Source organism: Diadema setosum, chromosome 12 (assembly GCF_964275005.1).
Source record: "Diadema setosum chromosome 12, eeDiaSeto1, whole genome shotgun sequence".
Lineage (NCBI taxonomy): Eukaryota > Metazoa > Echinodermata > Echinoidea > Diadematoida > Diadematidae > Diadema > Diadema setosum.
In genome coordinates, this window is record NC_092696.1 from 22,021,274 (window position 1) to 22,157,971 (window position 136,698).

The window sequence follows — 136,698 nt, forward strand, 5'->3', positions numbered from 1 at the left end:
AAGCAGTGTATTGGATATTACGAGGTACATGTTACGTTGATTGGCGTTAAAGTGGGGCACCACAAAAAATGTTGATGACGAGAGTAATATCTAGCCCCAACGAGGGCGATATTTTCAAGTATCCATTCCATACAAAGCCAATGATTACTTGCTGGCCAAATAATATGTAGATTTACTCCCTTGTCTTGAATTTTACCAGGTATCCAATTTGTCATGGCATATTCAACATGCTCAGTTAGGGGACATGGGCAAGGCGAGGGTGCAAAACAAACACCTGCCTGGCAAAGCCCTGCCCCCCCCCCCCCACTTTAAAAAAAAACGAAAACAAAAAAAACAACAACAAACGATTGCATTATAAAAATATATCATTAATTTCTATCACACAGCAGGTAGCACATTGCTTTGTATGCAACATGCTTGGTTACAGGTCCATATTTACTCTTATTTACAGAATGTTGGACTTGTGACTTTCTTTCAGATAGATTATAATACTGACAAAGGCTAATTGCATGCAGATCGAAGACTTTAATTAATGAGCACACTGGTTTTTTTTTTTAGGTTTTTTGACATTTCACAAGGGATGATCGGTATATATATTCCCTCGAAAAGGTTTGAAATGCTACCGAGGGAGGCTCAATGTTCTGAGGACAAGTCAAGAGGACCATACAACATGGAGCCTTCCTAACGCAACATTTCAAATCCTCCGGTTTGGAAAATTCTCTGCAGTCTTGGCAACATACATAAAGGTCATCATTTCATGTGTCATTTGGACAGGTCAGTGCACTTTGGAGTATGCGCACCTTTGACTCCAATTCTTGTGGTAACCATTTTTCGAAGCACCAGCACCAAGACCACCTCATGGGCAGCTGAGCTGCCAGTGCATACCAAAGCTTGCAATTTGTTGTATCCCTCTAAAATACTGTAAAAGTGGATATTTTCGCGCGACTAATTTTTCGCGCTAGGCCGGGTCAGAAGAGTTTCGCGTGTTTTTAATTCCGCGGAATCAAGACATCACGCACAGGAACGTATGGTAAGCAAAAATATTCGCGTGTTTTTATTTTCACGCTAGTTTCTGGTTGCGCGAAATGCGCGAAAATTTCAACACCGCGAAAATTTCCACTTTTACAGTAGTCACATTTCTGTATCCAGCAGAAGTTAGTGGTCACACCAGTTTTTCATCACTGCTCATAAAATTTTAAAATTCATGTGATCAAATGCACAAAACCATCAACGTTTGGTTCCACTTGAACAAGAAACCTTTGTTGAAACAGCATTAAAAGTCCTCTGGTTGGAACATTTGGTCGCACTTGTACCAATTTGAATGAGGAGAAATAGTAACATCCTCTCTCTATGGAGGGATATCTTTTGGTAGATATCTCACCATCTGAACTTGATATTAATATTTGATATGCAAAAAATGACATAATAACAGATCTTGGCCGTAACATCCGTGTTTAAATCCTGGATTCAAGCCTCACATCTTGCCCATATGAGTGAATGGGTCTAGTGTATGCTACTACCTAGAATGACTGACTTCTGTCCAGAGTAATACTGGCCTTGAAGTGTGCTCATTACCATCCTAGATGTACTTCTTTATCTTACTCCTTCCCCTTTCACACCGCTGGCAGTATAAAACACCTCCATAAAGAAAAAAAAGAATGTCCTTCACGTACATACTCCTTGTCTTTTGATTATTCCCACAATGATGAGGTAGTATATTAACTCTCTTTTTTACTAGATCTATTTCCATCACTTGGTGCTCAAAATGTGATGCAAAAAAAGAAAAAAAAAAAGCGTGATACCGTAGGCAATCTTGACTGCACTTGTTGGCTATTTGCATGACAAAAATGGTTTCAGACCTTAAATTGTTAACCTTAATTGAATTGAATTCAATTAATTGTGACCTTACTGCGTGACCTTTGTAAGAATACTCCCCTCTCCCATACCCTAATCATTTACTCAGTTTGTATGACCACATGCATATGCGGTGCTTAGCCACAGCATACGCGATGCCTAGCCACAGCATACATGTAAATTCTACATCAACGGTGCATTAGGCTATCATGGTAACGTTCATTAAAGAGACATACAAACTGACAAACAACGCACACACATAACAGGTGTATTAAAGATGGACACACAGAGGGGGACCTAAAAACAAATTTAATTAAAGACACTTTCTCTCCGAAATCATCCTAGGTGCTAAATGAGTTTTACCATTCATTTCACATATCAGAGCAAAATGTGAATTATAGAAGTATCTATGCAGCATTCTACACAGTGCTTGTCCAACATACGGAAGGAGGATAAAAAATAGTCATAAAATGGATACAGAATATGAGACATACAGCTCATACAAAATAGCACATACATAAATTAATACTATACAAAACATAATGTACAAATACGGATTGGAGTTGTTGTTGTCACCAGCCACTGGGGGGCGCCTTCTATTTGATTCTGAGAATGAGAAAAGCGCTCGCCAGGCTGCTGACAAAGGCGCAGGCAATGTACGCCCCCGTCGATTTGGTCAGCTCGACGACCACGCCGAAGGCAAAAGAGGAAATGACCTCCGAGAGGATGTAGGCACTGTCCAGGAGAGCCAGGTCAGCCCCCTTCCCGTGGAGGTCAGCGCTGGACGAAGCTGCATCCTGAAGGTAAACCTGAGGGGCAAAGGTGAGTGCAAAGATGGAGGGGGAATAACAATCAACTTGATGCTGTAAATGGTGACACTGCTGTTGTTGTTTTTTTCTTACCAGAATTCTTGTTAACTTTCTGCTCTTTCATCATGTTGTAATGTGATATTGTCTTGGTATACAATGTAATTTTAGGACTTACTGTACGAGCTGAAATTTTCGCGTACAGATATTTTCGCGAATTGCTACTTGGAGGACATTTGCGCGTGTTGTTAATTTCGCAGTTGCGACGGTCTAACTGCACGTAACTATTTGCGCGTTGTTATTTTCGCGTGTTGTTATTTTCGCGATTCAAAGGCGATTCGCGAAATTCGCGAAAATAAAACCACCGCGAAAATTTCAGCTCGTACAGTAAATACATTTACTGCCCAAAGTACTGATATGTGACTACAATTCACTAAAACTGTGTGTACAGTAAGGGTACCGGTTTTCGACACTTCAGCACATTTCCTTGTTTACCATCAATACTGCACCGTTTTACCTCGGAATTTCGATATGAAGTTGAGCTACAAAGGCCATTAATAATATGCCTTAAACGAATTCCCATTTGAATGCACTCGCGTTCAATTTTTAAGCGATTTCTGTCACACCGTCGCTGGCATAAGATTTCAACACCCAGCATCATTTTTCGACACAATCACAGCGCGCATCACACAGAAATCACATGGCGCGTACAGCACGCGTACACTGCATTGTGGACGCAAACTAGCAATCATACCGGCGCAAGAACTTGTTGTTTCCTCTATAACGTGTCTTAATATGGGAATGTCGAAATTTGGTGCCACATTCTCAAAGCCAACTCTTTCTACAAGTTTGCTCATTTATCACGAATTCAGCCATGAAATTACTAAAGATGATTATGAAATCAAACATCAAGATTTGGCAAACAAACTGATACTAAAGCAAGATAACTGGCACGGGTGAATTTAATTTTACGGCGATGTATACAAAATGCGTCATATTGTTTTGAACCCCTAAAAATGGCTGACATTAACATTTCTGCTGACACTGTGTTGCTTTTCTCCTAAATATTCTACCGTCGGATTATGATGACAAGTGACAAACGGTGTTTATATAAGACTAGAAATGTGATTGATAACTTGGTTGATTGCTGAAGTCAGACGTTTGTATTGAGTATAAAATTTTATAAGAATTATCTGCTGGGTGTCGAAATCTGGGTCCTGTTGAAAACTGGTGCACTAACGGTACCTGTGTGTCTTGGTATTTGCATTTCAGCATGGATAAACTGCGCTCAGATACACTTACCGGTAAGTATTAAAATGTATCTGGAAGGCATTACATGCAGTCCACACGATGTACAACCAGTATCAAATTAATACACCTATTGTTTCCCCCCCCCCCCCCACCCTACCATGCCCACTTACATGTAACAGTTTCTGAGGTACCAGTACGGTACCAAAGGTACCATTACATTGTACATGTTTGTACATTGTGATCCTTTAGTTGGTGAATATAATACCAAAATCAGACTGAACAATAAAGTACCATATTTCATATTGATAGGTGAAAGAGAAGATTACATATTTTTGTGCCAGGGCACAGTGGGGGAACAGTGTATTATGGGTGTAGACACATACAAGTTCATAGTCCCACATGAGATTTTTAGTGTTTGTTTTCAGTTAGAAACCAACAACAATACCAATACACTGTCACATACAGCGTATTGTACATCAGTAATATTTAGAATGTCAAGAAGGGCATAATGTACCGGTATAATGTTTTCAACATTTCTAAGATCTGGATCCAAAATAACGTAGCCTACAATCTTGCATTACCATGTAGAAATGCAAATGTTGCTTAGCATTTTTTGCAGATCATGTTTTTGCCTTTTCAAGCAGTCATATCCTGCCCATGTATGGTCCTTTGTAATTTTTACATCAAATCTGAGCAGCACACCTGGACCAAAGTATGAAAAAAAAACCTACCAGGCAAATAGACAACCAGAAAATACAATGGCTGTGGCACCCCTATGGGCGGAGGTATCACAAAGTACGGTATGCAAAGTCTACTGATAAGGTTACGCCTGATAAACTCTGCTTTGACTTGTGAAGACAAAATGATTGATGTACTGTATAATAGCTCAAACACAATGGAGAAAGCCCCGTATATAATTTGTTTTGTAGTGATGGAAATTTACATTGTCACGGATCAAGTCAACGGTTCAAAATTCATGGAGAGATTGATGGCAAACTAAATAATGACTGGTGATAGGTGGATAACAATACACACAATCGCATCTAGTTCACACAAGATCAACCACGTACACTCGTACAACAGACTCCTACCATTGGCTGGCAGAAACCACAATTACCTTGACATTGAATGCAAATAATACAGCCTGCAATTGCCTTCTTCTTAACCTAGATTATCAAGATTTTCTAATTGCACTTTAAAATAAGCTTGCAAATATGGATACCTGATACACACACACACACACACACACACACACACACACACACAATGGCTGATATAAAATTAGCACCTCGCCCTTTAGAAGGACAACTGTAGACGCTCTAATTAGCAATTTCATGATTGACTAGAATACTTATGCGTAGTCATATCACATGGAGACATTCTTATTTTTTTGTTCAGATACTTACAAGTAAAACGTTCTGTGAAATCAGTAGTACGTAATGCAATTTTATTAATCTCATGTCTTGCTTACGCACTGTTTAAAACACGTTACCAGTAACAACGTGTACTTGCATTCTTGCAGCATTTAGTGTGAATTTTGCATCACTAGCAAAGAATATTGTATAAACTGTGAAATCAATGAGTTCACTATACCAGTACTTAAGTACATAGGATTGTGACTGAAATCTAGATTGAACTGTTGAAGTCTCCTGCATCATGTATAGGCCTACACATTACATACATATATCTATATAGAGAAACAGATAATTCAGGGATGCCAGTTAGAATGAAAGCGAGGACCAGAGAATCATCTACATGTACGAGACACCAGTTTGTACTTGAAAGGGCCAGAAATTTGATTCTACCGGGGTCTGGACTCAAGGCATTTGCCTAAAAACTGGTATCCCTAAGATACAGAAACTCTTTATTAATCTTTCTTTGAACAAAATAGATGCAGTAACTGCCATCAAGTTGAAAATATGTAAATGTTTGAATACCTCTTTTTTCTGGTGATAGCTTGTCAGTAGCGTGTACGGCACGGTGGTAATTGTGGCATTGGCGAAGCCTGTGAAGGCAGCCAGGAGCAGTGTGAACGCGATACTGTCGATGAACAGCATGAAGAAAGTGGCGGCCGTGAAGACGACAATGCCGAAAAGGTACGTCTGAACGGAGCCCCAGCTGCTGATGAGCGGTCCAATGACAACAGCAAAGAAGGCAGAGAGCACACTGTGGAGCAGCAGCCCAAAGCTGCCCATGCGAATACCTTGAGAACGGAATAGAAAGGGGGGCGTTCATCACACAGGTTTATAGTCAAGGCGCTAATTCCTGTAAGAGGCTTAATTAAGGAGTTCGTTCAACCCACCCCGCAGAAAAGGTTTGACCAGACAAGGTGGTAGATGGGACCTCTATGAACATCCCCAGGTAGTATGTGGTTCCAAATTGTGGTGTCAGTAGAATTTTACCGGCCACTTTTCATCATGATTTGTTGGAACAAACGTAAAAGAGTCTGCGCACGCCAAGACTATTACACGCACCATTAGCACTGCTACAGGCGCCAGTGCCAGTGCTGCGTGTAGTAGTCTTAGCGCGCATACTAACTAACTAACTAACAGCAAACTAACTTTTCACGCCAAGCTGGGTTCGGTGTAGTGTAGTTTCTAGCCGTTTTTATTTCAAGAGTTCAAGCAAGCCGAATGAGAGCGCATACCCGGTGATTGTGACGACCGAATCGCAATCACTGGGTGTGTGCTCTCACTCCACTTAGCGCAATATATACAGCGGGCTTCTGCATAATACACAAACCGCAACTCAGAGAAATAAAGACGAAAAAAAGACTAGAAATTAAGACTAGGGTCGGTAAACGCTTGTCGCTATTTTGGGCACTGAAAACGACAAACTCACACAGTTTTTGCATTTATTTCATGAAGAATTCATCAAAACTGCATAAAACCGTTGCTAGAGATGTCATCCATACAGTGGGATTCATTGTAAGTTATAATATTGTGCATGGTTACCATGGTAACCGGATGCCTAAAGGTGACTGGTAACCCCCAAAATGCCTCCTGCTGCTGCAAACATTGTTGGTTTTTTTAAAATCTTATAGATGCAATAAAAAAAACACAATTTTTTATTGATTTTCGTTAAAAAGGTTTTCCCTGTTGCCATGGCAACCAGTATTATCCAATCAGAATTTAGTTGTCAATAACTCGAAAACTAAACCCATAATTTCAAAAAGCTCAATAAGCATGTCCTTCCTTCTGCATAAAGTGTACGACATCAGGTATATGTGAAGAATATTTTGAAGCATTCTCAAGTTACAGCAAAATTTGCAAGCAAAGGCATAATAAACGGCCATTGAAAGAAAGATATCATTTTCAAATAGTAAAATACATGAAAAAGTTGCATCCGTCGTACTTTCAACACAAATTTGACTTCAAAGCATAGGCAAATGTATATAGTTTTTAATAATGTATGGACACAAATTTCCCTTAAAAATGAGATGAATACAGAAAGCAAAGCCAATATTCTATAGTAGCTCTTTCGAGTATTTACAGAGCGATGGTTATTCAAAACAATCCTGGAAAAGAGCAGAGGAAAGCAATTGATTGTTTATGTTCTTAAAGGAAGTTTATTCAAGAATACCGATAAATTCCTTTCTAAAGAAGGAATATACTCGTTCGCTGGATTATCCATCAAAGAATTAAGTGTACTTTTGTGTTCGTTAACTATTGTAATATATATATATATATATATATATATAGAGAGAGAGAGAGAGAGAGAGAGAGAGAGAGAATAAAATGAAATATCATGATATGTAAATTTTATTCAAAACGTGCAGTAATGAATTAATGCTGAGGAGAGAATGAGGGAAAAATCTTGGGCGTCTTTTCCCTTTTTATCCAGACTAATTTTACAGTGTAGAACTCATCTACAATGAGTGATGTGCACGAAAGGCAAAAGAAACAAACCTGTCTAAATTCCAGATATTTTTGGGAGTTACCAATCACCTGTAGGTATCCGGTTACCATGGTAACCATGCACAATATTATACCTTACAATGTATCCCATTGTATTGCTGACATCTCTAGCAACATGCACATAATTGGATTATATAGTTTTAAGGCGCTTCGATGAATCCTTCTTGAAATAAATGCAAAAACTGTGATAATTTTGTCATTTTCAGTGCCCCAGTAGCGACAAGCGTTACCGACCCTAGTCTTAACTTCTAGCTGTTTTTATTTCGCCTTTATTTCTCTGAGTTACAGCTTGTGTATTGTGCAGAAGCCCGCTATATTGCGCTAAGCCGAGTGAGGGTGCATGCTCAATGATTGCCACAAAAAAACGGTCCGGGCGTCACAATCGCTGGGTATGCACTCTTACATGGATAAAGACGAAATAAAAACGTCTGGAAACTACACTACATCGACTCCAGCTCAGCGTGAAAAGTTAGTTTGCAGGCAAAAACCGATGTTTGTCGCGGAAAAAGTCTTTGTAGGCTAAGACTATAACACGCACCACTGGCATTAGTGCCTGAAGCAGTGCTAGTGGTACGTGTAGTAGTCTTAGTGTGCGCAGACGCTTCCTCGAAGAATATGGTCATGTCGCAACTAAAATGGCCTGTAAAATTTCATTGATACCACAATTTGATATCACATACTACCTAGGGGTGTTCCAGAGGGTCCAACCGACCACCCCATGCAGTCAAACCTTTTCTGCGCGGTGGGTTGAACGAAGTCATTTTTTCTGGGTCGCTGCGCCTGGACTATTAGTGTGTCACAACCTTGTTGGACCGTACAAATCACAGAACAGTGTTACGTTCACTCAGTAGTCTGTCAATTACAAAATATTTTTAAAGGACAAGTTCACCTTCATCAACATAAGGATTGAGAGAATGTAGCAATATTAGTAGAATACATCATTGAAAGTTTGAGGAAAATCGGACAATCCGTTCAAAAGTTATGAATTTTTGAAGTTTTTGTGCAGTCACTGCTGGATGAGAAGACTGCTGCAGTGTATGATGTCACATGCGTACAACAATATAGGAAAATATAAAGAGAATTTCACAAAATTTCATCTTTTGAAAATATTACACATTCCCATGACTCGTTACTGACATATGTTATGGGTAATATTATTCCCATTGCCTTTAGAAAGAGGCAAGTCAAGTGCTCTTTTATTATGCGAAAAAAGAGAAAATATGTTGAATTTTCTTTACATTTTCTTTATACTGTTGTACTCATATGACATCACGAGCCTTAGTAGTCTCCTCATCCAGCGGTTCCAACACAAAAGTTTAAAAATTCATAACTTTTGCATCGATTGTCCAATTTTCCTCAAACTTTCAGTGATGTGTTCTACTAATATTGCTGCATTCTCTTAATCCTTGTGTTAATGAAGGTGAACTTGTCCTTTAAGCTTGTGAGCTTTATTTCTGCATTTCATTACATAGTTTTGCATAGAAGGGAAAGAGAGGGAAGAGGGTGTATAAAAATGGGCTGTTGTGTGTAAACTACGAGATCATTGCACTGTATTTTGGAAATTCCCACTAGTTACATGTACAATGTATATGCCATACATACATATATGGCACTGGGAACAGAGTACTCTATACGCCATATGATATTTCGCGAGTCTAAATTTACACAAATCGGGAATTCCCAACGATTTCGCGAGTGGTTAAATTCATGATCGTGGAGTCTTATACTGAACGGAGAAATATTAACGCGTACGTCACATCCACATCAGGGATCAGAGTCAATATTTTCGTGTGTCTTTAATTTTGCGAATAGCATCTGAAGAAAATAAAATAAAATAATAAAAACCTTGCGAAATATTCAACATATTTGCAGTATACAGTGCAAGAGGATCAAAATCCATAGCACAAGTTAGAGTCCTGCCGCCACCATTTGAAATGCACATCTCTTTATAGTAAAAGAAAGCAGGCAGAAGTACATGTACAAGCATACAAAAACAAAAACAATGCAGACAAAATCCGTCACTTCGGTGGATGTTATGACCACTAATTTAGTTCAAAGGCATCTTGTATAAACATTTCTAATTCCTGTAGGATGGATAGATTTACATTACCTCAGTACCCTACACGAATTGTACATGTATGTGAAGACAATGAAATGACAGTCCAGCAGATTAATGCGATAGACTAGAGACCAATTTGATTAGGGAGAAAACATAATACTAGAAGTTTGAGAATTTGAATAAAAAAATACACATGAACATTGTTCATAGCGAGCTTTAGATCTGTGACGCAAGTTACATTGTACGTTTAAAAGACAACGCACAACACAGCCTCTTGGGTAGGACAATGGAAACAGTTGTCTTGCACATGTGCAAAACACCATTTTTGGCCTACAGTTGTACTTAGCAAACGTTTTAGCATTCGCGTCACAAATCTAAAGCTTGCTAATATAGCCTTGAGCACAATTTTAAGCGTCTTTTTGGGTTTTTTTAAAGGCACATTGTCCCAGTGGTTTAGTCAAATGCGTACGCCGGCACATTTGCACAAGTTTTCTATAGAGACTTACGCTATCGACTCCTCTTTAGCGCTTACGCTGTGACCCATTTCCCCCGAGTCCAAAGAAGTCTGATCCACAGTTTGTCTCATGATTCAACTGAGGGGGATGACAGCTTTAGCAAACTTTTATTGTGATGTCATAATAAGAAGCACATGTAATGCACGCACCCTGGCATTACTACAGACTGCGTGATGCGCAGAGAAGACAACGAAGGCACCGTTACTTAGCAACAACTACGCCCTTTACTCTTGATGACAGCTCAACTTCGGCAATCTTCGTATCAATGCTAACGGTGATCGGCAATATCATCAACAGCGCCCTCTACACTACTGGGACTATGCGCCTTTAAGCATGCCTTGCTTTCCAGATTGTCATATAGAGTGTAAATTTAGGTAGCATTTTCCTGTCTACACTACTACAGTAGTAAAATCTAAGTACAACAAATCTGGAATACTTCAAAAACACATCTTTATCCAGTGTTTGAGTGACATTTAATAATAAAAAGAGCTCAGAGGTAGAAATAAAGTTTCACTAATATTGAATAATTTGTGGTGATCTCTTTTATATTATTCATAATATTCAAGGTAATGATTATATATTGTGTGTAATTATACTTTCTATGATCATTTTCTTCCATCAACATGAGATCTTTTTAGCAATGACAACATTCAGTGACAGATACACTGAACCTCCTGTGTTTTAAATTTCAATATCTGGGTCAAGGGGGGGGGGAACTTGGGGGTTTTCCCCACATTCTAGACTATTGTGAGAATCTGCTAAAACTACATTCATCACCAAACTGACTTTGAAAAACCCTCAAATGTACATATGGTGCTAAAACTCTATTTTAGTTCCACCAGTCCTTTGTCTGATTGTCTTTAAAGTAAATTACAACATCTGGGGGCATTTCAAGAAGGAACTTGTCGGATAAAATGTCCGACAAGACAATTATATCCTACAAGTTCAGAGAAATCAGCCAATTAGACTAAAGAATTTCTCAAAACTTGTCAGATATAATTGACTTGTCAGATATTTTTATGCGACAAGTTCCTTCATGAAATGCCACATCTGGTAAAATTTCCAGTTTTGGTTTCATGACCCACCCTAACCTGAGGCAAACTTGTTGAATAGCATGGGAGCTGTGGGGGATCTGGACCGTCACCCTTGGGCTGCCAAGTGACAATGTGATGTGCATTTATAGAAAAAAAGCATTTGTCCAATAGAATTGGCAGCAAAAAACATGAAGACCTTTTTTCTTTCTTTCTTTTTTGCTTGTCAGCCGATTTGACGAGAGAATTGTCAATGTCATAGGGTCAACTCCCCCCCCCCCCTCAAAAAAAAAAAAAGCCCCCAAAAAGATGGATATCAGCTCCTAGGGAGAATGACACATTCTGCCTCAATCTGAATAGAATGCAATATATGTTTTATATTTTAAAGATAATAAAAAGTTTTGGTACCTAAAAAGTGTCCTTGAATTTCCTTGTCTTAGTTTGTGTTTCAGGTTAAAGTACCTTTCATATAACTAACACTGTGAGACTTACTCACCCCAAAGTGCTCTCATGTCTTAGTAATCATGCAATTAACTGCGACCAGCAGCCCCATACGCATAGCGACCAGTAGTCCCATACGCATAGCGTAATCGGGCTTCGCAATGTAGCATTCAGGATCATGACAGATTTAGTATCGCAGGGTAAATGTCAACTTAAAATCCCATAAATTCTTCAATTTGAAGACTTACCAATTAAGTTGAAGTATTGAAAACAGGCTTCGGGCAACGTTTGGTTCTGCCTATAGCAGGGATGCCAAGTTCAAGAAATTTTTATGAGTGAGATTTTCATGACTCGGCATCGCTCGGCATCTCGGCGCGCGAATGTGCCAGCGAGCGAGGGTGTGGGAGGGGTTTCTCCCCCGGTGGCCTCCCACGGTAGGAAGCTTTTTCCATTTTTAGCTCTTAATGGTGCGATCAGGTGCATACTTAAGTGACTATTTTTTTTTTACTTATTTTGAGAGACAAAAGGGAAATATACCTTCAATTGCAACTATCACTTTAATCTTTTGAGCTATGCTCCTTATTATAGGCCCAAGTTGCAGACTTTGCCCGATGCGTGAGAAAAATGGGTGCCATGCGTGAGATCGTGAGACGGCCCCTAAATGCTTGAGTCTCACGCAGAATGCGTGAGACTTGGTAGCTCTGCTATAGTTCCTTTCTGTTCGAATTGATGACTGAATGTGACTCGGTCGACAGGACCTCAGGAGAGCTACATACAGTACACTGAATACTACAGCCAGTGCATGCGAACACATCGCATGCACACAAATTTCAAATCCATGAACGGATAAGATGTTTGTGTGCGCATGCGCTGGCCATGGTATCCAGTGTATGTAGCTCTCCCAAGGTCCTCTCGACCGAGTCACATTCAGTCATCAATTCGAACAGAAAGGGACTATTGGCAGAACCAAACGTTGTTCGAAGCCTGTTTTCAATACTTCAACTTAATTGGTAAGTCTTCAAATCGAAGAAATTTTTGGATTTTAAGTTGACATTTACCCGCGATACTAATTCTGTCACGATCCTGAATGCTACAATGCGAAGCCCCATTACGCTATGCGTATGGGGCTGCTGGTCGCAGTTAGCTATGCGTACAATGGGCTGCACGCTGCTGGTTGCAGTCAGTGGTTTCGTACAATATTTATCGACGCTGTACAGCGTCGGCTCTGGTACGAAACCATTATTGCATGATTACTAAGACATGAGAGCACTTTGGGGCGAGTAATTCTCACAGACAACGTACTTTAACCTGAAACACAAACCAAGACAAGGAAATTCAGGGAAGCTTTTGAGGTACCAAAACTTTTTATTATCTTTAAGCAATTATTGATGCTATACAACACAGTATTTATACAAGCAAACAACCAAGGGACCAACAACTAAAGGGATGATAAAGTTTTGGTTGAGATGGGGCTTCAGGTTTCAAACTGTTTTTGTGAGATGCAGAGAAACTTTTTATGAAATATAAAAGAGCATACAATTGTAAGAGGTATCAGTTACAAAGTTTATTTGATGAAAATTGGTTTTGAAATGGCTGAGATATACAGATCAAACAAAGAGGTCCTAATAAAAGGTGGGACGAACCTTTTATTCAGACCACTCTGTTTTACTTTGTTTTTCTGGATATCTCAGCCATTTCAAAACCGATTTTCATCAAACAAACTTTGAATACCTCTTGGAATTGAATGCTCTTTAACATTTCAAAAGTGGTTTCTAATTATCTCGTAAAATGTTAAAATCCTAATCTCTGTCTCAACAAAACCAAACCATCCTTTTAAAGTCACCTTCTAGGGACTACTAGTAGGCAGTGAGGATGAAGTACCTTTGTACAGTCTTGCCAAATATGGAAGCAGGAGCCCGTCAAAAACACGGATATACGTCGCGTAGTAATTTAAATTGCTACGCGACGTAAATAATTACGTCGTGTCGTTATTCGAATTGCTACGCGACGTAATTCCGAATTACTGCTCAACGACTTAACGTCACGACATTAAATGAATTAGTGTCGTGTTGTAATTCCTAATGCTACGCAACGCAAATAATTACGTTGTGTTGTAAATGATTACAACGCGACGTAATTCCGAATTACTGCTCAACGACTAACGCAGCAAATTAACATAGCGACGTTAAATCAACCAATGAAATCATTCGTTATTTGCTCAGTGATGCATCACGGTGCACGTGCCAAAGGGCTAGACACTCATTTCCTACAGCATGTTTGTCAGTACAGAGCACTTGGTTAGCTGGTATACCTTGAATACATACATATTTCTGATACAATGTAGGCCCAATAATTTAGGTTATAAACATTTCATAGGATTGTACTGTCAACGAAATGGCATATGGCTCGCTGTATAGCAGGGAGGTGGAAAGGAACTTCTACCTCCCTGCTGTATAGTCAGCTCCGGTTTTCACCAGCACGCAGTGAGCAGATTGCATGCGCTTCACTACCTGGTTTTTTCACACGCTATTACGAACGATCCCATTGGTTGATTTCACGTCGCTACGTTAATTCGCTGCGTTAGTCGTTGAGCAGTAATTCGGAATTACGTCGTGTTGTAATTATTTACAACACAGCGTAATTATTTGCGTCGCGTCGTAATTGGAATTACTATGCGACATAATTATTTACGTTGTGTAGCACTGGGAATTACAACACGACACTAATTCATTTTATGTCGTGACGTTAAGTCGTTGAGCAGTAATTCGGAATTACATGTACGTTGCGCAGCAATTCGAATTACTACGCGACGTAAATAATTACGTCGCGTAGTAATTCGAATTACGACGCGACGTAATTATCTACGTCGCGTAGTAATTCGAATTGCTACGCGACGTATATCCATGTTTTTGACGGGCTCCTGCTTCCATAGCCAAAAGGATACAACCACTGACTGCTGCCAGAGAGGTATTGGAAAGCAGGTGCCACAAGAATAAGAGACCCTTATCCACTTTACAGTGCACTCCCATTATAACAAACATGGTTATAACGAAAATTCCAGTCACAACGAAATAAAAATCTGAGCCGCAACATTATTGGCTCTTGTATTTTCATTGCTTATTTGTTCAGCTACAGATAACAAATTCAATATAACGAAAGAAAACTGTCGGTCCCGAGGACTTCGTTGTAATGACTGGAAAAGGAGACTACTAGAGTTCATGTGTGGACAACAATATTTTACAAAATATAAAGAGAATTCCGCAAAAAATTTCTTTTTCACGAAAATTACACATTCCATCAACTTGATACTAACATACATTGTATGTTAAGGGTAGTAATTATTCCTCCTGCTCTCTAAAAGTGGTTAGTCAAGTGCTCTTTCATTATGCTGGAAAAGTGTAAGCATGTTGGATTTTCTTTATATCTCTTCAATGTCTACACCAGATGTCACAAACTCAAGTACATGTAGTCTCCTTATTCAGTGGTTCCAATACCAAAATTGTTAAAATTCATAACTTTTGCATCGATTGTCTGATTTTTCTCAAACTTTCACTGATACATGTGCTTTTCTAATGTTGCTGCTTTCACTCAATCCACATTGCTCTTTGGGTTTTGGTTTCCTTTACCATAAAAGGATAGAATCTGGAAAGGGAGAAAAAGTTTGAGCACCCAACTGGGCAGGGCACTGGAGAGAGAATTCAACCCCTCTATCTAAAGTGATTTAAAAAATGTTGATACATTGTACTCTCATGGCTGTGAGGAGAAAAAAAGTCCATCACCATTACTCAAACCCACCCCCTCCCCACAACCCACGCAAGAAAATGAAAAAAACAAACAAATTTATCTTTTGAAGCACACATTACTAAGTATTGCAAGCAAACAACATTTTGTAAAAAAAAAAAAAAAAAAAAAAAAAAAAAAAAAAAAAAAAAAAAATCCAGCATCGTGTGCATCAAAGCAGTTATGTGACAGATCACAAATATTGTTGCTGACATTAAGGCAAAAAAGTTGATGGGGCATTACAAAGTTTATCAAAAATTTGATGAACACAATTTCTTCAAAGTCAATCACTTTCCTACAGTGTAGGATACTTTAGTGACTATCCTCTGTCTAAATGCCAAAGTCCCAAATGCTCTGAAATGCAATATTTTTCATATTCCATGAGGCAGGTGAATACTGTGTTTTGTTGTTGTGTCTTCTCCATGCTTCTCTACACAAAATTAAATACTACAGCCATTTTTTTTTTTTATTTCATAGGAATTGTGCTAATCCGGTTGCTAGCTTTCTTTTCTGTGTCATTAGAAGTTTTTTTTTTTTTTTTTTTTTTTTTGGGGGGGGGGGGGTTCACAGCTTTTTCTCCTTTATTTACTAAACATGTAAGTAGGAAGTATTCTATCATTTGAATGCTTGTATTTCCTGCTGAATGGTAAAGAAAGAAAGAAACAAACAAAACTAGGTACCTAAAATATGAAATCAATGCATGGCCTTCCAACTTTTTATAAGTTGTTGTTTTGGGGGGATTTACAAGAATACAGTTCATAATGCAAAATTCATCATCATAGTGATCTAGGTAATAACTCTTGATTTTGAATTTGATAATCCATTTGATGAAACATCTGATAACAAACATGCGGGCCATTTCATGTACAATTTTTGTACATTATTACTTCGCAATATCAATCACTCTGCCATTAACAGTCAGTACCTCACAAGATTTACTTTCAGCTATGCACTGTTTTCCAATTACATTTTGGTGCTTGCCATGATATGCTTTTTTTTTTAGGGGGGTGCTTTTGCACAAAATTAAAATGTGCATAAACAATGATACCATCAAAACAATGGAGGAATGAAAAACAAACAAACAAAAAAAATCTTGATTTTGTCCTGATTTACCTGTAGGCCTAGTTATTATCACTAAATCATTTTTTTTTTCTCAAATTTGCTACACTGAAATCTATGCTTGCTCCCACTACACCCATATTCCATATATCTACTGCAGATTTTTACCTCAGCAGCATGACACGTTTACTCTGCTTATAAAAATACAGTCTTTGCTTCAATGCAGCACTTACAGCAGAAATCCAACCATAAAATAAATCAACTTCAAAATAAAGAGAGAAATATTCCCTATGGAATGATACAAAAATGACAAAAATTGGAGAAGAAATATGGAAGATATGACATTTTGAAATTTTACACTTTTTCAGACAACATTTCTTGACAAGTCCTTATGAATATTCAAATGAGCGAGTTGTTGAGCTGTTGAAATGAGCTGTTATAAATACCCTCACAACTTTTCAACATGTAAGTTACATTTTAAACTGAAATTTGGAAAAATTGTTATTCTTAGTTAATACAAGTAAAAGTATGTTGCCATACTACATGTAGTACCAAAATATATCAGAGTTAACATAATTTGCTCTTTTTTTTATTAAGGGTGATGTTAAGGCAAGTTTTATATTCATACAGCTGAAATATGTGATTTTTGTCATTTCTGTATATGAAATGAATAAGAAACTGTGAGAGCATGACATCATCAACATGCTGATATTGTGTATGAACATTCAGGACTGGTCAAGAAACATTTTACACAAAAAAAAATTGTGAAATTTAATAATGTGAATATCTTCCTCATTTCTTCCATCCGATTTCTGCCATTTTTGTATTGTTCTGTAGGGAACATTTTTCTCTTTCTTTTTATTTTTATTTATCTTAGGGGTGGATTTCCTCTTTAAGTCTGAAAGCTAGTGGCTTTTTGTTATGCACTGCAATAATCTGGAAATACAGACCCTTTCTCAAAGCATCTAAAGGGGAATTCTATCCTGACATTATGTTGCTTTGTATGAAAACAAAAAAGTAGATCAATGAAAATTTGAGGAAAAAACAGACACACACATAAGTTATGAACTGATTGTTTACAGAGCATACAAATTGGTCTCTGTAAGACACATGTTTGTTGAGCAGCTCTTTATTTCATTTGTAAACAAAAAGTCACAAATCTTAATTGATCTCAAGAGATCTGTTCTTGGCACACGATAAGAGAATGTCAAAGTATTTAGGTAAAATGAAAATTAGTGAAATTTTGTGTACAAAACAAATACAGAGCTAGTGTACTCAACACCTACGTGTACATCACAGACTTTTAAATTTGTAATACATGTACTCTCTAAACCTAGTTCATAACTTTGTGTGAGTGTCTAATTCTTTCCCCAAATTTTCACTGATCTACAAATGTACTTCTATGAATTTTCTGTTTTCATACAAAGCAACACGTATACATTATACTGTAGTATTAGGATGGACTTTCCCTTTAATCAGCAATTGTGCACCTTTCATTACCTTCTGCTGCTAATGCGTGCTCAAACAACAGCTGAGATGAAACCGTGTGAACAAAAATTGAGGAATACATGGGTTTAGATAAAATTCAAGACCACAAAGTTGTGTAGCCATTAGTGATATTGCGGTGTTAACAATATGGCAGATTTGATTTCAAAAGAGCATCCCAGGAAAGAAAGAAATACAGTATTTAAAAGGAGACTTCATTGTGTACATGCCAAAAAAAGCAAGATATTCAACAGAAAAATTGAATTTCTCTGGCTGGCATCAAAATAATGCCATCAAAGAAACAAATTATGAGAGCATTTCAGCTCCAAATATGATGTACAATGTATATTTATTTTCTATTTGCTATTTCGATAGACAGCACAGCCTGTTTTAAAAAAAACATGAAGTTAATGTCTTTTACAGCACTTCAAATATAAGTTATAGAAAGTCTTTAAACACAATAAGCAGGGATTAAAAGTGGCTGGTATCTTGGTGGCTCTCCAATCTTTAGAGCATTTAATGTGCTTCTATAGTGGCCACAGAAAATGAAACGCAAACATGCTAATCACTTTTGAGCCTTTGTAAGAGTAATATGTCAAATCACAATTTAGTTTTTCTTTAGTTCGGCTAACCAGCACATCTGAACTTTGTAAAAGAATGGCATACTGCAATACATCATGGGGGAAAAAAGACATGAAAGTGCCAGGAGGTTCAAACTCACCATTTTCGTAGGCTAGCCTGCTCAGGGAACCAGCCGGTGAGTCGGGGTTGCCATGGTAAATGGACTCGCCCACGTAGTCCGTGAAGTAGAGGCGGAAGCCCATCACCGCCATGGAGGTCATGAGGTGAGCCCACCAGAGCCTCTGGAGAGCTACGGGCATTGTCCTCATACCCCTGATGGTGTCCCATATGGGGTCAAGACTGACCGTCGGCAAACAGGAGGAACACAACTGGCAGCAGGACTTCCACACAAGGGAGCAACGTGTGTGCATGGACAGAGCTGCAGAGATACGGTTTAGTTGTTTCCGTGGCGATGGCTGCGGGTCTACGAGGGTGATGCCATTCAGCTGTACTGGTACTGGCATGGATTTGCCGTCCAGGATGAGCGGCTGAGGTGTGCTCCCGTTCAGTTTATGCACCTGGGGATTGTGGCACATGGGCAGGGACTGTCCTTCAGCATCAAGGGGTGGGTTGATCGGGGGGTCGTGGGCGACGTGGAATGAGATGACTAATGTCAACGAAAAGAGGATCAGGAGAATCATGAAGAGCGTTCTCTCCTGGCCACCAAAGTACCTACCGACCTGTGTCTCTTCCCAGTTGACCGACACCACCCAGTAGCCCAGGCACGCTCCGAGGGACATCATGAGCGAGAAGACGGCAAAGCTGCGGTTGCGCTGCACCTCTGTCTGGCACGAATCAGAGAGTAGCGACTCGATGGGCGTGTAGCAAATCTGCGAGCAGAAATCGAGCAGCACGACTGCAAATGCGATGAGAATCAGGCTGAAGGGCTTCACAGGGATGTAGTCTTGGAAGCGGGTGGCGACGGCCACGCTGTTCGGGAGCAGCATCAAGGCGGCGATGATGCCCACGGAGAGAAAAAATATGAAGGGGCGGCGCCGGCCGTACCGGCTGGTGCACTGGTCACTGGCGGTGCCCATCACCGGCAGGAGGAAGAGTGCCAAGAAGGGGCCGAGCGCCATGACGGTGCTCATCCCACTTTCGGAGTATCCGGCCTCCAGGAGGAGCGGCGGCAGGTAGCTGAATGCAGCAGACGAGCAGAGTTCGGTACCGCATGTGATGAGGTTCACGCACGTCAGGTACCGATAACTGAAGAGATAACTCTCCCTCGATGATGGTACTGGTATGGAACTCATTTTCACACATTCCTCTCCAAATTAATCAAACTGAGAAAAAAAAATAATTCTATAGCAATGGTACACACTGTACATACAATGTATATGTCCATAAAGCAACATTCTATAAATCAAGATTTTTTCCAAGCATGATCAGTGCTTAAATGCAATTTCACAATGTTGTAATTTCACTATGCCAGGAAGATCCATTTTGATGAATTATAATATTGTTCTGTTTACCAGTTTGTTGTTCTTAGACTTCCTAGACCAGTTCTTAGACCAGTCCTCTCTAAAGCATCTTTAAATGCCATTTTCCTAAAACCACTGACTACCAAAACTGCAAAAACAAAACTGATTTCAGTGTGTACCTGTCATATCAAACACCATTCACAAAAGAAGAGTTCTTGTATGGCAATTTGATTGCATTGGTCACACATTTCATCGTTGCTTCAACATCAACAGTATCATCCATATTCGCTGTGAGAGGTGGAGTTACATGTACCCTGCTCAACGAGACTGACAAATCACTTTGCTCTCTACCACCCGTGATGTGTCAGTGGTTCGAACCATTTTCGCTCCAATCCAAGACAAAAACATTCACATGCATCAGCTGCTGCCGCGCTCTTTCCACTCCCTCGTCTCTAAAGGTATCTGTACAGTATCATCAGTACGCTCCGAGCTGGTGCTTGGTGGATCCTGGAGATTCAATTCACCTACAGTAGAGACTGGTGTCCTGTAGTAAACAAGATTTTTATATAAACAGATGAATACTCTTCATATGGTCAGCTGTCCAAAGGAAGAATTATTATACAAAGATATTACAATTCCACCACCGTACGTGTACATGTACGATCATTAACAAGAATCACGATTAAGCGTTCTCATATTGTATTTGTATTTTGAGGGGGGGGGGTAATGTTTGGAACTGAATCCCTGGCCTGAAACTGACCCTTTTTATTTACTGGAAAAAAGTCTAGATCTAGATCTAGAAACCATTCTAGATCTAGTTGTCAGTTTACCCCACTAAAAATGGTCTTGACTCCAGTAGTAGTTTCAGTAAACTTAGTTACAGTTTACTGGACTACTAGACCATTAGACAACTAACGGTTAGTCTAAAATTTATTTCTATTTAAGTTTCCCGAGAGCACTAGGCCGCGGTACCTACCTGCCTGCAAATCAAATTAAATCAGCTGACCGTCTACGGTACATCATTCATATCAGCGAACTAAACGATGCTAACTTGGTTGACAACTGATGACGAGGAAAAATCGGCAAAATCGTCTGTGTTAACAAAATAAAGTGTATTTCGAACAACGGCCAGGCCAGTCGAAGATCACGACGCGACACATGCATGGGATGCCAGGCCACGACCGTCACCGACGCCGATGCTGCCCGGCTACGTTGAGGGCAGGTGCCCGTACAGTTCGCTGCTAGTTCCTGACTTGCCGCATCCAAATTCTAGTACACAAGTACTGCGCAGTAAATCGGGTGTATGTACCCATCATGCATGACACGCGCTTTTCACCCTTTTGCCAGTGACACATATACCGGTACATGTACTTGGTAAATCTTGCACGACGTGCGTCCGGTAGGTGCGTACACATATTTTTTGTGTACGTGGAGCTCTCTGGATCTGTTGTTCCTGGCATTGTCTTGTGTACATTATGTATGTTGACATACGGACAACGCTCACCACACAACGCTCACACAGGGAAGGAATAGCCTCCTATCAAGGCGTGTAAGATTGTAAGTACAGTATTCATCGCATAATCGGGACAGGTTGGGAGTAGCAAACATGGCCCCTTTAAGCGGGGTGCCCGATTTCGCGATGAGCACTCACTATACACTAACGGCATATGACATGTACATGTAGTGCACACATACACACACACACACACACACACACACACACACATGCATAGTGAAGTACATGTACTGTACATGTACATGAATACACAGCCGCGCTACCCCTCGGCGCGACCCTCTAGCTCTCCTCCCTGCATTCTCGCAATGATGTAGAGTAATCGCAACCGGGTTCTTCTTCTGTCACCTCTCTTCGAACACAAAATATGTAGATTAAAAGCTAGCACTTTCTTAAACATTCGTAGAATTCTTGGACACGTAGGGCGTTCCGTATAAATACATATCCACAACCATGGGAAATGATTGCCCAGAACTGATGTGGGAACGTCAATGAAAAGTCCATCAATCATTCAGTCATCACGGCTTGATTGTTTACTTGCCGCGATCACTGCACTGTACATGTGTTGTCAATATGTAGCGATCTAGCTCGCCATATATACACATGTACAGAAAAGCGAAGGCGGGCAGCGAGCTGAAATGTACATGTACTGGATGGACGGAGGTCAAAACACACCAGTCCGAAGCTTGCTTTGTAAGTTCGATGTAAACGACAACTGTTAGGGAATCTTTGAAATATTGTTGTGGCATTTTGATAGATTTTTTTGTGTAAAATGTCAACAAAATCAAAGATCGCTTGAAGAAAAATTGTCCCGTTTATCAGAGGTCCCCGCCCGATTATCCAGTGAAAATAACGTGCATTGGAAATGTTTCTGGGAAGCGTATGTCATTTAAGCGAGGTTCCCGATTATCAGATGCCCGATTATGCGATGAATACTGTACCTTCTTTTGCACTGTTGCACTATGTGGCCACCAAAGAGGGAGAAGCTACGCTGCGATAGTCCTTTCAGGAGCCTCTCATAAATAACAATATAACGTATAAAGAAATTACATCATTTCGCTAATGGGATCTTTACTGCCGTGATAAGTATACAATACGCATTTTCCACTTTGTTTAGATCATTTATTTTAAATAAACGTATCAGAAATATCCACGCATCAAGTCTTATTATTCTCATTGCATATCGGCAAACTATACATGTTTTTTCACCTTCATAAACATAAGGACTGAGAGAATGCAGCAATATTGGTAGAACACATCAGTGAAAGTTTGAGGAAAATTCGACAATCGATGCCAAAGTTATGAATTTTTACAATTTTTGTGTCGGAACCGCTGGATGAGGACACTACTAAGGCCCGTGATGTCATATGAGTACAACAGTATAAAGAAAATATAAAGAAAATTCAACATATTTTCATTTTTTTCGCATAATAAAAGAACACTTGACTTGCCTCTTTCTAAAGCCAATGAGAATAATATTACCCATATCATATGTCAGTAACGAGTCAAGGGAATGTGTACTTTTTTCAAAAGATGAAATTTTGTGAAATTCTCTTTATATTTTCCTTATATTGTTGTACGCATGTGACATCATACACTGCAGTAGTCTTCTCATCCAGCGGTGACTGCACAAAAACTTTAAAAATTCATAACTTTTGAACGAATTGCCCGATTTTCTTCAAACTTTCAATGATGTATTCTACTAATATTGCTACATTCTCTCAATCCTTATGTTAATGAAGGTGAACTTGTCCTTTAAGTGCGTTAAACTAAAGGAATTATATCGTATTGGTTGAGGTGAGGATTCAGCTCTTAATCCTTTGCGAGATGTTATTTTTAGAAACCACTCTATCAAATGTTAAAGAGCATAAAATTCTTTTTTCTATTTTGCTTCCTGGGCACACATGGACTGTGATTTACATTTACATTATGCAGCATTCATTGTTGCACTCTGCTATTTCATTGGAATGATCACGGAATGTTTTCGCATACGTGTGCATGCATATTTGCATAACAATGTGTGCCCATAGAGGCAGCTGTTCTATGGAACCCTCTCCATCCTTTTCCACCTCTATTCTTTTCCTCTTATTCCTGCTCTTCTTGGGCACACATGTGACATGTGATCCCTGGGTTTCTGTATAATGTACATTATGTCCACCACACATGTTTCACTCCCAACATATTTTTAGGGCCTGTGCAATTTTGTATTTATGACTTTGCATTTTTGATATATATTTGTCATAGTCAGACGTCAGCATGTTAAAAAGATTCAATGCATCAATAGTATATTTTAATGTTCTATTTTTATAGTCTCACATACCTCTTCATCTAGTATTTCAGTTTAATTAGTTACAATATATCGTTTGATGATGTGTCGAATTGTTCATTGATTATCAGTCATTTTTTTTATATATATATGATCTGTTTGTTATTCTTGTCGTGTTATGCTCTGTTATCTTGCCAGTGGAGGAAGATTTTCTGTATTTTTTTAGATCAGACAATAAACTTTAATGATTGAATTGAATTGAATTGAATTGAATTGAATTCTAAGGGGCATTGAAATCTTATATATTGAAAATCGGTTTTGAAATGATTGAGATATTCAAAACAAGGTAAAACAAAGAGATCCTAATAAAAGTCGTGGCCTGTCGCATTTTATTAGGATCTTCTTCTTTTTGTTTTTTGGATATCTCAACCATTTCAATCCAATTTTCATCAAATTAAACCAGTAAATTCCTCTAAAAAATGATATATTCTTTCATATTTCATAAAAGGCTTCTAATTAGCTCACAAACACACACATGCACACACAAAAAAAAAAGGAAAAAAGTTGGAAACCTGCAGCCTAATCTAAGCCAAAACTTTATTATCCCTACATCTGTTCGAAGCCAAGACGAAGTTCTGAGGTCCTGAACGCGCCCTGGAGCATTTCATTCAAAATTCAACAGCGCCACCTTGTGACTTTTTATAGAACAGACTGGATACGGCAGATTCTTATTGTAGAGATTGGTTTACTGCAATGTAATGTGACTGTGCACCACAAAACAAACAAGAAGTCGCGTGCACCCCTTCATTTTGCGTGAGGACTCAAAACAGGTGAAATGGGTAAACTAAGTCAATCTTGAGTTTTTCATAGTTTCTGAAAGTGTTATCTTTCTTTTACATATTCTTTGTAGTTATAGCTTGGGGTCATAACACGAATGGGAAAGTGTGTTTTCAGCAATTTTTCCAACCCCTTTTGGGGGGAGGGTTGAATGATCATGACGTATTAGAGGCCCATTTTCACTTCTTGAAATCCCTTGTACACTCTTCACTTTCAAGTCTAATAACTTTTGAAAGGATAATGAAACTGCTTTGTAAGTTGGCATTAATCATGGACAGAATGTGTTAATAGAACATGGTCACAGCTTAATCTGATAATCCCTTCATTGTTGTTGCTCGGGTAGTTGACATCCTGTGTTTTGTCCCTTTCATCGCCCGGTTAGCGCGGCTTGGTGAAAGATTTAGCGCTTGATTAAAGACCCTGTACTTCAGAGCCTCTTTTCTCAGTTCACACTTTTCCAGAGTGTTTGTTTTCTTTCCAGTATTTAGGTAGGTTGGGGAGTCCATTTAAATTGAGTTATACATCATTTCTAAGCTTAGAGTCTGCTCTTTCAGAATCTGACCATAATCATAAATCCATGTCTGGCGACTTTTCGTTGGTTTCGTGATGCAGGGTCACAAATGTATAGTTTCATGATTACAGTCCTTTATAACGAAGGCAAATAACTCGAAGGATCATGAGTGCAATCCTTTGATGATTATACATCATTCTTGAGTTAGCTTTAAATAATCAGGGTAACGTTAAAGAAACAAAATTATACAGTTTCATCCGATTGGACTTAATAAAACGTTTTTTAAAGTTGATGATGACCTTGAAGACACAGACAGGGATATAAAACCATGAAGGAAAAGTTGATCTTTTAACTTTAGTTTACTTTCAGCATTATTACTATTATTACTATCTCTCTTCCCTTTTTTGTGCAATGTAGAGACTGATTGGAGAATCTTGAGAATCTTTGTTCGGCGGCGATGAAGTCAAGATGATATCAATATATATTGTGTTGCTGTATATCTTTTGTAAGTCTATCATGTCTATGTATCTATTACGTTATACGTGTGCTCCGCATGTTTGCATTCTGTGTGTATCGATGTAATGTGTATGCATGTAAAGAAAACAAACTTCCAGAGACAGATAATAAACTCGAATTGAATTGAATTGAATTGAATTGAATTGAATTGAATTGAATTGAATTGAATTGAATTGAATTGAATTGAATTGAATTGAATTGAATTGAATTGAATTGAATTGAATTGAATAGAATTGAATTGAATAAAGTGAGTATCTCACAACTCACCTTCTCTCCTTCTTCCATCTGAGAAGGCCAAAAGGAGAGATACTTATTGCCTTTCGCCCGAGATGACGTTAATTGAGTTGAGTTGAGATCTCGAATCTATACTTATCGGTCGCGAGCCCGAGAAGATTCATTTCGTGTTCTCGGTGCATGGCACTAACAAGCTTCCGTGTGTTCCTGATGGTGATATAAACGGTGTCAACCAATCGGGTTCTCTCATCTGTTTCCCTTCTTTCTTTCTAAAACATTCTTCTCTAGAATGTCCTCCCTTCCTCTCTTCAATGGCCGTTTTCCTCATCCTCTCTCGCCCCCGCCACATTTTCTTCCTCTTCGCATGTTTTTATACAATTTTCACAAGTAAAAGTTCCTGAATTTTACGATTCTATTTAATGTGTGAATCATCTTGTGTATATTCGTTTGTGTGTGTGTGTGTATGTGTGTGTGTGTATGTGTGTATGTGTGTGTTACCCAATTTGGATGTCTATCTTCACATCAAAAAAAAAAATCATAATAACTCTTGAAGTCCAAACTGATGTGCAATATGAATTATTTCTAGTCGATCCTTATCTGTGTTTTGTTTTTTTGTGTGTGTCTTTTTTTTTTTTCAAGACAATTAGATATCATCCTTCTTTCTTCTTCTTCTTTCTCTTCTTCTTCTATCAAGTACAGGTGTTTACTGAATGCCGTTTGCATGCAGACAAAAGCAGATAGATTCTAGAATCACACTACAAAGTACATTCATGTCCGCAATCAGAGAACTACGAAGCAAAATGAATAGCGCCATCTTTTTGTCACTCTCAACATACTCGGTAACTGGCTCCGATAAAGATGCAGAACGCTCCGTTTTGTTTTTGTCTGTTTTATTACATGTATAATTACTCCGTACTTTTTCTTTCTATTCCTTCCTTCTTTCCTCCCCCTTCTTCTTTCCTTCTTTTTCTTATTTCCTTTTGTCTTCTTCATCTCTTCTTCTTCTTCTTCTTCTTCTTCTTCTTCTTCTTCTTCTTCTTCTTCTTCTTCTTCTGGGAGTCTGTTATTCACATGATCAAATAGAAATTGTATGACTGGAAGGACGAAGTGTATGATTGCTGTTATTCAGCAAAAAGAGCATTGGGTCTATTCAAATGTTAGGCCAGAGAAGGTAGAAACCCTAAAGATTACAGTCTGATTTGCTGAACACATCCCCCGACATGCATCATGATGTAAACTTCATTACTCTTCTTAGTCTCTTTTTTATCGGTGTTTGTGAAATCACAAGAACAAGTTGATGTTTCATTTCAATTTTTTAATTCATTCATTTTTCATCAGCCTTTGTGTGTTATATTTTCTCGAGTGAATAGATTATTAAGAAGTTTGATGTTTAAAAAAATCGTATATTCTAAACGAGAAGTATGATTGTAACTGACTTGATAGTAGGCGTAGGACGGAGTGTCTCTTTGCGCTCCTCCTGGTGAGTTTACTCCAACATCCCCTGTGAAGATACTAATTAACCCCTAATTATGATGAATAAGAAAACCTAAGAACAAACTGCTGGTCACTTAAGAAAGAATATAAGCCAACTTTGTTGTGTGTTATTTTATTTTATTTTTTTTAGTTTAAAAAGTTTAAAAGTTTGAAAGGTATTATACTGAATAACCAATTCTGGGTATCGCAGTCTAATGTAGAAACATGTTTTACATTACACACATCGATAATACAAACAAGAGTTACGAATTAGGTTTACTCTACAAAATATACAATATAACGGTGGTAAAGTAAACATGGGTGATACGATTTATAAAAAGAAAAAAAGAAAAAATTCCCGAAATCTACATATAAAATAAACAAACAAAAGGAAGAAAAATATGACGGGGGTGGTGGGGAAGAGGGAAGAGTGAGAAGGATGCTCACAACTGATTATACTTATAAAAAATTAACAATAAAAGAAATACCAGTGGCATAAACTAAAAAAAAAAAAAAAAACAACAAAAAAACATAAACTCAAAGATGTACAGAAACCATACGATAAATTAACAAAGAGTGAAAAATATGGAGAAGACAGCGAGAGGAGGAGAAATTGAGAAATGGAGAGGAAGAGGAGAGAGTGAGACCATTTAAACAAGTTACAAATTATTGTACTATTTTCGCCTGCGAATCATCCAAGTTCTGGATGTACTTCTCAAAATGAAGCTCCTCTTTGAAAATTCAATAAAAACTTGATTAACATTCGCTTCAAAGTACGATCGAACGAATAAGAGAAAATCATTCTCATATAAGGCGCCAAAGTACGCTGGAACTTTTTCACAGATGATTTGTGCCGAACATCATCGCTATATGACTCAAAATCTTCTGGTAGAATGATAGGAAAAGGGAAGAGGAAGAAAGAAAGAGAGAAAAAACAAGCAGATAGTGAGAAGAAAGAGGAATTCATGCCAGATTTCGAGAATTCAATGTCACGGAAAGGGGGTGGAGTTTAGTCCCGCAAACGGGAACCCACTGTTTCTTCACACCAGACCACTGACGCCCTCCTTCCATTGAAAGGGGTACACGCACACGCCCTTTGCCCGTTTGGCCTGACTCAGGTAAGTTATCATTATACTCTCCCCATTGTCTACAGTATTAGTACAAGATGTGGTGTCTTTTGTTGCATGCTCTGTCGATCCCATCCATACAGACACAGACGTTCATTGGAGTTGGGTCGCGACAAATTTAGCCAAAGGGGTGTGTAAGACGCACACTCTGATCGAATAATCGCCCACTCTACTCTGTTTCGGTAAAGGTTTCACCCACTTTCAACAATTTTCTTGGGACAGTTTGCAAGTATGGAATTAATTCCTCAATTCCTCACCTTTTTTCCTTGATCATTCTATATTATGCCCAATATGCCGGTGTTCCATCGGTTTTTAACATTTTTAGTCAGTCATTTACAAGCCACTTTGGCGGTATATTAGCCCACTTGCCTTCATATGCCAGTATCGTAGATTCCCATTGAAATACGAAGGGCCGGGTGAAAACGGTGTTTCCGCTACGTATCAGAATTCGGTGGCTTAGCGCAAATATAGCGGCGAAAAATCCCGCTGCTTCTGAAAGCTTCCGGTCTTAGATTGTCATCAGTTGACGGCAGTAATTCTATCGGATTTGGTAAGTCAACCAGTGTATCATGACGGTTTCCAGTTGCCAAACTGACCCAAATATTTCGATCTGTCAGATTTTGATGTTGAACGAGTGCAGTGACCAGTGTGTAACGGCTGCGCGCTACTGAGTAGCTAGTATATTCACCGTGCAACACCATTACCAGTGCAGTGTAATGCACTGTGATCGGGTAGGCAGGTTGGTATGGTGCGGGTGGGCCTGGCTAGCTCAGCAGGCGATCATGGATACACTGTGTAACAACGTTAGTGTATGTGCAGCGCAGCTTTACATGATAATGCAGTGACGTGAACGTAGTAAATTTAATGAATTTCTGCTACTTTTCAGCTGTAATGTTAGTTAACACTTAGCTTGTGCCTTTCATCGGAATATGATGTGGGGGGGGGGGGGGGGAGGAGGGGTCAACTGTAACACGAAAATAGGGTTGAACGTTGAGCTTGTGTATGACCCCCCCCCCCCCCCGTGTCTACACGTTAGAATTTGCGAAAGATGTGATGATTGCAAACCAAAATTGTGATCATGAGATCATTTAAACATATTTGAAATAAAGATTGTGACATGGATTGATGATGCTATACATTGTATGTGGGGGAGAAAGACAGGAATAATAGATTAAAGTTTTAGCTGAATACCATGCTTGAATGAATGAATGAATGAATGAATGAATACAGGAAGGAAGAAAACAAGCAAGGAAAGAATCTGATAGTACTGTAGCTTATAAGCTGTTATTTTTGCATACAAATATTTTCGGAAATGAAGAGGTCACAGACATTTTTGCAAGATGTTGTTTTCACATTGTTGACACGGAGGATATCAGTATCATATGAAAGTGCAATAATGCCTGTCTGAGATATGTTTTGCATGTTATTAAATGTGCGATCCAGCAGTGATTTGCAAAATTTGTGACAATTAAACCCTCGTGAAAATAACAGCCTATAGTATACCATACTTACAAGTATATGATGTAGGCCTATCCTTGGGTTTTAAATGACAATCCTCATGTTTAATATGATCTGTTGCTGAACAGACATTTTTTCATGTTATACATGTAATGTACATTTTTACAGTACACCTGCTAGTTGCTATGTTGATGTACATGTAGTATCTGTCTTGATATGACTCGATTTCAACAAACCAAGAAAGCATTTTGCATGAACTGTCAACTGGGGCTAGTGTATAGCAATTTATACCTGCATTGCTTGCCAAAGATTACACTTACCTGTAATGACATTTTAAAGCCATTTATTCACACAAGTTCAGACAGTACACTGTACACTATAGTACATGTTTAAGTTCTGAATGAGTGAAATTGTATCCAGACTCTTGCAACTCTTGCTGGATTCAAAAGTTACAAAATTCATTTGAGGTGTATTGATCTTGACATCAAAAAGAAAAAAAAAATAACATTTTAAAGTTCACTCATCAGAAATAAAGAAGACCAACAGTTCTATAAAGGAGAGCTCTTTATTTGATAAGACCATCAAATTTGCATAGCTCTGGTCAGAGCAGGAACAGAAAGTTCTTCCAAGTGTATTTGATATGCGTACACATTGTGCACTTCCCATAGCCACAGTGCAAGGAGGTTTAAGAGATGGAGTTCCAACTGGCTGTAATTATTCAAACAGTTGTCACTTTTCTATTGATGTACAAAAGAATTCCACAGGTGCATCTGTGCCTTTGGTGGCGGGGTGTGATGCCGCCGTCTTGCTGAGCAATCTGAAGATTCATTTTGAACGTTAACTTAATGTTGGCTATATTTTGCTTGTTTATCTATTAAATGAAACAAAATCTCACTTCGTGATAAAGCTCATTAAACAAAGGTCAATCCCTTCAAGAAATATGTGCAAAAGTGTAAATCAGAGCTGTATCATGTGAAAGTGTTTAAAACTGTACCCTCCCGGAAAGCTGGTTTTATCACTTTTCTACTTAATTCCTCCAAATAAAACTGATATGGAATAATCTTCGAGTATAATTCTATATTGATAGATATATCAGATTAGTGGCCGGGCACGGCCAGTCGAGTAATTTTCATTTTCATTTCATCATTTTTTGCGCAATTTCTATTTGCGCATCCCGTGTCTTTACCATTATATACCACCTATCTTTTATACATGTAAGTAGGGATGGCGAAAAGTAATTACCATCACAAAGACATATTTTCGTTAGAAAGTGGCTGATGATTATGCAATGAGACGCGAGTCAATTGTCTTCCTATCTGCGTGGCAGATCCAGTTTGCCACATGCTTCAAATACTTTCGAGTGGCGGCATCAAACGTGACTTCAAAGGAAATACGACAGTTGTGACTCCATTCTCTTGAACCTCCTTGCACAGTGAAAGTGAAATCAAGTAAAACCCCAAGCGTTCAGGTGCATCTTCATTTTGCAAATTTTGCTGGAGCCAAGATTCACAAAATCAAAATGCATGTGAAACTTCTTGTGTACACTTGTATGCGCATGGAATGTCTGTGGCTGTTGGCAAAAATTTCATGCCACAAAAAAGGCCATCAGCTCCACTTTGCGAAAATTCATGCCGCAAATATTTCTTGCTTTACAGTTTGTGTACATTTCTTGTCATGTAAAATACAGCTATGGCTGCATATAGTGTACCAGTACATAACATGTGAGGACGTTTGCACTTTCATGATTCCTACAGTGTGTGCATGCCCCAGTGTATACATCTAGCTTGAGATTTCAAAGACAATAACTTTATACTCTCATGATATACCCACAGTGCACAACACAGGGGCAGATCCAGGAATTCTTTGAAGGGGGCGCACGCACCCCTCCATTTTTCTTTTTACAGTGTATTTCTTTTGTTTAAATTATTAACAAAAATAAAGGGGGGGGGGGGGTGCGCCTGATGCGCTCTCACCTGGATCCACCACTGCAACATGCACTTTGTTCATGACTAGTAGTAGCAATTTTCATGTCCAAAGTTACTCCTATTATGCATGTATGTACACTGTTTTTCTGGTGTGTGACGCTTCATGTGATAAATTTTGAGGGCATCTCATAAAGAGCTAAACTGGGGTGGGTTTGCTGTGGTGCTTTTGAGGTGCTATGGTGTACCCACATGTGGTATTTTGTATGTTATCTACCGCAAAACTCTTAAATGGTATGACATGGACTGTAGCCCAAAATGGGGGGGGGGGGGGGGGGGGGGAGATCGGATGCAAGTTAAACTTGGGGTGATAAAATTTGGAGCGGAGATGACCCAATGGATTACCAAGGGCTACATTAGTCACTTATGATGGCTTGATGAACAGCCTTTTACTTGGATTTTTGAAATACAATGTACAGCCTTCTTGGAATTAGAGAATCTGAAAGCAGAACTTCTTTGCCCCCTCCAGATGTCGTTTTTCATATAAAGACTGGAGTGGCATATATATTCATTGTGCATTACGTGCACGTACACTGTAACTCACTGGTTACATTCTTGATTAGCTACTTCTGTGACCTCTGCAATGGGCATCACTATTTGCTCTTCCCAACAAAAATGCCTACTTGATTATAAATCAATATAGAACAGGGCACCCATTATCTGGGGTGTGTATTGGTCTCCCACAGTAAGCGTGACCTTTGCCCCCCAGCGATTACCCAGAGCGTGAAGCGTGAATTGTGCAGTGTCGTGATTGTACATTAAACTTTCTGCCTGACTGGTATTCAGACATTCTGTGCATTCTTCGATTGGAGATACGCTATTTGAACACTGGAGTTCTGAAGTCCACACCACATGAAAAGCTTTCTAATGAGTTTGTGCATATTTGATACAGAATCGTTGCTTTCGTTTATACAGCATCCTCTAGAAGTAATTGTTTATTGTACAGCAGGGTCCATTGTCGTCAATGGTTAAGGCTTATACATTCACCACAAAACAAAGGTAGTACTGTTTACCATTGGGAGCAGTGATTTAAAAATTTTCTGATACTGGTACGTCAAATTCATGCATTATGTGTAGGTCAGGTGAATCACAAAAATCCTGCCATATAAACATTTTGCAATGAGGCCTAAAATAAGGAGATCATTTTAGATTTTAAAACCATAACTGTAGACGGTTTATTCTAGAAACAAATAACTATTCTTCACATTTTGTATATTTCACAGTATTTAACAATGATTATACTGATTCACATTTTTACATTGGTGGTTTCATCCCTATCTTACATTTTACAACTATTTCAAACCACTAAAGCTGGGTTTTTGTTTCATCTGCAAATGGTAAATAATGCCTTACAATCAATACTGGTATTTGAGGACAAAATGTTTGAATTTTGCAATTTTTACAATGAAAGCTTGAAGGGCTTGAAGTTTGTCGAGGTGAGGCCCTTTAATGCACAGTGAAACAAAGCATACAAGATGTATGTAGGTCGCTAAGGTGTCACAGAAATGAGACAATGTGTACTTATCAGTTTTAGGTCACCGGTCAAAGAGCCTTTATTTCTCTTCTCCACCGAACACATGCCCATGGCATGACCTCTGACCACAGTCAGAGTGCGCGCGTACAGATGCCTCGCACAATCAAAGGAGCTCACGAAATCACAACACGAAATTCTTACGTGACAGTAGGTTTGTGTGTTGTGACTGCAGCTGTTGAGATTATGCCATGAAATGACCTACAATACTGCATGCAGTATTCACACACTGTTTACTTACAAGAATACAAACAAACAAACGAAACACAGACAAAGTAACAAAAAATTGTTGTGATTTGTTATAACCAACAAATCAATGGAATAGGATTAGAATATTAACTTGTTGAGGACGGGACTGATTTTGCCGCAACACGCATTTCCCATAGACACCTTCCCGAGTATACTCGGGACTCGTCCTCAATGGGTTAATCAAGCATTTGTGGAAATAGAACCTGTAAACCTGTTTATGAAAGCAACACCCGAAATGACAGAAACTGATTCTTTAAGTCTGCCCCATTCATTTAGATTGTACATGTCATACACATACTTCTGTCAGACCAGAATAAGGAAATACATGTACAGCATGTCACACATTATATGAGTACACACATCACTCAAACCCCACTCATACTTTGGCAGGAAACATTGCAGCTACTGTACATTGTACATGAAGAAATGTATGACCAATGTACACGATGATGTATCCATGGATTATAGGTACTCACATTATACACTATGTGTCATCCCATGACATATGAAGGCACACATCCATGTCATTCATCCTGTGCCAGACAATAGTGTACACATGCACTTGCTATTCAACATTTACACGATGTATCTGTGTCTACACGGTGTACTGGTGTACATCTACAGTATATGATGTACAGGTGTACGGTACCTATCTCTACACTGAAGTGTACATCTAGACTACTGTTCATATCATTTTGTGTGTTCACTCTGTTGTCTAAGGCCAGGAGAAAACCCTGTGATGAGGGAGTTTCCCTTCTAAAAGAGAGAATGTGCTAGAAGAATCCACCCCCTCCCTCTCCCCCTCCCTTCCCCCTCCCCCTCTTCTCATCCCCCTTCCCTCCCCCCCCCCCTCCTCCCTACTTGCAGGTTTACATGTGTTGCGCAATAGACATCATATGCACAGATGTAGTGAAGCCAGTGACCTACAAGGTACTACAACAACCCATTTGTGCGATTTGTAGCCTAAACCAGTCATGCCTGAACTACCCCATCCCATTTAGCACTCTCAGTCATGTTGCCATTGTAAGATACAATGTACCACTAAGTATTGGAGTTGTATAGAGTGTAATGCTACTTTGTACTACAATGTAGATGTACAAAGATGTACAAAGTATGTTATGAATTTGGACATGTAAATGCCTTCCAGGATGCTAACCAGTACCGTACTGTCCAAGTTCTACTGTATTTCCCCAAAGTCCCACGTACATTACAAGTCTTGCTGCAAAGACAAAGGAAAAAGTAACAGTGAAGGTCTGACACTTGTATTGTAAACCACTTCCTTTGAAGTCCTGACTCTAAACATTGTACAATGTATACTTGTACAGTGTAGTATGCCTGTACACTGTGTATACTAGGGACTGTTTTGCATAATATATTTACATTGTATGTGTATGTATGCTATGCAATGATTAGTAAGTACATGGGTATTTGATAGTACTACCATCGCTGCACATTGGTACTGGTCCAGCGGTCTAGACCAGTAAAAATCAGTCGGACCAGTATTAAACTTTTTCAGGAATGGGGTCAGAAAAACATGGAAAAGTGGGTACCTACTGGTCCGACCTATCTGTTGGGCCAGTAGAAAAAAAAAAAAATGGGTCAGTGTGCAGCCCTGACTATACTATGCAATACTATTCTATACTACCGGTATACTTACTATACAGTTTGACCTCGATTATCTGGCCATGTTGGGACCGACGCTCATCCGGATAAGTGAATTGGCCGGATATGGGAGACACAACGTTAATGTATAAGCCTATAGCTGCCGTCCAAGCTGCCATCTCAGTGCACTGGCAGCTAGGCAGGTAGCGTACCCCGCAACGGTGGTGTAATCTATGCTAGCCTGCGCAAAATTAGCTTCACAAAGATAAAGTATCTTTATGTGAAAATCATACACGTTTTACCTCATTAGAGTTTGAGAAACCTATCATGCACATCTTATGAAATTAGTGAAATAGATCCATGAAAAGATGTCAAAGTAACTGTTTTTTCTCAATTTTTGGATGAAAAAAAAAAGTCCTTCACTGCGTGAACGCGTCCGGATAATAGAGATTTCCGGATAAATGGAGGCCGGATAATCGAGGTCGAACTGTACTACTATGCTATACAATTGCTTGAACTATCTGAACTTGTAGGCCTACATACACTGTATATTGCTATTTGAAAATGCATCATACTGTTTGCATTTAATGACAACATTGCTGCATTGCACAAAATAGAGTCTACGTACAGCATGTAATATGATTGATTGATTACTTTATGGTCCACTCTGGAAATTCTTTGTACATTGGATATCACTACAAAATAAACATTCACAGATGCACCACAGACATATCACAGAGTATGAATGAAACTCACTCATATTAACATACAATAACGTACAGTTGTATGCACCATCTTTACCTGTATACCTGCCATTTTGGTGAGTATCCCCAGGTAATATTGAAAAATAATGCAGAAATTTGACAAAAATAGTCAGACCAGATATCTAATGTCGGTCGCCACGGAGCGGTGCCCTTTATCTTATGATGTAAAATGGAAGTGTGTACACTTGTTAATCAAGTCTGAGAAATACCAAAGATCACAAACCTTGTACACACTGGCCCGAATTCACAAAGGTGGTACAAATGAAACCATGGTTTAAACCATGGACAAAAACCATGGAATGCCAAGTGTCGCATGCGATATTTCGCTACGAAATCAGTCATTTCTTCGATGAAATGATTATTTTGTAAAGAAATGACAACATTCTGTAACTAAATGAACATTTCGTCCACGAAATGATAATTTCGTTAACGAAACAGTCATTTTGTTGACGAAATGACCAATTTCGTAACGAAATATTCTGTTTGATACTTGGCGCTCCATGGTTTTTGTCCATGGTTTAGACCATGGTTTTGTTTGTACCACCTTCGTGAATTCGGGCCACTATGTCTAGATTGATGTCTGTATGAGTTGCATGTACAGGTTGTAGGCCTATACATAATATATTTAACTTTCAGGTTTGCAAATTGGGAAAACAGTGTAATGTTCCCAACACTGATGTGACACCTACATGTACTACTATACACTGTTTGTAATACATGCAGACTGGATTGTAAAAGCACTGAAATACATTGTAAGGGAAATCTGTGAATTGAATAGCTTGTCCTCATAGGGTGTGTGTGTGTGGGGGGGGGGGGAATATCAGAAAGTTGAATATAGCCTTTAAATGGCCTATAATGATGTCTTTGTTGAAACACAACATACCCCAAGGTTTAGGTGCAGATTCCATTATACTGTAAATGTGGATATTTTCGCGCAACCTATTTTTTGCGCTTGGCCGGGTTAGAAGAGTTTCGCGTGTTTTTAATTCCACGAAATCAAGACATCACACACAGGAACTTATGGCAAGCTAATATATTCACATGCTTTTAGTTTCGCGCTAGTTTCTGGTTGCGCGAAATGCACGAAAATTTCCACTTTTACAGTAGTACTGGCAATACTGTACATTGTAATGTCACTGATTATTACAATGTACAGTAGTTTGAATCATTGTTTAGATACATAATATCAACCTGTCAGAGACAATGTTGTGTGTTTGCCAATTAATCTTCATGTTACAGTCTGCTCACACACCAAGCCAATACACACACAACACACATACAGTATGCACATATATTCACACTTTACACACAGAAGACACCTGCACACACTACAGACTGTATCAATTGAATCCCTAATGATTATCAAGGCATGTGTGAAATGTCATTGCATGATGCAAATTGGGTGACAAAAAAAAGAAAGAAAGATATATGCACACATAGAATTTGTATACACTGTATCACATAACATACTAGTATCACATTGTTGGACTACTCATGAACCTTCTGGAATCCCATTTCCTGACTGATAACATGATTGAAATCCCTCATGGTAGCAAAACTTTCCAGTTTTGCTGGGTACAAATACAAGTGTATGGAATGGTGGCAAAGATGCTGTTTATTCCGTGAGACAGGAGCATTCGAACATGGACCTACCACACATGGACATACATTGCTCGTTAATTAATTCCAACACCTGTTTCTATCAAATGCGTCACAATAACATTTTATAGATGCTTTCGTGCTTTGATCTCGTCACAACCGCCGACTGTCAGCCTGGATAAAAACAAAACGGCGCTTTGTGATATCTAAAAACTGTATGCGCAAAAGATAATAACTCTATCATATCAAGAAAAATGCAAGTGCAGTTGTAGTATGAATTTGGAAATTATCGCTCAGCCAATTTCATTTGCTATATCGCTCAGCCAATTTCATATATGCACATACTTTATGAGAGATAGCAAATATTTTGGCAAGTTCATTGTGATATGTAATCTGATTTTTCATATCTTTCGCAAATTGTTTCAAAGAAAACATGGACAGTAACGGTAGATAACATTTGTCTCACCATTAAGTAATGTTAAATGTGTGTCAATAATTGTCACTTCCGTAATTACTCATTTTGTGACACAAAATTTGATGTTATATCGTAACGTTTGCTGCTCCCCATCATTGGTGTTTATTCAAAGGCAGTAGAGTCTGAAAAGGCACCTCAGCCATATAAGGCTGAAATGAGGGAAACGGTTCTTTTGTCAGTGATGATGTGTGATTACACAATTGTCATTGTCCAAACATCTGAATGTACTCTCATTTAAAGATGCACATAAATCAGGTGGCGGCGGTGATGACGGGATCAAAGAAAGACCTCTGTTCATAGTCCATGTGTAGTAGGTCCATGATTCGAACAGAGCTCTCCAAGAACTTGTTTCTAAATATCGATGCATGTTTCATGCTGCATTGGTAGATCTTTACAGTACAATGTACCTGTAGATGTAGAATGAATGTATGTTTGTGTGTATAAGTAATGTGTGTATGTGTATCAAATCATAATAGCCAGTTATTGCTCACAAGTGTTTTTTCCCCGCTTTTCATTCATTGCTTCTTTGAAGGTGCCTTACAGTGATTTCTGTTCAAAGTTGTGAGAGCACAGCATTTTTTCCCCCTTTTTTGTATGTTCTTGTACTGTCCTAAAAATAGTGCATTCTGATTTTGACTTGGACAGGAGAGAGAGAGAGATAGAGAGAAAAAAAAAGGGGGGGGGAGAAAGAACTGTAAGATATTGCCGAATACAAACCTTTCAATGCCTGGAATTTCGCTCCTATTGCAACCTCATTCAATGCAATCAATGGCATACATATTTCAGATTCATTCAGCATAACCATCACTACACATCACGAACTCACACACACACACACACACACACACACACACACACACACACCACACTACACATGCACACATGATACACAAAAAGACCCTATTGAGGGTTTCCTTTTTCGTCTTCATTTCATATAAATGCTGTGAGGGCCGTGCCCGGGTTGTGGTTTGGGGAATAGAACCACCCCAAAGAATGCATGATCTGCAAGCGTATGTAATGAGTTATGTGAAATATGCTCATCCGTAGTATGCAGGACAATGCAGTTTGCGGAAGGGAGGAAAACGACAATGGTCAAATATTCACAATAAGCCATTTTTCTCTCTCAGTGTACGTTTGAAGAAATGACAACTTGTAGTGCAGAGCATTAAATGTGCAATGAACTTTTGCAGACACAGTTCTGTATTAAAAGAGTGTGCTGTAAATAGGGAGTCGAGTGTAATGCAAGTTGCATGCTCAGTGTTTTTCAGCGTTCACCTCATGATTCAATTTCCATTGATGTTGACAGGATGTCAGAGTAAGCATTGAATTCATGTGTGAGCTAAGTACTGTAAAACACAATATTTTTCACGGCATGAAATTTTCGTGAATTTGAGCCGACACTTCTTCGCGGCATGAAATCTTCGCGAGTTGCCTCTAACATTCACTGCGTTTAGTGTAGACAAGAACTTTCATGTTCATTTTAATTTCACGAATCTTGGCTCTCGCGAAATTCATGAAATTAAAATGCATGCAAACATTTCTTGTTTTACAGTACTCATACACGTAGATCCAGGTCCTATGACTTTGTGAACTACAAGTATATTATTTACAGTATAGAAAAAGCTGCTTATTATTGCAAATCAAGAGGGTGCTTTTTGCAATTGCTCAGCACCATGATAAGATGCAAAATCTTTGTGAAGATTTTTTTTTTTTTTTTTTTTTGCAAACCCACCACATACAGAATTATCCTTAAAAGTCTTTTTCTGAGCATGTGATGTATAGATTTTGCATGCAGTGATTAAATATGCATGCCAATGGCAATGTATGATTTTGAGTTGCACACAGAAGGACTTTGACCGCGCAACATGATGCATACAATGTACACTGTATATGAAAGTGGCTGGTTGTACTATGAAACGTAGACACTCGCTGCTACTTCATAGGCCAATGTCTGCATTTTTATAACCTTTGTTCAAGAACAACACACCGGTTTTTATATGATGGGACACCATTGTAATTAAACAATGGAAATTGTAATTAAATAGTGTAACATGACATTTCATATAATATAATGCTGTACATTTGTGCATGTAATGCCACCCGTATCAAGGGATTTCCTATCATGGTTAAAAATCAACTTCAATGTTGCCATACTTGTTTTTTGTGATTGTGTTAAATGTTCAATTTTCATGTTTGATTTGTATGAAATATTTTCACTGCACTTTCCTTTTATAATACATCTATGACAAAAATGAAGGATTAAGCTCTGTCCATGTGTGAATCAATAGGATTTAAATTTAATGGGCCATCACAAAAGGATTCGTTAGGCACTCACTCATACTAACACTTTGGCCTTCTGTTTGGGCATTTGTGACAGACGCTGTTTTCAATACCTAGGACAACGAGCGTGTCCCTCGTCAGAGCTACAGTTGAACCTCTCTTATCCGGCCTCCCTTTATCCGGATCTCTCTATTATACGGACGCAATCTCGCCGTGATTTTTTTTTTTTTTTTTTTTAAATAATTACAGGAGGAAAGGGGGACTCCCAACTCCTTGAGAACTCCTACACAAACACACATGAATTACATATACTTGATACATTTCTTAATAATTATTTAGGTAAATCATCCCAAGAATTTATAAAAGAAAATGATTTCATTCTTGCAAACACGAACCTCTATTTTGGGGTCTGTTACTGAGTGTAACAATGAAAAGGTTGCAGTACACACATTACTAAATGTGGTACTACAATGGGCTACATCAGTACATGTGTATGTATCTGTACATGGAAAAAGCATTGAGTCTCCCGTATCCGGCCAAATCCTTATCCGGATGAGCCCCGGTCCCGACTTGTCCGGATACGAGAGGTTCAACTGTATAACAAAACCAAGTAGAGCTTCCCATGCTTAAACACTGGGGATTTCAGACACCTGTGAAATAGCAATGTGGCACTCCGATGCATGCTTTTGCATGTACATTCAAGTGTATGTGCAAGGAACAGATGTGGTGGTCAGAGCTCCGCATAATGTAGCTAGATGTACAAGTACACATACAATGTAGGTGTGTGATATTTTAATTTAAGCTAGTATCTCACCAACGGAGTCGTCTCCGCGACGTCTCCAACTTATCAGTCGCAGCAGTCGCGGAGATGTCTCCAACATAAAAATGGCTTGCGGTCTCACCAAGGAGACGTCTCTGAGACGAGTAATGGCAGGTGTCAAAAAATTACAAATATGATGGCACCGTTACAGGATCACCTGACTTGATCTAGGCAGGATGTCAGCACACAGATGGTCACATGGTTTCTAAAGTAGGTCAAACAGCATCAGTTTTTCTGGTCTCCAGCAGGTCTCTGCGACGTCTCTGCGACATCGCTGAGACGTCTCAGCAGTGAGGGATATAATTAGTCTCCATGACGTCTCCGCAAGTGATGGAGACGTCTCGGGACTTCGCGAAAAATCAAACATGTTTAAATTTCTTGCGACTCCTCGGAGACTCTGTAATTTTCAGGAGACGTCCCGGAGACATCGCGGAGACGTCTCTGCAACTAGCAAAATATGGAGTCGCGAACTAGTGGCGAACTAGTTTTAAGCCCTGTGAGATACCCCATTCTCTATTAAAATTTTAGTCACGTACGATGTACATAATTGTACAATTGTATGTGGTACCTGGTACAATACTACTGGAGACTAGGCCTATGTGAATGCATGTTATGAGATACAGGAATAAATACCGTATAATACATTTTGTAGGTGGATTGTACATCTACAATTGATGCATTTTCATAATCAAAGTGCAATGTACATGTAGTGTGTACCACAGTAGTTTCTATTCTGAAGTTACACTGTACATATGCATTGTGATCTTTTTGTAGGTATTAAAGAAGAAAATACACTCTGTAGGACGTACGTGTATACATGCTGTTTACAGGAAAATTTGTTCAACAAATTTCACATAACCTTGCAAGGTGTGCTTGTAATTTGTATACAGTACGTTCCTATAGTCATGAAGACATCAATTTACTAGTATAGTAAAAGCAGTATAAAAGAGCTTGACCAACATCTTGAATTGCACCACAAGTTGGTTTTTTTTTTTTTCAGGCGTAGATGTTACAATATGGTATGACACAGAAAATCACTTTACATACTCTATGAAATGTATTGCAGTAATAAAATGCACATAAAATTGCATTCCAGTTTTGAAACAAAGATACTTTTGTACAGTGTATTTCTGTAGACATCTATTGATGGACTACACCTGTACATCTAATATATGGGCGTACATTGATAAGTATGGTTATTAAGCTTGCTGCAGTTTTCCTCATTATATGCGCAAAACACCACTGTAGGTCAGTGCATTGTAAACCATGTGCATTGTAGTGTAAATGGTATGGTATGGTGTGGTAGGATGCACTATGCAAACAGTATCATGAAATTATGCAAACAGCACAGGTGCACATAAAATGTACATTGTGTATGTATAATGTACAGTGGAGTAGCAAATGCATACAAAGGATGCCCTGCTGAGTGATTTGTGGCAATGTTATGCAATCAATCAATTGCGATGCTTCTCATCATTCGCCACTTCAAGTCTTTCATCCAGTCCCTCTTTTTATCAATCAGTGGATATCTACACAGTATCGTAGTTAGCTTTGATACTTGTTTAGTAAGTTGGTATAAAGACATACTACATTGTATACATTGATAATGTGAACCACATCAAATAAAATCAGATTTTATATCGTGATCCAAAAACCTTTGTTATCCATATGAGTAGGCCTTTTAACAAGGCAAGTACACATATTAAAGGCAGGTGCACCTCATACACAGTTTGTATAATATGGCTGCATACACCGGTAGTATACCCCCCTCCCCCCACAACTCCCCATGTCTTCTTTCCCTTTTGCACTTCCCCTTCCTTCCATGGTAGCTTCCACAGACAACATTACTTCCCCCTCGCTGTCCACTGGAGTAATACAAGTATACATAATGCATTCATCAGTGGGAAAGTCCCTAGATGTACATTTCACCATTATTGCTATTGACAGCAATTTACACGATATGTGTACTTACAAGATACATGTCGATGCAGTCCTGCGGATACATTGTTGTAGGGACAATCCTTAGAAATTCTGTTTCAGTTGTTTTTAAAGGGACTGTACAGTACTGGTTGAGGTGAGGATTCAGCTTGTAACGTTTTACGAGATATTTAGAAACCCCTCTATAAAATGTTAAAGAGCATACAATTCTAAGGGGAATCAAAAGTTTATTTGATGAAAATCAATTTTGAAATGACTGAGATATCTAAAAAAACAAGGTAAAACAAAGAGATCCTAATGAAAGTCGTGGCCTGTCAATTTTATGAGGATCGCTTTTTTGGATTTCTCAGCCATTTAAAGACCAATTTTCATCAAATAAACGTTGAATCCTTCTTGAAATGATTTTTCATCAGATACTTCATCAGAGGTTTCTCATTATCTCACCAAAAAATGTTATAGAATTTGTAAACCAGAATCCTCACCTCAACCAGTACTGTACAGTCCCTTGATCTTTGATATTTTTCTGCCGAGATTGCCATAATAATGTATGTAACATGATACAAGTCTACAGCTGTCATTAAAGACATAAATGGGCACTTCATTCGTACTGTATGCATGACAACAACATTATGGTCATACAAGGCTTAGTATTGAATGTGCATGACTTTTGTGTGACATACTTAGCATGGGAAGTGTTACTGGAAGTGGAAAAGGAAGTTTGAATTTGATTGACATCACCACACACATGACAAATTCAACGACAAGGAAAAAGTGAAAATACTTGTTTCTGTGAGTGTACATCGTAATACATTGTACCTCCTTCTGTGTAATGTATTGTGACAGTACGTGTATCCCATCCACACTGTGGGAGTATTGTGCAGTTGCTGAAGCTATTTTTGTATTGACAAACCAGTGCCAATGAACACTGCAGCTGACTTCATGAATACACTAGTAAAGTACATCCACAAACCACATCACCGTTGAAAGCTGTGTGTCGCAAGTGACCTTTCATAACTAACACTCACTTTTACTTCTGGTTATCACTTTACCATAAATTGGTTTTGTTTCCATATTTCTTTTGTTAGTTTTACATCATAGCATATGTGCACTCTACATCATAAGGTTCATACACTGTACCAAGTACATAGTTTAATAGATGAAGTACAGTTGATGCACAGTACACAGTACATTGTACACACATACATCTTGTAGACCATACATTTGTGTACCCATGTTATTGTATGAGGGTATCCATGAAGCGTTGATGTATTGCTAACCAGGTAGGGCTAAAATTGGTAAAGCAAGATGAAAGCGGATTACGATATTCCCGCTTTGTGTGACTCGTATCCTAGCAAAGTGAACTCCAAACATGATCTAGTGACTAATCCAGACGGTCTATCCCATGACCTTGAGTGCTCTTTCCTCTTTCTTCGCTGACGAGTGGATCATTGGTAGTCTCGAAACGTCAGACCTCATAGAAACTTGTGCGTCGATCTGTCCAGATTTTGTTACCTGCTCTCAAGATCACTTTGATAGTTGATGTTCATTCTATTGTACAGAGAAAACAAGAATGAAAGCGAAACCTTCTGCACTTTCATGTGCAAATCCTGGCAAAGAAGCACTCCAGAAATAGTTGTGTTTATATCATATGATATATTTTTGGGAGCATTTGCAAACGGGACTTGCTAGATAATTTTGCAAGTGGTTATGAAATTGAACGATCAAAAACCAAAGCAGTTATCAAAATGAGAAATGAGTTTTATCCATTTCCAGACAAAAGTTTTGAAATCAATACCTTGCCTTGAGGATTATCAAAGAGGTAATGTGTGTGAGAGTTGTTCACTTCACAACTGTGGAATTGACTAAAAAAGAAAAATCAGCCAAAAAAAAAAAAGAAGAAGAAGAGAGAGACAGTTTTAGATATTTTTTATGTAAATGTTGTATATCAGGCCTGTTTTTTGTTTGATATGGTACAGTGTAGCTCAGGTTGTAACATTTAATGTGCAGACCAATAGATTAACTTGTTTGCTTAATATTGTACCAAAGGGTAGTAGCTTGTCAGCAGATGTTGTACAACCAGTCTTCAATTTTAGTCTAGATAAACTATAGTAGTAACATTGATATACTTTTCCAAATATTCCATTATTACGTTTTTTCCTATAATTGTTATCGAAGGTTATACGAAGACAACTTTATTGTTTTGATGTGAATTACTCTTGACATTTAGATGTGCATTTATCAACTTTTTTTTTTCGGCAGAAACTGGTTTTCCAAATGGCTTTCAGGGATTTTTTTAGGTATATGATAAACGCAAAGCTGTTTTGATTTTGGGGTTCAGAAAGCCTTTTTGAAAGCCTCACATTTGTGCTTTCCGAAACAGGTTTCAGCCAGAAACGTGTTTCTATAATCGAGATAAACGCAAAGCTGTTTTTAAACGACTTTGTACTGTGCACACCGTAAATGACCCCTTCTCCGTGGGTCAAACGGCGCAATGCAGCTGCGCAGTGACAAGGCCAGTTTTTGTGTTGGCGATGAGTTGATAAACGTAACTTGTTTTGGAAGCCGTTTGTAAAAGCCTTTGGAAACAACTTTTGCTAGTGAACATGGAAAGCTGTTTCAAACTGGGGAAAGATGATAAACGCAGCCTAGGATTCCTTGGTTTTCATTTATCCAACCAGATGACTTTTGTGTGCCATACCCTTAGAAACCAACTGATTATAAACATTCTAGCAAGCCTGCAATTGTGATGAAAACCTGCACTTTACTCGTGTACAATATTACAGAGAGTTGCTTGTGTACCACTACTTAGCATTTCAATGGAGTGTAGAATTACATGCATTGTACATTGTGATAATGAGCTCTCGTTTGCTTTGTGACGGGTATGTAATTGTGGTCAAATGCCATCCAGTATCTTGTACATTTATAGTTTGCTGGTATTAGACTGAGCACTCTTAATTCTACATGTGAGTTCAATCGTACTTGTACATTGCTGGATGACAGGTAGTTGTTGATAAAATCAGTTTTTGTACACCTGTATAGGGACTTTAAATTTCTTGTAAGAAAGCAGTGAGGGGGGTGATAGACAGTTTGAAGACGGAACCAATGAAATGCAATGGTGTTCTTTGTCTTGATAGTTGAGGAGCCAAGGTTTGTAAGGTAAAATGGGTAGGTCCTATCTCATTGGCTAGGAGACTACAATGTACAACTGTGGCAACGTGGTGGCGATTTGAGTCTCACTGGTCGCGAAGACATCTCTGTGACGTCTCCTGTTGTTGTTTTGCTAGCAGTGTATACACTCCTTGACATTTGATTGACAAGAGAAAAGTCTTTTGAGAAAATGTTTCATGTTCCATGGTAATCTCCTCTCTATGTAAATGTGATATGATAGAAAATCTAGTTGCGTAACATTAACATGTAGTTACAAGAAAAAAAAAGCAAGTTTATGATTTTTCTTGGTCTAAAACATAGGTTGGCCTTTAAATATGAGACACTGTAGTGTACTGTAAAACCAGAAATGTTCACATGCATTTTAATTTTACGAATTTCGCGAGAGCCAAGATTCGTGAATAAAAATGCATGTGAAAGTTCTTGTCTGCACTATGCATGTATGCATTGACTGCCAGTGGCAATTGGCAAAAATTTCATGCCGCAAAAAAAGGGCCTTCATCTCCAATTCGCAAAAATTTCATGCTGCAAAAATATCTCGCTTTTGCAGTATACTGCCTGCCAATATTTCAAATACATCAGAGAGAGAGATAAACCCAGAACTTCCTCAGTGTGTGTGTATGTAGGTGTGTAGGAGGGGATAAAAGTACTTGAGGTTGTTGTTGATGGTCTGGAAGTGTCTGAGCTCATCTCTCGAGAACGACATTGAGATGACAGTGAAAAATGATCTTGTCCCAGTAAAGGCGTGCAGAGGGCACAAAAGTTTGAGGGGGGGGGGGTGGAGGTGGGGATGCTGGGGGGGGGGATAGGATGAAGAGAAAGAGGATGATGATGATGATGTGGACAGTGTTGTGTGATGAATGATGCTGATAAATGAGTGACATGGGTCAATCAATCATCGGCTCGGAATAAACAGGAGAAAGGGTGAGAGAGAATGGGAGAGGGCTTTGCAGTTGAGGTCTTGTCGGAATGAGATGTGCATTCATACTGGCTTGATGAAACATGCTTCCAAGCAGCAGACACTTACAGATACTACCTGCAAGAGAGATAAAAATCTTCAATGTGAATGCACCTTGTGACTTTTCATAATCTTTACCTTGGCAGCATCTGAAATTTTTCATGCCCATGTGGGTATGTCCAAAGCTATGTACGCAATCTCAAGCCTGAGATAATGATGGTACAGTGTATGTCACTTTTGACATCATTTGACAGTACCAGCATCTTGTACATTGCAGTAGTGTCATATCGTTGCCACGTGCAAGGGAAATTGCTAAATAGACAACAATTTGAGAGGAGAGGAAAATACAAAAATGTGAGATTGAAAAATGAAATACTGAAAGGCTGATACCATTGTAGTTCATGTTGTTGACTGAAACAAAAACATGATTGAGGTGATACATATTGTGCATGCTGTTTATGCCAAGACAGTAGATTCAACTCAGCTTATGTATCTGACAATGACCTAAAAACACAAAACACACTGTAAACAAACCAAACAAGCTGAATAGTCATCAGAATGACTGGTCTCCGCCAAACATACAGGTATAGTATTAACAACAGATCACAATACATTATAATTGACTGGGAAGTGGATTCTCTGTATAGAAATTAAGTACACTGCATTCAGTTGGAACAGGTGAATGACAACATATTTTAAGGAGCCCATCATAAAATACTGTCAAGCAAGATGTTCTTTGTGTTTTGTGGCATGGAATTTTCGCGAATTAGAGCTGACAACCTTTTTCGTGGCATTAGATATTTATGAATTGCCAGTGGCATTCTATGCATACAGTGTAGACAAAAACTTCCGCGTGCATTGTAATTTCACACATCTTGGCTCTAGAGAAACTCACGAAATTAATATGCATGCAAACGTTCCTGGTTTTATAGGACGTTTTGAGAGAGAAAAAAAAAAAATCCATGAATTTGACCACATTTCCATGTGTTATGAAGCCGGCCAATGGCATGGGAAATTCTCAAAATAAACATGTTACTTTGTTATGGTACATGTAGCTAATCCTAATCTCTGCATCATGCGGCTAATCCCATCTCTCAGACCTGTGGCTGATCTGCTCTACCTGGAAACCACATACAAATCTGGTTTAAATCCACTTTTAGAAGGGTTCCATGAGCTGACGATCACACTCTGAAAGCAGTGCCAAACTTTGGGATGATGGCTTGTTTGACCAATAAACCAGAACTTAGAAATTTTAAAAGGCTCTGAAATACACATTTGTTCCTGCATGTATAAAGATTTCAATATGAAGTATTATAAAGAAAGGAAATACTGTTTGAATATGGTGTTCTCTGTGACTCCTGAGTTTGTTTGTTTTTTCTTTCTGTAAAATAATTGAAACATATTATATGCAATATATATAAACATTTAACAAAGATTACCATACCAACCCATGGGGCATACATGTACAACGAACCATTTTGTGATTTCAGTATATACGTATACACCTACCAATCACAAAACATGTTATATTAACAAATGCGACTTGTGATGTTTTCCTATAGGACCCATGATTATGGCTCTCATGATCACTTGATATTCCACACTGGATTCATTGGCTCATTAAGGTCAAATTCAAGATAATGATATAATGTTAGGTATCTTTTCCGGTTGTAAGATTATCTTTACCATGTTAGTCTCAAATCAAGGAATATTTCATTTGATAGCAGAATTACATGTTCATATTTCCTCATTCGCAAATCAAAGAATCCATATTTCAATTAATAGCAGAATTACAAGTTGATATTCCCTCATGGTACCATGTTGTAGTCACTATTAAACTTTCATGAAATTTATGGCAGGCATGGGTATACTCCGCTCTTGACTTTTTAATCTGCGGCTTTCATTTCACGGTGTACGCTACTGTACATGTCTTTCTTGGACTTCTTACTCTACTTACTCGTTACATTGATTTTCGGCATGACAAATTTAATCCCCGAAGCTTCCTCGCAACCCCCACAGCTCTGCTAATCCTTTTACGCGGCTCGGCGGTAGTTGTCGTCAATCGTAAACATTTATTGGTGTGGCGGGGTTTGAGGTGCACTTGGCTGTAAAATGAGGAGGAGTTGTGTAAACACGAGAAAATTGATTCATGGCGATGCACATATGTTGTGATGTTTTTACAAGAGCTTTGCATGGTAGAGCAGATGCTTGGTGTGGCTCTACTCCCCCACCCCAAGAACTAGCATAATTTCAGAAAGTTTTATATGTGGTATGATTCGACATGATGATGTGACCAACAGATTCCAGGTTGCGTTAAAAATTGCATCACACATATTACCTTTAACTTGGCCAAATTACATAATTAGCATTGTGTTTAGCACCGTAAATAACTGGTAAGTGTATTATGCTTGGGGGGGAGGGGGCTGCCATTATTAATACGCATGTAACCCATCATTACCAGGTGTCCTATTTTTGCTCCTGGGTCAAGTGTGTCATCATGGTTAAAACCATCTCATCCAAGAACGTAAGCATGTGGCAAGATTTGAACTTGAGACTTCTGTGTTTGAAACTCAGAAGTCATAAATTCACCATGCATACCACAGTGCCACCATTATACATTTAGGAGAATCCCAGTTGGATTGACACAGTCCATTCAACATACAAATGCCTCTGTACGGCATATTGAAAAGCCATGTGGGCATAAGCTTAAAGGCATAATTCACCATTTGCAGATGAAATAAAAACACAGCATTAATGCTTCAAAATAGGTCTAAAATATGCGAGTTAGGGATTGAAACAACCAATGTAAAAATTTGAATCGGTAAAATCGATGTTAAGTATTGTTATACAAAATGTGAATAGTAGTTTTAATAAAAATGTTTCCAGACTAAACCATCTACAGTTACGATTTATTGAAAAAAATACAGATATCTCCTTATATTTTAGGCTTTATAACAAAAAATGTATATGATAGGATGTGTCTTAGTAAACAGACCTACAAATATGCATTAAATGTCACATCTTCATTCTTTTTTTTAATCGCTGTGCCCGAAGGTATACAAGACCTTTTGATAGATTTATGTTTCCTTCAAAGAATGGTGGAAGATGTGTGTATTAGTACTCTCTGCTTTGTATACAACAGTGCACCTTTAAATTCAGTAGCTGTAAAGTGTACCTTTAAAGGTGGAAGCCGGGAGATTATAATCTTGAAGGGTTCTAGCATTGAACGATGTCACAGCTTTCATGGAGAAGCCATTGTCGATGGATCTTGGGCATGTCGATCTCTTTCCTGTGCCTAAATTTAGAACTCAGTGATATTACACATGGTAGCATCAACAAAACAAATACCATGTAAAAAAGAACTCTTCATTGTTGTTGGGTTTTTTTTTCACCACATGGCAAATGTACTAATGTATGCAAACAATGATTAATGTCAGTAGCCAGTACAGTGTGCTCAGTTTCATAAAAATGGATGCCTTGCCATAGGTTTGTATGTACTTGAGTATCATGTGCAGTTGCAGTGTATTTATGTACAGAAGGCGTTACTGCAAGTCTGTGTGTCTTGCCACCATCAAACAAAGTCCCAATATCGACAGTCTTCTGATAAATGGCAAAATTCTCCTTGATGAGGGCCATAAAGTAGCTAGAAAGTAAGGGTTGTTAAACCGTCCTTAAAGGCAATAGGCCCGTTCACACACAAGGGAAAAAGTGCGATTTAAAAATCGATTTTCTTATCGCGATCAAAATTTCGAAATTTTTTCCAGTGTGGACAGAAAAATCTCACTAATTACCGCGATCCTTATCGCGATCCAACTCGCACTATTAGTGCGATTTTTCAGAATAATCGCGATTATTTTGCCAAGCGTCGTGTGTGTGAGCGCGATCGAGATTCGGAAATCGGTATTTTTAATCCCATCGTTCGTAGCGCGTGCGAAACTCTATTGGGACTGCGGCGGGGTCAGTCTTCGGTCATGCAAGATTCGCGCATGCGCAGTTTGGCCACTGATCGTTCTTCCCTTGCTGCGAAGTGCGAATTTTCCCTGTGTATGAACGGTCGAAAAAAAATCGAAATTTGGATCGCGATTGAAATTTCGATTTTCGTTGTTTGTGAACGGGCCTATTGTTTTGCATGAGTATGTTATAAATACAAATATATGCAGGGGCGGATCCAGGAATTCCGTTAAGGGGAGGGGCTTGTACAAAATTAAAGGGGGGGCGCACACCCCCATTTTTTCACTTTACTTCTTTTGTTTAAACAAAAAATAAAGGAGAGGGCGTGCACCCCCTCTGGATCCATCACCGATGTTTCCAGTTAGTTGTGAAAATCAGAACTGCATGTTCATACACTCTATAAACCCAGTCTCTGATATTGAGTTGAATAAAGCTATAAAAAAAAAAATGTGTGTGAAATATCTTTAAAAATCTAAGGTTTGTTATTATGATGGGATTTCCCAAACCTGTTTGCCCAAACAATAATGTACATTATGTATGAAAGTACCAGTATACAATTTTAAACTTAAACATTAGTTTCAATACTTGCATGGTGATTTTTGTTAAAAGTTAGATGAAAACACTAACAGCAGTAATTGTGCAACTGTTTGTTCAACTGGACGTGTGATTGAGTTCTATCATCCATTTGAACATCACTTTGTACGGCTGAGTCGACAAAGTTTGACAATTTCTGACACTGAGCTGCTGTAATGATACACAGTGTCTTTAAGAGAAAGACATCGAGTTTCCCCACCGACTGCCCCCAGTTTCCAATCGACTACCATGTACTTGCACACAATATTGTTGTAGCTTCGATGATTATTACTCGTGACTCACACAGGAGGTTTTCACCAGTTTATTGCCCCTGTCTGATGGCAAGGCGTGTGTCACAATCATTGTGCTGGCATCTCGTGGGCTGTTTTCACACGGGTCGAGAATAATGTAATTGCAACGCTGAATTACAATTACGATTACAATTACAATTCATATTATCGTCATGACGCGCAACCAAGGAAGGCTTCACATATTCTGCGGATATGAATTTCGGAGCGAGGAGGGAAGTTGTGGCTTCGTTCAAAGCTCCGAATAGTTGCTCTTGAGCAGTACGTTAGTATTGTGCGCTCTGACTGCGATATGAGCATTTTAGGAGCGCACTCCGTGTGCTGAAATGGGTAAAAGATGACTGTAAGCTCTGCCCCCCAAAACAAGGTTTGAAAGTCAGCCTACACACGCGACTGTTTTGTTCTGTAATTCTTGAAAATCGTGATTGGAAAAACGCCTCTCAACCGTCATTTTAATCACGATTGGACTTACGATTAGAATCACCCTCAACGATTCCAGTTTGCATTCACACTGCAAAAATGTGTCATTTGAATCGGATTCTTTTGATGCCTCATTGTATTCATGATTCAAATTACGCACTCTCGATGCATGTTAAAACAGCCTACGACTGCTTGTATGACAGTAGGTGCATTTACATTATTTTACTCTGCAGGTTTATGGCACAGCGTTCATCCAGTACATCACCGAGTTCGTGACGAGACACCACCGCCAACTTCACATACCGAGCCACCCAGTGAATCACAAGCACCATGTCCACATACAGCCAGGAGAATGGCATTGACCAGTCCAGCCGCAGCTTCTGGGAGGTTGGCCAGTACGCGCGGACGGTCAAGCGCATGGAGAACGGCCACAAGCTCAGCAACGAGCTCATCCTCCTCATCCAGGAACGCAGCGACATCGAGAAGAAGTACGCCAAGAGCCTGAAGCACTGGTCAAAGCGCTGGAATGAACTCATTGAAAAAGGTAGGCAGAAGACTTTGCAAAGTCCCCCCCCCCTTCTCCCCTTCTCCCCCCTTCCCCTCTCCCCTCTTTCCTCCCCACCCCCTCTCATTCCCTTCCCTCTCCCCTCCCCTTCTCTAGCCAGAAGCTGCAATGAGGATTTCACTAATTATGAAAATGTATCTCCTAAACTCTTCTTACATATTGTGACATGATCAAGTAAATAGATATAATATATATTAATCTCTATTATGACTTTACCAATTAGGTAAATAATTATTAAAGAAAGTATGCACCATGTGTACATTGCAAATAACAGATAGATGTGATAATCACTATAATCACTAAAATGATTTTTCATTACTGTACTACTGTATGAGCTGAAATTTTCGCGGTGGTTTTATTTTCGCGAATTTCGCGAATCGCCTTTGAACCGAGAAAATAACAACGCACAAATAAGTAAGTACAGTTAGACCCTCGCAACCGTGAAATTAACAACACGCGAAAATGTCCTCCAAGTAGCAGTTCGCGAAAGTATCTGTACGCGAAAATTTCAGCTCGTACAGTATAGCATCCATTGTATTGGTTCTCCATTATGTAAAACATTATGGACTATAGTATGCAATATCACATATTTCCTTTTGGAAAAAAAAGATCAAACAAAATAGTTGGAACTTGTTCCTCTTTCCTTGGCTATCAACTCATGATAGTCACATGAGTGAAAGTAATTCTAATGACCATTAAACCGACAGGAAAGATAATGCAAGCATAAGTACTGTATTCTATAGTAAACAGCTGCATCACGGATATCCTCATGTAGTTTGGAATAAAATATCAATGCACTCAAATGACTAGCAATAAAAGAAGAGCTGAATTCCTGCTTAAAGCAGAGGTTTATCAATCAGAGCAGTGGAAGAAAGGACCACCCACATATTAGAGATAATGCGATTCAATATTTGTAATAAATTTGTCAAGAAAGTTGTGAAGAAATGAAGATGTCGATGCATTGATCTCACATGTATGGCATCAGAACCGTGGAATGTCAAAATATTGTCTGCTTGGTAAATTGTGATTGCTGGTGAGAAGAGACCTTTTTGTGTGTGTGTTCTTTTCTTCTTTATTCCAGAGAGTTGTTAATACATAAAGACATGCAATATCCATTAATATGAATATTTATCTATTACATTGGTGCGTTTAGTAAAGAACATCTGACAACATAGCCGAAATGTGTAAATTGTAAATGCCCTATTTAGTATGTGTCATGCCTTGTTTTTGTAGGTAAAACGACCGCATGTTCAGTCATGCCCATTGCATCTATTTTCCCCCAATTTTTACTCAAAATTCCACTGATTTGCTATTACCTTTTATTCTGCTCCTTCAAGCATATTTTAATATGCTTCACCTCAGGGTCCACTTCCCTAATCTGTCATATCTGCGTTCTCCACGTCAAAAACATGCACACATTGAATACTCAGAGTAGAAATGCATGTATCTGTGTCGAAGTATGGATGCAGTACAAATGGCACGATCATGTGACACTGCATGTATTATGCATGAATTTTTCCAGAGATTCAAGAGGATTAGAGAAGGGAGGGTAACGGTGACGTTTGGGCGGACAAAGAGGAGAATTGAATTTAAAGAGTATCGGAGTATGTACACTGCAGTTGAGAGATGTTCCATTGTTCAACTGGATTATTAAATGTCGTTCACAGTCGTTGATGAAATTTAAAAAATGAGATTGTAAACCTGCCGAGGATGTTATCCAAAGTGACAACAACTGTCACATTAGAGTAACAGATGAGTCCAAATTTTGACAGACAACGCTTCCAATTCATCACCGTTTCAATTTCACTTTTGTTTCATGTCACCTGTTTTCCGCCTCTTCTGGAGTGCTCACTGGCATTCAAACGATCATAATGTTCTTCCTAAAATTTACTTGATTGGGTTCAGATGGGTTAACTTTAAGAAACCTGTTCTGCATGGTTTCTACTCAAACCCTGCTTCAAATCAAACAGTTTTTCTTTCAGGGTGTCTGTGGAAAAAAAAAATACATTGTGAATTTTCAAGGTATTTTGGTGAAAATGAATTTAACCATTTTAGACAACTACACATTTTTATACTCTGATCTTGAGAGGAGAAAGAGCTCATACTGGGTTGTTTTACAATCGGGGTACGCACTTCAGATTTGGACATTATCAGCGTCCAGCAAAAAAACAGTGTACATTAATACAAAATCTGGTATGGCATGTTATTAGGCCTAGTTACCTCAATCTTAAACAGCGAAAAAAATTTTGATAAAGCTTACAAAATTTTCAAAATATGTCAAAATGAGCCGATTTGGGCAGTTTTTACAGTCTCATTTGATTTTTTCAAAATTTGAGAATGAACATCTCTGAAACCAATGACCATAACACAGAAATAGAATATCAGAATGAGCAAATGAAATGTGGATATTAAAAACTGTGTATGTCATGATATCTACGACACAGTTTAAAAATTTGGGTTTGAAGCATGATTGATATGCATATTCCGTCCAAAAATGTCCTCTCCGAAAACAGTTTAATAACTTTTTTGAAGACTTCAGAACTCAAACAATTACATACCCTCTGCAGAGTCTCACTCATACCCTACACATACAGGGTATTTGTGTAACCCACACTCATTTAATTTTCAGGCAGTGCACATTTGAATTTTGATGGTTTCAATTCCGTCCAAAAGCGTCCTCTCCGAAAAATGACATATTTGTTCAGTACTCCACAGGAATATGTACGTTTTAAATCCTAGTTGTGTTATTATCAGTGCTAATAGTTGTCTATCATTTACATGTATCAAGACTTATTCATATGCTTTTCTTCATTTATTTAACTCATGTCAAACAAAAAATGTCCTCTCCGAATGGTAGTTACACATGAATGAAAATGAGAATTAAATGTAACAAACTTACAAAATATTGCTAAAAAGTGAGTTATGATTTATTGAAAACATTTTACAATCATATTGCCCCCATATTTCATAATATGAATGCTTTTGAATGAAAATGCCCCTTTGACTTATAATATCATTTTAAACTCCCATTGATGAAACTGCAAATAAAAAAAGAAGAAGTGAGGAACATTCAGCATTCTTTGTTTTCTATTAGTATGTATATCATATTTAATGATGTTCATCACACACTGAACATAACCAGAGTCCTTCGGTTTGCTGTACAGACATTTATATTCACAGAATCAATCATTTCGGAGAGGACAATTGCTTTGACACATTCACCATATGAATGGAATATAAACAAGAAAAATGAATGAAAACACACAGTCACCAAGATTTATGCACAAGCACACAGAAAACACATTACTATGGTTATGGTTTAATTACCCTATCCCCCCAACAAAACAGATGAATCATAAATAAACCCCACATGTGTAAATGCATAATACTCTGCATTGCAGCACAATGTAGTGTGCTCCCAAAAACGAAAATGTACCGGGTATGATCCATGCGATATAAAATCTGAAAGAAAAGCTCCTGTAATAGGTTACATTATTTCACATTGCAAACAACTTGAATTGAGAATTCTGCCCTCATAGTGCATTAGGAGCCCTTCTGCCTTAACAACCATATAAATATTAGAAGCAAAATGTTATTCTGTGGAAACTGGTCCAAAACATTTTGGATTTTGGGCCTATTTGATTATTCTTATTTGTAATACATGTTGATTTAATTCAAAGACTTTACTACATGTGTAATTAGACATAATAAAGAATGCTTTTATCACACACGCACACACAAAGAATGCCTAGATAATGAAACAAAAATGCCTTCCCCTTTTACTTGTTCATGCAGGCATCTCAAATAATTGATATATCAAGAGTATTACAAGTTGCTTGTTCATGTAAAAAACTGTTTGGATTTCAAAAAGTATAAGAGAAGTCAGCTTGGAACACACCACACAATGTTAATTTACACTATGTGAACATGTTTTACCACGATAGGGTTTAATTGTCCCCGCCGAACGAGTTCGAGCAGGGGACTATGAAACGGGCTCCGTACGTGTGTGTGTCCGTCCGTGCGTCCGTCCGTGTGTCCGTCCGTGTGTGCGTCCGTGTGTGATCAAAATGTTCAAAATGCTACTCCTTCGCCATTTCTAATCCGATTTTGATTCTGTTTGCTTTATATGATAGCACTACATGGGAGCTTTGAAACTTCTATACAGAATTTCAATCGTGACCTTTGACCTTGACCTTTGACCTATATTGTACATTTTGCTTCAAAATGCTACTCCTTCGCCATTTCTAACCCGATTTTGATTCCGTTTGCTTTATATGATGGCACTAGGTGAGGGCTTCAAAACTTGTACACAGAATTTTGACCTTTGACTTCTTTGACCTTTGACCTTCATTTTTGACCTGTATTGTACATTTTGCTACAAAATGCTACTCCTTCGCCATTTGTAACCCAATTTCAATTCTGTTTGCTTTAAGTGATGGCACTAGGTGAGGGCTTCAAAACTTCCACACAGAATTTTGACCTTTGACTTCTTTGACCTTTGACCTTGATTTTTGACCTATATTGTACATTGCCTACAAAATGCTACTCCTTCGCCATTTGTAACCTGATTTCGATTCCGTTTGCTTTATGTGATGGCACTAGGTGAGGGCTTCAAAACTTATACACAGAATTTTGACCTTTGACTTCTTTGACCTTTGACCTTGATTTTTGACCTATATTGTACATTTTGCTACAAAATGCTACTCCTTTGCCATTTGTAACCCGATTTCAATTCCGTTTGCTTTAAGTGATAGCACTAGGTGAGGGCTTCAAAACTTCTACACAGAATTTTGACCTTTGACTTCTTTGACCTTTGACCTTGATTTTTTTACCTATATTGTACATTGGCTACAAAATGCTACTCCTTCGCCATTTCTAACCTGATTTCGATTCCGTTTGCTTTATGTGATGGCACTAGGTGAGGGCTTCAAAACTTCTACATAGAATTTTGACCTTTGACTTCTTTGACCTTTGACCTTCATCTTTTTACCTATATTGTACATTTTGCTACTAAATGCTACTTCCGGCGGGGACATATATTACGCACCGCGTAATTTCTACTTTTCCTTGTTTGTAATGTGATGCAATATGATAATCAAGAAAGTCATAAGCATCACTTTTTACTGACACTTTGTAAACTGCAGATAACAATGAAGAGCCACACCTGCACCCATTCTCTATGTATACATCTACCTTGAGCGCAATTTTTGTGAATGTCAGTAATATGTCCTCTTTGAGAAGAGGTATACTCTCCAAAGTGACATTTTAAATGCTTTTAGTAAACATTATGCCGCAGTGCATTTAAGATTTGCATACAAAAACACCTCTGGTGCTACACAACATTATTATACTTTACCTGAGATACAAACTTTTTAAAACTTTCACCTCTTTGAGGATTTACAGGACTTGTAATTTATGTAGCCCAATCTAAGTATTCTTCAGGGATTCTCAGTATCATCAAATTCTTTGATTTTTATTGAAATTCATAGAAAAAAAAATATTGAAAATATGTCCTTGTTGTTGAATAAATAATGCTACTTTTCATAAATTGAAAAGGGGAAAGAGTATCATGTTTTCATACAGTATCTTTATGTGTCAAAAAAGTCCTCTCCGAATGATGTACACGTATACACAATGTACATTGGTCTTCTAATATCTCATTTACCACTTATCAAAGGACATTCAAAGATTACATGTAAAACAACTCTTTAAAAGTGTTGTGAAGTCCAATAAATCTGGCACAACTGCATGTCTAAATTATGGGTTGCGCTTCTCTTTTCTTTTCTTTTTCTTTGTCACAACCTTTATGGGGGTGTTGGTATGGCTTGTTTATCACATGATGTGAAATTGCTCTACATTTCGATAAAATGTATCAAAGGAAATGTTCTTTTTGAACTTGACAATCATAATTTTCATCAATCATTTAAAGGGCTAAACATTTTAAAAGTATTTGTTATGTTGTTATCTATATGTCAAAAAAATATGTCCTCTCTGAAAAAGAAATGTCCTCTCCGAATGATTTTTTTGACCCTTCTTATCTCGGCAACCATTAACCACAGGGCATTCAAACTTTGCCTGTAAAAGCACCCTTGATATGCCTATCGGGGATATACAACAAATCTGGTATAACTGATTTGTGGAGTTTAGGATCATTAATTCTTCAATGTCATGGTGACTGCCTTGGGGATTTTTCCATGAAAATCATGAATTTTCAAGAACAAAAGTGTTTAAAACTTAAAAACATGACTTGCTTTCATATTCACCATCCTTCAATTATCAAAAATGTGTTAATTTTTCACCTGAAGTTGTAATTTCTAGTCAGGGTGTGGTAAGATGGTATCAGAGGTCTGAGGGCTAGATTTTTATCATCACTGGCATGTTTCATGCAATAAAAAGAAAAGTTGAAGACTTTAAGCTCCAATTTTTTAGATTATTTAAATTTAACTATCCTACAATGCAGCGACAAAAAATCAGGGAATACAAAAAAAAATTTTTTTTCACCCCCGTGAGACAGAAGTGCGTACCCTGATTGTAAAACAACCCTACTAGAGAGTCTGCTTTGCAAGTAGAAAATATTCAAGACCGTAGAAGAGCTGACCTTTGAATATCAGTATCATCTATGACATGGTTTCTCATAGGCACCCATGAAGGCTTTTTTGGGTCACCTGATTATCAACAGCATTTCTGATTAAATATTTTATCTTTTTTTTTTTTGGGGGGGGGGGTGGGAAGTGGGGTGGAGATTAACCAGCAGACCATTCAGGCATATGTACATTGTAGACTATGTGCCAGTTCATGCAAAATCTTCTTAATTCTATTTTCGCTCCAAATGTGTTGATTTTTCAGGCTTTTCAGCAGGTACATAGTTGTAGCCACAACCTACCAAATGGTACCGGTATCTTCAACGTCCCTCCCCCACTCCCACCCTTCCCCTAAGAATTGAATAATATTGAAATTATAGAACCTGTGAAATTTGTAATTTTTGTTGTAAATACAAAAATTGAAATGTTTGGAAATGTTTTCCACACCTGATATCCTACAGAGTTGTGACAAAGATGATGACTGTATGACTGGCATGGCAGACATTTTGAGGCCACCCAACTGTAACATTTTGTAAATCGGGACTTTGAAGACAATCACATTAGTGGTCAAGTTTGCAATCAAAAGCACAGTGATGGGATGTGTATAAAAATAAAGTGTTATTTCCCCGTCAAGGTGCAAAGTTAAGTAATTTCCCATTTTTCAAAGACAACACTGCATAGTATGATATCATATCTTTACAGGATGCAATATTTTGGCATGGTATAGATTTCGCAAATGTTATTAGACCCCCACCCCCCCCCCCCAAATAAAGAAAAGATATTGCAAAAACGAAACCACCACAAAATACAGTGTATGTTTGGCATGGTGTACAGTATGTATGTAGTACAACCTATACAGCAGTTCAAAGTATTTCTAGGACACCATGTAATGGATGACTGACTGACTTTCGCATTAAGAAGTCTCGAATTTATTTTTGGCTTTGATACTGATCTTTTGCTACGATGTACCATTGCCTGTACATATAGTGTCCACTCGTTATCGTTCTGCTACTACCATAAATACAGTGCCTGTACTGTAAAGTTTAATGTTCTGTTGAGAATCAATTTAAGAGCAGGGAAATTCTGCAACGTTCAGAATGTGAAAGTTTGACGAAGCCCTACATTATATCTATTAAATGGCAATACAATACAATAAAATACATTTGTATAGCGCCCTTAGAGAACTATTTACTGTAGTTGTTCACAGTGCGTTTACATCACATTGTCTATAGGGCAACATCTATAACATAGGCCTCCACCATACAATGTATGTCTATTAAATTTTTCTTTAATTTTATTATATACCCAAAACAATTTCAATTCTACCCAAAACAACTGATGTACAATTGATACACTGCTAGAAAGACACATAAACTGTACCAAAGAGACAGTCTAGGGATGGCATTGTACAAATGTGTCATTTGTGATATTTACATACCTGACGTGCTACGTTTTTCCACATTGATCTCGCTGTTGTAGTCAAAGGGTAAATTTAATTGCATTTCAATATTAAGAGCTTTGCGTACCAGATTTACAGCTAGACCTCAGCAAACACAGTTTACGACCTGTAACATGGACTTTGGCCCAGCCTGGCTTTATAGGGAGGTACAGCTGTACGTACAGTTTGTATGTATCATGCTTTGAAAAAGGCGTAGGCTCTCCTTGAATCCACGTTTGGTATCAAACTTGTGGTCTTTATATGTACACAAATAGTGCTACCTGGGAAAACAAAAATTCAGTCGGAGTAAAAATCTTTGTAATTTTCCTCATTTCTATAGTTCCAAATTGAGCTAATAGTATGCCATATTATGTAGTTTGAGGTGATTTTATATTTTGCCAGTTTCATGAGTGGACAGGTGGTCCAGAAAGTGTCATGCTCATGTGGCGTAATATAAAGTGTCATGCTCATGTGGCGTAATATGCAGTGTTGAGACAAATTTGTGTACATTGTATGAGGAGCATGATTTCACTGACACCCTGACACCCACAGCAGTTATTACTTTTTGAATTGCACTGTAAGGATCATGAATTTTATTTGCTTCCACTCACACATGGCAAAAAATGAATAGATAGATAAAAGATATAATGCCAATGTGATCACAACAAAACATGTTGAAATGCACATGCCTAGACAGTAACTAGAGCGTTTAGACTCCTGGCACCCTCACTCGGGTATTGATGTGGCAGTTAAAGTTTGGATCATGGGTGTCACAAATGTACACACAAGTAGTTATGTACATGTTTAATGTATCAAGGCTGTATGCATGGTTGTTTAATGTGTACATTGTATGTACACGAGGTGACCAGATTAATGGAGAACATTCTATATGATATAGATATAGTACATACAGGCTGACCAGATCAGTGGAGAATTTTCTACAGGGTATACAATGTAGCTACAGTACATGTATGCATGTGACAGGAAATACATAATAGCTCACTCAATCTAGAATGATTTCACCCATTCCAGAAAATTCTAGGAAGTGCTGGCTGAGTGAGGCACTGCCCTTGTAGCCCAAGGTGATTGGTAGTTAATTTTGGCAATGATGTTATGCACATATTAGGCAGTGAGTCATCCAGGATTCCTGGAATTTGGACTTGCTACTATGTTCAGGTATGTGGCCCCAGGTTGGAGAAAATTACAGAATGTACTAGAAAGGGGTGAATGGATAGTATATAAGCTGGAGAAATTCTGCAGTAGGCAGAGTACCCAACACCTCTGCTCTGAGAGTTACGTCACTTCTGGCTCTGAAGCGACTTGTTATAGTCAGTCCTGTGTTACCTGCTGACCTGCTATACAAACTGTGTTTGTGGAGATAAGGCCTGGGAGACATTTTGCCTGCAGAGAATTAATTTGCCTACATTGAAGAGAGACTCCATATTTTAGTGTCAACGGACATTATTACGGCAAAGCTGTGACGGGCTGGATTCCTTGCTGGACATTATAAAGTGAATCATCATTCAACGCATCAACTGGACGTGGTCGTCATAACGTTTGGATTTTGCACATTTCGCCGTGGCCATTATCGTGGATTTTACCCCGGATCTATAACGTGGATTATTGCAATCAGTGCCTCTGGATTTACATTGGAGGAATCATTCATCGGTGCATCAAGGACCATTAATTTGTGCATCGAACATCGTATCTGGACATTCTCAAAGGATTATTTGATTTCCAGGGATATTGCCTGTAAGTGATTCCATTACCGATTTATAATTGTTTTATTGATCATTATTGTACTGATGTGAAAACCGATTACGAGTCTGTACCCATAATATCACTGTTAATAAACCGCCTGAACATCAGTTGATTGTTTCTTTTGTGCGATCATTCTCAGAGTGATTTTGGTCGTAACAAAATTGGGGGCTTGTGTCCGAGAAGTGAATATAAAGCCAAAATTTAGAAGTTGGAATGTTCCGGAACCTAGAATATTGGTACAGACAAAATACCAGTTGAGTTGATTGTTCAATTGTACATTGTGTGTAATACATGTGACAATGTCAATCAGTACAATGGATGTTCAGGTATTTGTTCAGAGGACAGATTTGTCCCTCAAAGATTTGCAAAGGTTACGCAAATGTGATTTGACTGCTATTGCACAGCATTTAAATGTTGATGTTCCACAAGGTGTAAGAAAGGCAGAAATTCTTGACTTAGTAGCTGGTCACATGGAGCTCAAAGAAGAAATTGACACTCCAAATCAAGCTCAAATGTCTGATCAAACACGGCTTGAGCTCGCTAAAATGGAAATGGAGAAAGAGAAGATGAGATTAGAAATGAAGAAATTTGAAATTGAGCAACAAGTGAAATTGCGTGAGATGGAATTGACTCATGCACAGACTGTTGGAAATCGTGAAAGGGCTCCCTCTGAATTTGATTTGGCCAAGAACATTCGATTGGTGCCAAAATTTGAAGAAAACAGAGTCGATGCATATTTTGTGTCATTTGAGAAGGTGGCTAACAGTTTGAACTGGCCACAGGAATTTTGGCCCATGCTCCTTCAAAGTGTGTTTGTCGGCAAAGCAGCTGATGTGTACTCATCTCTCTCTGAAGAGCAATCACGTGACTATGCTACAGTCAAGAAGGCAGTGTTGAATGCTTATGAGTTGGTGCCAGAGGCATACAGACACAAGTTCAGAAATTCGTACCGCAAACCAGGCCAGACACATGTTGAGTTTGCTCGTGAAAAAGAAATGATGTTCGATAGGTGGTACAGATCCCTGAAAGTGGATCAGGATTTTGATAACCTACGTGAGGTTGTTCTCTTGGAAGAATTCAAAAAGAGTGTTGCTTTCAGTGTGAGGTCGCATTTGGATGATCACAAAGTGACAAGTTTGCATAAAGCAGCCTTGATGGCTGATGAGTATGAGCTGACCCACAGAAATGACAACAGACCACCTTTCAGGAATTTCTCTGGAAATAAGAGAGACAAAAATCAGTCGAGCAATCCAAAGAATGCTGGTTCAGAAAAAGGCACGAGTTCTGAAACTTCATCGGCACCAAAGCCTCAATCTGACAAAGGGTCCAGTACAAGTGCAAATGTCATCAAATGTTTTCACTGTAACAAGAAAGGGCACATAAAGTCGCAATGTTGGAAGTTGCAAAACAAAACAAAGAAGGACATGGGATTTGTCATGTCAAAAAGTGTCCTACCCGAAAATAGTGTCCCTTTCAGTGAAACACAGGCCATTGAAAGTCAATCTCCCAAATTCAAAGATAGGCTGAAGCAGGTGGATGAGAGCTATCGTAGCTTTTTGTTTGATGGTGAGGTGACCCCATGTACTTCTGGTGAGGCAGGTAAACCAGTAGTCATCCTGCGGGATACGGGGGCCTCTCAGTCGTTGATGGTGGATGGTGGTATGACTTTTCCACCAGATAGTGCAGTGAATGCAAAAGTCTTGATTCAAACTGTTGATGGCAGTTATATGTCAGTACCACTGTATAGAGTGGATTTGAAGTGTGACCTAGTTTCTGGTCCTGTTACTGTTGGAGTTGTTCCTGAGTTGCCCATGGTAGGCATTGACTTCCTGTTGGGGAATGACTTGGCTGGGGACAAGGTGGTTGCGTCTCCAGTTGTTTCGGATAAACCAGTGGTGGTTGCTGAAACTGAGCAGTTGCAGGAGGAGTTTCCTGGGATTTTCCCAGATTGTGTTGTGACTAGGTCTCAGGCTCGTAGAGCTGTTCAAGATGATGCGGATTCTGTTGATGTGGAGGAGAATTCCGGTGTTTGGTTGGCAGAAACCTTTTTCAAGGATCTGAATGATGGGGTTGCTGTATTAGGCTCCGAAGCTAACAGTGATGGGCTGTTTAGCAAGTCTTCCTTGGTTGAAGCACAGCAGGCAGACTCTGAGTTGAAAGGCTTGTCTCAGACGGCGTGTTCTGAGGCTGAGGCTGAAAAGGTCCCTGAGTGCTATTATGTCAAAGATGGCATTTTGATGAGGAAGTGGAGACCTCCCCATAGGCCAGCTGATGAGGATTGGACGGTGGTCCGTCAAGTTGTTGTCCCTCCCTGTTACCGCGGTGAGATCTTGAGGATTGCTCATGAGTTACCAGTTGGCGGCCATTTAGGCGTCAGAAAGACAAAGGATCGGATCATGAGGCATTTCTATTGGCCAGGGTTGAATGTGGATGTGGCTGAGTTTTGCAAGACTTGCCACACATGTCAGGTGGCTGGTAAACCACAGCATTCAGTGAAGCCAGCGCCATTGATTCCGATACCTGCGTTTGAAGAACCATTCAGTCGGGTTCTAGTTGACTGTGTTGGACCTTTGCCTAGGACTAGGTCGGGTCATAAGTACCTCTTGACAATCATGGATATGTCTACACGGTTTCCAGAGGCTATCCCATTGCGAAATATCACTGCTAAGACTGTGGTAGATGCTCTGGTGCAGTTTTTCACTAGGTATGGGTTGCCCAAGGAAGTGCAGTCTGACCAAGGGTCAAATTTCATGTCAGGCATATTTCAAGAGGTGATGTATCGTTTGGGTGTGAAGCAGCTGAAGTCGTCAGCTTATCATCCCCAATCCCAAGGTGCGTTGGAGCGCTACCACCAGACCCTAAAGACAATGATTAGGGCATTTTGTGAGGAGTATCCCGAGGATTGGGATAAGGGCATCCCTTTCCTGCTGTTCGCAACGAGGGACTCCCCAAATGAGTCGACGGGTTTCAGCCCATTTGAGTTGGTGTACGGTCATGAAGTTAGGGGCCCACTGAAGCTCATCAAAGAGAAATTCATGACTGAGGATGATGAGGTCCACCTACTTGACTATGTGTCAAAGTTTCGTGAAAGGCTTTCAAAGGCTCGTGAGGTAGCTAGGGAACACTTGAAAGTGTCACAAGATTCAGTGAAGAGAAAGGCAGACAAAAATGCCAAAGTCCGAACTTTCAATCCAGGTGACAAAGTTCTTGTACTGCTGCCCATACAAGGTGAACCACTGAAAGCCAAGTTCAGTGGCCCATACTGTGTCAAAAAGAAACTCAATGATGTGAACTATGTGATCAGCACACCAGACAGATGCAAAGAACAGAGAATGTGTCATGTCAACATGTTGAAAGAGTGCTATGACAGAAAGTCAGTTGGTGTGACATAGGTAGTGGATAGCACAGTAGAAGTTAAGGGTGAAAAGTTTTCACCGGCATATCACTTTTACAGTGTATGTGTTTAGCATATCCATTAATGTATGCAAAACAGTTTGACATGATTGTATAAGTTCCGAGAATCCAAGCAATATCAATGTAAATGGTATCCATGAAAAGAGAACATGGAATTAATGCAGCTATTCAAAAGACATGTGATAGTATGTGATTATTGTTACTTGACTTGGATTGTACCTCACATTCGTTGTAAATAACAATGAGAAATTGTGAAGGTAAAAGAAACCCTTGCTACGGCAAGGCTTTCTTTTTCCCATGGGGGATGGTGTCACAAATGTACACACAAGTAGTTATGTACATGTTTAATGTATCAAGGCTGTATGCATGGTTGTTTAATGTGTACATTGTATGTACACGAGGTGACCAGATTAATGGAGAACATTCTATATGATATAGATATAGTACATACAGGCTGACCAGATCAGTGGAGAATTTTCTACAGGGTATACAATGTAGCTACAGTACATGTATGCATGTGACAGGAAATACATAATAGCTCACTCAATCTAGAATGATTTCACCCATTCCAGAAAATTCTAGGAAGTGCTGGCTGAGTGAGGCACTGCCCTTGTAGCCCAAGGTGATTGGTAGTTAATTTTGGCAATGATGTTATGCACATATTAGGCAGTGAGTCATCCAGGATTCCTGGAATTTGGACTTGCTACTATGTTCAGGTATGTGGCCCCAGGTTGGAGAAAATTACAGAATGTACTAGAAAGGGGTGAATGGATAGTATATAAGCTGGAGAAATTCTGCAGTAGGCAGAGTACCCAACACCTCTGCTCTGAGAGTTACGTCACTTCTGGCTCTGAAGCGACTTGTTATAGTCAGTCCTGTGTTACCTGCTGACCTGCTATACAAACTGTGTTTGTGGAGATAAGGCCTGGGAGACATTTTGCCTGCAGAGAATTAATTTGCCTACATTGAAGAGAGACTCCATATTTTAGTGTCAACGGACATTATTACGGCAAAGCTGTGACGGGCTGGATTCCTTGCTGGACATTATAAAGTGAATCATCATTCAACGCATCAACTGGACGTGGTCGTCATAACGTTTGGATTTTGCACATTTCGCCGTGGCCATTATCGTGGATTTTACCCCGGATCTATAACGTGGATTATTGCAATCAGTGCCTCTGGATTTACATTGGAGGAATCATTCATCGGTGCATCAAGGACCATTAATTTGTGCATCGAACATCGTATCTGGACATTCTCAAAGGATTATTTGATTTCCAGGGATATTGCCTGTAAGTGATTCCATTACCGATTTATAATTGTTTTATTGATCATTATTGTACTGATGTGAAAACCGATTACGAGTCTGTACCCATAATATCACTGTTAATAAACCGCCTGAACATCAGTTGATTGTTTCTTTTGTGCGATCATTCTCAGAGTGATTTTGGTCGTAACATGGGATTAAAAAAAAAAAAAAATAGAAAAGAAAAAAAAAAATCATGTTCACACTCACTGCTTGGGCTGAATTTTTCACAACGGTTTTCAAAAGATATCAACATGGACTGATATTTGCATCATGACCGGCATTACAATATGATAGTGATAGTTTCTTGTGTCCTCAGGAATTATAAAATCAGTTTTTGCATTCCAGAGCAAAAAAAAAAACAACAACCTTTAGTTTCGTGTGTGCTATGTGTGAATAGGCCTAGTGTAACAATGGCTGGCACACATTGCATAATATTGTAATGTGATACTGTGTTGTGGATACCAAGCCTCTGCTACCTGCTGTGTTCTGTGAAACCCATTTTTGCAAAAGTTGACGGTACATCAAACTGTATCACACAGATGTAGAGGAAATAGTTTGATTTGAGATCATCAGGTCTTGCACGTGATCAAAGAATTCTCGTCAGATTGCGCATTGACAACGCGACCGTCAGAAGTAGGGCCTTCTTGTCTCCGTATTAGAGCAGGAATTAATTAGACTCCTGCTCAGACGCTTCCTGAATTCAATCCTATCAATTAGACAGACGGCCAAGGGGAAAGATACTGTTGACACTCTGGGGCAGTGTTTATATGCGGTAGTCTCTAAAATCAGACACTATGTCTCAAACTCCATGCCATAAATGTGCAAATGTATATATTGTACCAATGGTATTGACAATTATAGACTTGAAGTCTCTGCAAGCTGCAGAATGTATGTTCACATGTGATTGGGTAAGGTTTTGCCTTGTCCAAATGAATACTCAGCAAGTGGTTTATATTTGTCTTCTTTTCCTTTTTTACTCGCTGAACGTGCATACAGTTGCACGTTGCATGTGTAACTATAAAGAGATTGTATCAATGAGTTGTAGCTCTTTATTTCAAATTCAAGCAATTTCTGTGCCGGAAGATCGCAGTTGATTATCATAAAATCCGTCATAAAATCCATTAAAATTCCCAGATCACCACCAAAATTTAATCATCTGTTTCTTGTGTCATTCTCAACCTTACATGTACCTGTAAGTTTCATCCAAATCCGTTCTCTACCTTTTGAGTTATTTTGCACACTGACCAACAAACCTACGCCGATGAAAACATAACCTCCTCCCTTGGCGGAGGTAACTTCGCCAGTTTCTCCAACTGTAAAAGATAACTTTCAGTATAGGGCACACTAGAACAACATCTTCAGATTTCCAAGATCATATGGCCAATTTGCAATGAAACACCCAATTTCCCTGTATGTAGAGGAATAGACGAGAGAGAATCTGTAATCTCCACTTTTGATCACTTTCCCATGTACACATTTCATCGTGTTAGCAAGAAAGGCACAGCCCTTTTGGCAAAACACACTTGTTAAAAGACTTTGTAGCATTGGGAATGGGACACTGTGGAGTGGGAAAGCTGGCCTGGCTCAAATATCATATGCTGTATAAGCTGTTATTTTCGTGAGGGTTTAATTTTTGCAAATTTCGCGAATCGCAGTTGTATCGCGAATTTAACAACACATGGAAACGTCGCCATGCGCTAGGTTTATGGTGCATTTATGATAGCGTCGGTGTCAATTCGCGCAAACAACATCTTGCAAAAATGTCTGTGACCTCCTCATTCGCGAAAATGTCTGTATGCGAAAATAACAGCTTATACAGCACTGTAAAAGTGGAAATATTCACGGTGTGGAAATTTTCGCGCATTCGTACAACCAGAAGCTAACACAAAAATAAAAGCATGCAAATACTTATACATGCCATGTCTCAATGTCTCGATTCCGCAGAATTAAAAGCATGCAAAATTAGTCTTACTCAGCAGAGCGCAGTATGGAAATTTTCATGCATTTCGCACAGCCAGAAGCAGACACAAAAATAAAATCATGTAAATAATTTTGCATGTCATATCTTCTAGTAATTAATGTCTTGATTCTGTGGAAGGAATAAAACTTAAATTAAATTAAATTAAATAATTGATTAAAAATAATTAAATATTAAATCAAATAATCAATTAAAATTAATTAAATATTAAATTAAATAATAAATAAATAAAATCAAATAAGATAATTAATCTTACTCAGCGGAGCGCAAAAAAAATAAAAAAATAAAAAGATACTCAAGTCATGCAAATCCCCATAATGCATTGCATGTATACAGCTTTGTCATTGAACTTTGTGTAAGCAGGGAATGTATCCAGTACATACACAGCCTGTAGAATTGTGACTGGAGTCTGCCATTACCGATGAGCGTAAACGCGATACACATTACATGTATACATTTGTACGTACAATATTTACTGACCAGGGCCGGTATTCCATAAACTAGATAAGCATGCTTAAGTCAGAAAATCTAAGCAATTTTGCTTATTTTCTGGCTAAGATAAAATTCTTAGCTTAAGTTCGTATTCCATAAAAATTGGCTAAGAATTTGTCTTAGCATTTTGCTAAGAATTTTGCTAAGAATTTTGTCTTAGCTAAGACAGATATCGGCTTGCTGGCTAAGCATATTTTCTTAAAAATGTGCCGTCGGTATTCCAAAACGACATTTGTCTAAGAAATTTACCCTAAATCTTAAGACAGCTATTGAGCTGTCTTAACTTGGGTTCCAGTAAGAAAAAATTATGGGTGTAGCATAACAATGTAGAAATGATGGCGGCTTTAGCTCATGATTTTTCATCTTTTTGATAAATAAAGAAGTTCATCAGTAATCAGTAATGTAAATGAAATGAGTTCAGGGTTTGACGCAGCGTCTCGTGTGCGTCTCGTGGGAACTTGCACAGTAACAATACGGTAGAAACTCGGTGGGCCATGGGCCACGGGGGAATCGGGGGGGGTATGTGTTGCGCGTATATGCGTGCCCTCGACCTCCTTCTCAGCGCGCCTTAGCGGCGGAGTGGAGCGCGCAGCTAGAGGAACGCACATAGCCGCCCGGATATAAAGTCTACGTTTATGCCACAACCTACGTAGCAGACGTATGCCCTAGCTTGCTTATACACGTGCGGCTATCACAGTTTGTGTATCGAGTCAGGCGAGTACTGTCACAAAGCGTCCTCTCCGCTGGCTCTACCGGATCGGTGAGTACGGACTAATTATCTGGGCCTAGTAACTACGTTAGGGTGTAAACATAAGTACTCGCTTTGATTTTGATTCTCGTGATTTCATGATGTTTCTTTTTTTCACTCGGTGTCGTACTTGAAATGTGGTGTGATGTGATTGCGGTGTGAGTCTCACTTGTAAGGCCGTAACTTTGGCCGAAAAGATCCAAAACAACACGTAACTGTTAGGTCTAGGTTGCCTACTACTAAATAAGTAGGCCGTTTACTGACATTGTAGACACTGTGAGACCTAGAGTAATATGAAGACGTTGCTCCTATATATATATAAAAAAAAGCCTCTGAAAAAGTGTACATATAGGCCTAGGTATCTTTTTCCATGGGTGGCTAGGGTAGTTGCGATTGTTGCTTATAAACACGTAAAATACATAGACTTTCACCGCGGGGCAGCTGTTCGCGAACAGTGATGACATGAATATCTTGCTTATGTCAAATGACGTCATCAGAATTTAAGATTTTTGCTTAGCCAAATCGCCCGACTTAAGAAAAATGCCTTACAGTTTATGGAATACCGTTAGGGCGATTTTCTTAGCTAAGCAAAAATCTAAGACAAATTGCTTAAACTTAAGCAATTTGTCTTAGAAGTTTATGGAATACCGGCCCAGTGCTATTCATGGTTATTAGAATGTACCCCGATGGGCAGCAAATATTTTAGGTCACCCATAAAACCCACGCTACCACACTGCCAGTACCAACCAGCGAACAGAGTTGTAGGTAGGAAACTCAAATTCGTGCACAATCCTTCATAGCTCCACGGTTTTGTTGCACTTTGTATTAAACATAAAATCCCGTTGTGAAACGGTTTTCATATCATCCCAGCAAGCATGTATGTTATCACCCGCCTCCAGATGGAGCCGTTGTGAGCGTCTCGCCTTGCTTGTTTACACGGAGCGCTCCTTCTTTTACACAAATTTCGTCCTTCGCCGCAGAGAAGATACCATCACTGACTAATGGCCCACTCGCAGAAATGGAGAAAAAAAAAATAGGAGCCGCAAAGTTCACCGCTGACAGCTTTTGGCATTGGCGTAGGCCCAGCTGGCTTGGCATGAATATGCACATCATGTGACTAGCGGCAAATCTCTATTTCAGTTCCTTCCGCAGGGATTACTTCCCTGAATGAAAGAGGAGGAGGGGGAGGGGTAATCGATCGGAGGGTGCAGCAAGGCACAGGTTCCTTACCCCTCCCCTCCTTGTCCTCCTCTTCCCCCCCCCCCACCCCCAACCCCACATTCAGTCAGTTGGGTCAAATCCATACCTGAACAACTTCACATTCTCGATATCCCGACAAAGTTCACAGACGACTCTCTACAGGAAGTTTGTCGACCTGTGAAACCAAGTCTCACTGCCTACAATCATGATAAGTGTTAAATTGCCATAATAGATTTATTCACTTTTGGGAAATACCGAAACCATCACCTAGAATTCGCAGCAGGCAGGGAAGCGAAAGTGACGGAGCTTGGTGATTGAACAGATTGCATGTAATGTCAACTTTTTAGCTCATTTCTTTTTTCTTATGAGCATATATCACTGAACAATACCTTTGAGTGCAATTCTTAAAGGGGATGGCTAGTAACTGATCAGTGAGAATCAGTGGGAATGCTGGGGGATGATTGTTCTAATCCTTGTGGGATTCACTTAAGAGTGCATTATATATTTATTGTTGTGTGAAAATTATTTGCTTCAGAATGGTCTCATATTCAAGTAATGTGCAGTTTCTAGGTTAGCATGCCTGTATACAGTGTCGGGGCAATTGTTAGCGGGCTGTTAACAATCGCCCCGACACTGTACTGGCATGCTAACCTGAAAACAATTAACATCGATTATACGGATTCAAAATTTTACAGTGGTTGTTCTTATCCCCAACTCACATTTTAGAACTATTTTAAAGCACTAATGCTGGGTTTTTGTTTCATCTGCAAATGGTGAATTATGCCTTTAATATATGCAAAGCAAATAAATGTCGTGGCTTTGGACGTGTATAGCCTCTACAAGTTCTGTACAATAGTCAGGCAGTTTCCTCATGATATGTATCACATTTCAGGTCGACCAGGCCATCATCCATTGTCATGTCAATATCACAACTAGTCATAAAAGTCTAGAGGCTGAACAGACATAGGAGGAATATTTGGTATGCCCTTAATATTATTGATATTATAACACAGTGAACATTGGGGAGAAAGGGGAAGAGAAATCAAACCTCCATTGAAAGAAAAGTGCAGCTGTGTTTTTAAACTTCGCTTTGATTGATGGAGAAATTGATATCAAGGAAACAGTGGTACAAATTCAAATTAATGACTCTTGCACTGAGTTGTTTTTATTGCAACGGTTTGACAAATTGCCCCTCACAGATGTAAATAAACCCTGATTATTCAATGTTATGATTAATAACAGTGATAAAAAAATGAGCATATGTACTTTGGTGGCATACCAGTTGTACCCAATTACATCAGACATGAGAAAATGTTGTGAAACTGTGGAGTGTGTTTTTAACCTTTAAAGGTGAATAGTACACGCTGTATTTGGAATCACATGCAAATTAGATCTAGACGAGGTGATGACATCATTCACTCCCAACTCTCCCATTGGCTTGTATGTATGCATACATAATAAGGTTTTTGTTTGTGTGTTTGTTTTTGGTTAGAAGACTCAGTAGTGTGGGGGTGAGAAGGTTGACCCAGTTACTTCAATCGTTACTCGCTGCCTCCCAAAGTACATTTAAAAACCATGGCTAGTACAGGCCTGCCAGAATATAATTGCCCATCAGCGAATACATCACCAAAGAGTACGGTATGCTCAACAGTAACGTTCGACTCGCATTCAAGATTCTTCGGTGGCATGTGCACTGTGTGTAAAGGTGTACATGTATGCACACACTTCGTTACGGGGATTACCAAACTTACCCAAGTTGTGCTAGCATACTCATCCCATGGTCTCTTCACGGGGTCTTTGATATTTAATAGTAACAATCTCAAGACCCCCCCCCCCCTTCGAAAGTCATCATCACAAGGTTATTACAATGTGGCAACAATCTGATTGAAAGTAGGTATTACCAAAGGGTATTGAGTGATCATTAAAGGATGGGTTCACCTTCATATACATATGGATCGAGTGAATGCAGCAATTTCAGCAGAATACATTGACGAGTGAAAGTTTGAGGAAAATCGAACAATCCGTTCAAAAGTTAGGAATTTTTACAGCTTCTGCGCAGTCACTGCTGGATGAGAAGACTAGTACTACAGTATGTCACACGCATAGAATGATAGAAAGAAAATAATGAAGATGATTTTACACAATTTCATTTTTTTTAATACACATTCCCCCAACTTGTCATTGAGGTATCAATCCTCCCTGCCTTCTGAAACAGGCAAGTCAAGTGCTCTTTCATTACACAAGAAAAGTGAAAATTTATGTTAAATTATCTTTAAATGTACCTTATATCTTTCTACACGTGTGACATCACAAGCTGTGATAGTAGTCTTCTCATCCAGTGATGGCAGCACTGAAACTTCAAAAATTCATAACTTTTAAACAGATTGTCTTATTTTCCTCAAACTTTTACTGATGTGTTCTTCTATATTGCTGCAGTCTCTTAGTCTTTAATTATGTATAATATGAAGGTAAATTTGCCCTTTGAAGACATGATAGCATTGGGTTATATTGCTACGTATTCTCTCAAATTCACATGTGAATTAAGGTGAACTTGTCCTTTAATGTCAAAAACAGGAAATCTAATGAAGATTATTTGTGCTCAGGTATACAGGGGACTTTTGAGGTGATAGTATCATTACCTCATCTAATTGCCATGTGGTTGTGACTACCATTGTTTTGGAAAAACAAGTGAAACTTTATACAGTGTGCCTAATTTTCCTACCTAATGTCTTGGTTAAAGGAAAACTGTCATTTTTGTGTGATTTTCCTTTTCTATTACTGTCATTTTGACCGTGGAGATGCATTACACAAGATTTCATCTTGATATCATTTGAAGAGTACTGTAAAAGTGGATATTTTCGTGTGACTAATTTTTCGCACTCTGCAGGGTAAGAAGAGTTACACATGTTTTCAATTCCGCGAAATCAAGACATCAGCTACTGGTACATATATATGGCAAGCAAAAATATTCGCATGCATTTTTTTTTCGTGCTAGTTTCGGGTTGGGCGAAATGCACGAAAATTTCCACTTTTACAGTATACAATTGTATGTATTATGCGCATGCATGACTTGTCAAACATTTTTCTTTTGCCATAGTTATGGTATATCAACAGGATGGGAGGGGATGTCACAATTTCATAATTGCACCCTAAAAACTTGCATTGAATCAACAGTCAGTGGTAGTACTGTACCTAGCAGACATACATTGTACATTGTTTATATCTGTGTGCTTTGTGAGAGTGATATTAGTACAGTATTCATCGCATAATCGGGCATCTGATAATCGGGATCCTCGCTTAAATGATATACGCTTCCCAGAAACATTTCCAACGCACGTTATTTTCACTGGATAATCGGGCGGGGACCTCTGATAAACGGGACAATTTTTCTTCAAGCGATCTTTGATTTTCTTAATATTTTACACAAAAAATCTACCAAAATACCACAACAATATTTCAAAGATTCCGTATCAGTTGTCGTTTACAACAAACTTACAAAGCAAGCTTCGGATTGGTGTGTTTTGACCTCCGTCCATCCAGTACATGTACATGCATAGCCACGAAAGCGCCGTGTATAAGTATCCATGCCATTGCAAAGCACGTGCCTTCGCGAACATTCTTCTCCCCTACATAAGCAAAGCCATGTGCTCGCTTGCAATTCCTACTCGACTCACATCCAATAAAAAACATGCCTCGCTCATACAGCCCAGGCTGTGTGCGTTGTTTAATCTCAGTCATACACTCTGAGGGCAAAGTCCATTGTTATCGCGCGCCTTCGTATCTTGTTATCTACTGTCTTTGGTTTCAACTTTCAATACAGCTGTACACTGTGATCTGTGTGTACGTCACAATCTTCCTCAGTTGTGACTGGGCAAAAGTTACGTGATTGAAATGAGGGCTATGAACAGTTACGTATTCAGTGAAATGGAGGAGAGAGTGGGAGGGAGAGCGTGAAAGATGAGAAGGGTTTAATGTATGTGCGAATACGTAACGTTTTATGAATCTAGACTATGAGCTGACATTGATTACGTGTACACGCGTATTTGACAGAAGAATCGAACCCGGTTGCGATTACTCTACATCATTGCGAGAATGCAGGGAGAGCTGGAGGGTCGCGCCGAGGGGTAGCGTGTTGTGTATAAATGTACATGTACAGTACGTCAGTATGCATGCATGTGTGTGTGTGTGTGTGTGTGTGTGCACTACATGTACATGTCGTATGCCGTTAGTGTATGGTGAGTACTCATCGCGAAATCGGGCACCTCGCTTAAAGGGGCCGTGTTTGCTACTCCCAACCTGTCCCGATTATGCGATGAATACTGTATTTTCAAATTGGGAGTAACAAGATAATTTTTTGAGAGTTGTTGCATTTACAGGCAGGAACCACTAGGACAGAAAAAGAAATAATGTAAAACCAGAAATGTTTGCATGCATTTTAATGTCACTTACATTTTGTATTTTGATGTCACAACTTTCATGAGAACCATGATTCGCAAAATTAAAGTGCACGCGGAAGTTCTTGTCTACACTATATACATTGAATGCCAGTGGCAGTTCATGAAAATTTTGTGCCGCGAAAAAGGCCATCGGCTCCAATTTGCAAAAATTTCATGATGCGAAAAAATCTTGCTTCATAGTATCATCCCTGCTGGAAAAGCACAGTAAGCACTTTACCATCATGGTGATCACATACATTTCATGTGTCTCCTGGGAGGCATTAAATTTTTACTTGTCAATTTCACGGCTATTAGTTTAAACTCTGATAATTATATTTCATGAAAATGAAAGCCTCATGTAATTTGTGGGATATTCATTTATTGATACAGTACATCTCTCTAGCCAAATTCAACTAATCACATATCCGGTGATCTTGGTTTTTTTTTTTTTTTTAAGTTATCACTTTGAACTGTCTGGAGCATCTCAATCTATGATGCATTGTGGAGCGTGTCTCTTCGTAGAGGGTCAACTGAGCATTTCGTCCAGAAACTAGACAACATGACCCAAAGCCAGTGACATTCAAATTAACAATTATAACAACAACAACACATAGATAGTAAGCATGAATGCCATAATTTTTGTACAAGGTAAATTTAACTTTACAATTCTAGTCTGTTATTAGGTCAGGGGAGTGTAGTGCATAGATTTGTAAGTAAGGAGGTAAAGCTGGTCAAGAAAAAATGAGAATAAGAAGTATATGAGAATTTGGGGCATAAATTATAGTCTGATCACCAGTTGAAGAGAGATTTTAAAAGAGATTATGATGGCATTTGTAGATGGAGAGGGGAAGAGAGAAAGAGGGGTGAAAATGAAGCGGTAATTTCTCTAACAGCCATTATCACTCATCAGAGGCAAAGTTCCATCAGATGGAATTGATTAAAAAGTGTGCGCAAATGAAGGCTACACTGTACCTACTGGATTTTAAAGGACAAGTTCACCTTCATAAACATAAGGATTGAGAGAATGCAGCAATATTAGTAGAACACATCAGTGAAAGTTTGAGGAAAATTGGACAATCGATGCAAAAGTTATGAATTTTTAAAATTTTTGTGTTGGAACCGCTGGATGAGGAGACTACTGCAGCTTGTGAGTCATATGCGTACAACAGTATAAAGAAAATGTAAAGAAAATTCAACATATTTTCACTTTTTTCGCATAATAAAAGAGCACTTGACTTGCCTCTTTCTAGAGACAGGGGGAATGATATTACCCCTAACATATGTCGGTAACGAGTCAAGGGAATGTGTACTTTTTTCAAAAGATGAAATTTTGTGAAATTCTCTTTATATTTTCCTTATATTGTTGTACGCATTTGACATCATACACTACAGTAGTCTTCTCATCCAGCAGTGACTGCACAAAAACTTCAAATATTCATAACTTTTGAACGGATTGTCCGATTTTCCTCAAACTTTCAATTATGTGTTCTACTAATATTGCTACATTCTCTCAATCCTTATGTTTATGAAGGTGAACTTGTCCTTTAAGGATCATGATGTAGTGTAGTGTGCGTAAATCAGGATGATGTTTGATATGAATCATGCATCTATTTGAATGGGCACAGTGTGTTGAAGCGAGTATTAAATGGTGGGGGGGGGGGTAGGGGAGAAAGGTGAAATATAATATTGTCGGGAGCATGCAAGACACAAACAGGAACTACCTACACAGACCGCTGGCTGGTTTGTTATTCACAAGGCTGGCATTAAAGCTGCAGTGTAGCTTCCATGGTAGGTATAAAGGAATCTCCTAGAGTCTTGGTAAACCTATTTGTACAGTATGAATATATAGAGAATGATGATTGTCCCCCCCCCCCCCCATTATTTGTATTGTTTGCCCGCTATTTTGGCCATTTCCTTTGCTGGCCAAATACAAGGTAGGTACGCTACATACACATTGATATTTATACTACAATACAGAAGATTTAGAACTTTCAGCAAAGCTTGAAGTTCACTAAAAATATTCTAAGTGCTTTGCAGTATGTAGAACTTTGTACATGTCCCATGACTGCCAGTGCACAAGCATTTTATTGTACATTGGATGGGAACTCTCTCCCTATGGATGGAAACGTGAAGTATTGGATGAATGTGAACGCAACTTTCACAACCGCTAGTGATCAAGCACCTGAGGTCACTCTAGACCAGAGTTGCGATGGAGGGATGATTTTAATTAAAGAGGTGTTGATTTCTTTCAAACGAGGGGGCGTCTTGTCAGTCAGTAACAAGAGTGTCAGCCAATAAATTCCTACACATTGTGCAACTTTTCCTCAAAGTTTCATTATTATGTCATCATTTATTTTCAAATCATATGGTATTGCTTGTTGCAGTAGACAAGACAAGATACATGTACAATTGTACTATGCCTGGATGGATGGACAGACAACATATGTTGTCAAGAGTACTGTATATAAGCTATTATTTTCACGTACAGATATTTTCACAAATTAGAAGGTCACAGACATTTTCGCGAGATGTTGCATTCGTGAATTGACACCAACGCTATCTTACATGCATAGTTACCCTAGTGTATAGCAACATTTTCGCATGTTCTTGAATTGGCGATCCAACTGTGATTCGAGAAATTCACGAAAATTAAATTCTTGTGAAAATAACCGCTTTCTGACAGCAGTATAGAGATTTGGGGGATACAGCTACACTAGCATCCGCCTTTAATACAGTGCCTTTGCAACAATTTGATGTACGAATAAGTCTGTCCCAGGCTGCCAGCTAACCATCTTTTTATAGCACTTTCTAGAATATCTGGTAAAAAATCATCAGGTCTACATTTAGCAGATGTCAGTTTGTGCCTTTAAAGGCATAATTTACCATTTGCAGATGAAACAAAAGCCCAGCATTAGTGCTTTAAAATAGTTCAAAAATGTGAGTTAGGGATAGAAACAACCAATGTAAAAATTTGAATCCGGTATGATCGATGTTAAGTATTGTTAAATATAAAAAATGTGAACAATAGTTATAATAAAAATGTTTCCTGAATAAACGGTATACAGTTATATATGGTTTAATGAGAATAATAGTGATATCTCCTTTAAATATATTTTAGGCTTTATAGCAAAAAGTTTATATGGTAGGATGTTTTGTGATACAACTGACCTACACTATATGCATCAAAAATGCTATCGTGCACATTTTTTAAAATCACTGCTCCCAAAGGTAAACGTGACCTTTAAGCAACATTGACTGGACTGTAGAATTAGGTGGGAAATGGAATGGCCGATGAGGTATTGCATATAGACACAAAATGTCCCAATTCTAAAAGTTTTACATTATTTTTATGTGGCGGCTCTGCTAGGAATGCCCTCCCTTTCCTTCCCATCTGCCCCCCCCCCCCCCACACACACACAGTACAGGTAGCTCTTTTTGACACCCCTCCTCTCCCCACCCCACCCCTTCCTGTATTTTGCTGCAGTGGAAAGTCATGACCTTATAAAATCCACCCCATTATGTATTGATAATGATAACAAATTCATGGCCATTGGTGTATTCCCAGTGGTAATGTAGGAGATTGCAAAGAGATACATTGTAATTCATTTCATACTTCAAAGGCACATTACACAAAGAATTTTTTTTTTTCACTTGTCCAAATTGGCATCTCATTCTAGAGGCAAGTGTCTTGCATTTCGCATTAGCACCCAATGTTGTTTTTACCTGCCTAAAAGTGAATTTTATGCTCCTGGGGCTATTGGGCTGGTGGGTATGTACCATTATAGTCTCATTACGTAACTGGCATTGGAGCATGTTAGTTTTTTTTTAATACTTTTACGTATGAACACATTCTGCGCACACAAATAAATACTTGTGCTGATCTGCCACCATAGTTTCTTGTATGATTCAAATTCGATCAAAATAGGGAGGTTTCCAAAAAATAAAAAGTAAGAAAAAAAAAATAAGAAAAGAGAAAGTGGTTGAAAGAATGTGATGACAAAAAAAGTGTCGCACATTGTGTGGGCTTCTCTCGTCTCATTGACGCCTTTTCTCTATTTTCACTCTACCATTAGACAGACAAGTCCTGTTTACAAAGCACTGCGAGCACCATCGCACAGGGAGTGTTTGTCCTTGCGTAATGTGCATTTCTGCAGATGTGCTGTTTGTGTGGACACATTATACATTCATGTGATGCACAGGCCTGAGTGGAGCCGTGAGAATTGCATCATAGAAGAATTAAACCTTCGGAATGGTTTAGATACAGTTTGCTTCACCCCTTTTGCAACCCTGGAAATTAGATTCCTTTTTATAAACTGGTATGAATAATGCAAACCTTTCCTCAGAATAATAAAGCTGGAAATTGTTTTTGTTTTTTTATGATGGAGGTGAAAACAATGCTCTATAGATTTACAGCATGAATTCATTTGGACCCTGAAAAAAAAATTCCAACAGCTATTGTTGGTTCAAAAGGGGAGTGTATTCTTGCGGTACATAGGGTTACTTTTTCTTTTCATTTTTAAAAACTGAGGTGTCTTACCAATAAGATTTCATACATGATGTTGAGAGACATTATTCTTCAACCATGCAAAATTTTATGATGTTTTAGAAATGGACGTAACCTTTAAACCCACAGGGTGCTGCCTGGTGCTGCTTAGATTGTTTCTAGAGTTCATTTTAGTGCATTCAATTCCCGAGATTCACAAAATATGCATAGCGCATCACATGTTTTCAAAAAAACAAAAAACAAAATGGGTGCATAAGAATACTAAAATGGTGAATAGTCCCTACAAATGTACTTTCCCCATCATGCAACTAGAATTGAAACTTCTTTCTTTTTTTTTTTTGCGTTCTCTCTTTCCACATGTTATTCCACCTCAATTCGGCTGTCGCCATTGGCAGCTACACTGCATTACATAGGTACCATGAAACTAGAAACATTTGAGACATGCAACCTTCGTGAATTGGAGCCAACAGCCTTTATTGCTGAAACTTTTGCAAATTGCCAGCCATGAACAAATTACGAATATACTACCCGTACGCATACTAATGATATTGTAAAGCTACAAATTTAAAATGCACGCTTAAGTTCTTGTCTACACTATATGCATTAAAATATGCCAGTGGCAGTTTGCGAACATTTCATGCCGCAAAAGAGACCGTCGGCCCCAATTTGCAAAATTTTCATGCCATGAAAATTTCTTGCTTTACGATGCAAAGATTTGTTGAACACCCACTGCTGGTTGATTAAAAACACACAGAAAAAACTGAATGTCCAGTATGAAACGTGTAAAAAAACAAAACAAAAGCAAGTAAATATCAAACAAACACTCACTACTATTATGCATATACTGATACCGTATCCGGGCAATTACCCCCAGAGGGCAATTACCCCCCGGCTAAATACTGGTTAGTGGTAAGGTTAGAGTTAAGATTAGGGTTAGGGTTAGGTTTAGTGTTAGGAGTTTGGGTTATGGTTAGGATTAGTTTCAGGATTAGGATTAGGGACAGGGGAAGGGTCCGGGGTAATTGCCCAGGGGGTAATTGCCCTAGACCCACTGATACAAGTACTTGTACTGTGTACAGCACTGTACTAGCATGCTTTTGATAGACAAAAACTTCTGCATACATTCTAAAGGGCTTTTTACACTTGCAAATTTTTGCTTAGTCCCGTACCAACGATGGGGCTAAGGGGGGGGGGGGGGGGGCCTTAGCCCCACCGTTGATACCGGACTTTCCTTAGCCCACTTTCTGTTTACACTTGTTTTTGCCAAAGTGGGCTAGCTCCACCGATAATCCCGTACTATCTGGCCCTGCAAAATAGCAGGGTTAGCACCACAATTGCGGTGCCAAGAAAGCGAGTGTAAACAGAACGAAAAAATAATCCGGGGCTAAGTGATGGAGACGAAGTCCGACCCCCACTGACCAATCAGAAACGAGGTAATCAAGTGCTGCCAGTGCGTGCGTGTACTTGTACAGTGCACAGCGTAATCATGAATATTCATGTGGTTTGGAAAGTACGGGACTAAGAAATACGAGTGTAAAAATGTCAATTTTCACCTTAGCCCAGGACAAGAGCTTAGTACGGAATTTATTGGCGAGTGTAAAAAGCTGAAAAAATTGGTACGGGACTAACAATAGTCCTGGGTCAGAGAAAGTACAGGGTTAAGAAACACAAGTGTAAAAAGGGCTTTTATAGCAAATCTTGACTTCTTGCGAAATTTGCAATAGTTTCACACAGAAACACAAATATGTGTGGTTTTACAGTATTCAGTCTTTCTTGATTTGGTCTTCCTTTGTACAGTCTATATCAATGGCATCCTGAAAAAAACATCATCACTAAGGTCAATTTGACTGATGATAACTCAGTACATGTTGACATATTCTATACAATGTACCCAGTATTAAAAGGCCTGCAGATAAACCTTGAGAGTAAAAGATGAAGAAATATACATGTAAGATTGTTGTAGATTCCATTTAATACCCCTTTCAGGTAATCGCGGTTCAATTATCCGCATCCAAATAATGCGGATGAAGTAGTCAAAATCGCGTTCATATATCCCATGAAGTGCGCACTACTTTTACGAGCACCCGTTCATATAATGGTGCGAAGGACGGAGTTATTTGTCATGGTTACGGCGCACGCCTCTATAATGACGTAATGTTTCCGGTGAATATCCTCACGTGTATGCACACCTCTCGCGCGCTCAAGCTCAGCAATCAGCGGTTGTGCGGGAAATCGAGTGACCTTTGACCGAACTGTGGAATGTTAGTGCGGATAAGTCGTAAAACGCGTTCATGTATTCTCGATCTACTCCTCATGCTGCAATTATGCGCATAATAGCAGCATCAAAATAATGCGCACTTTTCTACTCCTCTCCCGTTCATGTAATCGAAATTTTACGACTTAGTGCTCCTATTATCCGCATCCACGATTACCTGAAAGGGGTATTACACATGCTTGTAGTAAAGACCAAAGCTCAATGGTGTCACTCCGTTCCACGAATACAGGACATGCATAATAATGAGAATTTCAAAAGTTATAGATATGCTGTACGCTGTACACGTATGGCACTAGCAGTCCGTAAATATCACCCCCCCCCCCCCCTTTACACTGACTTTGTACGGTATAAATTAATGTCATGAAGATACATCGAAGAATAATTCAGGTGTATCGCAACGACAATCCCTCAAAAGGGCAGGTGATATGGCACAGAGGACAGTGTGTCTGCCTCGCAATCACTGAGTCTAGCAGAGCAATGTTGTGTGTAATCGTGTCATCCCCTCAAGTAAGAGACAAAAACACTCCATCCCTAGGATAGAACATTCGGTGGAGATCCTCTCTCAAAAAATCCCACTTCATTCATTCATTACAAGGAGCAGAGTGCTATCCCGATCACGTACATTTTTTAGATTTTTCACAAAAATCAAGCGGGGATGATTTTCACATTACGATATGGATGGCAAGAGTTAGGAATTTATGTGTGTGTGTCCACTCACCAAATTAACAGTTTTCGCATCGCATCAGATTTGCAAACATTGATTTTCACAAACCGCTAATTTTGGGTGCGTGAATCTGTGGTGTGAGTGTGACTAGAGCCTTTGGCAAATGCTGTGCCAGTACACAAGATTCTTCAAATGAATGTTAATTATTCCTAGCATCCATCCTCTCGGAAGACATTCCCTTTTTTTGTAACATGGGACATTTGTGTGTGTGCGTGAGTAGTCCTGATTGGGGTTGTTGATTCCTTTAATATGCTTGATACAAACAGTCAATAGAGGACAACTGCAACAACATGGCAAAAACAAGGTCAACATTTTCTTTGTGAAGACAGCCAATGTACTTTGCAAGAAATCTGATTGTCATTGGCCAAATTAGCTGTTGGTCAGCAGCAAATTATATTCGGTGCTCATTACATGCAATGCTAGTCGTGCATGCCAGATGATTTTTAATCGTTTAAGTAGTCGTAACCTTGTTATGTTGCTCTTGCATTTCGCCAAACAATGACTCATGTTCACTTTTGTCTGATAGACTTCCCTTGTGTGTTTGTCTTGAAAGATGTGGAAGAATGTCTGGGATGTATCCTCGAGGAGATACTTTGTAAGGACCGTTATGAAAGAATGATTACTATTCTGTTTAGGGGTGGGGGTGTCATCAAGATTTCAAAACAGTAGGGCCGATGTTTTGTGATGTAAACAAGAAGTTCTTTGCAAGTGCAAGGTCTTGGTCACAAGACCAAGACGGCAATCGCATTAGACTCCTACGGGAATGCATATTTTATGGCTTTGACTGATATGGAGTGGTTCCAACATTTGTTTTTCTCTCTGAAGTGTCATTGTTTATCAGTGCTCTCATTTGTAATAACTCCCTTTAAAGGTACACTTGTGCATTTTCTTTGTAAAATGGTGATGGCAAACTGTGAAGATATTACCATCTTGATGTCCATCAATATTTTATTGAACAAGGGAAGCAGTGGTGAAATACAATAACTCACACAATGTCAAAACATCAAACAGATTTGATAGAGTCATTCATTGATAGATTGGTTGTACTGTAGGTTGGTGCTGCAAATCATGAGTTACAATAGGTGGGGCTACTTTGCGGAACTAGTGAGTATACATAAACCAACATGTCACCAGGAACACTGATGATGTCATCAACAGAAAGAGGATGGTCTCAAACACTATGGGAGATTCAGTTCACAAGATACAACCTGTACCCAGTGAAATGTGTTTGATGACATCACACATATAATGTGCAAATACTTATGGGCCTTTAATGCAGGGGTGTGTGTGTATTTCATATATTGCTCTTGTTTGGTCAAATAGGTAAGGATTTTGTAATAGGCATAAAGCACATCAACAAAAGTGGGTTTGTGTTTGTGGTATTAACCCATTGAGGACGGACTGATTTTGCTACAACACACATTTTCCATAGAAACCTGCCCGATTATACTCGGGACTCATCCTCAACGGGTTAAAGAGTGGACCCTAAAATGTACATGGATGTTGTTCCCATTTTGTATTTTATAAGGCTCCGGAGTTGTTAGCAAACTAGCAGCTGAAATCAGCATGACACTGGATTGTCGAAGGTCACTATCATTATATGTAACCACACGAATCAAGTTTTTCCTAATCTTCGTTCTGTTTCTTTTTGCCATTTGCTGTTCTGCAGGGGCGGAATATGGCACAACCAAGTCGGCGTGGAAAGCAGTACTCACAGAGGCAGACAGGCGGGCCGAGCTCCACACCGAGATCGACTCCAAGCTGGGGTCAGAGGTCATCGCCAGCATCAAGAACTGGCAGAAGGAGAACTACCACAAGAAGATGATGAGCGGCTTTAAGGAGACGTTCGACACCGAGGAGGGATTCAAGAAGGTAACCATGGAAACGCAGGGATGCAGCAGATAGTGCTTCCAATACTTGTCATCATCTCCATAATTCCAGATGAAAGTAACAACTGTCAGAGACCAAGGAAATAGTGGATGATAACTTTATTTTTGGATTATGTGGACTGTCTGACATAGTTCGACCACTACAAATCAACCTTTATCGTCAAATAATGGTTATAGCAATTATCAGTGGTAGATAAATTGAATGCTTCAAGAAAAATGTAGTATTTTCATCATAAACAAACGTGTATGTAATTTTCGCTTGATTTTTTTTTTTTACTATATATCCCATGGAATAAAAAGGTAAAGTAATCCATGTTTGATCTCACTGTATTAGCACACACTAATTCAAATTTGTATCATAAAAAAAAAAACAAACAAACAGGTGAGAGCTGGTAGGACTTTTGCTATATGAGGAAAGGACTTTTTTTTTTCCATCAGTAATCCATTTATGAAACAGTATTTTCCCTACATTGTACATCTAAATATTTCATGCTTGTGTCATTCTTATTTGTTTCAGTGCTTATTGCTGCAGTGTATAAAATGCCCCAAGCTGCAATAATATTTTCTGTGCTGAATGCATTGAATTTTATAAGTAAAAAGGGAATAAATATATGAATAAGTAAATGAATAAATGAATAATTATATTAATTGATAGATAAATGGCTGTCCAGAGGGAATGGGGGGGGGGGGTAGCACTGTTTACCCCACCCAGGACCTAAAGGGTTGAACAAACTCTACAACTGAGAACTTCAGAGTCTGGCCAACAAAGTATTGATTGCACAAGCAAAGCTTGATTAATACTTACCATAAAGCCCTGTATACAATTTACCTGTTTCAAGAGTGAAACTGTTCTTTGTTCTTGTCAGTCATTAACTTGAGGCTCCATAGTGTGTATTGGTGCAGGCATTTGCTGGATGAGAAGACTACTACAGTCTGTGATGTCACGTATGGAAAGTGATACAAAAAAAAAAATATTTAAAAAGTATCACAAAATGTTATTTCTTCATGAAAAGTACCTATTCCCTGAAGTTGCTACTGATATTTCCCACTGTTTTCTGAAAGAGGCAAGTCAAGTGCTCTTTTATCATGTGTGAAAAGTGAAAATATATTCAATTTTCTCTTATCTTCCATGTGTCATGTTAAAAAGTGTTATAGTCATCTCATCTAGCAAAATCTAAACTGAAATTTTATAAATTCATATTTTTTGAATGGATTATCCGATTTTCCTCAAAGTTTGCTTAAATGTGTTACCCTGATATTGCTGCATTTCCTCAAGCCATTTATGTATTTTTGGTTTAATAAAGAGGGAAGCATATTAGGAAGTTGCTATTTCAATTCTTGTTTGCCCTGTTTCCTTTTACTCCATTCTAATTTCACTCTGCTTTCCTTGAATTTCCAAATTCCTACATTGTACTTTCATTTTTCTGTCTGACCGCAGGCCCAGAAGCCATGGGCAAAGTACCTGACCAAAGTCCAGGCCTCCAAGAAGGCGTACCACTCAGCGGTCAAGGCTGAGAAGACGGCTCTCCTCCAGGAGGCGTCGTTGTCCGGCGACTCCTCCATCTCCCCAGACCAGGTAAAGAAAGGGGCGGAGTCGGTCCGTAGAAATGCGTGGGCGACACGGATGTGGAGGTTTCGTCGTTTATACGAACAACGGGAAAGGGGCAGGGAGGGGTTGAGGGGTTGGTGGTGCAAATGTCAAACCTTATACCACACTCAATTTCCTGTCAGCTCCCATCAATGGAGTGCTGTCAGGACCTAGTTTCATAAAACTTGTTACCAATAACAAGTTACGATAGTTGTTGCAAGCTACTGAAATCCTTGCATCTGATTGGCTGAGAGCAAATTTGTCATAGAAATGCGGCAGTTGTTACTGATAACAAGTTTTATAAAATGGGATCCAGGTAAAGAAAGTGGTAGAATTTTATAAAAATTTGGCATGGAATATAAGAAGTCATGGAATTCTTGTATACATTTGAAACTTTGACTTGTTTCCGACAAAAAGTCACATCAGTCCCAACCGCACATGCAAATCATAAGAGACAATGATGTCATATCTCTCATCAGTTTGCATTTAAAAAAAAAAAAATATGAAAAACTTGTCTTTAGTAGATTACTTACATGTAGCTTCTATTCCCCATTTTCCCCTCTCAAACTCATCATTGCTTCTTTGTACACTGTAGGTTATTTCATTTCATGTTTAATTTTCATTTATTTTTTCTGCGTGGTACAAATCAACAAATCACTGTAGAAAAACCTCACATTGATCCATCGTGGCTAACTTTGCACATGAGAGATAAAGAAATCATTGTGAGAGAATACAAAGGTATAAAAAATATATTTAAATATCATGCACAACAATTTGACGCAGAGAAGGCAAGTTATCCTGCGATTTTATGTCAGAAAAAGAAAATTGAGTGATGATACATATACCTTTCAGAGGGAACCTTGTGAGGTGATGACATTATCAATTCCTTCAGTTTTTACACACGTGGCTGGCCCTGCTCCTAACATCACTAATTACATGAAAACATGGAGAACTAAAATTCCAAACTGTCTTTCTAAGCAATGTCCCACTCCAATGAAACATCCGCTACTTGTATTATGTTCATCCGATTTCACCGTTTTATTGGAGCTTTAAAATGGAACGGGGTGTGGATCAGCGGTTTTCATGGAAAAGGTTGGGGGGGGGGGATGGGGCCTTGTGCAAGAAGGAAGTCACACCCACCTATTTGCTCACTCTTATGTGTTGCCTCCTGGTTTCCTGAATAACTGGTTCACAAACAGGTTGTGCATGTTGCACTCTCAATGTGACTTTGCTTGTCATTACTAGGAACTGCATGCTCATCAAGGGTTTTTTTTTCACACAGTTTTGGGTTTAGTTTTATATAGTTTATTGTTGTTTTGTTTTGTTTTGTGTTTTTGATATTCATGTAGAGGTAGCATTCGGGTCAAGGTAAATTTCCTGAAAGCAAGCCAAAATACATGAAAAGGAAGGAACAAAACAAATTTCCACATGTACTGTTTCATGCACATGTATGTTTGTGTGTGTGTGTGCTATATCTGTTTAGACTGAGTAAAAAATGTGATCATGTCACACATGTGGAAAAAAAAAAACTGACTTGCGTCAACTCTGTATTTGCTTTAATCATTGATGTTGTTTGGTTTTTTTCTTGCCAAAACCAACAAAATGGAGGAATCATGTGATTTCAATCTCTACTGCGTTGTTGGTAATGAAAATAGATTTGAGAGGTACTGCCTCCATGGTTATCTGATATGTTTGGAATGGCTTCCGATTTACATTTCCATGTAAATTCTTGGTGGCATGAATTTACAAAATTGAAAATAGGGTTAAAAAGGAGAATTAAACCTTGTTTTGACCTTGTGAACTTACAAGAGCTACCTTTGATGTGGAAATATGCACCCAGCATCATCAAGTGCCATATATTGGAGTAATCATGTATTATGTTGACATAAAATTTTTGTCATAATGTGATTGTGTTATACTACATTATGACATGAATTATAATGACATGAGTCTCAGAACTAATAGACCGGTTTACTAATGATATGCATAATGACGTCAACCCCACGCGACCCTAGTGATTGTAACTAAGTCGGGCAAGCGAAATAAGCGCGGACGCGCGCGCCACACTGTTTTTGCATTCACGCGTGTATTGTCTACGATCATCACTCGCTGCGGATAATCAACAACTTTTGTTTGCTATAATCTTGCTTTGAGATGGCGTCAGCTTCAAGTTCTAGCCAAAGTTCGAGCAAGCCATGGAAGGATTGGACAGTTAAGGAATTAACTGAGTATTTTAGGGATATAGGTGTGAGCACAAGTGGCTACAACAAGGAGAAACTCATCAAACTAGTGCAACTGCCGTAGCCGATTTGGATTTGCCCGTCGATCTCGACCTCTCCCGGGCGGACACCGGCCGGTCACTCCAGGAGAAGCTCGCTCTGGTAGGCTGCTCGTTCTCCGACCCTAACAAGCTCGCTGGGTTTACATCCAACTTCGAGAGTATTCCAGATTTTGGACTTTTTGACGTGTTCAACTACCTGATCATCAATTGGACTGACTATGACTGGAAACGCTAAAGGGATACAAGTCATTTGAGGACTACCGTCTTTTCGCGGATGGGAGTGTTTTCAAGCCTGAAGTTCAATGAGGTTTCGGACACGAGCCCTTTTCGTGTTTTCCTTAGTAAGGTTAGGCCGACCGAACATACATCAACAAACCAACGTACCAGACCTGGGTCGTGATGAATAAGTCAACGGGGGAAATAAATGTTGCCTACTGCGAATGTCAGGGAGGTTAGGTCTATCATTGTTTTTGTTTTTAATTTCAGGTCTAGGCCTACGTCTAGATCTACTCTAGATCTAGCCTATATAGGGCTATGACCCCTAACTGTTATCGTTAATAGAAAAATAGGTCAAAATCGTCATTCTATTTCATGAGGTCTAATCAGTCTGAGTCTGACTTTTTTTTTAAAATCCTTGGAAACATATTGATTATGAGAGATTCGTTGTCTAGTTTAGATTTCACAATCAATCATAATGCTTAAAATCATTGAAGTTTGAAGTGATGCGGTCGAGTGTTGTATGTTCCGTAGCAGCAGTTTTTTCCACCCATTTTCAGAACTACTGAAGACAAAATCGAAGCCAAAATTCAATAAAATCGAAACTATAGTCCAAATTGCTTTTGATCACAGCAGAATTTTCCCTCATCTAAGGTTGGGAATTGATTTAGAGCCACACGAAATGCCAGGAGGTAAAATCAAAGTTGATGCATCGCACACATGTACACAACATACACGTAAGTCTACATGTGGGGACGTGTCGGGGACGGCTGCAGCAGCCGACGTTGCAGGTTCGCATCCTTTGTTTGCCCGAGGTTGCGGCCGTGTGCAAAATTAAAGATCTGTGCATACATTAGTAAACCGGCCTATTGGACGATACCTGTGCCCCAAGATCACTTTAGCATTATGTTTTTTGGGGGTCTAGGGCAATTACTGTACGAGCTGAAATTTCGCGATGGTTTTATTTTCGCGAATTTCACGAATCGCCTTTGAACCGCGAAAATAACAAAGTGCGAATAGCTAAGTTCAGTTAGACCCTCGCAACCGCGAAATTAACAACACGCGAAAATGTCCTCCAAGTAGCAATTCGCGAAAATATCTGTACGCTAACCCTAATCCTAAATCCTGAACCTAAATGTAACCCTAACCCAAACTCTAACACTAAACCTAACCCCAAACCTAATCTTTATTCTAACCTTATCACCAACCAGCATATCAGGGCAATTGCCCCCCCCCCCCCCCTCCCTCCAGCTAAATTCTGGTTAGTGGTAAGGTTTGAGTAAAGATTAGGGTTGTATTTAGGGTTAGGAGTTTGGGTTAGGGTTAGGATTATGATTACGGCCAGGGGAAGGGTCCGGGATAATTGGCCCAGGGGGTAATTGCCCTAGACACCCAACCAGTATTTATCCGAGGCTAATTGCCCTGATACATCTTTGTTGTTGTTGTTGGTAAACTTGTTGACATTTGCTCATCTTAAAAAAAAAAAAAAAAAACCTATATCTAGGCGAAGAAGCTGCACGAGAAGGTCGACAAGTGTCGGCAGGAGAGTGGCAAGCTGAAGGACAAGTACGAGAAGGCGCTGGATGACATCACGACCTACAACCCACGCTACATGGAAGACATGAAGGTCCAGTTTGACAAGACACAGGCCTTCGAGCGCAAGCGGCTGGAGTTCTTCAAGGAGACGCTGCTCGCCACACACCGTGTCCTCGATCTCTCCGTCAACCCAAGGTAGGGAGGGGACGCCTCCGGGGGCACCATTCCAGAGACAGGCCCTGAAAACTTTTTTTGTCCCCCCCCCCTCCCTTATTATTTTTTTTTTCTCATTTTAAATACAGTCGGCCTTTAAGTTAAATCTATTTGGACAGAAGAAATAGCTTCAACTTGGAGAAAATTTGACTTATGAGGAATTCAAATCAGTAGAATATAAAGAGAAGAGGACTTGAAAAGACCGTAGACTTGGGCGATTATTTGACTTACGCGAGGTCAGCTTATAAAGCAGGGTTGACTGTATCTCATAGGTGCAGCTGTTGGGCTACTCGTGGTGAGTCTGTGACATACGTCCCCATCTAGTTGCCTGACCAACTTACTATGTATCCCATACATATGCTGCATGGTGGGCTTATTATCACATAACTGAAGAGTTTTATGGCAAAACGAGCTAACTCCATTCTTGTTAAATTGAAATATTTGTGATTAAAGCTACTTAAAAAAAAACCAAAGAAAATAATAAGAAAATATGGGATATTTTTAATTGTAACTTCTAGAATATTTCTTGTTATGTTACAAGTGAGGTATCACCGGAGAGGTTTTTTTTTTTGCTCTATCTAACGATGGACATACACTGTACTTTAAAATGTTTAGAAATGGCACTTAGCCCATTTTGCAATGAAACTCTTCAAATTTTGATGGTGCGCATCAGTATGTTCTTTAATCTGCCAGGGTTGGCAACCCCTCTCCAGGGCACTCTACAAGGGAAAGGAAATCAGTAAAAGGAATGAAATGGATTAACCGAGTTAACTCATTGGGCTTGATGCATTTCAGCCTGTATCAGAAAGGCATTAAAGGCCAATCTGCCCTTGACTTACGATCTCTCTGTCACTTCCATTTCGTCCTGTCGCAACTCCGGAACAGCTTTGCCCAGGTGTACACCGATTTCCACAATTCGCTGCAAAACGCCGACGCCGACAAGGACCTCAAGTGGTGGAAGAACAACAATGGCACGGGCATGTCCATGAACTGGCCAGCATTCGTGGTAAGATCTCCGGGATGAGGTGTGTGGAGTAAACTCTCTTCCAGTTTCCGTGGTAACACGGGATGCAGCACTACAGATGAGAGTCCAAGGTTTTGTAGGTGTAAACTGGCAACATGACCCACTGTAGCACAGAATTGAGGTGTAAAAATATGTTACCTGCTGTTGTCCAAAACATTCATAGAAAGTTATATGATCCTCAAATCGTTTGTCTTATGATGATGCCAAATAGAATAAAATAAGAAATAAATTCTCAGAAGAATAATGATTATAATCATAATGATAATAATGATATGATTACGATAGTAATAATAGTAATAGTAGCAGTATTGGCCCGAAACTGGGATGGAATTGTAGCATCTGTCAAACTTTTTGCAAGAATATGATGAGGAATATCATACAGAAACATTCTTTGTGCAAGTATGTTTTATTTCTGTTTTTATTTAAGGTTTTAGTGATCCTGTGGTTCTAATAGCTTTGTGATTTCTCAAGAAGACAATTCACTTACATTTATTAGGGAATGGTGAGCATTTAATTTTAAATGACTGTGATCTCCATGTCCTCTTGATAAGCCAGCAGAGAAAAAAAGCACCCTTTCAAGTTTAGGTTCATTTTTTCTTTTTAAATGACCAAGACATTTGTCAGTTGCAGTGAAATTTCATAACTATCGGTGTAACTGCAATGCTTAAGACCATAGATCAAATGTTTTAGCATGTGTGGTCTCCCTCAATGATGAGTTGTCTAATGGATTAAAAATTCTGTTTGAGACATCAGCAGTGTTCTGCCAATGAGGGCTCTTTCACCTGAAGTTAAAACTACTCACTCCTCCATCCCTCCCATCCCCCTTCCCCTTTCTCCGTATGCTTATTTCATATAATCACTCACGTAGGAGTACACAGATGAGATGCATGCTATAAGCACCAAGAAATCGAAGGGCAACGTGGGCGGATCCGGAGGCGAGAACGTGGCCATCCACACATACCGATCCACATCAGAGTACTCGAACCAGGACAACGATCAAGGACTTGGCGACAGGTGAGAAACTAATATCTCCGGATTTATGGCAAAAAAAGAAGAAGAAGAAGGAGAATGGACGTTGTGATTTTCGTAATGTTAATAGAATATCAGCTCTGTTTGACTCACTCTGTCATCTTTATGCTTTTACTGTTCGTCTTTTTGTATGTTTGTCTCTCTTTTGTCTTTGTTTCTCTTTTGAGGCTTGCTTAGGTTTCCCTCTCTTTGGGTCGTTCAAAATCATTCATGGTTCAGGCTTAATTTTTTTTTTCTTTTGTTTGTTTGTTTGTCTGCTTCACTGTTTTCTGTCTGTTTGTCTCCTGCCGAATGGCTAATATTTCTGAGGACGTAAAAAAAAATCCAGTTCTTTGTCATCCAGGTCCATGTCATGGAGATTGAACTCAAGACCATTTATCTAGTATATCTTGATCCTACATACTGTAAAACAAGGAATGTTCGTGTGCATTTTAATTTCGCGAATTTTGCGAGCGCCAAGATTCGCGAAATTAAAATGCACACGAAAGTTCTTGTCTACATTACACGCATTGAACGCCAGTGGCAATAAACAAAAATTTCATGCCACGAAAAGGGCCATCGGCTCCAATTCGCAAAAATTTCATGCCACAAAAATATCATGTTTTACAGTACCTCTCTTTGATGCTGCTCTGGAATTATCAAATAGAATTCACACGAAATATGCAAACACACACAAAAGTGGTGATTTTGCTGGAGGCATGTCATGCTCAGGCTATGCTAATGCTTTTGCTGTTTATACTGGTTGAGCTTACGTATAGAGTCTGAATGATAATTTGTGTGGCAGAGTGAAACTATTTCACCCCATCCCCTCAATGAGACAATGCAAAGGTCTGAAATGTTATGAAAGTCGAAATGTTGCTTGTTGTCGCTTTGCCCCAAAACACTTTGCCTTTGAATAAGCACAAATTGAGCCGGGGTTGCTTTACAGGTTTAAGGCAAAATCCTTGAATTCCCAGAGCTCCCTGCCGTGTTTGAAATGCCAAATGCAGGTTCTTTAAAGTACCTCGGTTTAACATCAGCCAGTCAAGTCCCAGAAACCTCATCTATGCGGTTTGAAGCTGTATCTGTTTTATAACCTTGATTATTCATCGTCAGTATTTCATGAAGCAGAATGAATACTTCCCTCTCATTTGAACTCTTCTTTGAGTATATATCTTTTTTTTGTTGTTGCACAATTATCAAAAGCTTCTAAATTGCTCAATCTACAGCTGATACCTAAATTGGCCATTAATTTAAAGAAGATTTAAGTTTATGTTTCTCTCTAAAGTAGGCAAATTTGTATCATTCAGTTGTCCTGATTTATGCTGATTCATGAATTTAATCATTCCCATCTGGTCTCTCTCCAAAGAAGGATATGTTTTTTGAATTCATAGTGGCCAATTTGATGATGAAAAGATGATTAAACTGCAGCGTAATGGGTTAAGAAACAATCCTTGAATTCCCAGAGCTCCTTGCCTTGTTTAAAATGGAGTCGCATGATTCTGTAGCTGAGTCATTGAGTGGGTAAAAACGCGGAGCTGATCTTCGGCATTCTGCCGTTCTGTTCAGAGCTTGCAATTTTTAACGTGTCCCCCAAATAAGCACTTAAATGCTAACAAGAAAGCACTACACAGCCAACAGCTTTATGTCTCCTCAGAAGGACTAAGCAAGGAGGGTGAAGTGCCCTGCCTAAGGGCACAACTGCTGCTGGCAGGGGATTTGAACCTGCGACCTCATGATTGAGTGTCCATGGTCTGAACCACTGAGCCTCAAGTTTTAGTCTTTGCGTGGAGTAGAAGCTTTGCATGGCTAAAAATCAGTCTGTCAATTATTTTTGGAAGCATGTATTTTGTGATATTGGTAATAGAATTGATTCTTTTCATTAAATATTGTAATGATAATGCTATCAATGATGCTACTGATGCAAATGATGATAATAATAAAAGTGATGAAAAATAATAAAGATCATAATATTATTGTTAATGGGAATTTATATTATGATCAGAATTGTAAATGCAAAAAATGATGATATTAGTAATATTTGTACTAATGGTCGTAGTTACAATAATAATGATTATAATGGTTTGTTAATATTTATGATAATAGAGTGAATATGTACTCTACCAGGTCTATGACCTCAGATATAAATATATAAATATATAAATTTATACATTTATAAATTTATGAATATATAAATATATAAATATATAGATATATAAATATATGAATATATAAATATATAAATGCATTAAAAGAACACTGAGTAGGGGAACATTTCCCTGCTATCAGAACTATAGCTGCAAGGTGAAGTTCTAAGGCTCTTATTTGCCTTCACAGCTGTTGTTGGGGGCCCCCATAATAAGGACGTCTGAATCTAACCAATTAGCGTAAGACTTTAATTCCGCTGGTGAAAGCTCAGGGAGTAATTGAACCAGCTTAGCGCCGACTGGAGAAATTCAAATGGGATTGGGGGGGGGGGGGGATAGTCCCTGCATCCCAATGTGACGGGAAGTGATGGTTGCGACTGCCGTGTGCGAATTGGCAGCCCAAGTCGTTGATTGCTAATTCCAACCTGCCAACGGGAAAAACATTTCCTTGTGACTCCCATGTTGTGGTGAAGTGCTTCCAGAAGAGATAGGAAGACTGGTGAGGGAAGAGATTAGAAAATGTTTCAATCTCCATTTTTCTGTTCTCCTTCATGCCTCTGTGAATGTCTCTTTTTTTGGGGGGGGGGGGGGGGGGGGGGTGGATGAAATAATTGTGACTTTGTGGCTACGTCAGAGGATGTCCTGTCACAGTAGTCCTTGTAATGATACATTTCATCTTCATCTTCTGAGCTTTGTTGTTGAATTGCAGCATCGAGTAATGCATATGCCACAGTTTTCATTTGTTTGTTTGTTTGTTTTTTTATGTATGTGTCAGCCACAAAAAAGGAAGAACACAGATAAAGAGATGACATAGAGGTTGTTTTACTGAAGCTATCCACAAGAATGTTAGTTCATGTCCACAGTTTGTTTGTTTTGTTCATTCTTATATAGATTTTTTTTTCTTACTAGTGGGGAAAGTGGTTTACTTTCTTCAATAAGATTCTTTCCATGTGTGATATTATATGGTTTGATAATTGTGCTAAGTTCAAATGAAAAAAACAAACAACAACAACAGAAAAGAAAAGATGTGCATAATTGCAGTGTTAGGTAGTGATATTCAATTGTCTTTTCATGCTTTCATTTTTCCCATGCATTCTCGGATGGGCGGCAATTAAATGTTAAATTTGAATTTTGTTCCTGTATTCAATTTATACCCTTCCCTCTGGTAATGAATATACATCGTGTCTACTGTTATATATTTTTATTGTGTTTATTTGATTTGGTGCATTTGAATCATAACATACACTGATTTGGGACCCAAAATTTGTTTCAAACATTCTGAATGAAAATTTTGGTTCATCCATTTATTATATTTTAAAACATAATTTTCAAACATTTGCCATCAATACAATAATCCTATATACATGTATTTGTGTTGAATGGATGATTTTTCTTTTGCAAAATGTGGCACAAATTTACCCTAAAATGAACTCCGATAATGGTTCCTGGTGTTTTTTGACCCTGTGTTTGTGTTGGTGTTTCCACGATGTTCAATGATATTTCCTCCATATTCAATGGTGCTTTGTCTCTGTTTGGTAATCTTGCGTCCATTCGTGGTGGACATTCCCTCTGTGTCCCTGGTGGCCCGCCCCTGGCCACGTAGTGCTAGTCCCCCGGTGTCCAGTAGCCCCCAGCCAGCTTTCAGATGGCCCCATTACCAGGGATGGGATGATGTACCGCAGGCTGGGCAGGGGTACGGTAGTCCCTGTTAGATGTTAGAGGATGTACTGATATTCAAACATTGTCACATTTTGTCACCCCAAACCCCTTTCGTATGGACTGCTTGTTAACACGTCTGGTGAACTTTCCCCTCCCTCCCCCCCCCAAAAAAAAATGTATCAGTCTGTGGTTATTTACATGATCTGTACCTGTTTCACTGTTCTTTTATTTGAGTTGTGTTTCCATGGTTTATGAGTTCCTTTATTAATGGTGCTGTGAAATTATTGGTTTCATAGTAGTTGGGTGAAGATAGTTTTGTATTGATCATGATCTGTCATCCCTCATACCAAATTTGACCCCCTTTTTCTGGTAACTATCATGTAATCTTCGTCTTTTTGTGGAAGCAATGTGTGCTAGAGCTGTAGCTTTTGCACTAAGTGCCTTTTGAAACTCGCGTTGGATGGAGCACCATTTATAGGAAGATATGCGACGTATGTGCCTTCTTTGGACACAGTTTGTATTGAGTTTTCTTTTTTCCCTTCTTTTTTTTTTTTGCGATTTCTTTGTCAATGGAGATATATGTTAGATCGTTGTCCAACTAGGAATTAGCAACTTTAGGGCAGTTGCACAACTGTTGTTTTTTTTTTTTTTACTTGGAAAAAGCTTTGATAATGAATGTGAAAATATTATGTTGCTGTGTCCACCATTTAAGTTACAAGGGTCAGCTGGTGTTGTTATATTGTTATTGATGTTATAGTATAAAATTATTTCTAGATTAAATGTCTTTCTTACTCTATGATATCTTGTCAGTAGAAATGATGTGCTAGAGTCATACGTAGCTTCCCCCCACCTGCTGTTCATCATTGTCCACTTAAAATTTGTCTTAAAATTATATAACGCTAGGTTCCCTTCCTCTGTGAATACTTCTAAGGAAAAATATCTGCACTCAAATATCTTCACATATGGCCATTTTTACAATCAGTGGTGTAAAACACGGTTTTGACACTAATTGTTGTATAACTTTCTTATACACTGACAGATATGCATTATTTTTTCTCATAAACTTACCACCCACAGTGTCTACCTTGGGTACCTTAATGAACTTTCCTCTCTTTTTCTTTCAGATGTGGCATGCACTTACATGCTTGAAATCCAACACTTTTGGTGTATGCACTCTGACATGGTTTTTTTGTCAGACCTAGCATATTAAATTGTTCATTCCTTTTCATTATTTTTGTTGTTGTGGTGATAGACAGGTATCCAACATTAAGAACTATTATGTTTACCAGGTTCTGCTTTGTCTTCTTTAAAGACTGAAATTGTCCAAACTTGATGTTTCGGAGGTGACATTTTCCGTTAACAATTAACCCCTCTTTTGAGTTAGCTCTTGCTCACAATTATAAAATTCAACTTTGCTAATTTCCATCAAAACAGAATAGTAATCAATCTGACTTAACTTCGATCGAAAGATTATTTGATTCAAATAGCTTATCACTTTTTGGTGAGTGTTTATAAATTTATGCAACTTTTCCGTTAACTTTTCTGTCACCTCCGAGACAACAGATTTATGTATTTGATTTTTTTATTCTTGACATCAGTTATACATTACATTTACAAAAATGTAGCATATCCCCTCACATTATCTCTGAAGGAAGGTAGTAGAAATATAGCCTGTTGTTTTCATTTCGGAGTAATTTACAATTTTCCGTTAACACTTGTCACCTCCGAAACAATCGTCACCTCCGAAACAACAAGCGTATTATATTTGATAATTTCTCAAAGACAAAGCAATTTTGTTTGATTCTGTCCAATTGACAGGAATCTCTTTTGGATGAAAATAGTAATATGGCAACAGGAAGTGAGAATTTTCTAGAGATTAATAAAAAATCTAATAAAAACTAAGAATTACTGTTTCGGAGGTGACAAAACACTGTTAACAAGAGTTTTTGCTCATTTCTATTGAAGAGGAACCATATCATGTACACCAATTGTTTCATTTATTTTAGTAACATAAGTCTCCAAGTGGAGAAATCAACTAACACACTCTCACTCCTATTTTTATTACTAAACTGTACGTTTTAGGGCAAATTTACATTTTTTCACTTTTTTAACAAAGAGAATGCACAAAATACACCCATCTGTTGTATATATAGTATTGTAATCAAGATCAATTCTCCTGCTTTAGTTAAGTAAACATATATATGCTTTCATCTTAGAAGCTTGATTTCCAATTTAAGCAATTTAGTTGTGAAGATTTACCAATCACAGCTTTCCATGTAGGTTGCTTTTTCTTGTGTTTCGGAGGTGACATTGTTTGTTAACACCGTATTGTTATGCGATAGTGAAAGGCAAGACTTCAGTTCCTTTTCACTATCTATTAACATTTTCAAATACATTTAATATCTATAAAATCATCACAATAAAAGTGACTTTTGTATACCTAGCTCACCAGAATTCCCTTGATATCAAAGTGATACATGTGGCAGTTCATGCATGCCCTAGTCCACAATCTTAAAAAAAAAATCATAAAATAATCAAACTCCACAAAAAGGCCACATGCCTATAGCTGGTGCACAACTTGTTCTTGAATTCTTAGTTGTTGTTTTTCCATGTACAACGTGGTAATCATAAACAAAATTATGTGATTTTTTTTTTTAAATATGACAATAATTATTACATTTTCCAAGTTGAACCAACTGTTTATGACATTGTATTTTTTTTTTTAAGATCATTGAAGTTATCTGACAACTAAAGTGAACAGAGGAACAAGTCCCCAGGACTGGAAAGGGAAAGATCCAAAAACAAGATTTGTAGTTCTATCTCAATATAATTTTGATGACGTGTTTACCTTGTTTTGTTATTATGTTTTATCTTAGAATTTTGCTTCAAGTACTGGAATTTCAAAGAAAAGAAAATGGTTTCTTAAAGGACAAGTCCACCTTCATATACATGTGGATTGAGTGAATGCAACAACATTAGTAGAACACATCATTGAAAGTTTGGGAAATTGGACAATCCATTCAAAAGTTATGGGTTTTTTTAAGTATCTTTGCAATCACTGCTGGATGAGATGACTACGACAGTGTATGATGTCACATGCATACAACGATATAAAGAAAATATAAGTGAATTTCACAAAACTTTACTTTTTGAAAAAAGTGCACATTTCTTCAACTTGCTACTGATGTATGTTAGGGCAATATTATTCATCCTGCCTTCCAAAAGAGAGAAGTCAAGTGTTCTTTTGTTATGCAAGAAAAGTGAAAATATGTTGAATTTTCTTGATACTTTCTTTATATCCTTGTACACGTGTGACATCACAAGCTACAGAAGTCTTCTCATTCAGCTTTGACTGAGCAGAAACGTCAAAAATTCATAACTCTGGAATGGATTGTCTTATTTTCCTCAAACTCTCACTGATGTGTTTTACTAATATTGCTGTATTTACTCAACCCTCGTGTCTATTGAGGTGAACTTGTCCTTTTTCGGTCCCTTATAGGGTTATTTGAGACCAGTTTGTGTCCGGGACCTTCTGTGAAGTTGATGGGTAAAATTACTGAACAAAAAAAAATTTCCCCATAAGTTCACACAAAAGCATTATGCTGCTCTCTTCAGCTGGGAAACACAAACTGTTGTCTTAACCAAACTGTAAAAACTTGCTAAAGATTAGTATGAATTACAATCTAAAACAAAATATGAGCTGGTATCCACTATCATGAAAGAGAATAACTAAACAAAATAACAAGTAAGAACTGAAAGAAAGAGCTTACAATATTTGAAAATTAAAGCCATGGGGAAAGACATGAATGTTCACAATTGTATTAGGTAACACCTGAGAAGTTGGGTTGTCTCTGTGTTGTGTCACCTCCAAAACAATAAAATGATTTTTTCTTATCCTATACTTTTTACTCTCAAAAGTGACTAATATATATGATTTGCTGGTAATTTTCAAGCAATTCAGAAAGATACATAAAATATATTTTAGTAATGTCAACAGTTTAAATGAATCTGGTATATAGAAAATTTATCCCAGATGAACCAAACACCTTTCACCAGCATTATAACATTTGTATGGTGGCTATCAAGAATGATGAAGAATTCATGAACATCCTTGAATTAATCTATTTATAATACTATGTGCAAACAAAAACATAATACAGGTCAAATAAGAATTTTTGCTTTTGGCATTCATAACCTATGTTCCCACAAAAAAAAAAAAATTACAATGGTATCCTCCGCAACGATAACTTTAAAGATAGTGAATCAATCTAAAATACAATTTGAGGGATTGAAACTATAACTCATTGCCCACACCTTACAGAAAACCCCATTCAATTTGCTTCAGAGGTCAAAGAGAAATGAGGATTTTTGTAGAGCATGTCAGGAATCCCTTCCCTCCAAGTTCTGTATATTGTGTTTACACGTTAATATGCAGTTCCAAGAGCATCCAAGTGCTATTAAAACTTGGAAGAATCAGACTCCTGACATCCTTTATAACAATCCACATGTCTTTGAGACCACTTAACCAAATTGACTGGGGCTTTCTGCAAAATAGAGCTAAGATGTTATAATTTAAGACCCCAAAGTAGATCTTAGCTGATTTAATCATATTGGGTGCTATCAATGCAAAAGTCTAATTGTATTTTTTTTTTTTTTTTTGGGGGGGGGGGGGAGGGACATACTATATGAATACTTGAACAAAATGTTAACATTGAATGTCACCTCCGAAACAACGTTATTCTTCCCTGGTGTTGTGGAATAAAATGTTCTGAGAGCAAAGAAACATTACTAAAATGATCTTACACCCTCATTTCAATTTAAGGTAGAAAATGGAATGCCAATTTTCTTCAGGTTACAATATCTAGCTTATGCCTGTCATATTCTTACTGTAAATGAATATTTCAACACAATGTTAACATTGAATGTCACCTCCGAAACGAAGTGATTCTTCCCTGGTGTTGTGGAATAAAATGTTCTGAGAGCAAAGAAACATTACTAAAATGATCTCATACCCTCATCTCAATTTAAGGTAGAAAATGGAATGCTGTGTTTCTTCAGATCACAATATTTAGCTTACAACCTTTGTCCAAATGGAAGGCAAACTACCGGTGCCCATGCTAATTAATGAAGTGTAAAAAAACACTTGTTCTGTGTGGTTTATCTGCTTGAAACAGGAGTTAATTTCTTGTTCTCGAGTTATAATGATTAAAAACATTGATAAAAAGAAGAAGTTTTGTGTTATTGTCACTTATTCTCAAAAAAACTGAGTGTTAATATTAATGTCACCTCCGAAACATTCTATTACGTTAACTGTCACCTCCGAAACATCCATGTGTGAAAAATCCAAGATTTACAGAAATGATTGGAATTTCATTTAACCTACATAGGAAGGTAGCCCTTCTTAAAGACTTGTTATAGTATAGAGTTTGACCTGGCTTGCCCTCTAATAAATAGTTAAAATCTTAAAAATTGCATGTCAATTGGTATTTTTACCAAAAATTTATAAATCTCATGTATTTTTTTTTTAATTCACTTTATATTCAACCCCCAAATAGTTCTGATTCACAAACTATATATTGTTGTTAACCATATAAACTTTGCATGGTGAAGTTTGACTACAGAGTTTTGTCATTATGGTGCAATTCATGAAAACAAAATTTTGCTTAAATTTACTTCAGGTGCCAGGGTTTTCCTTAAATTACACCAATAACTCTTCAGCTTTAAGGTCTGAAATGTTATTTTTTCAAAAATTTGAATACTTTCCATCAGGAATCAAACAGAATAATGAAAAAATATTTTGTTTGAAATTTTGACCCTCTGAGTACAAAAGTTACACCACTGATCGTAAAAAAGGCCATATATGATTGGATACTCTACATAAAAAAACTTTGCAGCAAGTCAAGGCAATCAGCAAATCAAGCAAATCAAGCTACATTTTTGTAACAATAACCAGAGTACTGCGCACATCCTTTGTGCTAAACATTGCTATTTATTTTCTAATGTCAATTTATCCCCACGTCTATCCTCCCGCAAATATTGCAGAACCTCCACTTATTCCAACTACGGTATCGAGAGCCTACCCTACCTAAATGGCAGACTGAGTTTCAAGTAAATACGGGGAGAGTTTTTAAAGTGGTCTCATGTTGCATCTTGGAGATGTAGAATGATCACCCATTTCTTCTCTCCCCCCCCCCCCCCTTCCCATTGGTGGTTTGTGCACGGGGCATGTCTCTAAGAGTTTGTTATCACTCTGAGATGAACGTTTTAACAGACTGCACCCCTGTACGGTAACAATCCTAACCCAGATTTACAATTATGTCGGTGGCCTTCCCCTCACATCACAGTCCATTTGCTCGGATCTCATTTCTCTCTCCTTGTGTACCCCGCCCTGTTCTGTATTCACCATCATCCACCATAAACCATAATTTCCTCCCCCCCCCCCCTTAACACCACTGCCATCTTCCCGTGAGTTTGTTTTGTTTTGTTGTTTTTTTCGATGTCATACTCTTCCATCATTTTGTTCCTTATTGACCTGTCTTTACCCCTGTATATATGTCGGTCATTTGTTTGACTCTTTGGTGTCATAATGTCAGCTCAGAATCATAACGCCGTTGATACTCTTGGACAAAGTTGTGGGGGAGTTATGCCCCTCTTACTCTAAACCAACACATTGCTCAGTGATATTAAACCCTTCTCCCTGTCCTCTAGCAATTATACTTGACACCTGTACTGCATCTTGACTAGTCTCTAACTCCCGTCATTATTAGAGCAATTGAACAATGTCCCTTTTTTTCTCAAGGGTGCATGACTCTTGAACTTGTTGCATTCTATACAGCTAATTGGTCTGCAGAGAGTTCTGTAGGTAGACTTTTTGAACAAGATGAGTGCTTAACAGACCAGGGGATGCTTTGGTATTGACCCACAAGGAGGAGTCAAAAGTTGAAGATGAGTTTCTTTTAATGTGACTAACATCATGGTCAGGACTTCTACGACTATTGAGGTTATCTTGTCCTAATTATCTGTCTTCACCATCAGTTTCTTACTTTCCATATGTCTTCCTTAGATGCCTTGATTGTACTTGCCTGTGCTCCTTCTCAAATTTGTATTCTTGACCGTCACATAACCCTATGTTAGGTGTTCTCTGCACGATTGGTCACACTTGCACCTTGCCTTTTTTCCGGTCTGTCTCGACATCCACTTGGTCAGGCTCCGACTCTTCTCTGAGCCATCAAACAGTCGGCTATTGTCTTGGTTGGTCAACTGACTACAAAAATCTATCCATTTCACACTGCTGAGCAGGTCTTCCTAGAAATCTGTCAGTCGACTTCAGCTAAGCCTTTACCTCTGAGTCTTGAGTTGAATATGACCAGGACTAACTTTGAGTAGTCGAGAGATATGGTGTCTGACTGCTACATTTAGCTAACTTCAGCATTGCCAGGACTTTTTAAATACTGATACAAATGCATACATTCCTCCACCCCCCTCCCCCATTTAAAGTTGTATGCATGTTTTGGAACGGTTAGCAGAATAGTGTTTGATGCAGGTATATTTGTAGGAGGTTCACACTGTGTGATAGAAGTGATGTTGTACTCAAGGGCAAAAAAATGGACACAGAAGTTTCTGACAAACTACAAGAGTGACCATGTAATGATGAATTAAGTTTCGACAGAGGGGATGATCAACATGCCAGTGAAAGACAGCCATTAGATACGGAATGCTTTCAGACCTCGACTCAAGACTCTTGACTCTTTAGAATGAAAGGATTTCCGGCTCCAGTCGGGTGATAGATGATGTCGTTGATTGATCGCGTGATTGTCAGCCTATCCTACGATGATGATGCAAAAAATCTTGTTCCCTGACAGTGCAGTTTCATATGTGCTTTCCCATAATGGAAAAAAAAATTGAGGGATTATTCGAAAACAGTGAATTTTCAGATAAGAAAGAGGCATGCAACTGGTAATCTGAATGTCTCAGAGATCATTCTTTCACATAGGCACAAGACTATCCTCATTTAGCTTCCAGTTTAAATACTGTATTAAAACAAGGAATGTTTGTGTGCATTTTAATTTCGCGAATTTCGCGAGAGCCAAGATTTGCAAAATTAGAATGCACGAGAAAAATTCTTGTCTACACTATACGTATTGAATGTTAGAGGCAACTCGCAAAACTTTCATGCCGCAAGAATACCGTGTTTTGCAGTACTTATTATTATATATCTTAGGGACTTTGACTTTTTCTGTTGTCTTTCGTGTGTGCACATCATCTCATTTTGATGATTTATTTTGTTGCCTTCGTCCTTCTGAATCCTGTAGTTGTGTCTATCTCTTTCTCACACCAATCCCCATACACATATTCCTGTCATTAATTGCTTGTGTGTTTTGTTTTGTTTTTATATGGTATTGTATTCATATATTGTTGCGTCTTCGTACCTCACTAAACATACGTCTGTGTTTTCTCTTGTTCTTCCCCGTCGTAAACAAAAACGAAACAAAACATAATCAGCCCCGACCTCCTGCCGGCAACTGAAAGCAGCCCAGAGTACGGAAAACAGTGAAATATATGTGGCTCATGTTCTACCAAAGTAGAGTTTGGACCTGATGCTGTGTTTAAAAAGTCAATTATTAGTGCTCATTTTGTGTATGGAATGCTCTATCAGCACAGTTTGATGCCAGAGATGTATGATAAAGATGGAAAGTGAAATACAATTTTGGTAGACTGTGTGTGCAGAATTATTTGTTAAAGTGTAAGCATCTTTGCATTAAAATATCTGTACATTGATTTATATTGCTAAATTTGTTTTTAGAGATGAACTCAAACTCCTTTTTTGTGCTGAAACTCTGCTTATACACAGTATCAGGTCAAGCTCAGTTTTTGGAATTTGAGCCATTGATCATATTTTTTTTTTTAAATTTCATTTAATCCCATAGCAATTATTTCTCCATGCTGAATGACATATACATCTAGCATGCTGAAGCATTTAAGATTTCAGCTGAAGTGTATGCATTATCTATTTTACATGCAGTATGAATGGTATTGACTTTTAATGCTCACCTTACATATTTATCAACTAACCAGCCATTTAGTACTATTCATCGCATTTCTGAATCAACTTCAGTCATACACAAAGAGATTAAAAATAAGGGGGGAAACTGGAATTCTAACCCTTCATTATGGCCAGTTTTCAGTATGTTCAGATTGAACAAGAATTTGTAAGTACTAATTAAAGTTTGTTTCTTGAAGTGGCCCATCAAAGGAAAGCTTGCATATTGACACTTCAAAGATAAACAGTGCCAAAGGAGGTGAATAAATGTGCAGGGTCTTTCAACTTGGTTATGTGTATGATCTTTCTTTCTTTTTTTCTACCTTTTTTTTTTTTTTGCTAATGTGAAGTTGATTTTGTTTTTCACTTCTGATGTTTCTAATAGTACTATTTTATTAGAAAAGAATATGTGACTGAAGCTTTTGTTTAGATTGCATCTCCTTTGGAGAGAAGAAAAATGTGTAATTGTGTTGTCATATCACGTGAACATACACATGTACTTCAAACACACACACACACACACACACACACACAATACAAGAGACTCCAATAGCATGTAGGACCATGCAGCTTATCAAATTGGCAACAGAGTTGGACAGTGCCTTTTGCTTGACTCTGTTTTCATGTCACACACACACACATACAATGTACACATGCACACACATACACACACAGAATTTTAACGACTATGAAATGTCACATTAGAATTTCATGCGTTCCTGGAGGATGGTTTCTGAAAGTAAGAGTATTATACCTGAACGTGCTAGCAATTGTAAAATGCTGGCTTTCGCTTAATACCTCTGTGCGGGTTCTTATCTCATAAAGGGCAGAGGTAATTACAGATTACCGTCTCTATACAAGTTCTCATTTCATAAAGGGTGGAGGGAATTATGGAATGTATCCAAGGATAACATCACTATGGAAACCACTGCTGGTTGCAAAAAAAAAAAAAAAAAATGATGGTCAAAAATTGAATGTATTAAATATGCTGTAGAGATTAAGTCTCTTTAATACTTGTGTTATATCTCTCTATATTTAATATATACTTCCTATATTTTTTTTTTCACTGCAATAACTTTTAGTAGCATATATTGACGGTCCTAATGTAATATGAATAATGATGAAAAATTCATGAGAGATGTAAAGGTCGAGAGTCTGGTCTCGAAATTCTCCATGGTGTATTTAGATCATACTTCACATCCTCAAGTTAAAGCAGCAGTTTCTCGAATAAGAATAATGTTTTTGCTTTATGTCAAGAAGGACAGCTGCATTTGTACTAAACCTTTTGACTCTAACCAGTATGTTACTCATTAACATTTATTGTGACTTGCAATTCTGACTCAATCTCAATCTTTTTTTTCTTTTTTTTTTTTGTAAGATGTTCTTCCCTTTCTCTATCCAGTTATGGTACTGTATTTACATTGTACTGTCTGTCAGTTTATACCTATAGTCTAACCTTTGACCTTGTCGTAATGTGGCTAAATCACAGATTTGTGTTTAATATCATCTGTATCTATCCCCAGTCTCTTGTTTCACTAATGTTAAAATTGGGCACCATGTTAAGAGTTACATCATCTCATCTTCCTCTCTTCATCATCCTCTCATTCCCGTTGCCATGGTAATCATCACTTTTCCTAACCCTCCTTCTTCTCCCCTCCTCCTCCTCCTCCCTCTCCCTCCCCCACATCACCTCCCTTAACCATTGGTTGTGGTTAGTGATGAGGGCATGTCCCAATCTCGCAAGCCCACCCCAGCCCCGCGCAGGAACGGTTCCCTACCATCCCACCTCCACCCCGCCATAGATAGAGGTCAATCGTGGTCCTCTTCATCCCTGAATCGGTGAGTGTGGAGGCGGTTTCCATGGCACCGTGACAGCTCAGTAGGATGACACTAGCGAACATCGCTCCTCAAAATTCCATTCCCCCCTCCCCTTTATATTAGCACGACTTCTCTCTTTTATTATTTTGCTTTTTGATACATTTCTTTTTGAAGTTAATAATTTGCATGACTGTTCAGAAGAAGAAAACTTGATTTCGTGCCTGACTCACCTCAAGTTTGCCACAGGCTGAAAGTCATTCGGCATTTTGCAAGACACCCCAGCAATGGCTACGCTGAAGTTGATTTGCCATGCCCGTTTCAACACCCAGCCCATAGAGTTCAAATTGTGTGAGTGTGTTAGAGAGAGAGAGATACATAGATATAGAAATATAATTGGACTGATAGGTAGAGAAAGAGAAAGCGAGAGAAAAATTATGCACGCTTTTATGTTTCTACCACACCCTTGATTTCATTTTCCATGCATCCTTGCATTGGATCACTCACAGTCTAACTGCATTCAGCAAGATGATAAATGTCTTGGGAGTCTTCGTGTCCTCATGAATGATGACTAACTGCCTCATGGCTTAACTCTCAGAAAATGACTGACCTTGTCTTGAGCCGAGACTAACTGCTGACCCTTTTAACTTGCCATGCGGACTGTTCTATTCATTCCTCAACAGAGTATTAAAAAAGTTATCATCCGTTTATGAAGCACACATCCATTTTGTCTAAAAGGAACAATTTTTTTTCTCACTCCATATTTGCTTTTTGCTTTGCTTCTTATTTAAGAGCTTTTTTTTTTTATTTTGTTCATTGAAAAACAAGATTTTTTTTTGGATAAACTGTTTTTTCAACAACAAAAAATGAACTAACTTGATTTAGCTTATTTTGCTTGATGTGTGCAATATTTCCCATTGCTCAACCAAGAAATGATTTTTGCCTTCACAATGAGTTTGTATCTCCAGTGGCCAGCAGCCCTGTTATTTGCATTTTAGATGTTTAGTCGCATCTGATATAAATTATGTACACGAGAATAGTGCATGGCAGATACAAAATAGCAATGCCAAGATGTAACATTTCTTGGGAAGGGTCTGTTGTGTATCACAGGTGTAGTGTAGACTCTTATGCAATTTAAAATCAGGTCAGCACGTCCTCACGCATGCTCACGTTTGACCAAAGCTCATCTGCTGAAGTCGTTGATGATGGACACATGCCATCAGTGGTCAGTCTGTGGGCAGTGAGTTATGTCAAGCTAAGTCTACTGGAGTCATTGTTTTGTTTTGTTTTCTTTTGTTTTCTTTTGGCGGGAAGAAAGGGGAATTCTTCTCATCGGTCAGGCCTAGACGAAACCCATGCAATATGACAAAATATTGCCTTCCTGTCCCGCCAGATATATTGCATGGCAGCTTGACTTCAGCAATCTGATAGACCAGATTCTGTTTGGGAAGTTTAGTTCTGTGCTAAGTGCCTTCACCCATCTGCCGGTCAACATTGCGATTTGTAGCCCGCCTATTCAAGTCGTGATGAGCAGGCAGCAAGGAAATTGATCAAGGAAGGAATTTCAGTTGTTTTGCAAAGCATCTAGTTTGACTGATTTTACACTTGTAACATTCTTCATCAGGATGTTTTTTTTTTAAAGCTGACAGTCTTTTCCAAGTTTCTTCCTCTCATTCCTCATTTTCAGTTTTCTTTTCCATCTCTTAGTTTTAGATATTATGTAATTATATATCAATCAATGTATATTCATGTTGTATATTTTTGTTTTATACATGTTCATTGTGCATTCCATGGAGCTTTTGGGTTAAGAGAGAAAACTGCTTTATCACGTCGCAACAGCTATGAATATTTCAAATGTATGTTTCTGATCGATGGAATATGTATTGAAGCTGGGTTTGTGTCATATTCATACACCTTTAACATATATGTTCATTTCTGTTCTTCATTTTGTGTGATGGGATATTTTCATAGCTCTGAGCAGTAAATATCATGTACAAGTTATAGCTATCATTGCTTGCAATCAAAAGGGAATGCATTGAAATTAAAAAGAAAAATGCACCATTTCTACACATAATGTATATCTTTTACAAAAAGGTAAAGGGTATGCTTTACATTTTTGTTTTTTCCTTTTAATTTCCTGATCATCTGCTTGGCGTTATATATGTGGGTATATATAATACAGATCAAATCATGCTTTTGATGTCAACTATATGAATAATTGTTTCCACCATAAAGCTCATGTCATTTCATTGGTGTTCACTATCTGATGAATATTCATGTTCATCAAGGAAATATTCACCTGATGAATATTCATGACCATCATTAAAATATTCATCTAATGAATATTCATGACCATCATGAAAATATTCATTTTCACGGGAATGTGCAAAAAGCAGAAGCGAAAAAAAGTTCTTGCATTCAAAATCATCCAAAATGCATGAGGTTTGCATACTGCATCAAACCATATTTCATGATTATTCATTACTTTTGTTCTGCATATGATTTTACCATGTCTTTACCATGATCAGTAACACTTAGTTTCACCTTGAGAATCACCATATTTCTGTTCTGTATTAATTACATGAATGACTACCATGTCGTTGTTTGAACATGTACCTTCAAGTTGCAAAGTTTACAGTGAGATAATTACTATGTTTTGTTTTGCACACAGCACTCTGAAAACATGAATATGCATGAGATGGAAACATTAATTCACTTTGTAAATTATCAGTCAGAACAACAACAAAACAAAGCAAAAAAAAACTACACTGTAACTTGGATTTCGGGTAGCAGTTTAACTCACTTTTAGTAGGTATGACTTGGGCGATTTAATGTGCATACATGTATACAAATAGTATAACATATTGGATCTGACTTTATGTGTAAATGTTTTTTCCCCCCATCCCCAATTTGTTTTTCTCTTTTTGGTGATTGTCACTGTGTAATGGTGGCTGGTCATATTGAATGTTAATGTGTGTTACTCCATTCATGTGTGTTTGTGTGTATGTGTGTGTCTCTGTGTCTGTGGGGATGTGACTTGTATTTTTCTTTTTCTCTGTTTCTAAATTCATGTCTATATGGGTGTGTTTTTCTGTCTGTCCGTCCATATCTGCCGATTTCCTTATTCTTTCTATCTCTTGACTCTTGTTTTACCCCAATATATTTCCATTGTTTCTTCTGGCATTTTTTTTTTCAACACTTTCTTGGTTGTGACACTGTGTGCCTCTTTAATCATGTGTTTGAATCAATTCCTTGACCTCCTTTCTTTTTCTTTCTCTCTCTTGTTTGTTTTGTTGAGGGTTTTTTTTTTTTCTTTTCATTTTCATCATCTCTCCTACCCCATATCCAATCTTCTGACACCTGTCATTGTGTATCTTGTTCACCTCTGTGGTTTCTCTCGCTCTATTTCTCTCTCTCTCTCTCTCTTTCTTTCTTTTTTTGGTGGGGGGCGGGGATGTGTTTAATTGTGTGTTATTGGTATGTCTGTCTGTCTGTTGGTGTGTCTGCGTGTTTGTTGCGTCGCCCTTCCCCTTTAATAGCTCTCAGGCATATCCGGGCTACTATCAGCATTCAGATTACGACTTTGGGTAAGTCACCGGAGATCTTCAGAGGAATTTCACTGTCATTTGTTGAGACGAAAATAATGCGTATATTGAGCAGCAGCCCAATGCGTTGGCGAATAATATGAATGCAGGGATTAGACGAATTACTTTTGGCTATGTGCACATGGGGAATAGGGTTTGGTGTTTCACACAAAGGGAACATAGATTAGTTTCAAACTAGACAGCCCACAGGTGTAGGTGCATTTGGTGTATGCAGCCATTCCAGCAACTTCTGTTTTGTTTTGTTTGGGGTTTGGGGTGTTGTTATTTTTCAGCAGGGACCTCATGTGGTATTAAAATGCAATTTGATATGCGTAAGGGTGTTCATGCACTGCATGAGTCAACGGAGTTGAGGCTTTCTCCGTCTCCATCGGACACATCTCAAAGGGCATCCTTCTTTGCTGATGGCCATGCTAGTCTTTGCACAGGGGTTTTCTGGGAACCGAAGGATGGGATTTTTAGCAAACAAATGGGATCTGCAGTGCTGCAGCCATGTAGTTTAGTCTCTTGTGTACAGTCACTTCCACAGTTTTGTAGTTTTTCTGTCTTTTTTTTTTTTTTTTCTTTTTTTTTTTCATTTCAATCATCCTTTCTGGCCTTTCCTGGAAATTTTAGATATTGTTCCATGGTAAAAACTCAATTTTCAAAACCTCAAAAAAGTTATCTACATGTAATGTAACATCCAACAAACTTTTAAAGCTACCAATCTATCTGTGATGCTAGGAAGAGAGGTACTCGAGATTTCAAGACCAAATATTTTGAATGTAATATGTTCAGGCAAGCTATAAACATGCTTTATTTCTGCCCAATAATAAACCTGAATGATGGTGACTTTTTTTTTTTTTGAATGGAACGAGAGAAATTCCATTTACAACATGTGCAGCAGCTGCTACGCCAGTAAAATGCAAGTCTGTACTATCTTTTTTTTTTTTTTTTTTTTTTAAACTCTACAACCTCATTAGCTTCATGACAGTCATATGTATTAAAATTGTGGATGATTACTAGTGGGGGTAAACACAGAATGTTTCTTATGCAGAGTTTAAAATGCCACGTAGAAACGTACAACGTCCCAGAAGTAGCATTTCTAAAACTGGGGGTAGAGCATTGTGTATATATTTCATTCAGAGAACATTTTGTCATCATTTGTTATATTATGTGGGTGAATAGTCAAAGTATTTATGGAGTATTATGTTTCATCAACTTGAATTTTTCATGGAAGCCATTATAAAAAAAAAAAAAAAAATGTGCAGCTTTACCACCAAAACCAGATTTCATTATATTCAATGCTTTTCTGAGTCAAACTTCCATGCTCGCTGATTATGTTTAAAATATTTGTCATATCTTTTGGCAGTGTTTGCCCTCTGTCTGTGGGAAAGTGGTTCCCCAATAGGAGAACATTCCAGAATGTTCTACCCTTAGGTCAACATACAAATAGTCACATGATTGAATTTATCCAGCCAGTGTGCAGCATTTGACTGAACCGTGTGATATTACAGAATGTTAGTAGCAAGATGTGCAACAAAAAGTGTGCCTTCAGTTTATTAAAAAGAACTTATTCATTTTCTCTTTTTAGGAGGCAAAGTGGGGGGGGGGGAAGGGAATCTATTGCAGGGTAACTTGTGGAACATCCTCTGAAGATCTGGCATTTAATGTTCCCTCTATTTATCCTCTCCCTAAATATGCTTCAACATATGAAAAGTTGTGCCATTTATTGCGACAGAATGTTTTATCTTCTCATTTGCTGATAATGAAAACTAGCAGAGCGATCTCACGTAGTTTCTGTGGCTAACTGGTGTCGTTTGTGTGCAATCTAATGCAGTGATAACCTTTTGCTGTGTGTGAATTAAACCCTAACTTCAACTATCGTGCTAATTCATAATCTTCACTAAACAGTATTTACAGTGTAGTTTGAGCGTTGATGCTGTTATGGTGGTGGAGGCCTGTAGATATTAACATAGCATGTAACATTTTCTATATTAACCCCTGAGAAAAAAGTAGAAATTTTACACAATGGTGTGATGAACTGGACTGTCTCTCTCATTGTGCTTGTGAGTTCTTCAGCCAGCATATACTCCAGCTGTTAAACATTTGAACCATGCATTCTTCAGCAGACAAAACTCAATCCATTAACAATCCGTACTTGTAGTTACGTCAACCCATTTGCAGATGACCTGGTACTAAGCCTTCAATCTGTACAGTGTCTGCTGCGCTTTCTTTTTGAGCTAAATCCAGTGTACCACACTCTGCAATAATTCTTCCGTCTGGTTTGCATTTTCTTTAAAATCTCATTTTGTTTTCCATGGTATTTTAGCTAATACATACATGTACTTTGAGATGAGATTTTTTTTTTTTTCCTTTTAAATGGTAAGGTCACAACAAGGCCTTTTGCAAGTGACTTGGATTAAAAACTGCATATGATTTGGTCAGTGAATTTTTAAATAATGCAGGATGTTGATCTGCTTGACAATGATCTGCTCTAAAAAAAAAAAAAAAAGTGATGGCCTCGGGGGTTGCGGGGATGTACAATTCAGTTCATGAAAGTGCATCTTAACATTGCAGAGAAATAAAGTTCCCTTTATACACCCCTTCGAGATCTATTGAAGTGTAATCAAAGTGTGAAGAGGTCTGTCAATCGGTGTGTGTATCAGATAGGGAGTTATAATGGGATATGAATCTGAGATTTATTTTTTTTTTTTGGTGGTAGTTTTGCAATCATATATCCAGTAATTTTAGTGGAAAAGGTGTGGTGATTTTGAACTGTATTTTTTTTTTTTTTAAAGAAGAAGAAAGAAACACCATAAAGTGTTAAATCAAAGCTTTGGGGTAGTTTTCGAATGGTAACAAAAAGTTACCAGCATCTTTATTTTTTTTAATTTTTTACTTGTTTTGCAAACTTTTTTGCAAACACAGTATACTTACATTGTATAATGCTACAGTACCATCTCCCATGGATGATACCAAAGAGATTATTCTCATGCAGTTCAAAACATGCAAAAATAAGAATAAAAAATAAAAATGCAGAATTAAGTATATAGTTACTAAAATTCAAACAATACATTCATGGTGAGACAGATGTTTTGATAGGCAAAAACTGCAGAATTCTGAACAGGGTTCTGAACGAACAAGTACCATAGAAAAGAATGTCAGCTGTCCGTATCCAGTCAACATAATTCTGAGAGGCTGCAACCCCAAGTATCGTTTAAGCTGGAGATTTTCCCGCGTGGACCCCATAGCTTAATGGAGACTCTGGTTGCGCAAGGATGAGCACGGTATTATGTGCATGCAGTGCACTTCACTTGCACAAAGCACGCCTGCGACCAGGGGGCCGGCATTATAGATGCTCTTTCTTAGCCCTTCTCTTGAACACGTATGACAAAACTAGAGTTGGGCAGGGGAGAAAGCTACATTTTAAGCAGGATAAAGTACATCTCATGTGGGAGACACACAGCTGAACCGGGAGAAGTTAAAATTGAGGTGGGGGAGCGGGAGTTTTTGAGAAAATGGCCTCAAAGTAGGAGTGATAGAGCCTCTGGACTCTACCCTGTAGGTGATATGTGTGCTATACATATTTTTTTTTTTTTTTTTGTACAATTTATGGGGATTCGCAGAGATACGCTGGAGCTGAGTTTGCTATTTTGAACATGTCCCAAATCTCCAGTGTATCTCTGCGAATCCCTATGAAAAGCTAATGAATGCAAAGAACATCAAACATGTTACGAACTGTTCTAATATTAGCCACGGACGTGAACATTACCTTCAAATTTTCAAAGTCGTTGGGCATTTCGCTGTAGTGTGACAAGGTCTTTAGATGATATCAATATTTCCTTTATACATACAATTTATTCTTGTGCAATTTTTTATGCATTCATTCATCAATATGGATTGTTCATTCATTCATCCCATTATACATCTGTTTATCATTTATTCAGTCGCATGAAAGTTTTTGTATTCCACTATACAGTTAAACTCGCCTAAGTCGACGTCGCATATGTCGAATAATCGCGCAAGTCAAAGATTTTAAAAAGTCCCGATTTTTCCCCATTGACTTACGTGTATTAATTCACTCACAAGTCGAATTTTTTAAGTCGAATACTCGCCTAAGTCGATGAAATTCCAAGAACACTTTCACGGAAAAACCATTGAATTCACTGTGCCTAAGTCGAATAAGATTTTATTGTGTAATAAATCACTGTCAAGATCACGAGACGCCAGTTTTTGTTTACATATAGTAAATACAAAAAAAAACTTTGCGTTAATAAACATTAACGTTTCATTAACGAAAGTGGTTTCACCTGAATCGTTATTAACGCAAACTAACGATCGGGAAAATTAACGTTTGTAGTAACGATGAGTAACGATCCCAAGCCCAAATTAACGATGTTTCGTTGACATTAACGATATGTAACGCAAGAACTCACGCGAGATTTTGGTTTCCGTTACCCAAGACCTGGTAGCCCCTGCCGAGTGTAGCGATCTATGCCTTATATACTTAGCGGAGTCTTTTCGTGAATCGAATCACGATTTCGCGAATGGTTAATATGCGACCGGGGTCACCAAAAACGCATGCCGGGCCACCAAAAAAAAACAAAAAAAAGCTGGATGTTTGCCTTCAGTTTTGGAAATGAACAGCGGTAACAATCGGCTTCATAAGATGCTAGAATAAATGTCAGATGTTTGCTCTTATTTTTGGAAGTGAATAACGGTAATATTCAATGTGGATAAAGTGTCTTGCTGAAGGGCAAATATCGGGCACACCGCTCCAGCTCTCGGCTCCAGAGTAGACAACATACATGTACATTATACATGTGTATGCGTGGTGTAACTGTAAGTCGATTTTTTTTGACTTACGCACAAGTCGAAACTCGCCTAAGTCGATGTGTTTTGCTCAGTCCCGAGAAGATCGACTTATGCGAGTTTAACTGTATTCATGAAACAAAGCCCTTTATGTATTTATATATATTTTTTTTTTGCTATTTAGCTGTTGCCACCCTGTTCTCTACTTACCTTATCCCCTCACTTTGGTTGAGTAAGAGGGCCCCATATCACTACTCTTCACTTTGATAATGAATGCATGTCTTTGTCACTTATTGCACTCCACTGCTTGGTCAGTATGACCAACTTGGTCAATATGACCATCAGCGATGCCATCAATAACCATCACTACTAAATTGACTGCACGCCAATGCAGTCCACTACACACCTTGCTGATTTCACAGCGGCTGCAAAAGGACAACATGTCAGGATGGATCAAAGGGTCATAATATGCATGTGTTTTTGAGATCATAAAACTAGTAATGAACCTTTTGATGATCATACGATGATGTTTCATTTTAATAAACTGAATAATGTAGTACACAATGCATTTCTGCAATGACACCAGCCACTCCCACATCAGACTTTCTGTTGACCAAAGTCCATCTCAGACTGATCATGTTTGCATGAGAATGTTTTTCCCACAATGCATTGCCCTTTTTATCCCCCACCCCACCCATACCACTAGAATAAAATATCTATGGCAGTGCACTTGGCTTTTGAACCCACTGAAGTACCGAGTAGATAGTGTGGGATTTGTGTGTCTGACTGTGTAGGTGTTTATGCATGATATGTATAGCGTGCACTGAAATGAAAATGCCTTTATTCACAATGTACTAGCATTGCCTGAATTCACAAAACTAACTAGCAATCTGCTGATATGTTCAATTGTGTAGCGGTAGTGTGCTGTGGTTAATATGGGGACCAAATTAACTTACACTCTGCCTCGTGATATGTATTGATATGTATGTATGTATGTATGTATGTATGTATGTATGTATGTATTGATATAAGAAGCCTTATGTAATGTTTTTCATGTTTTGTTTTGTTTGTTTGTTTTTTGTCTCTGTGTATTTCTTTGTAAGAGTGTTGATTATAACTGTAGCTTTAGCAGTGTATGCTGTACTAGTAATCATGACTGACTAACAGCTACAAAGCTATAACTGGATGCATGAGCAATATTGTGTCATATTTGCATATACACTTGTACAATATCATATCATGAGCACGCAAGGTTTGACACAGCATTGCAGCCATTTGTACAGCAAGTGCTATTGATTTGTTATGGTAGTACAGTAACCTTGTGGTGATTCCCCTCTAACTAAACTCCTGCACCTCAAAAAAAAAAAAAAAAAAAAAAAAGATTATTTGCACTCTGCAGAAAAGTGTGCAAGGCTTGGACTAATCCACTAAACAAGCACCTACACTGCATGCACATTAAAGGTCTCAGAGCTGCAAAAAAAAAGATATCGTATCTTGCTCAACGATGTATGTCACTCTGGCCAGAGGTTTTAGCCATGTTTGCTGCCATCTGGTGATGAAAATTTGCCAGTGAGATAGAATATGAAAATTCTATACAAGCACATGCGTATCATTGTAGACGTTTACAGTTGACTGTTTTCCTGCATATCAACTCTAAAGTTACTTGTTTTCTCAGTGAATTTTTCTGTAACAGATGTATTAATAGGCAAAGAAAAAAGAAAAGCTGTATTATCAACTGATTTGCTATTTGTATAAAAAAAAAGAAACTATCTGCAAGAAAGGTGCTGTCATGATTTTAAATCAGTTCAACTATGAATGGACAAATTTACTGCAGAAAGTATTTCAGTTCATTGCCTGTATTGTGGGAAAGAGGCAACTGAACTTTAAGGTGCAGTGGCACATCAATTTATGTAAATCAGGACAGTCCTGGTAAGAAATACAATGCATGGATAGCTGGTTCTGAGAGAGTTCATGAAACATATGGTACTCTAATCTTTAATAGTCAAATCATCTTGATCTTTGTAAATGAATGACATAAAGCTCATACAGCACATACTGCAAGAATAGAGTAGTCAGAATTATGATTTTGTAGTGATATAGTAAGGGTACGCTTTCTTTTGTAGTGATATAGTAAGGGTACGCTTTCTTTTGTAGTGATGTAGTGAGGGTACGCTTTCAAAAAAAAAAATAAAAGATCTGCTGTTAGGATGATGCTTAATGTGGCTGACACCCATCCAAGTTTGAATGTGGTAAAAGTATGCCACCTCATCAATTTCATCACAAGCTTCTAAAATTACCCCTAATTGATGCAATGTTGTGATCGAATTGCTACACCAACTTCTCAATATTTTATTACCTCTTGAAATCTGATGCCTCGTTTGAAATACTCAGACCCAGGCCATGAGCATTTTTTATGCAGCAAATGACTCATGTATATGTCATCTTTAAAAACAAATTACAATGAAAACAAAACTTGAAAAAAAAATTCCCCCAAACCCTGATCTGAGTTTTAAATAAAATAACTGATTGGCTGGGGCATGAAGTTGCATCAATCAGGCAATGAATAAACGCAGCTCTCAACAAGAGAGGGCAATGTTATGACTATTAATGAAAAGAATTATAATGACTCTTTTCAAACAGAAGAAATGGTACACCAACATACATCTTTTCTTGACCATGGGTGTATGTGACTCATCCATATCGTCTAGTTTGGTTTTTCCTGTGTTAAAATGGGATAAGCCCTTTGATAAGAATCTGAATGGCAATTTCAAAAGGCTTGCATGTATTTAATACAAATTTGAAGACTCAATGCCATCCATCGCAGTGCATTATTTTTGAGTGTTTAAATGGACGAATGTGAATGCCCGTTTCTGGATGAGATGATTAGCTGCTAGATCATCCTTTAGCAAGTTATCAAGGTGAGCATGTTGGGGTTAGTGAGTGAGGTTTAGAGGTTTAGAGATGACATCTTATTTTTTATATTTTTTTAGTGAGTAAAGCCCGTTAGTTTTGCAATGGCATTCGAAACAAACAATGAACCCGCTCTGTCCCATCCAGAGGCAACCAGGACTCGGTGGTCACTCCGTTTGACGACGATGACGACATGGACGACATGGGGAAGGAAGGCGTACAAGTGAGGGCGCTATACGACTACGAACGCGTGGAGGAGGACGAGCTGACCTTCAAACAAGGTAACATGGAGCGGGGCTTTAAACACGAAAGTTTTATTTTTAGTCGACTGAAGAGAGGGGGGAAATGAGCAAACTTTACAGCCTTGTTTTGACAATGAAATTTATCAATTTAGGAAGAATATCTAATTACTAATGAAGTTATCATTTCAGGTTTTTTTTTTTCAATTTTAAGTTTTTGGTTCAATTCTAAAGGAAAGGATTCTATTATTTTAGAGTCACCCGCTTTTGTAAATGATTAGAATTGTTTTCTTACCCATCTAACTATGAAGGTCTTAGAATGTCAAACCTGTAAGAATGGTACTTCTTTATTTTAAAAAAGGGAGGGGGGGACTTTGAAGTTTCCATTGAGTTGAAGCTGACTGACTTCCTCTGTATTCTACGTGAAACAAAAGAATGAAATATTGGGAAGGGGGAGGAATAAAGGCATTGAAGACACTATAACAAATGCTATGACCAAAGTATCAGATTATCTGTGAATATTGGCTCACTCATTATGCGCAATAAGTAATCAAAGCATCAATGCCACTTAACCTGCATAGAGAAGGTGCCATATGGAATTATTGTATTATATTATAGACAAAAATTGTTCACTTTTGAATGGATTACTTTCACTACTGTGTTTCAATATCTATTGTTGTTGTTTTTTGTGTACATGCTTTGAATCCATAGATTAGTTTGGGGTAATTCCCAATGCCACTGAGCCTTTGTCGAGATGGCAGTAAATGGAATGAACCAGAACTCTGAAATTTGTTCACTTTTAAGGGATTGTCTGATGTTTCGTCTAATTTTTGCTAATGCTTTTCAATACATTGTTTTTCTACAATCACTGAATCTGCATCATAGTTTGGGAAAACTCCCATCGATGAACAAGATGACAAATTTGATTTGTGTGTGGGTAAAGAGGGTATAGGTGTGTGTATTGAAGACTGAAGATACCATCATAAATGTGCATGGTATTATGTTGTGTATACATTGTTACTAATACTGTCTGTACTTCCATATTCTGAGTGTATTGATACCAATGTGATACTTGATGCCTGCCCCGTTGCCTAGGTGACATCTTCTTGAAACTGGAAGACGAGGACGAACAAGGATGGTGCAGGGGGCGCGTCGGGGATACGGAGGGGCTCTACCCCGCCAACTACGTGGAGGAGATATGATGTGTTCCTGTTGCCGGGCGGGGCCGGGCGGGGCTAGGAGGACCATCATCATCGCGACACAAGGAGTGCTAAGCTTTACATCCATCCTCCGGCATCATTGGAGGTCCACTCACACCCTCTTCCTTCTCCATCATGTTAGCGTGTAGCTGATGATGGCTCTTCGTCCTGACTCACATGGCAACATTTTCTTACTCGGTCCCAAGGACCTGAAAAGTAAAAAGAGAAAACTATTAATCATGAGGAAGCTATCCTGATGTTTTGATTGGAGTCAGTGAAATTGTGCTTAGTCTTCTTTGTTTTTTTGTACGAGGATAATAATACAGAAAAATAACAACATAGGCAAAATCAGAGGATAAAGCTGTCATCATAATGAGTCATGGAGCTGTATGAAATTATAGGATATTTATTCATTAGGGAAGTATTTGTTGATGTTTGATTGATGAAAGCGTGTGTGCTGTGTGTCCGATGGCTTGCGGCAACTGTACGATCTCACTGAATAGCGGTGTCACCGTTTGCTGTTGTTATGAAATTCACCTGTACATAACGATGGACAATGTATCATACTGTTTTGGGGGAAGTTTTCCTTTTTTTTTTATATATATCAGTGGGAAGTAGCAGCAGATAGACCAACCCATAAAAAGAGAAGAGCACAATACCTTGTGTTACATCATGTGAGTAAGTAAAGCCATCCTGTGGTCACTAGGGGACAAGATGTCATGTGATTCATCATATGAGTGGTCACATGACCTGTTATGGATATTGCACAGTTTAATGCTGTTTCTGCTTGTATCTAGCATTTGCCACACTTCACACTTTATGGGTGGGCTGATGCAAAAGGTTAGATTCAATGTAGAGATCAAAAAGAAATGTGAAGACAAAGATACTGTTAAATGATAGTACACACAACATTTTTTTGTGTCTAAGTTTTGTAAAGGTTTTGTGAAATGAAAGAGTAAATCTTTTATAGATGACATCATTTACGAGGATTATATTACATATGAACAGCATGTCATTTAGATTATGGCATTACTTTTCTGTTCTTTTTTTTTCTTTTTTTTTTTCTTTTTTTTGGGGGGGGGGCGTAATTAAATTGGTCATTTAACCAGGATGGCATGTGGGTTGTGTTCTGTTTTGCATCAGTACATTAACTATGCTGCTGCCAAAAAAATTTTATTTGCTTTTTTTGGGGGGAGGGGGTCAGGGGAATTGCTGAAATTTGATAGTACTTTTTAAGTTGTGTGGTTGTGTGAAGCTGAAAGCCAACTATTTTCCTCCATGTTCTGTGCTCAAATAATCCCTCCCCCTTTTGATACATACAGCTTTCGAAACGCAAATGTAGGAAATTACCACATTTCAGTTGACTCTGCCCGCACCACTTTCGTGGTGTTGCAGGTATAAAACACAGCATGAGAATGAAAGACGAGGTTTTAAGTTTGTTTAGTTGTTTCTTTTAAATCTCTCTCTCTCTCTCTCTGTAGGACAAGTATATTTGATCATTTGTATTGAAATACCAGTTTATATCCGCCCTCTGTTTAAGATATATCTTTCTTTCATTTTGTAAACTTTTTTTTTGTTAAACCCCAAGTGGCAACTGTAAAGTACTGATACATTGTAAATAGCATGCTAAGGTCAGTTTCCATGGTTACTCAATGGAGCCGCCCAGTGCTCTTATCGAGTCTGGGTCCTTTGATTGGGTTTGCCGTTTCTGGCAGAAAATTTCAGATTTTAGAAATACAGACACGTATGTCTCTGAACACTGAAGTTTGGTATCTGCATCCATTTTTTATCATCATGTTTGTAGCTTTTTCCCCCCTGTCTCTTTCTTGTGATAAAGTTTAGTCTTTTACAAGGTACACGTGTGTATGTTGACATTTTAGAGTACTTTTGATATTGTACGGAAGATTCCTTAATGTGGAAAGGACAATTATCTTTCTCGTATGGGCTTGTATTAGATATTTTGGATATCAGTTATGATGGGATACACCTAGCGTTGTATTTTGAAATTTATATATGCGTAAAGATTTATGTACGAATCAGAATTGTTTATATCTTTTTGATTTCGATGTATACAGATATTAAAAGTACTTTTGTTTATGAGTAAAGATTTTTGTTACTTCTACATGTATTCTTTATCTAATTTGGTTCTATTTGTCAAGAGGAAGTTGTAATTTTGTCTCCAGACATTTTTTCTTATCGTAAAGCAAGAAAAGTAGCCACCCTCATTTGAATGCCCTCAAAATAACTCTTGAAAATCAGAATATCTGATTCCTAAAGTTTGATTAGGTTGTCTTTATGACAATGGGAAATTACAAAAAGAAGACATTATTATTTGTCATGATTTTTTCCATTTCTGTTTTCACCAAAAAAAAAATTCTTAAGTGCATACAGGTGTCTTCCAGTCAATGCAAAATGAAATTTGATATCCGTGGATACAAGTTCACTTCAACAGTAGATTCAATTTTTTAATCCTCTCCATTATAAAAGTGATTTTTTTTTTTCTCGTATCACATTTTAAAGTTGTTATAAGAAAATAGCATGGGGCACTTTTTAGATTTAGGTCACTTCATCTGAAAGTTCAATGTTACGCAAGTCCAAGTAAAGTGTGTTGTAGGCATGTACACACAGCTATCTTTGTCAGAGAGATCGTGGGAAGAACGCAAGTTTAATGAAATCATTTTGCGGAGTGAGTTTGCTGTATTCAGTGTAAAATTTGAATTGTGTAAATCAGAACGTTTTCTACTATTAATGCAGAATGCATGAGACACATCCAAGTGTTATAGACCTTTTTCTGCTTTCTGTGTTTATGTGATACTTAAATGAATTTATACACTTAAGTAGATAGAATGACATTTTGTAAAGACAGGAGCACACTTGTGGGATATCATTTAAAAAAAGAAGACACGAGATTAAGAAGAATTTAATTTGCATGGTTGAGAAGACTTATGCACAAACCACAAACTATTAAATGCTGAAAACAGGAAGTAACAGTAAATCAGAAAGGTGTTCACTATCTGTTTCATAACCTTGCACCAAAACAGCCTTGCTTGACTGCTGGTAACCTGATAATGACCAACCTAAGGGTAGGAAGCAAACATCTAAAGCAATAAATCTCTCCGTACTGAATTAGAAGCGTTGGTCAGCATTTAGAGGCACGTGTAACTGCTTGCTATTGTTGAACACAGTGTAAGTTTTGTATATATTGCATAGCGACCATTTTGATGTACTAATTGGTAGACAAAAAGTAAGTGAAGTCCAAATACATTTGATTGTCTTTTTCATATTTTAATTTATGTCAGCCTCTTGTATGAATGAACCCTTTGCCATCGTTACATCATTCAGAAGTTGGTAATATATCGTGTTAGTTGCAGCTAGCATAGATTCTTTTCTGTTCATATAACATGATGATATACGTATATGCATCATCAAAGGATGCGTTAGAGCACTCTCCTAAAGTGAACTGTACTGTACTGTACCCGCGCCAGAGGAGCACTCAAACGCTCCTGAAGTGTACCGTACCGTACTGTAACGAGCCAAAAGTGGACCAATTCCCGATGTGCTCCAAAAGCGCACCAAATTCATACCAAAAGTTTGTTGTAAAGCATGCTCGTATCATGCACGTATGTCACAATGCAAAGACGTCATTCTCTTTGTCCGGGACAGCTGTAAGTAGTTCAAGCGCCAGGTGAATGACATTCTTGCTACGAAAATGTGTGACCTTTTCTAATAATAACTCATGAGGTAAGCTTTCTCAACAGAGCGCTCGAACGCTCCAAATCTGGCACGGTTCAGTACGGTACGCTTTGGTTCAGTTCGCTTTGGTTTGCTTTAGAGCACTCAAATACACCCAAAGAACCTCTAAGATTTACTTGAGGTCTGTAAACCTGAAATTTATCTAAAATGACAAGTGTGACTGACATTTCTATGTCAATACTTCTGTATGGCCTGTTGTGTACAGCTGTCCACTATTACACCATATGTATTTACATGTGTGAATGACCCTGTACACTGGACACGAAGGGAGTAGTGTGATATTGTTTAAATGTGTCACAGGTGATGTACAATGAAATTGTGCGGATAAAAAGCCAGGATACTATACTTTCATGGAGCAGACAGTATCATAGCTATCTCACAGCAGGAAAAGATGTGGAAAATGGATGGATTAACGTCGTGGTATAAAAAGGGTTAGGGAGTCAATATATGCCAATTATGCGATGTCATTTTTGTGGAAGATCTGGTGAAGAAAGGCTCTTGTACTGGCATAGCACAGTCTTGTTACACAGAGATTAAATGGGACTCTACACGTTTCAATTCATCTTGGCACCCAAGAGTAGCAAAGGTACACACCTTTGCTTCAGCAATTTTATTCTGTGCAAGTGGGGCTGGGTGCGAACAAAATTAATTGAAATCTTTCAACAGTAATTATGGTGTGCTCAGTTTTTTTTCTCTTCTTTTTATATCAACAAGAGCTTTCAGCAACAAAATGACATGGCGATGCAAGGAAGAAAAAAAGAGAATAAAATATTTGGATGTGAATTAATATGACAAAACTATATCTCACCATTTTGAAGAGAATTATTGATATGGTGTCCAGCCCCTACTGAAATTCCTTACAAATTGTTGGGTGTACTTAACATGGAACTTTTCATAGTAGACATTCAAATGGTGGCAAAAATGTCAGCTCAACAGGCCAGAGAGATATTAAATTCCTCTTGCAATGTGCAGTTTGTATTTTTTATTCATTTCATTCCATTTTTTTTTTCTTTACATAACAATATTTCTTTGTGACGTAGTGTGTATGTCATCTCCACGGGAACACGTTTTCCCGTTTATCCGTAGATCCTGTTGGGCTTGGTATATTGTACGACCTTATACCATTTATACATAATGAATATAAAAATATTATATATATTTAGTCACAAAAAATATCAGTCTGTACATGTGTTTTGGGTGTTCATTGTGAGCGTTCAGTGTGTGTGTGTGTGTTTGGTAAAGAATGTGTTTACAACTGATAGACAAATTGCCATACATCAGCATAAATACACGTTCATGTAGGGCAATTTGTCAATCAGTTGCAATAAAAACAAGTCGGTGCAAGAATTCCATCAATTTGAAGAATGAGTTTGTTGGCACAACCACAAATTTCGTGTTAGAATACAGCTGTATTTCCTTTATGTTCAGTTTTTACCACGTATGTGTCATATACAGATGTGAGGCAGTTTTGCAGGTGGTCATGTTTCATGATAAGAACCACACTGCTGTAATAAAAAGTGAGTTTTATTCTGTTTTTAAGAAGCAAAGTTAACCATGACACCCACTTGGAAACAATATAACATTGTGTTTGAGAATCAATGTTTTGGCAATTTGTAAATTTTGCATGCAAGTGTACCAAACAACTTTGAAAAATGTGTGCACACACACACACATACACACACACACACAATAAAACCATCGCAAAATATGATGCTTATCAGCCAGTTCATAATTAGCTCTTGTGCACATTTCTGACTGTTTTGCACTGAAAGCATCAACAAGCTTTTTTCTATTGTCAAAAACTAGGCTTTTCAATTAGCACTTTGTTGCAGCTGTCAGGTGGATGTGCTGACAAGCATTACTTTATATGGATTACATGAATAATCATTATATCCCAGGTGCCTTGTCTGAGTGAATTTAAAAACTAAAATGTCAATTAGTGCAAATCACCTATTACTGCCCATGCACAAAGTAGAACTATGAACTGGCGGACACAGTAATGGCACAAGCATGAGACGAAGGGAGCCCTCTCTTGACGACAGTCACAGACAGACACGAACACACGAGAAAGTAGGGGAGATTATTTTTATTTGAATGAAGTAAAAACAGGGTCAATTGTTGTTCATGCTTTACACGTTATATAACTTTTCCCAGACGCAACTTTGGTTATATTTTCCCCCACTAACACATTTTCAAGTCTTCCCATCCCGCAGACTGGAGAGTTGTAAATACTTTCAGAGTAAAAAATCTGCCCAATGTATTTTTTCATTCTCTGTACTGATCTAAATATTCTTCCACGTCTAATACAACTTTACCCATGGCTGAAATTGCCAGTAGTATGTTGGAACAGGGTGAGGGTGGGGGAAAAGGGAAGGTGGCAGCTAATTTATTCTGAGTCATTCATTTTCCCCTGCAGGACTAGAATATCCTTTGGTGAATAGCATTTCCCAAACATGCATGAGGTATACCGGTCGGTAATGTAATAAGTAATTTCCGACAATACAAATTTTCCTATTCATCTGAATGGGCCTTTCACTGGCCATGCAGCATACATTGTACACTCGAGGGCAATATAATTTGTATGTTTGTTTGCTTTTTGACTTCAACTCTCCAATCTGTGGGATTACATCCACACATTAAATATGAGTAGCAAATCCAACAAACTGAAGGGATTGTGGCTTGTGCAGTATATCGTTGTCAAGGAATAAGAACAAACAATACATCAATATCTTCCCTTTCTTTTTGTGTTTCCTCTTCCCAATTGTTTTAAAATTTAGTGTATATCCTTCATTCCTGAATGGAATAATTACAAAAATGAGCCGACATTTAACACCAGCCAGGCTATGAATGCTATGTATGATTCTCTTGGAAAGAAACAGAAAAAACAAAACAAAAACATAAACACACACACAAATACCTTGTGGCATTTCCACAATCCTCTATTGAACAGCACAAGCCACCATCCTTTTAGATTGGAGGATTTCTTCAACCGACCTCTGCATTCAGAATGCACGTCTTTCCCAACCTGAAACTAGCAGCTGGACACTGAGCTGGTTCCAGACGGAGAAAGAGAGGAAACTGACAAGGTCCTCAATGCTACAATGACCCTTGCCGTGACTTCTCGAGGGTCCGTGTATCCACACCGGGGCTGAAGACATTCTCAGTTTTTCTTGTGGTTTGTCGTACATTCATTGTGTTCCTGTAATGTGTGCGTGTGTGAAAAAGACACCCGAGGTCTGATTTACAATTACTTTCTCCATTCAATTTTCCCTTGGGACCTGACACCGATAATTATAAGCCACGGCATGTAAAAAAAAAAGGAAAAAAAAAGACAAGGAAAAAGATTGACAAATATCAATATATACAAACAAGTACACTGCATTTAGTACTATGATAGTGATGGTGCCGTGGTGTAGAGTCAAAAGAGTTTGTCTTTCTTAAAATTCCTCATGGTTTCACAGTTTGATGTTGAGTTTTGCTCATTCGTGTTCTTTCGCTGTATGTGAGGTAATCTTGTCAACATACTAATGTGTATGCTTCAAGTGATAAAGCAAATGCTTGTAGTAAAGTCAGTTTCTGGATTAATTCTTCCCGCAGTCACGTTCCTGGGAGGGCCCGTGAATCTGCGACTGTTCCAATATGGATTCTAGCTCCCATCCCGACTCTACACCGCGGCATCTTTAAAGATCATCATATATATATGTACATCCAAAGTTACAGTACTCGTACTTCTAATAATAAAAATGTGCCTTTAGTGAACTACCGAAGAAAAAATTCTAGATATATATACTTAGTGCGCTAAGTGTCTAGAAAACCTAAAAGATTTTTGATAAAGTTCCTAGAAGCTAGTACGGAAGAGAGGAAGGTTGGTTGGCTTCTTTCTATTTTACAGTAGACCATCAAAGCTAATGATAGATTTCAGCAAACTGTTCATGAATAAGAGAGAAAGAAAGTTAATGGTACCTTGGAAAAAGAAAAAAATCCCTCATATCTATTACTTTTTGAAGTGGATCCTCCATCACTTTAGATTTCTCATCTTCACCAAAAAGTCTAGTTTGTAATAAACAGACTACAGATGGCAAATATCTACAGAAAGAAATCATCCATTCACAGGTTTTTGTGTTTTGTTTTGTTTTTTACTTTATTTCGTGTTAGGAAGGGGGTGGGAGGGGAATGGACCATCCAAATCACCTCCGACTAAAAATTGTAATGTTGTACTAGTAGAGGGGTTCAACAGCCTGGCCTTAGAAAATGAGGCCCGGGGTTCTGTTTCGACATGAGGGAGTGGATGGAACACCTCCGAAGGAAGATCAGGTACTTCAGCCCTCTCTCGAAATATGGTTGGTTACATTATAATAATATACAGGCAAGCCTCTGTGATTTGGGGATTATAACCCCTGATACAGCCTCATATTGTCAGAAAAAAAAAAATGAAAATAATTTGAGGGGACTTTCAGGGAACGGACAAGTGTGCTATCAAGTCGATATATATATATGTGACTTCTGTTGTTTTTTTTTTCACTACTTTTGACTAACTTCTGAAAAGGCAGTGGATTTCATACCTGAATACCATAATCTATCCGTCTTTGACTAGGCGACGAACTCTTTGATTCAACAAAATTTAGCCTACATCTCCTATTTACTCCGTCACCGTTTGATCCTTTACAACGTATGATGCCAAAAATAGACACTCCAATAAATCATTTGTACTTTTTTTTTCTCTTTCAGTTTCTTCATGTGAAATGTATACACCCAGGTTCATATAAAAGATATACAGACAAAACCTCTCAAATTCTGACTTTTGTTTCACAGAAAATTCCCCAAGAGTGAGTTAAGAAAGTTGACATAAGAGTGTTGCCATAGTAACCACTATCATTCTCAAGGGAACCAGTCTTAAATTTGAGAGAATTCATGTTTTTTTTTCTTCTTTTTTTTTCTCAGTGAAAAGAGGTATACCAAAAACAAGGCACAAACACTACTAACCAAAGGAAAGAGCACCATCTAACATCGATAAGACGCCATGCATACAAAACTTTGTACGTTCAGACGATCACATCCCACAAGAATGCACAAGTTTCACAGAAATATATGTATGTATGCGTACCGTAATAGAGAGATAAGCTCCCATCAAGATTACACTCATGATACACTCAAAATGCCGACAAGATTTATCTTACAGAGACGAGCGACTATGGTACATGATACGGACTCGCAGTGACAACGTTTGGCTCTCTTTCAAAATTCAAGCCCGCCCTCTCGGCAACAAAAGACGTCTGATCTATGTTACGACAAAACTAGAAGAATTCAACCGTTTCTCATCAAAAGTTTGCACTCCCCGACCAAGCCTGTCTCAGAAATGAATCATGCTCAAAGACAGAATGTCCACTGCAACTCTCGTATCTTGACCCTTTTCGTGCCAATGGGCCAAATGTGCACAAATCTCACACTCAAACTTATGGACAGGAACTTAACATGGCGTGCAAAGGGTGAATAAATAAGCCCAAAGAGATATTTTTGGAGCCCAAATCCAAATTTTGCAAGGCATTTACGGCCATAGGCAAGCAAAATGTGAAGAAACAATTCCCGACGGATCAGATATACATGTATTCCAAAAGCTACTAATACAGACATGAATAAATTGGGGTAGGTATTATTATGGACTGATTATGAGAATAATGTTACCAGTTGAAAGGTAGTGAACATCCTGGTCCTAACATTTTGTTGTTGTCATTGTTTAATCTCAAATTTGTCCCTCATTTGGCATCTCATATACACCTTTTTAGAATGTCCACAAATCTTTTGCAGCAATTTGTTTCCAGAACAATCCTGTGGCCTTATTTTCACGCATTTCCTCTTCATTAAACATTGTGAGAAATGAGAAGATATTGGATGCTATCTGTATTACACAAGTCAGTACCAGTCATTACTTCATAAGCCATTTCTTATCCTTTATACCCTTGACACTGCACAGCCATATGACATTCCTCCACCTTTTTTGTTTTGTTTTCTTTTTGTCTTATCTCTCTATCCATCTATCTCCTCATTTCCTCATGCAAACTTAGTCTTGGTGTACAGACTTTTGATGATTTTTTTTTTTGTAGGCATCACAAAGGGAAGCCAGTGCTTACCACAACATAATAATTCCCCCTGTGGTCATCATAACATTTTGTCCCAATTTACAGTCGATGCTCTCCTGTGATAAAGACTAGGGGTTCTGATTGTATTGAATAAGTCACCTGTTTTGTGCATGCAGATTCAAATCTCAAACTCCCTAATGTATTCATAACATGATCACATATTCCTGTGAGCATCACTTGTAAAGTTCTCAAAGGTCTTGGTGTTGTTTTCATTTATTTTGATTACCTGGTATTAGATGTTGCACACACACACGCAAGCTTATCTAAGTCCATCAAATTCAACTGAACTCTTGGCTTTCCTCAGAAAGCAATGTTCAAATGGGGACCATTGTCTTGTTTTTAAGTTATGATGAGCACAGGAAAAGACATACATTGCTTGAACTGGCGGAGCGCCCTCAATGTTGCCAATTTGATGGTGCCTAACTCTCTACGACAAAGCAATGACATCATACATACTGTACATACCCAATATTACACTAGAATGCGTGGCATTACAATGCATTATAAATACACACTAAGGTACAGTTGATTCAACAGTATCACACCATTTCTTTTTTTCAGACGATAAACACAAATCGTGTAATATATACTATGACTATGATAATAAAGATGTAGTATATAACTTGAAAAATAAATTGCTTGTGTAAATCCAGATCGTTTCTTTCAATAGCAAATGTCTCCCAGCAAAAGAAAAAATATGATATCATAATATGATTACCATGATTGTGTACAGAGCATGACTTCCACAAAGTAGGACGACAGAAATATATCAAAGAAAAACCAAACAGCATGTAAAAGTGAACAATCCCGGTATATGAGGCCAAAATAACTTGAAATATCCTTTCATATCCTTTCATACATGCCTAGATACAACAGTGTACTTGTTTTTTCCTAGTATGCCCACTGTCACTGTGACAAGAAAAAAAAAAACGATAACAGTGACCAACTTCAAGAGGTGTTACAGTCTCGGGAATAAAAAAAGTCATGCACGAGTCCTGAATGTACGGCTAATGCAGCCCGCTGCTTTTGTCGAGATTACATAAGACTTTGAAGGGGGAAAGCATGGAAATCTTTCTGACTGAGAACCAACATTTTTATACAGCGTATTATACAGCTCTGCTCTGTACTGGCAGCATATCATAAATCTCTTAATGAAAACTGAAAAACAAATAAGAAAAAGTATGATGCAGGACAGATGTCAATCAGCCATTGATTTACTCAAGACTATGAACAACGGTCTTGGTGTAAAAAAAAAAAAAAACAAAAAAAACAACCACACAAACTTTCACACGGAAAATGAGGTGGAATATTTTTGAGTTATCTCAGCTCGTTTTCGAAATCAGCCATACATTGTTTCCAGCCTGTGATGTAATAACGGAAGTGGACATTTCTTTCAAAGTTCCAAGGTTAACTCCTCAAGAAGATACAAGAACAAAATGACAAGCCTGCTCCAAAGGAGCCATGTCAAAACTACTGCTGACTTAATGCCCACTCATTATTTTTTTTCTACTCATCCTCATTTCTAAACTGACCAAAAAAAAAGTTACATTAGAACAGCCTCATACTTTTTTCCAATCGTCATTTTCAGCAAATCCATCCAGCCTATTGCAAACTTAACTGCGGCAACCTCCACTTGTTAAAAGTCAGCGTAGTTTGGTATCATATATGAAAAACTGTGAAATTTCACATTAATAACATTCAGCCAAGGTTGTTTGTTCGTATAGTTCTGTGTGACATATGTAAAGGTGGTAAAAAATATATAGAAAGTAACAAGGCCATAAGAAGGTGCTTCTGAAATTGTTGGTATAAAAAAATTGTCTGGAACCCTGGGAGAGACGTCTTACGATATATAACAGGATATCAAGTCTTGTCACAGAAATGCCTAGAAAAGAATCGTGCTAGTAGTTTACTTCAACACACAATATTACAAGCAAAATCTAAAAATAAAAATGGCAAATAAAAGTAGAAAGATGGATTATAGTCCCAGCAAGTAATTTGTGGAAAAAACAACAACAATTGATCAACTTTCTGCCCTAAAATGTGAGTAAATTTCTAAACACCCAGATACTTTCCCCGGCAAACTAGGGCAAACATACTTGCTTGCCACATAACCGTCAGAGTCAACGTAGTTGCGAAGTCCCTGTGGAATCAGCTCTGCACTCGGCATGCATTTTAAGAGTACTGTGGTGAATGGAAATCATTGAAAGCTTGTTTTGCAGGCATTTTTCCGTTGATAGCCTCCTTTCTTTTCGCCACATCACACCGCATGGCGAACTTACTGGCCGCAACAAATGTACGTCCGTCACAAGGACTGAATCAAGGAAGGAAATCTAACACAAAAGTTGTGCTCCAAAAATATGTGAATGGTGCATTGCTAACACATGAGAAAACAATAGTTTTTTATGTGACTTCTTTTCTTTTCTGAGAAAAAAAAAAATCAAACCACCACAACACTCACAAAGCAATGTTTGGCATCCTAAACAGAATCATACCTCCGTCTTGAGTTGTAAAATCCTACGGCCCTGCCCTAGCTGAAAAAGATAACCCTTCATAAAGCCAACTTACGCCACGCCGCTATCTTACTCATGCAACGCCCGGCAGAAAGTTGATCATTTGTTTTGCGAAGATTCTCGTTGAGGAGACACAGTAATTTATGTTTATGTTTTTTCCTGCCATGGTGTTTTTTTTTCTTGTTAGATATATGTGTTCATATCTCAGCAGAGTCTTCGCGACCTTTGACTCCACAGGAATCTAGTCGTCTTGTCCGACGTTCCTGCACAAACAGACAGCAAACACCATGCAGAAGAGCTGGAGAGGAGAAGAGGAGAAAGAAGAGAAGGGGAAAAAAAATGATATAAAAATATCAATGTTATGGCACGGGTTAATCTTTCAATCAGGGGTTAATCTTTCAAGATAAATGCTGGTAGTGATAGACAGTTTTACAAATCTTAATGAGTGCAATTTGAGGTTTTCTCTCTTTCCCTCATACATTACAACCTCCCTGGCAGAAGGGACTCATGCTTTACTTTAAAAAATTTACAAAAAATCATTATAATGTATGAAAGACCTTCCCAAACTCTATCGAACTATGCCAAAATTTGATTTTGGGTTGGAATTTAATGCCAGGACCTCCATCAAAATCACCAACACCATCATCACCACCATCACCAACACCACCATCATCACTACCAGCATCATCATCGGCACCATCACCACCACCATTACCGTCACCATCACCATCATCACCATCACCATCACCATCATCACCATCACCATCACCATCACCATCACCATCACCATCACCATCACCATCACCATCACCATCACCATCACCATCACCATCACCATCACCATCACCATCACCATCACCATCACCATCACCACCACCATCATCACCACGACTATCACCACCATCACCACCACCATCACAATCACCATTACCATCATCATCACCATCACCATCACCACCACCACCACCATCACCATCATCACCACCACCACCACCATCATCACCACCATCACAATCACCATCACCAGGGGCGGATCCAGGGAGGACCACAACCGGCGCACGCCCCCCCTTTATTTTTTGTTGAAACAAAAGAAATAAAAAGAAAAAAATGGGGGGAGGGGTGCGTGCGCCCCCCCTTTATTTTTGTAAACACGCCCCCTCTTTACGAAATTCCTGGATCCGCCCCTGATCACCACCACCATCATCACCATCACCACCATCATCATGACCATCACCATCATCATCATCACCATCATCATCACTACCACCATTACCACCACCACCATCATCACCATCACCATCACCGTCACCATCACCATCACCACCACCACTATCACCATCACCATCAACATCACCCTCATCACTATCACCATCACCATCACCACCATCACTATCACCCTCAACACCATCACAATCACCACCATCACCACAACTATCATCATCACAATCACAATCACCATCACCACCATCATTACATCACCACCATCATCATCATCACCACCATCACCACCATCATCATCACCATCATCATCACCATCACCATCACCATCACCACCATCACTTTGATAACAGACAGGTCATCCCTGCATATTTACCTCTAAACAGGCCACACCAATGGCCGTGGCCCCAATGACAGTGGCGTACATTTCTAGTAGCTCCTTCAGGGGTGCTTCGCATCCCTGCAGAATTGAACAGTTTGAACACAAGAATCACAGATTAGATTTTGGAAACACACATTTAATATGAAGAAAGCAAGAATAAAAATAAATATATAACATGATGGAAAGCTCAGTTACATGTGTATTGGTGTCTTAATAAATAGATCATTCACCCTGATGAAGTCGATTAGGATTTTTAATGCTGCTTGATTGCAGAAAATGCATACCATACATTACACGACAAAAAAGCGTGCAGCAAAATGAAAACCCACACATCATGAATCAATTGATTGACCAAAATCCATACTTTTCAAACGTATCATTTTACTCATCCCATCCCCTTGTCTCTTGATTCTTTAATTTGTGTGGGGAAAAAATGGCACAGGTGGATTTCTTCTACATATTTCTTTTTACAAACACCCCCCCCCCCCACACACACACACACACTACACACACTCTCACACAGATTTTTAGATGGGCTGCCTCGATTGTTCTGGCACACCAAAGTCTCGGGATCCCCACACTCACCGATTTGGCGTTGCCGTTGGCATCCAAGCAGAATTCAGGCGGGTTCCTGGACAGGAACGTATTGCCGGCATAATCCCCCACGCCCGACACTCCACAGCACTCCAGCTATAAAGAAAACATGGGGAGAAGTGTGAGACACTTTGCATACATGGGGGAGGAGAGAGAGACATCATGAGCAGTATTTGTTTTGCAGTGGTTTAAGTTGGGGATCTGTGGCAATGTGGATAAGGGTGTGTTTATCTCCAAATTTTTCTTAGGCAGAACCATGATCCTAAATGTGTTTGAGGCATTTTTGGGGGATAGATAAATGCAACCGTGTTTGTAAAATGTGTTTAGAAACACTTATGCCCCATTGATGACAACTGACGATGCCACTGACAACAAAGATCTATGGTTGTAGCATACCCAAAAAAGCCTGGCCTGATTAGGGTTCAATTACAGAGTGAAGGAGAATAAGTGCGTGAGAGAAACCAATCGTAATTTTGCATCATCACCTTATTTATCTATTTCTTCTGCAGTTCAGTGGACAGTTGTGAAACTAAGAATTATCATGAATCCGTAAAATTGCATTTTCATTTGCCACAAGATGTCTTTTCTCTTTTTCTATGTTGTGTCATACCTCCTCCTGAAGGGATATCCAGGCAACAGTCGCCAGTTCATTGGCGTAGTTGTCCACGTCGTTGGTGCCGTTACCCGTGTTGTTGAAGTTTGTTCCCAGAAAGTCTGTGGCCTCAGTCT

At 38.4% G+C, this 136,698-nt stretch overlaps 3 protein-coding genes across 3 annotated transcripts in view; 1 reads left to right on the plus strand and 2 right to left on the minus strand.

The window, feature by feature from the left end:
• Positions 1 to 2,418: 2,418 nt before the first annotated feature.
• On the minus strand, positions 2,419 to 20,285 carry LOC140236096 (solute carrier family 45 member 3-like). Its single transcript, XM_072316066.1, has 3 exons — positions 18,920 to 20,285; positions 5,849 to 6,114; positions 2,419 to 2,663 (listed from the first exon to the last, which is right to left on the minus strand). Exons 1-3 carry the CDS (start codon positions 20,070 to 20,072, stop codon positions 2,451 to 2,453), a joined length of 1,632 nt encoding a protein of 543 aa, XP_072172167.1. The 5' UTR covers positions 20,073 to 20,285; the 3' UTR covers positions 2,419 to 2,450.
• Positions 20,286 to 29,133: 8,848 nt separating this feature from the next.
• LOC140235803 (protein kinase C and casein kinase substrate in neurons protein 1-like) lies at positions 29,134 to 121,378 on the plus strand. The gene is made up of 9 exons (XM_072315804.1): positions 29,134 to 29,267; positions 53,024 to 53,334; positions 85,885 to 86,087; positions 87,543 to 87,680; positions 91,694 to 91,920; positions 92,824 to 92,944; positions 93,831 to 93,976; positions 120,085 to 120,218; positions 121,272 to 121,378. Exons 2-9 carry the CDS (start codon positions 53,121 to 53,123, stop codon positions 121,376 to 121,378), a joined length of 1,290 nt encoding a protein of 429 aa, XP_072171905.1. The 5' UTR covers positions 29,134 to 29,267; positions 53,024 to 53,120.
• Positions 121,379 to 132,818: 11,440 nt separating this feature from the next.
• The window catches only part of LOC140236017 (tetraspanin-18B-like), a 64,747-nt gene continuing 60,867 nt past the window's right edge, over positions 132,819 to 136,698 (minus strand). Inside the window, exons 6-9 of the mRNA XM_072315996.1 lie at positions 136,580 to 136,698; positions 135,961 to 136,065; positions 135,370 to 135,453; positions 132,819 to 134,073 (exon numbers count right to left, since the gene is read on the minus strand). The exon at positions 136,580 to 136,698 is cut by the window's right edge and continues 91 nt beyond it. Of these exons, the coding sequence (XP_072172097.1) occupies positions 134,017 to 134,073; positions 135,370 to 135,453; positions 135,961 to 136,065; positions 136,580 to 136,698 (365 nt within the window). The 3' untranslated portion in view covers positions 132,819 to 134,016. The remainder of the gene's footprint in view (positions 134,074 to 135,369; positions 135,454 to 135,960; positions 136,066 to 136,579) is intronic.

Excerpts from the sequence above, each read along its gene's own strand:
- LOC140236096 (XM_072316066.1), bottom strand. The coding sequence starts at position 20,072 with ATGAGTTCCATACCAGTACCATCATCGAGGGAGAGTTATCTCTTCAGT. Across the intron at positions 6,115-18,919 it reads CAGGCTAGCCTACGAAAATG|GTATTCGCATGGGCAGCTTT; the intron begins GTGAGTTTGAAC and ends TCCGTTCTCAAG. Across the intron at positions 2,664-5,848 it reads GCTATCACCAGAAAAAAGAG|GTTTACCTTCAGGATGCAGC; the intron begins GTATTCAAACAT and ends TTTGCCCCTCAG.
- LOC140235803 (XM_072315804.1), top strand. The coding sequence starts at position 53,121 with ATGTCCACATACAGCCAGGAGAATGGCATTGACCAGTCCAGCCGCAGC. Across the intron at positions 92,945-93,830 it reads TGAACTGGCCAGCATTCGTG|GAGTACACAGATGAGATGCA; the intron begins GTAAGATCTCCG and ends TCACTCACGTAG. Across the intron at positions 93,977-120,084 it reads GATCAAGGACTTGGCGACAG|AGGCAACCAGGACTCGGTGG; the intron begins GTGAGAAACTAA and ends TGTCCCATCCAG.